The 141,804-nt window shown below is 37.0% G+C and overlaps 15 protein-coding genes across 25 annotated transcripts in view; 9 read left to right on the plus strand and 6 right to left on the minus strand.

The window, feature by feature from the left end:
• The first annotated feature begins 20,736 nt into the window (after window positions 1-20,736).
• Window positions 20,737-22,487, plus strand: LOC116197107 (peptidyl-prolyl cis-trans isomerase FKBP20-1). The gene is made up of 5 exons (XM_031527133.1): window positions 20,737-21,007; window positions 21,279-21,412; window positions 21,523-21,602; window positions 21,861-21,953; window positions 22,110-22,487. Exons 1-5 carry the CDS (start codon window positions 20,896-20,898, stop codon window positions 22,258-22,260), a joined length of 570 nt encoding a protein of 189 aa, XP_031382993.1. The 5' UTR covers window positions 20,737-20,895; the 3' UTR covers window positions 22,261-22,487.
• Window positions 22,236-25,675, minus strand: LOC116197106 (E3 ubiquitin-protein ligase SDIR1-like). 3 transcript variants are annotated; one of them, XM_031527130.1, is made up of 9 exons: window positions 25,409-25,675; window positions 24,439-24,598; window positions 24,285-24,339; window positions 24,132-24,184; window positions 23,803-24,031; window positions 23,487-23,601; window positions 23,221-23,266; window positions 22,951-23,076; window positions 22,236-22,768 (listed from the first exon to the last, which is right to left on the minus strand). In XM_031527130.1, exons 2-9 carry the CDS (start codon window positions 24,514-24,516, stop codon window positions 22,676-22,678), a joined length of 795 nt encoding a protein of 264 aa, XP_031382990.1. In that variant the 5' UTR covers window positions 24,517-24,598; window positions 25,409-25,675; the 3' UTR covers window positions 22,236-22,675. The 3 variants fall into 3 exon arrangements, with proteins under 3 accessions (XP_031382990.1, XP_031382989.1, XP_031382991.1); XM_031527129.1 differs by having other exon boundaries at window positions 23,221-23,281; XM_031527131.1 differs by lacking the exons at window positions 24,132-24,184; window positions 25,409-25,675 and having other exon boundaries at window positions 23,221-23,281; window positions 24,439-24,580.
• A 7,711-nt stretch (window positions 25,676-33,386) lies between these two features.
• LOC116198004 (aspartic proteinase PCS1) lies at window positions 33,387-35,292 on the minus strand. 2 transcript variants are annotated; one of them, XM_031528302.1, is made up of 2 exons: window positions 35,011-35,291; window positions 33,387-34,899 (listed from the first exon to the last, which is right to left on the minus strand). In XM_031528302.1, the coding sequence occupies exon 2, from the start codon at window positions 34,868-34,870 to the stop codon at window positions 33,686-33,688; it is 1,185 nt and encodes a 394-aa protein (XP_031384162.1). In that variant the 5' UTR covers window positions 34,871-34,899; window positions 35,011-35,291; the 3' UTR covers window positions 33,387-33,685. The 2 variants fall into 2 exon arrangements, with proteins under 2 accessions (XP_031384162.1, XP_031384160.1); XM_031528300.1 differs by having other exon boundaries at window positions 33,387-35,292.
• A 5,157-nt stretch (window positions 35,293-40,449) lies between these two features.
• On the minus strand, window positions 40,450-42,452 carry LOC116196342 (probable E3 ubiquitin-protein ligase RHC2A). The gene has a single exon (XM_031526014.1). It carries the CDS (start codon window positions 42,106-42,108, stop codon window positions 40,939-40,941), a length of 1,170 nt encoding a protein of 389 aa, XP_031381874.1. The 5' UTR covers window positions 42,109-42,452; the 3' UTR covers window positions 40,450-40,938.
• Window positions 42,453-54,214: 11,762 nt separating this feature from the next.
• On the minus strand, window positions 54,215-56,111 carry LOC116194558 (glycerol-3-phosphate acyltransferase 5-like). The gene is made up of 2 exons (XM_031523408.1): window positions 55,454-56,111; window positions 54,215-55,378 (listed from the first exon to the last, which is right to left on the minus strand). The coding sequence occupies exons 1-2, from the start codon at window positions 56,006-56,008 to the stop codon at window positions 54,452-54,454; spliced, it is 1,482 nt and encodes a 493-aa protein (XP_031379268.1). The 5' UTR covers window positions 56,009-56,111; the 3' UTR covers window positions 54,215-54,451.
• A 13,280-nt stretch (window positions 56,112-69,391) lies between these two features.
• Window positions 69,392-74,827, plus strand: LOC116195354 (pumilio homolog 2-like). Its single transcript, XM_031524483.1, has 9 exons — window positions 69,392-70,306; window positions 70,861-72,011; window positions 72,100-72,241; window positions 72,349-72,456; window positions 72,706-72,918; window positions 73,244-73,354; window positions 73,448-73,642; window positions 73,739-73,913; window positions 74,382-74,827. Exons 1-9 carry the CDS (start codon window positions 69,815-69,817, stop codon window positions 74,417-74,419), a joined length of 2,625 nt encoding a protein of 874 aa, XP_031380343.1. The 5' UTR covers window positions 69,392-69,814; the 3' UTR covers window positions 74,420-74,827.
• Window positions 74,828-75,258: 431 nt separating this feature from the next.
• LOC116195355 lies at window positions 75,259-79,155 on the plus strand. Of its 3 annotated transcripts, XM_031524486.1 has the most exons (7): window positions 75,523-75,656; window positions 75,814-75,915; window positions 76,007-77,891; window positions 78,009-78,204; window positions 78,308-78,498; window positions 78,598-78,659; window positions 78,824-79,155. In XM_031524486.1, exons 3-7 carry the CDS (start codon window positions 76,037-76,039, stop codon window positions 78,908-78,910), a joined length of 2,391 nt encoding a protein of 796 aa, XP_031380346.1. In that variant the 5' UTR covers window positions 75,523-75,656; window positions 75,814-75,915; window positions 76,007-76,036; the 3' UTR covers window positions 78,911-79,155. The 3 variants fall into 3 exon arrangements, with proteins under 3 accessions (XP_031380347.1, XP_031380346.1, XP_031380345.1); XM_031524487.1 differs by lacking the exon at window positions 75,814-75,915 and having other exon boundaries at window positions 75,259-75,656; XM_031524485.1 differs by having other exon boundaries at window positions 75,572-75,915.
• Window positions 79,156-79,201: 46 nt separating this feature from the next.
• Window positions 79,202-81,448, minus strand: LOC116195358 (protein SRG1-like). The gene is made up of 4 exons (XM_031524490.1): window positions 80,473-81,448; window positions 80,109-80,356; window positions 79,687-80,014; window positions 79,202-79,539 (listed from the first exon to the last, which is right to left on the minus strand). The coding sequence occupies exons 1-4, from the start codon at window positions 80,725-80,727 to the stop codon at window positions 79,294-79,296; spliced, it is 1,077 nt and encodes a 358-aa protein (XP_031380350.1). The 5' UTR covers window positions 80,728-81,448; the 3' UTR covers window positions 79,202-79,293.
• Window positions 81,449-82,090: 642 nt separating this feature from the next.
• LOC116195356 lies at window positions 82,091-85,953 on the plus strand. Its single transcript, XM_031524488.1, has 5 exons — window positions 82,091-82,247; window positions 82,818-84,692; window positions 84,986-85,181; window positions 85,281-85,471; window positions 85,603-85,953. Exons 2-5 carry the CDS (start codon window positions 82,862-82,864, stop codon window positions 85,683-85,685), a joined length of 2,301 nt encoding a protein of 766 aa, XP_031380348.1. The 5' UTR covers window positions 82,091-82,247; window positions 82,818-82,861; the 3' UTR covers window positions 85,686-85,953.
• A 927-nt stretch (window positions 85,954-86,880) lies between these two features.
• On the minus strand, window positions 86,881-89,246 carry LOC116195357 (L-type lectin-domain containing receptor kinase S.4). The gene has a single exon (XM_031524489.1). It carries the CDS (start codon window positions 89,163-89,165, stop codon window positions 87,072-87,074), a length of 2,094 nt encoding a protein of 697 aa, XP_031380349.1. The 5' UTR covers window positions 89,166-89,246; the 3' UTR covers window positions 86,881-87,071.
• Window positions 89,247-107,092: 17,846 nt separating this feature from the next.
• On the plus strand, window positions 107,093-108,320 carry LOC116197293 (LOB domain-containing protein 33-like). The gene is made up of 2 exons (XM_031527387.1): window positions 107,093-107,484; window positions 107,670-108,320. Exons 1-2 carry the CDS (start codon window positions 107,206-107,208, stop codon window positions 108,078-108,080), a joined length of 690 nt encoding a protein of 229 aa, XP_031383247.1. The 5' UTR covers window positions 107,093-107,205; the 3' UTR covers window positions 108,081-108,320.
• A 1,707-nt stretch (window positions 108,321-110,027) lies between these two features.
• On the plus strand, window positions 110,028-112,452 carry LOC116196774 (thylakoid lumenal 15 kDa protein 1, chloroplastic). 4 transcript variants are annotated; one of them, XR_004154890.1, is made up of 8 exons: window positions 110,028-110,236; window positions 110,326-110,439; window positions 110,858-110,953; window positions 111,056-111,128; window positions 111,412-111,473; window positions 111,677-111,757; window positions 111,830-111,911; window positions 112,045-112,073. XR_004154890.1 is itself a non-coding variant. In XM_031526661.1 (8 exons), the coding sequence occupies exons 1-8, from the start codon at window positions 110,120-110,122 to the stop codon at window positions 112,240-112,242; spliced, it is 651 nt and encodes a 216-aa protein (XP_031382521.1). In that variant the 5' UTR covers window positions 110,031-110,119; the 3' UTR covers window positions 112,243-112,452. The 4 variants fall into 4 exon arrangements, 3 of the variants coding, with proteins under 3 accessions (XP_031382522.1, XP_031382521.1, XP_031382520.1); XM_031526661.1 differs by lacking the exon at window positions 111,677-111,757 and adding an exon at window positions 112,191-112,452 and having other exon boundaries at window positions 110,031-110,236; window positions 110,332-110,439; window positions 112,045-112,105; XM_031526660.1 differs by lacking the exon at window positions 111,677-111,757 and adding an exon at window positions 112,191-112,452 and having other exon boundaries at window positions 110,033-110,236; window positions 112,045-112,105.
• Window positions 112,453-118,977: 6,525 nt separating this feature from the next.
• LOC116196775 (tropinone reductase homolog At5g06060-like) lies at window positions 118,978-121,278 on the plus strand. 3 transcript variants are annotated; one of them, XM_031526663.1, is made up of 5 exons: window positions 118,978-119,143; window positions 119,314-119,521; window positions 119,713-119,927; window positions 120,031-120,139; window positions 120,767-121,278. In XM_031526663.1, exons 1-5 carry the CDS (start codon window positions 119,049-119,051, stop codon window positions 120,959-120,961), a joined length of 822 nt encoding a protein of 273 aa, XP_031382523.1. In that variant the 5' UTR covers window positions 118,978-119,048; the 3' UTR covers window positions 120,962-121,278. The 3 variants fall into 3 exon arrangements, 1 of the variants encoding a protein (XP_031382523.1); XR_004154891.1 differs by having other exon boundaries at window positions 118,980-119,143; window positions 119,713-119,929; window positions 120,047-120,139; window positions 120,767-121,266; XR_004154892.1 differs by lacking the exon at window positions 120,767-121,278 and adding an exon at window positions 120,272-120,646 and having other exon boundaries at window positions 118,980-119,143; window positions 119,713-119,929; window positions 120,047-120,139.
• Window positions 121,279-123,907: 2,629 nt separating this feature from the next.
• On the plus strand, window positions 123,908-126,153 carry LOC116197910 (tropinone reductase homolog At5g06060-like). The gene is made up of 5 exons (XM_031528183.1): window positions 123,908-124,067; window positions 124,185-124,392; window positions 124,584-124,800; window positions 124,904-125,010; window positions 125,630-126,153. Exons 1-5 carry the CDS (start codon window positions 123,973-123,975, stop codon window positions 125,816-125,818), a joined length of 816 nt encoding a protein of 271 aa, XP_031384043.1. The 5' UTR covers window positions 123,908-123,972; the 3' UTR covers window positions 125,819-126,153.
• Window positions 126,154-140,417: 14,264 nt separating this feature from the next.
• LOC116196564 (protein phosphatase 2C 37-like) overlaps window positions 140,418-141,804 on the plus strand; it is a 2,214-nt gene continuing 827 nt past the window's right edge. The window contains exons 1-2 of the mRNA XM_031526349.1: window positions 140,418-141,183; window positions 141,294-141,608. Of these exons, the coding sequence (XP_031382209.1) occupies window positions 140,674-141,183; window positions 141,294-141,608 (825 nt within the window). The 5' untranslated portion in view covers window positions 140,418-140,673. The remainder of the gene's footprint in view (window positions 141,184-141,293; window positions 141,609-141,804) is intronic.

Consider the following 141,804-nt stretch of genomic DNA (forward strand, 5'->3'; position numbering starts at 1 on the left):
AAAGTCGTGTGGCTAATTTAGGTGCTTTAATTCATCGGTTACACTGCTCAAACACATTGCCTTAAGTCGGGCTCAAATTGATGGAAAGAATGGATATATATATATATATATATATAGGGTATTCAGATGCCGACCAAATGAATGTACACGATAAAGTTAATAATTAAATCAAATAATATCGATCAGACCAACCTGGTATCGCCACAAGATCTTTCTCACTCCTACCCTACCCAACTACTGATCCTCGATTTTCTCTTTGAATTTTCTCTGTTTAGAATTTTTCTACATAAAAATATAAAATTTAATATTATTTTACTCAATATTTATCATTATCATTATCATTTCTCTAGGGCTCCAATGAACTCGATCTCTATATTAACACCATCATCTCTGTTCTCATTCTTCAGTACTCTCTCTCTCTCTCTCTCTCTCTCTCTCTCTCTCTCTCTCTCTCTCTGTAGCTCTCTCTGTGACACTCTGTATGATTTTTCTTGATCTCCATTGAAACAGCCTGTCTAAGCTCTATGTTCTGTCCCTGTTCTCCCCACTAATACAAACTTTTAAAGGGGGAAGCAACAGTTTATTTGCTTTCTCCATGAAAGTGGAACGATCTCTTTGCTTTTCATAAATCAGCACATAGGCCCTTCTGCAATTTGCTCTGTGCTCTTTTCCCTGTTGATTTCTGCCTTTTCTTTCTCGACCTTTTTTTGGAGATCATGCAGCCGAATTAGGGTTAGGGTTAGGGTTAGGGTTAGGGTAAGAGCTGTTTTTCTGATTTTCTGATTTTTCGATCTGTTCATCCTTGTTCCCATACACGGAATCGATGACAATTGAATCGAGCCAGTCGTACTCGCATGAATAGCAGTCATTGTTTGCGGGTGCATCATCATCAAGATTCACATACTTTCGAGAGAAATGATGATGACTAGTTAATTAATCCATTAGTCGCTGAAAATCGTCTCGATAAGGGGTGAGAATCTTGATGATGCTGCAGCGGCAATAAATGGCTAATACCTCAATGAGCTACAGTTCGGGGAAAGAGAACCGATCAACGACAGACATGCCGGCAAAAGAGAGGATTTACATATAGGCAGTCCCCCTCTGCACATACTGCATTAAACTTCTTCCCATGGCCAAACTAAAACGAAGTGTAAAATTTTTAACATAGCATATCTTTATGACGGGCCACATGAATCTTACATATCCTTTGTACTAGTATGTATGCTTAATGTACCAACATGGTGTTTATAGAATCGTCTTGCTCAATGATTGACCAAATGAAATTAGTCGTGGGTTTTCAGCTTAAGTACATGTCGGGGGTGTATCGTCCATATTAACTACTGATCATACATACATCGACTACTCTATAGGTTTAATTATTGTTCAGTTTCTAATTAGATCTATTTCTCTTTTCCTTTTGCAGAAGATACGTTTGTACAAGCACCCGATGTGAGTGAGTGGCTGCTTTCGCAGATTTCTCGTACTTGTACATATGATAATGTAGTGGGCTTTCCTTCAATCATGGCATGGCATGGCATACAAGGTTTGAGGATTTTTTCCTTTCCCCCCTGAAAATCTCTCCTTTTCACTTTCTTTACTGTAACCTTTTTTTCCTCCACACAACTTTCACTTGCGGTTTATTCAATTGCAACTGTTTAATAACAATCATATCTCATTGTTTGTTTGTTTGTTGTTGTTGTTGTAACTGATTACGTTGGATGGCATGAAAACAGATTGATCCTTGGCCAAAAAAATATAACAATGTTGTTGTTCTAACTGATGACGAATAGAATATACTGGGCTTAAATTCGAAGTGAAAGAAGTGGAAGGAAGGAAAAAGAAAAAAAAAATCAATTGCCTGTGGAAACGGAATATTCATACAAAGCCGGTGTTCTTTTTATTCTTGTTTTACTATGGGTAACTCTGTACATTTGCGGAGATGGGGTGGATTTATGCAGACCCAGTATATTTTTTTGCTCTTGTTTTAGCATTGGTAGCTCTGTCCATGTGGGTTGGAGATGGGTCAATCTTTAATTAGAAGGCGAATGTCCAACTTAAGAACGAATTGCGGGAACAATTCAACCTGACGATGCATTGCAGATCAAGGGAGGATGACCTCGGTTCTCCCGTGATCCCTCCGAAGGGGTCTTTTGACTTCGAATTCAGGCCCGATATATTCTATACCACGTTGTTTTGGTGCAAGCTGGACTGGCCTAATGTCACCAATTCTTTCGATATACATAAATGCAGTCGGGATCACTACCGGCCCTCGAAGGAGTGTATCTGGAGCATATGTTCGGGCCAGCCCTGTCGATACGATGATTCTGAGTTGATTGATTTTGACATGTGACTCTGCTGGAATTCCAGCATGGTAACCTATGTTTCTCCACAAGATTATTAAAAAAAAAAAAGTAAGCCTGTCAAGATATATAATTGTCGCATAACGTGTATCTTTACTTTCTTTTCATTTTCTACATACATCCCGGGATCAAATGTATATCAACAGGTATCGCAATTATAATTAACTAATAAAGAGAGAACTTCTATATTTTTATTTGCTGGAAAACTGGGAAAGAACAGTATTATTTTTTAATGAAGTTTTGGAGCGATCGAGGATTCGATCCTTTGGGAAAATTATTGGGTCATGTACTGATCCCAGAGGATTATGAACAAATGGTTTTGCTCTGCAAACTAATCTCCAGCAGGTAATCGGGTGGATATATATGCAAGTGGTCCGATCATGTACTTGTGATTCCCTCCGATCAAAGCACAATCCTGTCACATCAAAGTGAATATACTTCCAATTATTTCAACATCGATAAATATATAGTGAGGTAATAACGTAATATATAAACCCAACAAGAACAATAATGCAACTTCTTCCGGGTGGGAGGATTATTAGTGTACAATAATTGTTTCATGTAAATCCCGGAAAAAGTGAATGCAATTAGTAAAGAGTGCTCTTTTGCTAACAATTCATTTAAAAGGTCACATAATAATAGGTAATATAAGAAGCCAAAGTTTTAAAATGAGATTGGAACTGAGTAAACATAGTGCATGGATCTAAATTAAACTATGTAAAAGAATCGCTCTGCGTGCAAAAAAAACCAAGGGCCCGTGGTGGCGAGTAGAAGTGCCAACCCCTACTAGTGCAGGTGGGCAATGTTATTATTATTATTTATTTAAATTTATTTTTGCCCTCAATTATTCTTCTGCTTTAAAAATGAACATGTCTTATCATTTTGTGTTTATATTAAGAGCACGGTTGTTTCGTTGTAAAATTCGGATTATTCTAACAAACTAAACTTTCCATGGCATAGTATGAGGTTTCGGTCTAAAATAAATTGTTGTAAACTTTGAGTTAAAATTTTACGATCCGGTTAGTAAAATCTTTACAATCGAAACAACTTGGTGTTCTTAGATTGTTACAATACCATTGACCCTACACTTTATTCTTTTAAAAAAATTAGTCGCGTATTATATCATTACTTACATATATACCAAACACAATGTATTATAATTTGACCAAATCCTAGGAAAAAAAATCCATGATTAGATTTTTCTTATAATTCTTCACATTCTCTATAATCTTAAAGTTAATACCAATGTTATCATAACCGGACCGCATGTCGAATTGATCGAGACTTGGATTCAGGGTTTTTTAGGTTGAACATGGGTTCGATGGATCGGACCGCAGGTTCAATTATAAATTAGATTATATTTATATTACAAAAAAAATCAATGCTAAACAAACGACAACTCTAAGAAATATAAAAAATACATTCATGCAACGCTTCTCTCTCTAAAATAATTATTAGATGCCTTATAAACGCTTAAAAGTTGAGAAAATAGATCAAGTAATAGCTTCCTTGGTTAAGGAGTAAGTTGTTATGTTAGTGGATAATAGGAGGTCCCATGATTAAGTCCTTCCTCCAACATATTTATTTGGTACCTCATTATAAAATAAAAGCAAACATATAACTCATTAAACTGTTCAGTTCAAAAAGATTTTGCTTAAAATCGAACGGTTTCGTGGGTTCAACGGCTCAACCTTGCATATTGGATCTTTACACAGACCGGATCGGTGAGTGTGCCAGTCCCCAATCGAACTAGCCCGTCTGATCCAGTTTTGAAAACAGTGATTCATACCCGAACCAAATGACATAAAATAAAATTTTCTCTCTTTTCTTTTCTCTATCTCACATCCAACCCCTCTCATCAGTTTTTTCTCATGGTTTTTTATTTTCTTCATAAGGTTTTTTTTTGGGTGGAAATTTTCTTCGTAAGTTTCAACGATAAATCCCCATTTCTATAAATTGATAAATGTCATTTTGTAACACAGTCGATTGTATGGTAAGGTTTAAATTTTGTCGAGCAATTTCAATTTGCGTCCTATTTTTATTTTTCTCGCATTCCTTTTTGGCTCCATCCTTTAAATCTTTTTATCAAGTCTGCCTTTTATATTTACTCCTTTTCTAAAAATTTACCAGTTTTTATTAGTGTCTACAATCACTGAAATTCTTTCTTATATTCAATTTTATTCCAACATGACCTTATATGGTATGAATAAATGGGAATCATATCATAAATTTAAATAATTGTAGCAAACATAAGTTTGACTTTTTCGAGCTTACAAAGATATATCTAAATTTTTGGGAGAATTTTGCAAAAACTTGATAGTAAGAGTTGAAAAGATTAAATAAAGATGAATAATGGAAGACCAACGTGATAGAATTCAAAGCTTTTATTACGGAAGCCCTTGGGAACAAAAGATAACTGACAAATAGATTTTGTTCCATATTAAGATGTATATTCTTGATTTATCATTTCGGTTTAATATTCATTTAGCATGTCAATTTTGTAATTAATATATGTCCTATTTACAATACAATTTTTTGAATAGCAGGAAGGCACGATGACCTTCCTTAGTTATTGAGGACATCTATGGAATGATAGGTAAATATTAAGCATGTATTCAAGGAGAATTGAAGGCCCAAAATGAAAGAAGATAAAGGATTATCACTTGTTTTCAAATATAAGGAAAGAGAAATAAAACGAAGGAAGGAAAAAGGGAACACGGGACAATTCATGATCTTAATTTTTAGTGAGACCACAGTTCTCAATCTATTGATCGATTGAGATTTATTTTGTACAGGTGCCGGTTTGACTATGACCATATATGAGACATTTCTCAATAAATTTCGAATCCTTCCATTTCAGATAAAGTGCAACTATTAAAGAATCACTTTGTTACTAAATCACATTTTCAGATTAAAATGCGGTTTTAATGGACCCCAAATATCACTGTCCGAGTCCACGGCATTTAGGAAAAGAAATATCCTGCGTGGAATGTCGAATGGAAAGCTTTACGATTAATTTGAGAGTTGAAAAAGATATTTAGTGTTATGACGAGCCCACATATGCATATTGATGACTATTAACACTATAATATTCTCCCAAGTTAGTAAAATATATTCCGCTAAATTATAAATTATATTGCAAAGTCAGATTTCGATTAATTAATCACATTATTTATCATCGTCATTTCTTATTCTTATTTGCCACTCCTTTGATTGTAACGGTTACTTTGGGCTCGATGTTGCATAATGAATATACTTTCTTTTTTAATGAAAGCATAATGTATATGTATCAAGATAAATTTTTGTATTACGAGAACAATCATAAGTTTTTTTCTAATTCTGAAGTGGATCCACACATGGGCTCTCGTTGAGCCCCAGCAGCCAAACAACTCGAGAGTTCCACACCACCCCCCCCCCCCCCCCCCCCCCCCCCCCAAAAAAAAAAAAAACTATCACCTTGTGGTCATCGTACGCTTTTTTGTTTTGAATTGTAAAGCTCAAAATCTAATTTCGCATGTACGAGGAGATGTACATCTGCCTGTAATAGGTCGCCGCAACCTATCTATTCCAACAAAATGTGGCCAAGAACACGCCCCGACTGCTAACTAATTTAATGTTTCCAGACAACCTATGTACGTGTGCGCCCAAATATAACCAATCCCTCTACTATAAAACGATAATGTAAGTCGAAAAGATTAACAAATGGAAAGGGAAGAAGAAAGAAGAGGAGGGGGGGTGGGGGGGAAGGAAGCTCAATTGCCTCCATTCAAAACCAATATCTTACTATTGGTAGCCTTGTCCATGTTGGGTGGAAGAATAAGGTGCATGTCAAACTCATAAACGAATTGCAGGATCAAGTCAACATGACGGTCCACTGCAGATCACAGGAGGGTGACCTCGGGGCTCAGGTGATCCCTCCAAAGGGGTCTTATCAGTTCGGTGGAATCAGGGACAACACGTTGTTCTGGTGCAAGCTGGAGTGGTCAAATGAGTCTCATAGTTTCGACGCATACAGGTGCAGTCGGGACGCCTCCCAGTCCTCCAATAATACCTGAAGCATAACATTGGCCCGGCCCTGCCGATACAATGCCAAGACTACTGTGATTGACTTCTGTCGCTGGTGGAAGAAGTAGGACTAACATATCTCTTTTATGTTTTCGGCAAGAATATCCCCAAAAAAAATGATCCTGTCAAGCTAATTGCCGTAACGTGTATCTTTACTTTCTTTTCAGTTTCTCCATCGGGAGCTGAAATGTATAGACATGTATTGCAGCTATAATAAACTAATAAAAAGAAAAATCTCTATTATCTTTTTCGTGTAAAGAGTGCAATTTAAGTGCGACTCTGTTCGGGCTTCAACCCTGTATCTCTCCAAAAAAAAAAATGTGCCTTTGGTTGAGGAAATACTTCTCGGACATATGTATTTGTTTTCTGGGAAAGTGGCAAAAAAGTTTTAAACATGGCCCCGCTTTAGCTGGAAACTCTGTACAGCCCGACATATGATTTTTGCAGCTCCTGAATAAGGGTGAGACTTAGGACACAAATCGCAATGCCCTCCAAACTATACACTAACACGTAATTGGCCGGATCCATGGTCCAGACATACTTATTACATCGAGCTGTTCTCCTATCGAGTAATCCACCATTCTATCTTGCCGATTAATACAGTTCAAGTTATTCTAACTTCAGGCTGGTCTGCATAAGATGCCGAGAAAGGAGTCTCCCAGTATACGTTGGTCGATCGTCTTGGAAATATATATTAGTGCGGCGTAGAACCACCTCCAATTTCCTGGTGAGACCTTTTCCAATTTCCCATCTCCATTTGATTTTTGAGCTGATGGGCCGAGATCCTGAAATGCTCCAAAGGCCCATTGGGCTTGCTATTGGGCTGCGTTTTGGTATATCCAGATTATCTCCCCGGTACAAATTAAATTTAGACTATATATATATAAGTAACCAAGTAGATTGGGTTATCTATATTTATATAAAAAAAAATTAGAGAAGGGGTTTATTGGGATAACAATTGTTTAGTAGAATAAGATCAAAAATTAATAACTATTAATAAGAAGGAAATTGAGAATAAATTAGTATATTAATATTATATTTAACTAGGCGTATGCCTGCGCCAAGCATAATAATATAAAAGTATGATATCCATTGCAGTCAACCATCTAATAACTAATATAATGAGCATGAGCATGTATAAAGTCTTAAAGAAAACGAAATGCAAGTCCATAAACATAAAAGAAAGTACTATTGAACTCAAAAGTACAAAATCAGATTTTAAATTTTCCTTTTCAAATATTATTGTAAATAATTTTTATAAATATTGCATATATTATATATCCATTAGTAAGTAAAAATATAACGTTACTGATTTCGGTTGGGCCAAGGACCGCCCGGTTTTCCAGCTCGGTCTTTTGAAAATAAAAAACCACCAAAAAGCATTTGAGTGTTCGAAACTTCGGGTTCTTATTGGGTCTGGGAGGGTCGATTTTTTATTTTTTAAGTTTTAGGTGTTTCACTTACACTTGTAATGCACGTAAATGAGAAGAATTGTCAATACGTGAGCGCATAAGAATGATAAGAGGAATGATGAAAATATTGATAATTGAATACGAGTAAGTCGAAAAAGACAAATAATATATATTTAAAAGATTTTACAGCCTGACAACTTTTATATATTATAATAATTACCCATTACTCAATCTTTCTCTATTAACTTCCCGACTTTTCTCTCTTTCTCCTGCTTTATCCCTCCTCTCTCTCTCTTTTCCACCGTGGCTCTATTCTTTTCTCCGACCATTCCTTTTTTATGATTAATTTATTATTTAAATTAAAATACAAAAATAATAATAATATATACACTTTTATATGATGAAATATAATTATCATTTGTACAGATTACAAAAGAACATAAAAAATTATATCAAACTGCACGTATACATATTAGGAGATAATTGGGATTATTTTATCTCTAAATAAATATTATAGCATAGTGGAATTAATTGTAAGCAATGGCAATCTCAAAGTAGTTTCTTTTTTTTTCTTCTTTTTTCTTTTTCTTTTGTTAGATTAGATGACTTCATTATACCAGTGGTATTATAAATACACGTACGTCCATTGAATGATGCAGATAGGTATCAACGAAGATAATTATTCATATTGATAATGAAATCAATTAATCACCAGCTTTACGCTGAATATTAATATAACAAAAATAATGCAAAAAATTTAACTTTCTAATAAGTGGTTTTTTAGATACTTACAAAAATAAAATAAATGTTTGCCAGTAAAACAGAAGTCAATATTGTTCTTTCTCATTGGTTTAATTAATTGGAAGTGTTTTTTTTTTGGCTGAATAATTGCAAGTTTTGTTATGTTCTTGTCAAACTATTATACTGGATTATGTATATGCAAGGGAAATCCAAGGCAAATAAAAGAAAAACAAAACGTGGCAATACGTGGTCTTAATGAACCGCATGCGAATATGATCACTGTCCGAGTTCACGGCATTTACAACAGTAGATTAATTAATTTGAGATTTGAAAAATGATATTTAGTGTTATGACAAGCCACATATGCATATTGATGACTATTAACACTATAATAGTCTCCTTCATTAGTTAAAAATATATTTCACTAAATGAAAAATTATTGCAAAGTCAGATTTCGATTAATTAATCACATTATCTCTTGTCATCATATTTTGTTCTCACTTCCCAATTGTGACTATTACCAACAGCTCAATGTTAATTGATACGTGTTCATACAAGTTAATGTTTCACGAGATATACTTTTTTTCTCGTGATCCTAAAATTTTGCCCCGTTCTCAATACTTTTTTGACTAATTTATTGTGCTTCTCAATATTATTTTGATGCAGTCATTCTAGTTTCTAGTCAAAATTCCGCCGAACAAAGGTAACTTTCCTCCTGATAAATATGTGAGTTGAGCTTGATTTGGTGCCATCTATAAACAAAGACTAGCTAATCATTGTAAAGCCTTAAGAAAGTCAAATTAGTTGCCGTCCCGTGTACATTTCATGGGATTTTTAAAACTAATTAGTTAATTCTCAATTATCTTAAATTAAATCAACGATATCTTAAATAGACAATACAAAGGAAAAGCTTTTTTTCCGAAAAAGAACTCTGAAGTGAATTATTAAGAAAAGATGACTGATAATCAATATTTATCACACAAAAAAAAAAAGATGACTCATACTTCAAGCAGAGTATAATAATTAACACTATAATAGGGGTATTTGACTTACTTATTGGAGAAAAGAGATTAGGAGTTGTTATTTTATATATTTATTTATTTATAATTAACTTTTTTGGCTCGTCCTATTGCAGAGTGTTTTCTGAGTCTGATACACGTAAACTTGACATCTACAGGCCACCTAAATCCACAAATTCTTTGCAGAGAAAGAGAGATTATAATTCCATGAAGAGATCATCTCTAGCAAATCGTTTCTTCAAATAAATTTTCCTTAGGGTATACTGGACTAGTTTCTTATCCAAAAATTATAATTGAAACAAAATAACCCTAAAAGACATTTATTTTTTTTCTTATCAAAAAATTATAATTAATTTTCCAGGCTTCGCCCCGTCATTTATCCAGAAAAAAAATCACATTTTTTTAAATTTTAGTTATTAACCAACATAGGTTGGTTGGGGTTGTTTCTTTCTTGTCCTCTTATATAATAAAATCTCGAATTCGAGTTATGTTAATGAAAAAAAAATTCACAATTGGAAGAATTTTACTCTTAGCAGACCGACCTGTCACGAATCTAAATTATCGAGACCCGTCAGACTTCTAAATACTTACTAGTTCACACCAAAAAAGCAAAAAAAAAAAATCAGTTTACAAATCTTATTGAACCTTTATCGAGTTCTTATCATTTGTTTTCCGCTAAATAAATGCTTCATTACTGAGAAGAGCACATTAGAGTGCAAGCCGTCAAGTACATCGAGATTGGATCTTCATGCATCCTTCAATATTATCTATTTTAAGAACATTGGAAATTTTATGGCTCGACCAGAAAGAAAATGAAGGTTCTTATTTATCATAAACTTAACTGAAATCTCCGATCCGTCGTCTCCCAAACTCGCCAAAGCATTCCAACATTTGACTAATCATCGAACCGATTTATCTCTAAATCTCAAGCTAACTTCGCGGATGTGCGTGCTGTTGACCGACTAACTCCTGATACTTCTCCTGTTCACTCTCGCAAAATATGCTAAATTGCACGATATAATCTTAGTATTTAAAAGTCCAATCGGTCACAATTAAAACCAATTCGAATCGGATCATACACTAAAGGTAAGGTACACTACCTAGATTTTCTATTTTTTCTGATGAAGAGTGGGAAAGACAATTGGCTCTCTCTCCATAAATAAATCAGCACCAGGTCACCACTTCTTTACTCCCATTTACTACCCAACGATAGCCCCACTTGCCTTCCTCCTCTCTTCCCTTCTCTGATCACTTCTCTTCCTCTCTTCTGTTCTTTGTATCAATAGAATCTCCTGCTTCTTCCCCACCACCTGAACTTTTTAATGGCCTCAATAGTATCAATAGCCCCGGCAGGCCCTACTCCTCCCTTCAGGACATCGACCGCCCAATTCATTCCGGCCAGTCCCGCCCCGATGAAGAGGAAGAACTTCTGGGCGCAGAGGAGGTGTTCTTTCACCCGGAAGTGTGCCAGGTTGGTGAAGAAGCAGAGGGCAAGGTTTTACATCATGAGGCGCTGCGTGATCATGCTGATATGTTGGCGCGATTACGGGGATTCTTGATTCTTCCCGGTCCGGTCTATCCGACTTTTGAGAGTATTTGATACGGAATTGCATTCACAGCGGACGTGAAAAACTTGACAGACAAAAATGACCTCAATTTTTTCCTTTTCAAATACTCTCTCCTTGATGAAAGTCATATGTATGGTTTGGAGGGAGATCTTCAATACGGTTTGCCGGATCGAACGAGACTTCTCCTGATACAGTTTTGAGATGCTTATGAGAAGGAGGAAGAAGAGCACGAGGATTAACCGATCGCTCACCCTGTTTCAGATGAATCACGTAAGAATCGAGTTGTTGATGCAGAGGGACGACACACAGCTGTAAATACAGATGCAATTTCTTGTTCTTGTTCTTGTTCTTGATATTGTCTTTAGATTTTGTCGGGATGTGATCTGGTCCTCAACTGGATTTGTCTTTGGCTCCCACTGGTACTATGAGAAATCCAAAGTCTGATCACTGTAAAGAAAGTGATCAATTATGGTTTCAAAGCACAAAAATTCACGTCATGCGTTCCATATTTAATCGAAGAGTTCGAGTCTCTTACTCCAGCAATCGAAAACGTTGAAGTATTCGTACTCTGACATTTCTGTTCTTTCCATGAGGACCCAGATTAAGGTGTTGGCCCGACGAAATCGAGGCGAAGCATGTTCCGTTTCGGCACTAGAAACTTAGGCTGTAGGCTTATAGGATACAACCACACTGTGAAACTACCGCTTGCTATCGATCACGGAGGAACTCGATGCAGTCTATGGTAGCCTGGGACTGTCCTTGGACTTTGCAACGTGATGCAAGTTTCATCACCCGATCCGCACCTACAGTAACCAAAATTTATGATTTTATTATTATTTATTACGACATATAATTAAATAAACAGCTAGCATAAATTAATATATAATTGCTGAGAAGTAATATATATATGTTAAGATGGAACAACGTGCGGGAGATACTTCTGTTCAAAGTTTGGGTTTTTTTTCTTTTTTGCCAATTCAAAGTTTGGGATTGAAATTATTAATTCGATGTTTGTTTCTCTTAAATATGGTCTCAGGTTCAAGTTTTGTGAATGAAGAAAATTCACATTGTAAAAACTTTACTCATTAGTGCACCAACCTAACTCAAAATAGTCAGGACTAATTGTGCTTCAAGATATCACTTTGGGAAAAAAAATAATTCGGGATTGAAATTTTTTACCAAAAGTTCGGGATCGAAATTGAATATACTAGATGGGGGGCAGTTCAAGCAACATTTTCTGGCTATTGACGAAATAATCCTCTAATTGTTTGGCTTTTTTTGTTTTTGGTGCAATATTAAATTGAAAAAAAAGGGAATTAAATAGTCGGATTGTTTAAAGTTTAAACCTAAGGGTCTCTTTGAAATGTAAGAGTGATTTTAGAATCGCGATTTTGATTTTGATTTTGATTTTGATTTTGATTGTGGAAAAAGACAAATGAGATAGTATTATAAATTTGACTTGGGAAACGTGTATTTTTGTTATGTAGTGTGTTGAGTTAAAATCAAAATTATGATTCTAAAATTAGTTTAACAATTCAAACGGGGTGTAAATATTTCTGTTAAATCGTGGCAGACCATCAAGTTTTTTTTTCTCTCGATGGTGTCCAGTGCCGTAGTAACCGACTAGTTCATCGGGTGGTGTATTGTACGGTTTGGGGCCCGCCATTAAACCCTAGATGTCGATTCCCGTGAGAATCGAACCATGGACCTTGCCTACTGCTTATTATCAGCTTACCAGCGGATCTGTTAGGGCGTGTTTGGTTTTTAAAAAATTTTCAATTCTACTCGACTCAACTTTACTTATCTTCAATTCAATAACACAATCATTATTTTTAAAATTTTAAAAAAAAAATTTAACCATTCAATTCAATTTTTAATATTAAATTCTCTCATTACTTTTTTCACAATTCAACAACACAATCATTACTTTCTCTCAACTATTCATTACATTTTTACACTTTTTCTCATAATTCAACAATACGATCATTACAAACCAATTAAAATCAAAACTCCACTCAACTCAAAAATCAAAGACATTCTTAGTGTTCTACCAACGTGGGTTGGTTCAAGCGGTTCGGCGCTTGTTCCGCTTAAGCAAGGTCTCGAGTTCGAGTCTTTGTGAATGCAGAAAATTCACGCTAGGAGAGCTTTACCCCTTAGTGGGCCGACCCGGCTCGACTGGATTAGTCGGGGCCCAATTAGGCTTCCGGATACCATGATTTATTTTACCAACGTGGGTTGGTTCAAGCGGTTCGGCGCTTGTTCCGCTTAAGCAATGTCTCGAGTTCGAGTCTTTGTGAATGTAGAAAATTCACGCTGGGAGAGTTTTACCCCTTAGTGGGCCGACCCAGCTCGACTGGATTAGTCGGGGCCCAATTAGGCTTCCGAATACCAGGATTCAGACCGAAAAAAAGACATTCTTAGTGTTCTAACATTTATTCCTTCAAAAAAGATTCAATTTTATGACCGAATATTTTGCTTTCTCCCAGAAATAATAATAATAATAATCTTAGTTAAGACATTATCATATTATTGTCTTATCTACTGTTAATTCCTCTGTGTTTGAGTTCTATTAATTTGTTTATTGCCAATGGCCACCGACCATTTACTGACTGAACTCCAAACCAAACCAAACCAAATATTCATTTGCAATGCCAAGATGATTAACCTCTTGACCATTGCACGGACCACAATTGACCCTTTTCATCTCTCATTTGGACGCATATATCGCTTTAAAATCAAGGCCATTCAGGTCGGCCGAACCTGTTCGACCGAGAATGACAAATGAATGACTATTGTCTCTTCTAGTCCCTGCACAAGATGGAATGCACAACTATGAACTCATTAATTAAACTAGCCAGCCGTGTCGATAAGATTTGTTTGTTCAAGCTATTTGAACCATACATTATTGGTTTTTAAGCAGAAGTAGTCATTCATGTGCAGACTCGCTGAATTAATGTTTTTTAACGGATAGATATTTCCTTTTAAACTTACTTATTAATTCGGAAAAAATCATAATTCAGCCGACCCGGTATCTAAACATGGTTATAAATATCTTGGGCGAACTAGAAGCTTCTACTATCTCGAATTGACAAGTGTATCATTGCATTCGCTTTTATTTTAATTTTTTTTGTGAGATAATGAGGTATCCTCATCCTGTCATGTAACTCTAAATATCAAGTCGTCATTAACTAATGCAAGCAGGAGACCTTCCAACGAATTTTAAACTCTTGTACTGCAAATAACTTCATTTACATGAGCAATTTGCCAACTATATGATGCCTTCCGGTTTAATTGGACGTACTTTTTTTTTTTTTGGTTGGTTGTGGAGGTTGGTTTGTTATTTCCCACTTGGTATTTGGACACCTAATGAAAGCTAATTGACATGTTCATTGAGGAATTTACCTCGTTCAATCGTAGGTTTTCTCTATTTATAAGATTCGCTCACGAAGTTTTATTTAAAGAAAATAAATTAGTCGGTGCACTTACATTTTATGGTGTGCAGCTATTAAGTATCATATCTCAAAGCCAAAAAGAAGTAAATCACATATTAAAAATTGTTTCTTTTTTTAACGAGGAGTTTACTCTTTCTGGGCCCATAAACGTTCCACGAGTCCATGAATTCAGGTCAGCTCATGTGCAAGAACATGTGTCCGCTGCCTCACCAAAGACTATATGCACAAGCGAGGAAAAACGGTTTCTTTAGAAGAAAAAGAAAAAGAAAAAGAAAACGCACATAATAATTGGATGCTGCATGCCTGAGCTTCGCGGGCTAGTTGGCACTACTGCTGACAACATTGAGCTCCCCCATTTTCACATGCATCAACTAGAAACTGAAATTTTTTGCTTCCTTCATTTTTCTTTTTATCATTTGCCTTATTCTTATAAAATTGTTAAATTATGGATGCGTTTGTAGAACTGGATACGACGGGAAATAAAAGGGAATGGGACGGGAGTATAGTTATAATAATAAATATAAATAATATCTTAATAAAATATTTGGTGCATGTTAAGCTGGATATGTAAGTACAATGACTCGGAGGCCCTCAAATTTTTTTTTCCAATCTTCAAAAAATAAAACAATTTTCTGAAATTCATATGAAAAAAAAAAAGAACCAAGAAGTGATATTAGATATGGAACAGGGGATGGCAGGCCCTAGCGCGGACCAATAGTGAGATCACCGATAGCTCTAGAATTCGCCAGGGCGGTGGTGGTTGGCGTGAAGCACCACCGTCCTAGGTTTGTCCATCTCCCTCTTCTGTCGAAGAGAGTGAGGGGAGGAAGAGCTGAGCTATCGTGGTTGGACTTCGATCATTACAATCCCAATCGAGATTGCAATTCACCGCAGTAATCAGTAACGACCTCCGTAGCGTTGATGGCTGGCGTTGGGCCACCACAATCTCGATCTCGATGCGGGCGGGATATCACTGAGGTAGTAATAGCCACTCCATCGCCCCTCTCCTTTCTCTTAGCCCATGATGGATTTCTCACAATGGCACATCTTGAAAATTGGTATATAAAGTAGGGGCATTTCTGTTAAAACATATAAATTCATATCCCAAAGGACCTAATCTGCCCCTCACCCACCCCTAAGCAAGATTTGTCTCTTAACAAAATATCCTATCTAATCCGGTCTTTTATCCCATCCCGTCTACCCCCAAGCACTAAATAAGATTTGAGAATCCATATCCATATCCACCTCTATATACCAATCGACCAAATGCATCCTTTAGTGAGTTGCCATTAGTGCTTGACCCACTATTAAATTTTTCCTGAATCCAAAGTAGTACATTATATCCCATAATCAAGAGTCACCGAAATCTCATGAAATATTATCTTCCATCATTCCATGTATCGATCTTCTACTGTATAAACTTGATTTGCTAAGATCTAGTATTCTTGATGCGGTCATAGTCAAAACCAAAAAATTGGCTTTTACTTCTTTTTATGCACTTTTTCGGTAATAATACAATTAAACGGACATTAATGCAAAGGAGTCAATATTTAGAGGCTGGTCTATGACTATAATTGGGATTGATCTTGGCATGCCTTTGGGGGCAAAAAATCCAATCTGTACGTACGAGAAAAACAAAAAAAGTAAAGGAGGGAAAAGAAGATTTCGTTCCACTTTATGTGAGAGGGCGAGTCCTGCAGTTTCTATATTTACAATGAGAAAGGGTAGAAATTTGTCGACCCACAAATCCTAATAAGATTCTTCCTCTGATGATAGAGAATCGTTTCGGATCTCACCCTTTATCTGCTGATAAAGGCAATTAGTCAAGAAACCAAAAAAAAAAAAAAGGTGTGATTTTTGTTTTTCTTTTTAACGAGGAAGTGTCCATCATTTTCCTAGATTTCAAATGATTAGGCGTGCTTTGCCTAAGAAAACAAGGGGAGGAAATCCAACAAAAATATAACTAGACAAACAAATTAAAATACTAGATGGGAAATAAGAAGGAGAATGGGCAATGACATTGTGTAATGATGATATATTGATAATGTTAATCCTTACATATCATAATATGATAGTCTTGCAAGTTTTTTGCTTAGGTCTAGTTTTAAGTTAAGCCTCAAATATCAGTTATCTGATCTGATCTTTGCTCGTAAAATGGAAGAACTGATCATCCAACAAGAATTTCGACCAATGCCCTTTTCATAATGTTATTGGGAGCCAATAATAGAGGAGATTTATCAGTTGGAGCCGCAACAGAAGATATTGACTCAGCTATGTCTCTTTTGATTTTTATTATTCAAAATATAATATAAGTATATATTTTGTGCCATATGATGTATTGGAAAATTGTATATAAATATAATGATAATTGATGAACTTATTATTGCATGATGATTCCAGCATTGAAGTATGCCCAACTCCTAAATGGGTCCAGGCCTGCCATTCTCTTAACTTATGAAAGAACATAATTGCCGTGGGCCCTTATTTAAACCCACCCTTCCGCTTGACCCGCGTGCCAGTGGCATTTGTGGGCCAGCCCGGCCCACACGACCGATTATTATATATGTTTTTAACCATGTATGAAGGATTTAGAAAAACCAAAACGGCTATGATATGATTTTTTTTTTAATTTTAATTCTTTCTTGTTCTTTAGACCTTTATTGACTGACTTTTTTTTCTCCCCTGAGCCGCACTAATCTATTTTAGGACTTCAAAAGGTTAAAAGAAACTAACGTAGGCTGAATATTCAAGTGATTCAGCGCTTATTTTTCTTAAATAACATTTTGGATTCGTGTTTTACGAACAGAGAAAATTTACATCATGAAAGTTTTATTCCTTAATGGACCGATCCGATTTCAACTAGATTAGTTAGAATCCATCGTACTTCCAAATATTAAGGTATACACCGAAAAAACTTGAAAGGAGACATTCGTATCGATGAGTAGACAGATTTCATGTGGTGAGTTTGTTCAAACTTTTCTTTAACCTTCTTAGCAAACATAAGGAGAAAGTTCTCTTTCGATCAACTCTATGAAAATTATGATCGAGGACCAAGAATTGGCACTCGGAAACCATCTAGGATAGCATTCATTTTGAAATCTATTTTTCAATTGGTATGATTAATGCCGTGAGCTTTGCAGTCAAAGATTTCGAGATTTCGTGATTGATCGGCATGATTTGATACGTGATGTGTATTATTTTGACTCTTCCAATGTTCAACATGAACAATCAAATGTGATTTCCAAGTCACGAGGACCCTTAAACAAAGTCACTTGGGATTGTTTGATCAACCCAACCTATGTTTTATTGCTAACCCTATTCCCTCGCTTTTCTCACGTACGAAAAAAGAAATTAGAATTAAAAAAATAAAAAAGACATAAAAAAACAAGAAATTAATAGGTGGCATCTTTCCACCAAGCCCTCCAAGAAGATTTTTGTTTGGGAGTCCTTTTTTTTTTTCAAGCATATAAATGAACTCTTTATTAATCCACAACAAAAACGGATACAACAATAAAATGTTCAATTAAAAATTATAAGAACGAAAACAAACGATTTATCGCCGAGCAAATTATATAGGATAGTAAGAGAAATCATCAGAGAAAACCAAATACAGTTGCAGTTTGTTATCTTGAAACCTTAAGTACTGTTCACTACATGCTAACTGTATTTCACAGTGGACCCCAATAGTAATTGGGAAGGAGGACATTCTAAATCCACGATGAAATTCTACTCCATAATGAAGTAAGGTAGTCAGGATTTCCCGAGTCGATATCTGAGCGCAATATTCCACCAATAATTACAACCAACAGACGGAAAAATCTATCTAATCCTTAACAGCCCAATTTCTTAACAGCCCAATTTCTAAGTGATAAAACCAAAGAAGTCCAAGCCAAATGCTGCTACGCACCATCGAAAACGGAGAGGAGAGAAGCAGAAAATACTTAGGAAATGTTTAAGAAATATTTAGGAAATATTTATTTTAGAAAAAATAATAATATTTAGGAAATAATATTTTAAATTTACTTAAAATAAAATAAGTGTTTAAAATAAAGAATAGGTAGAAATAATTTTTATAAGCACCATTAATCTGTTCGAAAAAAAAATCATATTTTTAATCAGTAAAATTAACTAAATTATAATTGTGAGATAATTTAGCAAACACTATTAAAACACAGTACATAATTATGCTTATTTAATTGTCGCTGCACTTCCAAACAAAACCATATATATCTCACGATAACGACGCAAAGGGGATTGGTCATTTTGGACGGTTGTGATGGTCTTTTTGCAACAGGGACCCATCATCACCAGTTTGGTGTGGGACCTGTTGGATGGGGGCGCCCTAGCCGTCGGCTTGGTGCTATAAATTATGGACTGCATACCCTAGTAAGCCTACATATATAAAAGAGGTGTTTGGGCAATTATTGGAAAGTAGGACCCACAGGCCTCATATACCATTAATTGCCATATGTAATGCTTAGGCACATCATCAAACCGGCCTGACCTAATATAAATCATTGATCTTTGCATCTGGCAACAAGATAATCCTATTCCCACCGTCTAGATAGGATCATTGGACAGACCACAGCCGAGTACATGGTGATAGCATGTCAGATGGAAATTGACTAGCTTCGTACTTTCGATTTGTCGATAATTAATCCAAGTGAGCCAAGCGCGATGAATCAGTGATAGGGAGACAAGGTCTCGGTTGAATCTCTTATGCTTCAATTTGTTTTTTGAGTAAAATATTTTCTTTAACCGAACTCAATTCTATTCTTCACAAATTCAACGGCATGATTATTATTTTTTACCTTTTTCTTTAATTTAATTATAAAGTCTCTCAAATATTTTTTTCTAATTATTTTTATAATTAAAATAAATTCTTTATTTATTTTCACATCTATATATACATAATAATTTTTTAATAATAAAATTTTAATCTACTTTCACATATATATATATATATATACACGTAAATATATATTTTCACACATCAATATATCTGTCAACACTTGTAATCATTGCAGAAAATCAAGTTGAGTTGGATCATTATCCATCTCGAAAACCAAATGCAAGCTTAGCTAGTATGATTGACACGGAATTCACAAGGGAGAAACTGGATCAATGATTGACCGTCCGATTTAGTCCTCCAAAGACCTAACATTATGTTTGGATATTCTTCATTAAGGGGTTCAATTAAGGGGTTCAAAGTGAGAAGAGTTTGAATGGTTATAAAAGGCTAAAAAGGGGAAGGTTTAAGGGGTTACTAAGGGATTACAAAACCCTTATTTTGATAGAGCTCATTAAAGGGTTTTCAAGAATTTGATTGGATTCTTTTTATTATTTTGAATTCATTTTGAGATTGAGTTATCAAATTATTATTTTTGGGATTGCTTTATCCCGTCTTGATACTCTTTAATTTCTTGGATCTTGCCCCGTCAACTTACCGGAAAAAAATATATTATTTTTAATGAAGAGATGCACAAAAACCTCATAAATCTCTCAAATTTGAGGGTTTGAAGTTATGGCATTTGGAGGGGGACGGAGGTATTAAGCCCCTCCAAAACCTTTATAATTTTTTTTCCAAATAAGATTATTGGAGGGGTTTATAACACCTTCAAACCCCTCCCCCTAAAAACTCCCCGATAGCTCCCAAACCCCTCAATCCAAACATAACGTGACTTAATCTCGAAATTATGGGAAGAATCTATAATGGATGCCCCCATATTAAGAAAAACACAACATGAATAATCGCATATACAGCTCTACTACTCTTTATTTCTTTTTCTCCTGCATTTATAATTTAAATTTAATTTGCACGTTTAAGAGGCAGAATCCACTATTAGGAGATAATTAAAGCAAAAATTTTACCCAATCATGTACCGATCGACGTGTATACTAGATTCATTCAGTCACAAAATCCGAGCGTGCGAGGAGTCGGGGTCTAGTTACCATTCCCATGTCGCGGTGTTCATGGGCCTTGATGGGCCGATCTACTTCAGCTATGGGCTTTAATGGCACATCGTTCTGGGTCCTAATCCATGGGCCCAGATTATTGTCGGCCCATATCCACCAGATCGTCCCCTTCTCTCTTCGCGACAAGTCGAGAGTCGAAACAGTGAAGCTCATTGCGATGGCTTCACCTGCTAATGCTAAATCGACGGGGATCTTATCAAAGCGTGCGATACCTCTGATTCTGATTTGCAGACGCGGACCCAAAAGAAGCTAACGTCACCTTCTTCTAGTAACTTTCTAGGGTTTCGGAGCGGACGAAAATGGAGGACGATGCTATCGATCTCACCGGGGATGGAGGGGTCTTGAAGAAGATCGTCCGGCGAGCCAAGCCCGACGGTGTCTCCCCTTCAGAGAGCCTCCCTCTCGTCGATGGTATGGACCTGGCTTGTAATTTGCCAATTTCCATATATATTGGATCCCTTTTTCTTTTCTGCCCTGTTTTCCTTGGGGTTTTGTTTGCCTTGTGAATGAATTGTCAGAAATTCAAATTGGTCTGCTTCAAACTCTCTCTGTTTTTTTCTTTGTTTTTTGTTTTTATCCCAAATTTCCCTTCTTTTTTTAACGTAATTTGCAGACTGTTGTAATTGGGAACGTTTGATTCTTTGCGTGGCTCTGTAGAATTTTTATCTTTTTGGTTGAGCAGTCCATTATGAAGGAGTCCTTGCCGAGACCGGCGAAGTTTTCGACACGACGCGCGAAGATAATACTGTGTTTTCCTTCGAGGTCGGGGACGGCTCAGTGATCAGTGCTTGGGACATTGCAGTGAAAACAATGAAGGTGAATTTCTTTATTGCCAAATGCAAAAAAAGAACGAAATTTGTTGATTTCTTGTGATCTTCCAAATATGAGTTTTCCATTTAGTGTTTGCCTTTCTCGGTTTCCGTTAGGTTGGTGAGGTCGCAAAAATCACTTGCAAACCTGAATATGCCTACGGAGTTGCCGGTTCTCCACCGGACATCCCACCAAAGTACGGAATCCTCTTCCTCATTTTCATTCCACTGTTCAATTTTATTCCGGCGCCAGCAAAGTCGCTCTTATTAGCTTGATGGTTGAGTTTTACCTGTCCTAAGTATGACCAGAATTTGTTTCATCGTCTAAAGAGTTTTTCAAAGTTAGTAGCGACAGTTTTCTTTTCCTGTCTACTCTCTTCTTGGATGATGATAATTAAAATTCATGTGCATCATTTAGTATATGTTCCTCGACATTGTTGCTTCCGCATGTGCAGTGCGACCCTTATTTTTGAGGTGGAGTTGGCAGCGTGCAAACCACGCAAGGGTTCGAGCCTGAGCAGTGTCAATGAGGAAAGAGCTAGGCTTGAGTAAGTGATGTTATGCCTGACATTTCCTTATCTTGACCTTCATAATGGCGATGTGGAAGATGACAGCTCTACTTTCTTCCATTTTCTGCAACTTCATTTGTGACTTCCGAAAAGCCATCTGATAATATGCATAACGTTTCCTTATCTCGAAAACAGAGAGCTGAAGAAGCAGCGAGAGATAGCTGCAGCCTCAAAGGAGGAAGAGAAGAAGAAGAGAGAAGAAGCTAAAGCGGCCGCTGCAGCGCGAGTTCAAGCCAAGTTAGAAGCAAAGAAAAGTCAGGGTAAGGGCAAAGGAAAGGCCAAATAAATAAAAAGCTATGTCTTTAGACTATTTACATATAGCATGAGACAAAACACAATCAAGCTTCTCAACATATAGCATTTCTGTACTAACAGTAATTTATTTTGGCTGATATAATCGTATTTATACTGCCTAGTCTCCGAAGCTCTGGTTTTGTGGGGGATGGATCCTCATTTCAGTGTGAATTTTGTAAACTGATCAAAGACCCCTATCAGGATCTTGATTTCCACTGATGCTGACTGTGAGCAAATGGATGGCAATTGGCGACATCCATTGAGTTAATCTGTTGGTTATTACTAATGAGACAGACATCTGAAATGTTTTCTGCATTAGGGGACTGTTAAAGTTAACACGGCATATAGTTTAGTGTTTTTAGGATTATGCAGGTCGGTTAGATCATGTAGGAAGCGTCAGCTCCGCTTCAATTCTCGTGCCATCCCAGTCCTGCCCTGGACTTGCAAATGGGACACGTCCCTTGTTGCCTCAGCCATGGATCGATACAGTTGACATGAAACTGCACGAGATAAAGAACTGTCTTGTCAGTCCAGTTATAGATTTTCCCTCGAAACATGATCAGGGAATATATTTATAGAATGAAAGTTCGTAATAGTGTGCCAGAGAATGATAAGAGTTAAAAGCGGGAGTCTGAATTGCCAAAAAGATATATTTATGGCCTACATACATACACATACATACCTGATGGAGGCAAGGCAAGCTCCTAATAAGCTCACCCGTAACCACTTGCTCCAAGCAAACGCTGCAAGTCAATTCATCTTCAGATGCCTTCATGCTCCCAGCACCGCTACCATTTACATGATTTTTCTGCCAATGATTCATATCAGTATTCTGATTCGGTGGCTGATTTTGAAGTATGAATAAAAATGATCAGAAGATATCCAACTAGTTGCCTCTGAGAGGAAACTGGATATTTGCATTCATTCGAATATACATAACTGATGCAATTACCTCAGCTGGTAGCGAAGATGAGCCCGGCTGCACTGAGGAGGTGCTACTGCCAACGGAAGAACTGCTTGTCAGATGAACTAATCAGAATAACAATATTTTCCAAAAGAACCGTATGAAAGATGGCTCTTTCTGAAACAATTTATATCTGTTGTTGCAGTTTCTGTTAAATTCTACTAGCAGAGAAACCACGGAGAAGATACAACCGGTGATTATATTAAAAGCACGAATTAGGCAGTAAACGATCTAGGGCACTTATGTGAACACACCTGTGAGGACCGGCAACCTTGTATTTGTGAACTGGAAGGGCATTAATTTCTTCTTCAGTCAAGGAGGAAGCTGCCGGTCCGTTATCAGAATCCAACGCCCTTAGAGTCTCATAATCTACAAGTCAAAGAAAATCCATCAAGTACAGTCACGAATTGCACTATTGCTGAAGGGCAAATGAAAATTATGACATGGCATCATTGGTTTGGGAAAGCTGAGAAGTACTTTCTAGCCTCCCATTTTCCAGCTCCACCACCAAACAAAGCCTACTCTTATATAAGTTACATCAAAATTGAGAAATAGATACGATCACCACACCTAGGTCATCGAACTCACGATCCAGGAGAGCAAGCTGGAGCCTGAGGCCCTGCAGACGCCCTCGAGTGGGCAAGGCTATCGAAGGGGGCATATGAAGCCGCAGTTCGGTATGGCTGAGGAGGCCATTTACAGCTGCAGCTTGAGCTTGAGCCTGAGTCTGAAGCTGTTGGCAGGCGGCATACATTCTGAGGGTCGTGGCCATTAAAAATACCCCGAGTACCAACCAAAGCTGCAAGAGATTTTTCTGTATCAGGGGATTGATGGGTAGAATGGGATAATGTGGAAAGACAGTACAGGTCCATTTTTACATGCTAACAGAAGGGCAGTACCAGAAAATTTGGTGACATTTGGTTCGAGTTTAGTATCATAAACAACAGCATTACTGTATCACAAACCAGTACCGGGTTAGACATAAGTTATAGATAAATTTCCAGGTTTATGATGGAACAGAAGATTGACAAGAGTTCTCAGAAATAAATTACCAGTAACAAGAAACGCGAGGGAGTTAGAACTGACAGGTCGAGCTGCATGAACACGCTGATTAACACAGAGAAAAAAAATTGCATTATATGAACATGAACCGAATTGATTTGCACTAAAGCTGCAGTATCCCAGTTGTTGAAAAACAACTTTTACCAATACACGACGGTCGGGAATGAACTCTGGAAGTCCACTTTCTATGTCAGATCTAGTCCCACGGAAGACAGAACTCATGTTCCTAGAAGATTATCAGGGGTGAAATTGCTGATTTAATGGTACTATGATAATATAGTACCAATATGCAGTCTTCGCTTACCTACATTTATCAGAACAGCACAACCGTCAATAATTTTATGGGCATTGCAGAAGTCAAAAAAGCATTCTGAGGTCATGGTAATCTAAACCTCAGAATCCACAAAAGGTCTAACTTTGGAGAAGGTGGATATATTATCTAGGTAGTAATAAAACTAGAATAGAAATGAACGTGATCAACCAAGATTCCTTCAACCTATCAGGCTCTAAATTTTGGAAAAATAGATCTCATAATCACATTGACATGCAAATAGGAAACCTTTAACATAATCATTCTATCAGATTTTTCCTCCGTCAGTCCTACCAGACCTGGCCAAAGGAATAGCATTCAAAGAAGAACCTAACTCCAAATTTGCTGCACAGCTGCAAGCAACCACGAGTCAAGTGGATATGAGAAAGCCAGCAAGCAAACGACCTATCCAGTACTATGGCTACAAATTAAATATAACCATGGAGTATCTAGAAAGCTCACTCCTAATGCAAAATTAAGATGAACTAATACATTTGACAAACATAGGATAACAATAACCGATGAGTTTATTATCCAGAATAAATTAAGCACAGAGCACCTCCAGGGCAGTCAATGTCATTGTCATCCCACAGAACAAAACCCTAAGAAGCAAAATCTCCATTCAACTGTGCCTTCCAAGCCAAAATCCCTCATATTGATCGCATTGACAACATGAATACCCCAAAGAATGAAAGGAGAATCTGCAAACTTCCCGATCACAACAATACAGAGAGGCAATCGTCTCGAAATGGGAGGCTATGCAGAATCAAAAGACAGAAGAAGAATACGGAAACAGGGGCTCACAGGGTCGATGACTCCCCGCGAGGAACAGGTCCCCACCAAAGGCAATGTACGAAGCGGAGATTGGATGGATCAGTTGCGTTCCGTTTTGGTGAAAATGAATATGCTTTCACGGTGATTGGATGGATAGCAGACGAGAGGACTTGGTTGAACGATTTGGCTCGGCGGGGTGGGCGTTGGGTTTTGCTTGTGGCCTCTGTTCCTCTTCTTCTCCTCCTCCGAAAAAGGGCCAAACTTTGCCTCGTCGGCCGGTAGGGGAGGAGCTACAGTTGGTCGTTTATGCTGTCCCAAATAATAATTATTAAGAAAAGTATATTTTTGGTCCATTATCTTTTACTACTTTTTTATTTTTGTCCACTTTCTTTTTTTTTGTCCAGTATCTTTTGCTTTTTTCTATTTTGGTCCACTATTTTTCATTATTTTTTTCTTTCCATCCTTCGGAAACATTTTCCGTTAGTTATGCTGACTTGGACAAATTGCTTGGATACCCACATCAGGATTAAATGACACATGGCAATTTCCATCTAAATCTAGACCATGACGAGGGAAGAGTTGTGAAGGCTCAATCTCTCTCATCACAGTCGGAGAAAGCAAGATCTGCTATATCATATCACATTCCTCATCTTCATTGTTTCATCTAGTGCAAATTTTGAGGAGATGTGGGTGCCTTCTCTCTTTCTCTCTCTCTCTTTACTCGCTTTGAACAAATTATGGAGCTTTTATAAGAGAAATTAGGATTTTTGGGAGTCTAAATTCAGACCCAGTGTGAGGATAAAGAGGCAATAGATATTTTGGACATCAATTATGGGTGTATTTGAAGCTACAATCAAAGGAAGAAATTAAGATAGATTTTGGCATCTGATGACAATGTCGATGGCCTCTCTGATGGCTTGTTTTCTTGTGATCTTCTTCTTTTTTCTTCACCCCCCTCTCTGCCTTTAAAGGATATGGCATGAACATGGGACTTAGTTAATTGGCAGTTGACAAATTCAAATATAAGTGGCTCAACTTATGTTCTTCGACTAATTTGGGATTGATTAGGATGCTAGTCTTCTTTCAAAACTAAATTGCTTCCGTTGACTTATCCAACATACGAAAAAGAAAAAATTGTTTTCTTTACGTACTGGAGTGAGATTTTATTTTTGCAAAGATAATAATCAATTAAAGAGGTGGATAAATAACCATCGTGGATTAGTTCAAGCCGTTCGACTCTTGTATCGCCTAAACAAGGTCTCGAGTTTGAGTCATTATGAATGCAGAAAAGTCACGCTGAAAGAAATTTATCCCTTAGTGGACTGACCAGACTTAACTGGATTAGTCGGTGCCCAATTGAGTTTCCAGATACTAGAGTTCACACAACAAAAAAGAGGTGGATAAATGGTCGAAAATAGAATTGTGTCCACAGTTTGATTTTTCCTTTTATGTGTTGAGTTCCCTCTTGTCTTGCTTTGTTAGTTTAATTCTAGTATTATATTCCCAGTAAAAGAAAATGTCCCCAGTACGTAGTTGATTAGAGGAAGAGGGAGATAGCTTTGGATAGAAGTTCTTGAAGTCAAACATGGATTGAAGCAGCTGGTCGTGGCAGAAGAAGCCCTCTGAGGAAAACAACGGGTACATTGAAAGGCCTTACAGATCCTTCCATATGTTATGTGTCTCTCTTTCTCTACCTCATCATCTTCTTTGCACCACTCTCCCTCTAATCTGCTTTCGGTGGTTGTCAATGCAGGAGATAGTGAGGTCTGAAACTGAGGAGGGAAAATAAGACTTAAGGAGAACGCGAGATACATACTCTTGTGTTCATCGTCAAAATGGAAAAAGAGAACTCAGATTTGGTTTGATCGATTATTGGTTCAATTTATCGGTCGACCCAAACTGTTTAATTTTTGCTTACATGAACCATTAAAATATTATATGTCAGCATATTTAATAGAAAAAGTGACTGAAGTAAGGCAATGGAAAAGTAAGGAGAAATAATGGATGAAAATAGAAAAAAAAAAGGTCCAAAATAGAAAAGCAGTGAAAGCTAATAGACTAAAAGCATACTTTTCAATTATAAAACTCCGAGAAATCTATACATTTTCACCTCTAAATTTGATTACTTTTTTTTATTCTCTTTTTTAATATTTTTAATCATATAGTTTTGAATGCTTTTCTATTTCAGTCCTTTTTTTCTTTTTCTTGGTTTGCTTTCATCTAGTATCTTTGATTACTTTCAGTTTTTCATCTTATTATTAAATTTTTTATTAGAGAAAAATTTAATTTTGGTCCTTGAGTTTTTATAACTAGTTTTTTCATCCTAATTCCTTTTAAAAAATATTTCTTAGTAATAAACTTTTTGTTTCTTATAATTCTACCTCTAAATTTTTTATAAAGATTCCCACATGACATTTTTTAAAATAAAATTTATTTTTAAATTTCAAAATAAAACAAAAATAAATTAAAATAATAAAAAAATTGTGAAGCTACTTGAAAGAATGAGCATGGGAGGGCATTTAAGTCATGGCAATCTTGGTAGTGGTGGTCTACGGTGAGAGCATCAATACTTGAATTTGCGAGCAAAGAAATGAAAAAATATAGGAAAACTAGAGGCGATTGTGACTCGATACCCACCAACACACTTATGAGGTTGGTCGTGACACACCAAGCAAGAATATGGTGACTTTTGATGCAAGAAATGATGTCGGAAAGTGCAATGGTGTTTTAGATATCGAAGAGAGTATTTAACAAATCTATAGGCGTGGGCCAAAAGTGGCCTTCTTTAGGGTGGTGGTGCCCAGCGTCATCTCCTACTGCCGCCTCTCTCCCTTTTAACAATTAATAACCAGTTGAACATCCTCATTTTAACAATTAACACCAAGAGTTGAAATTACATATGACTCAAGTTTTGAGTAGGTTCACAAGTTCCATATTATTATTTTAATTTTTATTTATTTATTTTCATATTTTTGTAAAATAATTTTATTCAAGATATATCACGAAAACTGAGTGATAAAACTACGAAGAACAAGAAGTTTAACACTAAAAAAAAAGAATTAGAACAATAGAAATAGCAAGAAAAAGTTAAGGATCAAAACTAAATTTTTTTCTAATATATATTTTGATAAAAAGAAAAAAATTTCGTTTTGCATTCTTTTATGGTGAATCTTTCCGTTAGAAGCACAAATCATCTAACTTGTCGGAAATTGCTTTACGATATTGGCGTAAAGCACTTGCCCTGCTGTTGTCTTCAACATTTTATTAATAAGGTAACATTGTTGTGAAGAACAGAATCGACTGGAATTCGAGTGTTGAATACTTGAATGATGCATTATTCGACCTTGGAAGGGCAAGGGAATGTCAGTGATGAACTCACGATACATATAAAATGAGGATGAGCCAACCCCGACTCAGTCTACATCAGATGAGCCTATATCGACTCACTTTTGGTACAACAATTATTTTCTATCATCTCATCTTCTGTTTATTTTTGTTGGGCTACTTTTCCTTTTGCAGTTATTAAGCGCCAATAGTAGCTTCTTGTCATATCTATGCGTTTTCTTTTATTTGTGCACTATTAATTAGTTGAAGCCATCAATAGCAGAAAGTAGAAATAAATATCTTATCATAAAGAACTGATTTTCCTTTCTTCTTCTTCTTCTTTTTTTTTTTTTCTTTTCGGTCAATTCATACCAGAGTTAATTGTTAGAATGTAGACATAAAATGCAACAATCAACTCATGATATAACATTTTTCCTTCTAGTTTTGCCTACTTTTTTCGGAATAATGTGAGAAAATAGATATATACTATTTTACTGACATTACATTCCTTTATAAATATTTCCCATATATCAATTGGATTCTTGGTCCATTTTTCACATCAATCAGATCCATAACCTTTTAAAAGCACATCAATTATATGATTGACCTATTCTTTTTACATCACACATTCTCTCTATTTTAATTTCAATCAATTTACCATATCCTTAAGCTACAAAATGCCTGGAAGAGGAAAGTAGGGCGTTCATGAATTCTGCTAAGTAATGAGAAAATCATATGAAATCTCCATAACCTTGCTTGTATTTGCTCAATTCACCAGAATATAGGAAAAATGGGCGATTTTGGATAATAAGATAGAGATGATTCCACGACAGTAGGGGTGCATCCAGTAATTAGCTTAATTGGTCACTGAACAGTCCTCAATCTTTATGGGTTGTTGGGATTACGGGTTATGGAGGGTTAATCTAAACAAACTGTAAGCCATTCGTTCTTAACAAATCAAACCATGAAATTTAAGCAATTAGCAGATACTTGAACCCAAAACCATTACATAGATCCAAATACACACCACCAATGCACCGAATTTAGCATATCTACTTTTTTGCCTTATTTAAATTCTTTTATTTATTTCCTGCCAATGGGATTTTTTTGAATTATTTTCTAATTCTGAGAGACTTTTTAATTACTGGCGAAATTTTTGAGAAAAAAATCCGTCAGAAATATTTTTGGAAAAAAAAATTTGCAGGAAGTTTTTTTTTAGAAAATTTAATCTTCAACAGAATTTTCTTTAGAAATTCCATCGAAAATTTAAAAAAAAAATTCCAATGGAATTTCAAGAGATTAGTCCCCTGAAAATCCTCATCGGAAAATTTCCTATGGTACCTTTTCTTAGAAATCCGTCAGAAATTTTTGAAGGAAAGGTTTCCCTTGGAAAATGATGAGTTTTGTTGTAAGCCAGCAGCCTAGCACATCCAATTTACGAATTTTGAACACATTCATGGGTTTACGAGTTTTAGCACATATTTATAGCTTGCAGAAAAGGTCATCCAAAATTCGTCGATTAGCACGAAATCTATTTCTCTATATACATGGGTAATTAAAATAAGCTCCTCAGACATGTACGATAAGAAGACTCCGTTCGTTCCACGAGAGCTTGTCACATTAAATTTTTGACAATTTTCTGTACTCTTGATTGATTATCTCTTTGTGCCACCGTCTTTAATGTGGTGCACGAACAACAAAGAATGAATTCAACAAGTCCAAAAATTTCCCCCTTTCTTCTTAAACACGCCGTGATCCTCTGTTTCTCTTATTTCATTTCTTTTTTATATGTTTCTCCACCATTTCCAATGTTTCCTGGAGTTGGTATGCTTGACTCTGCCGTAAATTCGATTTTCTGGTCTCGTTTCCTTAGGTTTTAGTTTATACTAGTGCAGAAACCATGCTTCGCTGCGGAACTGTGCTGGAAAAAAAAATATCTAATTTTTCGAGATGAAGTCCGGAATTTAGATAAGAATTTAATAACAATGATTTTTTTTTTGCTAAAAAAGGAAAAGATATTAGAAAATTGAGGGATTTATTAGAAATCAAGACATTATAATGAAGAAATATTTTGACACTCCAATAGTACTCCCTTGTTATTATTGCTCCACTAATAATAGAGTTAATAACTAAAAAAATCTCTAACTTTTCACATTTTAACCATTGTAGCATAAACTTTTTGCTTTAACCAATTAAATCACAAACTAACGATTTGATAACAATATTAGCACACCGTCAATATCTCTATTAATTTTGACCGAAATTGCCGACAAAGACATGATTATGCTACGTGACTCACGGTGATTGATCAAGTGAGTTCCATATTTTAAAAAAATATAAATAATCTGAAAATTAATTACAACAGAAAAAGAAAAAGAAAAAAGATAGCTGGCCGATAATGAGGAGAAGGAGAGGTGGGCGACGGTAGGGGTCTCGATGCCAGCCACAACCCTCCCAATTGAGGTAGCTGGGAGGTGGGGGCCTCCATTCCAACTATGTGCCGAAGCAAACATTATATATATCTTCCTATTGAAGAACTATGCTGAAATGTTAGTCGTAAACACAGATAACGTCATCGGCATGCCATTGCAGAGGTACGATCTTGTTTTAATTCACAATATAAGCAATGTGGAAATGGAAAAGGAGAGGAATATATCATGGAAGAAGGATTCACAAAAAACGCACAATATTCTTCGAAAAGCTTCCCGAAAAAAATGTGGATATCCTTTCAGGTATTGAGTATATAATAGAACCTGCTGATATATCTCACTCGAACAATGACGACTAAGGTAACGGACTAGGTTGCTACCATTACTTGTAAGAAGATGTGTCATTGCTTTTGGGTTTCCCAACCCCATCTTCTTTACATCATCTCATCGTAGCTGGGCTAAGATTAGCATAACGACATTGATCTCTCTAACCCAACCCACATTCAACTGACCCAAAGGAGAGATATTATGAATTTTGTTGAAACCTCGCATATTTCGACCCATATGGTGATTATCACGAAAGTATGGCGTATAGATCAAGGCAGCGTCGAAACCAAATGAGACGTAAATTGCGATGAACAAATTGATCCCGTGTTGCTGATTAGTTAAGCCTCCGGTCGGAGTTCAAAATTGAGATGGAACACGGATAGTGAAATTCGAAAAATCACAAAGCGGGAATTGTGCTGATAAGGCCAAAAGAGGCCCAATCCAGTCGGAGCTGAATCTTTCAAAAATTGAAGACAGTAACATTAACAAGACCAGACACTGCCCGAAAAGACGGCAGTGGGATTCCCATTGCCATCACCACACACCACACGACGGCTGTCAAAATACACACACGGTCACACACGCACAGTGCCAGCTGGTTCCCAAAACCCAGAAACAAAAGGGAAAAAGAAAAAACAAATAATTTTCCTCGACTAGTCAATCGGTAACTCAACAAGTCAAAAGACGTGTGGAGACCATTCCATACTAAGGCCAAAAGGCCCAAAGCTTCATTTGGCTTCGGTATAAGTATCAGTCAATCACAATCGTTGATTATCATAAATTTTGTGGTCGCCTAATATGACTGTAATGTGCATACCATCATAAAAAGCTACTTTCAAATTTATTGAATTTTCATTAAGCTCGTACGAATTTAGATTCATTTTTCACTTAAAAGTTCAAGCAACGTGTATCGTGTAGTTTATTTCTACCTATGCTTTTATAACGTGCCCTTAAATACTCATCCCGAGCAATTTTCCTCGAACTTTACTCATCTTCCATGCTCGGGTGAGGAGGAACTGATACGAGACGCTCTTTTAAATGGTTTCGGATATACTGAGCTTGGTGTGGTGTTGATGTGTACATGCGCGTAAACGAGCATATGCGTGATTTGAGTTCTGATACAATATTAAAATTTTATCGGGCTTATTAACTCAAGCTGATAAGTGGTGGAACTCAAGTTACATGTAAACTCATGATTTTCTCTTTGATTTTTCAATGTGGGCATTCTTCGTAGTTCATAATGGATGACATGTATTTGATTAAGGTTAATTCCTAGCTAGAGCAGTGATATATTATACGCTGTAATAGCATATTCCTGGGACAACAAAGCAATGGATAATGGATATACCCAATGTTGCTCATCGTACTCTGAAACTTATTGCAAAAGATGGTCGTTGAGGATAGTTGTTAGTGAATGTTCTAAACAACTAAAATGGCTCATAAATCTAAGATATATATGAAATATAATCGACATCTATCTTTATATGAAATTTCAAGAGTTGTTGACAAGTTACTTTCAGCAAATGAATGATGCGGCACTATAAGAGTTGCTTATTACATTTCATTTCATTAGTATATGGCATCTGTTGCAACAGTCCAGCTCAAGAGCAACTTTAGTCGAGTCGATTACCAAGTTACCAACTATATTCACATCATCGAATGAGCTTCCTACTAAGGCCCCAGTTTGGTTAATGGACAAGGAAGAGTTATTACTTACAAGTTACGAGTAGGATCTCAAGCTTGTACAATATCTAATTATTGCCTTTTTTTTTATCAACTTCATAATACATGTCATTATTTTGGAATCTAAGTTAGTTTCCATGTTAAAAATTTATAGTGTCATAAAAGTATCGTATTCCTTATTTAACAGGCGATAGATGATGGTTACTGAAAAGAAAAGTAAACTTTAAAAGATATCTTCTGACAACTACTCCACCAAACTCACCACAGAATTCAGAGAATCCCAAATGGAAAATACAAAATATTTACATTAAAAAATTGTGTGAAATCAAACAGATACGGGACACTAGAAATATACAGTACAAATTTCAATAATTTCACCCAAATAATAATCCCCACTTCACTCACCAAACCGAAGCTCACAACGTCCGATCAATGGCCCACCTATAGCAGCACGTACAAGCTCCGCTACGGTGGGCCACTGATTGGCCAATGTGGGGCCCCAGACAACTACGATCACCTAAAGCCCGTTCTACGGTGCTCCCGCCTAGGAATCCAATCCCAGCCGTTGGCTGGCGAGATCGCACCGGACGTCCGCCAAACCAACGCGCGAGTTCGCCAAGTCAAACTCCACCCACTTGTCCTGCTGGTGGTGATTTCCAATCACGAACGCCTCGACGCCTAAGAGGTCCGAGTTCCCGAACGTGAAGCAGTGCACCTGATCGTTCCCCTTGACCAGCCCAGGGACCCGATATAACAGCCTCTCGCCCGAGACTACCATCTCCGCGCCCCTGAACATAAGGGCCACATGCGGTAGCGCGGGAAGCCTGGCCCGTCCCAATGGAACAAGGAAGCATAGATCCATTGCCCCTTGGAAGACATAATTCGGGTTGTCGTACAGTTTCAGCAGGCCTTTTGTCTGCTCGGCGAACTCGTTCCTCAGTGCATTGTAGACGGGGCCGAGAAGGAAGGTGAATTGGGTCCCGGAGTCGACCATCGTTTGGCCAGCGCCGGTGTGGTCTGGGACAAAGACCGACTTCGGGAGCGCCAGGATCTTCCCCGAGACCCTGATCCCCTCCATCTGGACCGTGTATGCGACCCGGTCGAAGTAGGGCAGCGGGGTCGATATCTGAATCATCGGGGTGTAGTTCAGCGGGCCGACCCACGTGAAGTTTGCATCCCCAAATAATAGGATGCCAGTTGCATCCGAGCCCGAAATGCAGTACGAGAACTTCTCGAGGCCCATCTGGGTCACAACGGATAGGGACCCGCGGTTCATGCCGAGCAGCCCCGTGGTTTTTGAGTCCTCCTCCGGGTTGCTGCTCTGGCCCGAGTCCATGCACCCGAAAAGGAACCCGGGCCTGGCTGTCGTCCCGATTTGGAACGTCTCTGAGGAGAGGTTGCCCTCGATGGAGGAGGCGTCTGCATATGAGACTATAGTGTGGCAGAGCTTCTCGGGGCCGCAAGAGGCGGGCACGGGCAGGTCCCGAGTCCGGGTCCGGCAAGTCTGGGAGGAGCAGGGAACCGGGGAGTAGGACCTGGAGGCAGCTGGGTCAAAGACCGACCGGAGGCCGGGGGACTTCTTGCAGTGGAGCCAGGAGAGCTCACTGCCGGTGTCAAGGACCATCGTGACCGGCTGCAGCGGCGTCCCCGCGGCCAGGGTCACCGTGAGGGTCACGTTGTGGCGGAATGGCAGTCTGCTGGCAGCCTCCGCGGCGCCCACGCGGGCCATCCTCAGAGGCAGTATGGCATTCCCGACCGCTGAAGAAAGGCAGAGGCAGCAATTTATGAAGCAAAAGATGCACCAAATAGTCAACTGAAGCATAGGAGAGGCCATAGACGAGCAAACTTCAGATGCTTCACTGAACGTACTATGTATAGTGGCGATTATCGGAAGACCCAATCGAATGAGCTTCCGGAAATCGACCGAACGTGGCCGATGTGTTCTTGACCGTTGGATTGGACTTTAATGTTTTACGAAGGGTTTTATCGGACAGGGGGGGACAGAGGAAGGTCTGTTGATTTGTATGGGCACTTTCGTTCGATATAAATACATAGACAGGAAGGAAGGAAAGAAAGAAGGAAGCGTACGTGTGTGTGGGTGAGGAACGAGCGACAATTGTAGATTTTCATCAGACATGATTTTCTCGAGGCTGAGGGGCGCAATTTTCAGCTTGTTGGTGTTTTCTTTTAATTGATTTGCACCATCTGGTGTTCATAAATTTTATGGACCCTAACTAATCTAGGTTCGAGCCGAATAGAATCGATAAGGATTAAGATTCTCCCGATCGTGAATTTTTTTATTCATAAGACTTGAATTTAAAAGTTTATTTAAAAAGAAAAGACGTCGGACAACTTGAATCGATTCGTAATTATTATTATTCTTTTCTTTTTCCTTTTTTTTCTTTTGCTTTGTTCTTTTTAAGAAAATGCTTTTTAAAAAAATATTTGCACGGTTCTCAAGAAGGAAAATGGTATATTTTAGTCAGTTCCATTGCAACTTGTGTGGCTTCCGCTCTCGAAAATCTATGTCGGATCAGCTCAGTCGGAACAGGAGAAGTGGGGCCAAATTGTTTTCCTCATTTTCCATTCATATAATATAAATTATGGAAAACGAAAATATGAAAAGAAAAATAACTTTCCAGTTGCCAAACTCTTTTCTCTCTAATTATTGGTTGGTTAAAATGTATTTTTCATGTACTGCTCAAATCCTCAGGGTTCCCTTTTTTTTTTTTTTGCAATAATACATGATTTTACTCATTGAGAAAAAAGAGGGTTCATCGGTAGGGCAGAATAGACGGTCAGCGAGTACATTACTCCTAATAACTAGTATGCCTCATCCCTATTAAGTATAAGCGGCCTAACGAAAGGCCCGATCTCTTCATGTTTATCGTATTAATTTGCAGTATTTATTTGACTTAGTAATGTACATATATGTAAATGGAGTAAAACTTTTCAATCTATACATGTATGAAGGTTCATTTGAGAACTAAATCAATATAATATTTTTTTTTGGGTAATAAAATCAATGTAATGATAATCCTTTCAATAAGGAATAAGCTCTTGCGAAGAGTACAATTTGGTGTTCATCAATATTTCTTAGAAAAAATAAAATTATGCAGAAAAGGAAATGAAATAAGGAAGAAACAATGGTTGTGATCTTTTCTGCCCCAAAAATTAAAACTGGATATTTTTCCGACAATCGTACTTTGTTACCCTCAACAATTCTTTTTTTTTTAAAGCGTGAAAATTGCGGTTTTTTTCAGTAACATATAATTTATTAGGCAGTGTTGGAAATTGGGATTTTCGACAGAAACTGACAATCTGGGTACAATAAATTAACAAAATGGGCAAACTTGAGAGGGAAGATACATCAAAAAATGGGTGATGATACCAATTGCCAAAACTGTGAGAACCAATTACCTCTGTGGTAATTGCGTTAAAACGACGGATAATCGCCTTAAACAATATCATAGAACAATCGACATATCTTTAAGCATAATATAAAAATGATTGACTAACAATTTCGATTTTGTCTAATCAGACAGGCTTGTCATGATGTTATATCAATTCGTAGTCAATGCTCGTCGAATCGAAATGAGTTGAACTTGCCCAACCAATCAATCAGCTTTGGTCCCACAGTTTCCTAAACACCTACCCGATTGGGTTGGACCAACCTACAGTAGACCCTTTAGATCAACACATTAGCACGAACATAAATATAATATTCTTTGTGTTTTGACACGGACTTACTAATTTAAACTTAAATTTATAGTTTTTTTCCTTAGGTATTTTGAATGCCATTTCAAAAATCTCTAGTCCACGAGTCGATCCATCATGCTATTTGAATTGATCCGATTGACATCGGTACAACAACAAAAATTGTATAAACGTGTTTCTATTAATTTCTGATTGTTATTGAATAAGATTCTGTTAATTAATATAATATATGACCAAACGAAGCACTCTAATTAAGACAAATAGTTAGGCGCAACCTAGGAGTACCAATCAGCCAATAGAATAGTTCAAATTTCTGTTTTTCAGACTACATGAGACCTAAGTTGTCGAGCACTATGAATACTACAAAAATTATATATTGGAAGATTAATAAATGTTCCTTCTTTTTTTTTCTATCACTGTGAAAAATATGCATAATCTATCATCAACTTTTATTTTTTTGATAAGATCATGAATTGTACTTAACTTATTGATCGATATTAATCTCTTTATAGTGCATTAGTTTGTTCTACCCTTTGTGTCTCCACCAGTTTCGAAACTCCTGCACTCTAATTTAATCAATCCATATAACAACCTCGCGTTTTGCCAAATGTATTACAGTTTATAATTTATTATGATTTTTTTTTTGGATTCTGCATGGAAATTTATGAGCCGGTTGTTCTCATCGGTCACAAGGATAAATAAGTAATATATGCATAATTTTTAAAATTAAAATGAATGACGCCATATGAGGTTGTAACATTGATCCACAAGAAGCACAATAAAATTCTTACACTAATCGGACCTATTCTTGAGAGTGCTGCTTGAAGGTAAGAGAACGACTGAGGCAAATCTAGCTCCTAAACGAGCGAGGACGCGAGTCGAGGCTATCGATGTGATTTCATAATTAGTTGTTGCGGACGTCTAATAAAAGGAACTTCCGTATAATTTCCTCTTGTAAAAAAAAAAATTATCCTCTCAACTTATAAATAGAAATTGGATGAATATATCACGAGAACGGCAATCAAAACATCCTTATCAACAAGACTAGAAGAAAGGAATTTCAAGTCTTTACATAGCTAAACTAATATAGTCTAATTAAATACTATTTATAAGTCATTCCACGCGCTTTTAATTAATAAAGAGTGATAATCGATGCTTGATTTTTCAAAGAGATCAGCACAAATTTTGATGGTTTAATTTCTAGTCCTTAATTGGACAATGCATCTCCGAGCTTAATCAATTCATGGTCCAGCCAATTAAAATGTCAATTTTCCATAGTCAATCCCAAAGTTGGTAATGCTGAACTGTCCATCATTTTAGACCCACTTGGGAATTTAATTTTTGATGGAGAGACCAGTTCTAGATTTATACAAATAATGGGAATATGCATGCCTTTTGGATTTTGAACCGATTGATATTGATAGAAATCGAGGTGTAATATAGAAGAAGTAAAGATACAAAACAGTTCCAAATGTATACAAATGATGGAAATATGAACGACTTTGGATTTTGAACCTATCAATATCGATAGACATCGAGGTGGAACGGAGAACTTACGTTAGAATAAGTTCTTCGACTCTAAATGGACTGTTGGTGACTCCGGAATTCAAATCGACATACTATATGGATAACAAGTTCTTGAAATAGCATTAAAAGTAATGTTCTCATGATTTTTTTTCCTTTTGGGTAGAGGGACTAAAATTAATCTATTAACAAAGTGAGGAAGAATCGAACTCGACTTCTCTGCAAACTACACGATTATCTTTTTGTTTTGTTGACTACATCGACTATGTAAGAAATTAAATATTTTTTTTCTTCAAAAATCAAGTTGTATTAAAAATTAGATGTATTATATGCTCTAGGTGAGCACCATGTTTGATTATGGATATTATAAGTTTATATATGTAAATGTTGCACCGGGGATTAAATTTTTTTTCTCTCTCTTTCTGCTGATAATAATTAGCTTATAAATATTCTTTGTATTAATTTACTAAATCTATTGACAAAAGAATCTTGGAAAGGAAATCAATAATCATTTCTCCCTTTACGTGGTGACAATTCGATGCTGAGGAAAAAGAGGAAATTGGTCATGACCCATGACCCATGCACCACATAATAGAACAAAAAGATTTGGTGCGCTTTCACCATCAAAAAGCCGACCATATATATGCCCCGATGTGAAAATTTCTATGGAGACCCCACTATTATCAATTGTAGTTAAGATCTTATTTATAACAATATTTGTTTCATGCAACAAATAACGATTATATTTATCTCAAAAAATCATTATTGATAACAACTCAGACTTGAAACCGCGTTGAATTGAATCGCATAAAATCCTTTTCCTCACTGCTAGCACCAAAGTATGTTTATTTATCTCTTTGACATTTACTCCGTAAAAATTCGTATATATTGATGTAATTTTTCAGATATCAACTGGCTATTATAATAAAATGAAAAAAATTTCAAAGAATGTAATCCGGAGAAGGTTTCTTTAGCAATCTAATTTAGATTATATCTAAGTGCGGGATGGAAATTAATCAATGATTGGCACAATCATACAGAGAGTTTATTACCAAAAAAAAAAAAAAGGAATATTAGATCAACCTTCTTTGACTTTTGAAGATGTGATATATGTACCTAGATGTCCATTTCATATCTACCAATAGTCATTAATGAATGAGAGGAGGCGGCCTGTTTTATATTTGACTGGTATTTGAGAACAAATCCTGAAGTAGGCCATTAGCAAGGCTTGTAGGGGACAGATATACATTAATTAATTTTCTAGAAATAAAGGAAAATGATGGAAAAATACAAATTAGAATGCCATTTGGTTCCTAGTAAAAACTGAATGTAGAAAAGAAAACCATTATTCTCATTTCTTAGGCTAAAAGGTTCTTTTCTCAGTTTTTCTAAAATCTAACTAAAGCTTTTGTTACAAGCCACTGGGCTTAACTTCCAACTAATGTGCTGACGAAAAATTATGACACCCGTGCAAATTATGAAAGCTAGGAATGATACTTGACCCAGCTAGCTTAGGTGCGCACGCCATCGATGGGCATCTGTTCACAAAATAAGGAAAGCTTCTTCATCATTTACAAACTTGTGCTTACTCGAACCTGCAGTTTCCCCGGAGTGTATGTTGTTTCCAGGACAGTGCTGTCCAATACTATGAACTTTTCCAATCGACCGAACCTTCTTGTAGTTTTTGACATCAGAAGACACTCCTCTCCGGCCATGGCTTGTAACAACAGCTGATTTAAGTGAAGTGGATCGTTGTACGAAATTCTATCAACTAGAGAATGGGCCTGGCATATCGGTTAGAGGTTCTAACAGAACAAGTTCTGAACCAAATATAATTAGCATCGACTAATGTTAGCCCACAAAAACAGAGTAATGGGTTTCTGCAATCGTATGACTCATACCTATTTCTTACTTTCATGTCAGATTTCCCCCGAGACCCAATCAACGCAGAGTAACGTCTACCAGTTTTGACAATTTCCCGTGGCACGCCTACTGCCATTTTAAACTTCCACCCTAGCTATCCCGAATAATACCTCAAAAAGGTTCAACTAAATTGCAGGGAAAGACGACAAAGAAACAAACCGGATTTATAAGGAGAGTTAAGAATTTGCGATATTCAATTTGGAAAATTATCAGAAAGAAACAGACCGCATCGAACTTGAGATACAAAAAACAGAAAGGGATTTCATGAACTCTAACCAAAGCGTTTATGTGATAGCTGAGAGGTCAAGAGGCCACTAGATTATGTAACTCCCTGCTCCCCCAAAAAACCAATCTTTAAAGTGACAGTCTGATTCATCTGAACACAGGTGCTCGATGTTGCTGCCTCCACTGCAATTCATCCTCCAATTTAGAATCCAAACTTCTGTTATCAGTTCGCCACTGCAATGTATCAGCAAATTTCATTCCAGATTCTTCATCCAATCAATCCACTAGATGCCGTACCCTTGGCTAAATCATGAATTGTAAGATTGACTCATGCCATGCCTTCATATTTACAGTTAAAACGAGTGCGAACGATTTATCCACTAAGCATATCCTCATCCCAGCCCTCCACTACCTTCTGTATCCATAGTTGTTGGGATTCAAAGAAAATGATCTCGGCCTCCTGAAAGAGATGTTCGAGCTCAAAAACGACCCTCGTCCTACCATCCTTGAGTCAGAACTCGAGCTTGATGTTGAAGCCCCGGAAGAAGGTCCAAAACGCCCACCAAAACAGCCAAACAAGTTCCTCAAGACCCTCCGAAGCCCACCACTTTCTCTCCCTCGACCCCCTCTCGATGCCCATGAGATCCTCCTCGGGATCCCTCCACCATTACTGCTATTGTTGTTAAACCCACCATCCATTTCAGTATATACCACCGGCAGCTCTCCTTCCCCGCCCCTCCTCCCGCCTGAAAAGCGCCCAACCGCGAAACCGCCGCCAGGCAGCCTCCAAATTGTCAGCCCAACAATCTCCTCATCAGGATTTCCACTTCCTCCGCCTCCGCCTCCACCTCCACTTGGCTCAGCCATCTCTGCTGGTGGCATCTCATGGCGGCACACGGGGCATGAGTTCCGCAGCGAGAGCCAAGGCAAGATGCAATCTTGGTGGTATATATGCTTACAGGGCATCTCCCTTGCCTCATTTCCCAACTCAAAAACTTCCTTGCACACAGCACAGTGAAGTTCAGTCTCAATGATGTCCTCTCCGATTTCAACACTCGGCATCGACTCGATCGCAGCTTTCGAAGCCGGGGGCTGCTCTAACCTGCCCAATCCACTGATCTCCACCTGCTGGAGGTAAGTCAGCAGTCGATCAATTCCCGATCCAAGTAGGAACTCCGAAATGCTCGGCGGCAGCGGCCTCAATCCCGACCCTCCGCCGTCATCATAATAGAGCTCGTATCCACCCCTCTCGCTGCCGTCATCGCTGGCCCCACCTTCGGAGGGCCGCCGAAGGACGATCACCGGGTTGAAGGGGGACCGATCCCCGCCATTCCTGCGGCTCCTGCGGAGATTAGAGCCCGAGTTCTGTTCGGAATTGGAGCGGGATCCGATCCGGTACATCGCCGCAGCAGGAAACCGCCTCCTGCCAGCATCATGGAGGATCGACTGAGGCGGGCTCTCGATCTCCTCGATGAAACCGCTGTCGCAATCGGGGCAAGTGACCGAATCTTGGCTCCAAACCCTGATGAATTGTCTGCATCTATAGCACCAGTAAGACGACGTGACCGGTGACGACATCTAAATCTCCGGCGGCTAAGAATCAAACACCTCCCCCGCAAGATCCGATTCGCGGAAGGCTCCACCAAGACCAACCAGATCGAAACGTCTAACAAATCAAACGATTGAAAATCAAACACAACACCAGAATTCCTCAAAATCCTCGATAATCTCCGACACGGATCAGACAGAGAGAAGGGAAGAACGATTTCCCGATCTACGACGGGCAAGGTCGGGGCCGAAAGAACAAGTCTTTGCCATGAAATCGGGATGGGGGAATTTTCAATTTAGGGTTGGGAGGGGAGTTTGGGTCGGGAGGGGATTAGGGAAGGAAAATGGGGAATGATCGTTTCGGCAGAGCGATAAACGGCAATAACGCGTTTATCGTCCATTTGCGTGTCGCCAACGCTTTACTTGTGCGACACGTGGACTCACGCCATAGGCCACTGTTAACGACGCTGAGTTATCGCTGGCGATTCGATCGGGGATGGTCGGTCAAACTCTCGGGGGAGAGAGAGTATACGGTTCGGTGGCGCACGCGCTAGTGGGAAAGAGACTGGCGCGTGGGCCACACGTCACAGGAGCTCTGTGACTGCGAGGGGTAATATGGGAAGCATAGGGGGGGAAAAGATCCACGTCGTATTCGGACCAACGGGCGGCGGGTCCCACGTGTTTCCAGTGGTTATGTCCGATGGGAATCCGGTTGCGTTTACCGGATTGGCCCTCGACGGAACCTGAAAAACAGAAAACACCCAACGTGGTCCCCCCAAAAGATGAGAAAATATTGAGTAATATAAAATTATTTGATTGTGTTGAATGACATGTATAAAATAAATAAGAGGTAATTATATAACGAAATAAATGTCATTCAGAGATAGAATTTTACACCATCTCTTGATTGTGTATTATCCACTTAATATTTTCTTCCTAAAAGATACCTCACTAATTTATTCCTCACTTTTCCCACAATCTTAAGGCTTTGTTTTATTTTTGAATAATAATCTAATTTTACATATCTCAATTCTATTTTTCATCAAATTCAACAATATAATCATTACTGTTTTATTTTTTCTTCCATTTAAAAATACTTTCTCACTTATATTTTTTCATAACCATTTTAAAACTTTAATTTAATAATAATTTGTCACTCATACTTTTTTCTAATCATTTTTAAAATTAATTTTTTAATAATAGACTCTTCATATACTTTTACATCTATATATATACACATATATATATTATCACACATCAATATATTTATCAACACTTACAATTATTATATAAAATCAAGTTGAGTTCGATCACTTATTCAACTTGAAAACCAAAAAGAAGCTAATTACCTCCCCATTAGCCATAGTAAGATTCTATTAAAACAGTTTTTCCCATCCTTTTTATTCTACTCGAATTTGATCATCTTTATAATGTTCAATTAAATTAATTTTGTTGTCATCTCATATTTTTCGGCTAAATTACGCAACTTACCTCTTCATTTGTTTTTTTCTAACTTTCAATTATTATTACCAAAGTTAGTTGGTTCAAACGGTTCGACACTTGTTCCCATTTAGCAAGATCTCGGACTCGAGCCTCGTGAATACAGAAAATTCGCGCTGGGAGAGTTTTACCCATTAGTGAGTCGACCCGACTCGACTGGGCTCATTGAGCTTCTGGCTATTGGGGATCACATCGAAAAAGCGTTCAATTATTATTCTTTTGGCTAATGCAAGCAACAAAGGGAAAAAAAAATAAGCATTTTATGTTTGTTGAAAATGATTGAAGTAATAAAATTACATCAATCAAGCCATAGAATTAGAAATGAGCTGTAAAAAAATTAACTAATTATTTTACATCTCAAAATTTGATAATGACATTTTAAATATTTATCTTATTAAATATATTAGGCCTCCTATTAAATTTTCACTTTATTGCCAACTCTCTTGGGCAGTCGCAGAATCGATGTAGTGATACTACTCAATCTAGGCCAAGTGATTCTTATTTAGTTCTCATCAGTGAAATTTTCCTATATATTTATTTTCTTTTCTTCTATCATGTTCTAATCCATGTGCCCCTTTACGATTGAAAAATATAAAATTATCGCTTCAGAGTACTCCTGGAAAAAAAATTATTGCTTAAAAAAGGAAAGAAATGGTCACAAAAAGATAGGTGCAAGTAACTAATAGAGCAAAAGAACAGCCTTATTTCCATGTACGACTCAATTCATCTTTTTAGTTAAAAATACAACGAATGTGCATCGAATCAAGTGATTAAAAAGATACCTTACCACGAGCTGAGAGCTATCGAGGGGAATAATTCGAGCCACTCAAGTCGTTTAATAAAAAAATGAGGGTTCTTGAATGGAATTCTCACCTTCCACTCTTGATAATAGTTTATGTATTATATATAGATATGAATACTTTTTTTTTTGCAATATGATAAAATAATTAACCACTTTATCTAATAAAAAGAGTGTCAAATTATGATAAGGTATTTGATACTTTTGATCTCAACGGTGATCTCGAAAGAAGTTGGGAATGACATTAACATCTGTGAACCACTACGACCCAAATTTTGAAAAATAGGGATTAAGAAAAGAAAATTGAGAATATAGACTGCTAGTAGCATCGTTTTAGCAAACATTTAATACGATCTTTTTTGCTACAATTGAAATGATAGGATAGATTTAAAATCAATTTCAAACTTTGTACTTTTTATGAAATTTACCCCTTTTCTCTTTTTTTCTTTCCAATTATTCCAAAATATCTTTATATAATATATATAACTATGCTTTATCCAAAAAAAAAAGCTTTACCCAAAAAAAAAATATAACTATGAAACGAGGAAAGAGGATTATTGAGGTTGCTTCAAGTGGAGAGAGATAATTATCAAAGTCGTTCCAAGTGTCAAACTCTCAGCTTACTATTGTGCCACTTTTCATTTACCTATGAAAATAACTTTACCAACAAGAAGATAAAAAATAAATTCAGTAATAATTGTCCGAACTCCCACGTTCTATCTTTTACATGAAAAGAAAAAAGAGTTGTTTCCTAATTCTCTTGCAAACAGAACCTTAACAATAAATTCAATAATGATTGCTCAAACTCTTATTTCCATCTATGACCAAGATAAAGAAAAAAGGGTTAATAGCGTCATATAGCCTAACGTTTGAAGGAATTCTTAGTTCTATCCCAAACTTAATTTTTTACCTAAGATATCCCAACATTGACGTGTTGATTTCAAATCTATCCCGACGCTAACTTTCCATCCAACATTGACGGAATTGCACACGTGGCACGTTAATTTCACATCTATCCCGACACTTGTTACAAAATTAACGTGTCACGTGTGCAATTCCGTCAATTTTAGACAGAAAGTTAGCGTCGGAATAAATTTGAAACCAACACGTCAACGTTGGGATATCTCAAGTAAAAAATCAAGTTGGGGCTAGAATTAAGAATTCCTTCAAACGTTAGGCTATATGGCGCTATTATCCCAAGAAAAAATGATCACCTCTTAAAAGAGTTCAATAATAATTCCTCAAACTGTTATTTTAATCTTTAACCGAGACAAAGAAAAATGGTTACTTGTTAAAAGAAATAAGGCTCCCATTGCAAATCGAAATTGTAGAAGATATTTTAATTTTTGAAATTTTACACATGTTACTTTATTATAAATTGTTCAAAAAACTAGTATGTTTCACATGCCATAAATTACATGTAAAATCATATTTGCAAAAATAATATAATAATAAAATTTTAAAATGATTAATATTCTATACATAATTCATCAGTTTTTTGCTAAACAACCAACATTAATTTGATGAAAAATAAAAATATTGTAGAATAATTTTCACATAAAAATATAAATGCATGTTTCAAAACGAAATGAAGTAATCAAAATATTAAGTGAATTGCAAAATACATGGGATAAACTTATATAGCAATTTCCTTAATTTTGATTAAAATAATTTTATTCATTTTATTTAATCGTCAACTTGAAAATTATTAAAAGTTTAATTGTACAATCATAAACTAATTAATATTTTTAAAAATATTGCCCTCCATGAGTAATAATCCCGCGCAGCGCATTGGTAGGATAGCTAGTTCCTATAATTACGTAATAAGAAAGAGTGAAACATATGGATTGAATAAATTATAACTTCTATATTGTGATTTCTTCTTCAGTACTTCATTTTTGTTAGAGATATCCATTTAATATTTTTTTCGGCTTGAATCATAGTATTCGGAAGTTCAATTGGACTCCAACTAATCTAGTTGAGCCAGACTGGCCACTAAGGGTTAAAGCTCTCTCAGCATGGATTTTCTGCATTCACATAAACTCAAACTGGAGACTTTGCTTAAGCAAGACAAGCGCCGAACCGCTTGAACTAACTCATATTGATATATCCATTTAATATGTAGGAAAGAGCTAATCTGCCAAATAAAATCTTATTTGGTAAATTAGGTATTTTCGATTACAAAGGACGCCTAAAGCATAGTATAACGAAAAATAAATCCTAAATAACTAATGAAGGGGCACGAATAGTCCTACTAGGTATCGAATCTGCGACCTCTAGATCAATTGGTGAGGAAGTGTGCTATTGCGCTAAACTCTCTTTTGATATTTAAATATCATTTTTGAGTTGATTATTTTGATAATTTGATTTATTATTTCCTCTTTGAGTCGTTTCATTTAAGTCTATAAACAGACTAGTGGCATTATGTAATCCCTTAATAAAGTTGTTCACTAAGTTGTTTACTCCTGTGGTTGTTTCTCTATACATCGACTCTTCCTCTCTTACATTGAAATTCGTGTACTTTTATTAATTTTTAGTTACTAATATCTTCATTTTTTGCATTTCTATTAATTCTTGATTGAACAGGTGGCGGAATGATAATGAAGATTACCGATAGACATAATAGAAACTGGAAAAGAGACTAGTTGATTTTTCGATTATAAGATTAATTAAAAAAATTAAAAATGTTAATTCTTTCCAAATAGTCTGTCTTCAGGACTGCACAAAGTAGAATTTTGTTATTTTTAAGACAACATGTCATACTAGATAAATTTTTCGGATTTGGTAGTCTTATAATTATGGTTTTTCCTTTCATGTTCAATCTTGAAGCATCTCAAATCGAAGAACGGGATTCTCCATGCCGGTAGCTAGACAGTTATCGGTGATTAAATCAGATTAATGCTTGCATCTAATAAAAGAAACGAAAACTAGCTTGTATTTAAGTATACGACAGGAAGACACTCGCATATTTGCACATGTCATATAAGACCCCAAAAGGGCATGAAACTCCACTTCGAAACTTCGAGCAATTGGTCCATGTTGTGACAGTTGAGGCATCAGGACAACCGATGTTCGTGGCTTGTCTAAAGAAATATATACAACGTGTTTATATCATCGTAATATAGCAATAAGATAATAACTGACCATGTAATATTGGTTTTTTAAACACTTAATTGCGATTGATGTGATAACTTGATTGATAAACTATAATCAGCTGTCTGTTGTTTTGTCACAGTTTACGAGCCGACCAATTTCATCATCAAATTCGAAATCTCCTAATTAAAGTAATATGCCATTGATTGTTTAGATCGATATTATGCTGATTTCACCTGCAACCTCACATGCAGAATGGGCATATTCACTGAATTTGATTATGATATGGAGAGACACAAAGATTACCAACATTAATTTTATTCAGCCTCTGTATAATTTAATTATATACCTAGGTATGAATACATTCAAATTTAAAATATACATACGTACCAACGTGGGTTAGTTCAAGCGGTTTGGTGCTTGTTCCGCTTAAACAAGATCCCCGATCTGAGTTCCTGTGAATATAGAAGATCAACGCTGGGAGAGTTTTACTTCTTAATGGGCCGACCTAACTCGACTGAATTAGTCGCGACCCAATTGAACTTTCGGATACCGGAGATCAGACCGAGAAAATATACATACATTGTGATTTAATTACATATACCTATATCTATTAATGTATATAATTTATTTAAATATTTAATATACATACCAAAGTGTCCAAAATTTCCATGCATAATTAAATCCTATTCTGAAAATATAATCATACAGGCTTACAGCTTGCCGAATTTACTTTGCACCAAATTTCATGCCCAACTAAAGTTATAATGACTATTATCACTGGGAAAAGTTATATTAATGATTGTAATAATTCGAAATATTTTTGCTTTTTTTTTTTGGTAGAAAATGAGGTGGAGGTGCAAGATAATTCTAAAGGAACAAAGTTCATATGAACTGAAAGAAGCTGGGACTGTGTCTCAATCTCCTATATGCAAAATCTGAGGGACTAGTTCTTATGGGAATTCCCCTTGGTCTAATTTCACGCCTTATGACAAAAGGGGAGTCTGCGTGACATATACATGTAATCTTAAGGGAGAACAAGCATAGCACTTGATTAGTTAGTCAAAGCTCCACACAAGTATTACCATATCTGAAAGCATTACCGATAACCATCTTCTGATCCTTCACGGTCAAACCGAATCAGACCAAATAAGGAAGAGATGGAAGAGCACAATATATATTAGTCGGCTTTCTAAAAGTAGCTAGGCCCCGTTTGAATTCAAAAAAATTTGATTTTAACTTTAACTTTAACTCAACACACTACACAACAAAAACACACGTTTCCCAAGTCAAATTTATAATCACATCTCATTTGTCATTTTCCACAATCAAAATCAAAATCAAAATCAAAATTAAAATAACTTTAACTCTAAATCCAAACGGCCCCTAAGGTTCTTCACTGCCTCCGAATCCACCTCTAAATTATTTTCAAATCCTCAAACCTAGCTCCCGGCATGTGTGCTTCAATACAGTCTCTTGACAACCCAAGCTTCAGCAGCCATCTATTGAAATAAATTTGATATTGAACGGTGTAATTATTTAAAGGAATAAACTAAAGAGAAAAAAGTATCTCTTTTTCCTCCATCATATTGGTGTCGTGGAAAAGTTGTGCCCCGACATAATTGCGTATGCCCCCTTCTTCTTATCATGAAAGGCGATTCCCTTTGTCTTTACGACCACCACAGTCGACTGTTCTATTCCATCTTTTCAGATTTAGATTTTTATTTTTTTTAAGTATATCTATAGTATGACAATGTCTCTGAATGGCAACAAGTGGAGTGGTCCAGTCATTCGCAAGATATTTAATTACATCCATATATACGGTTTGATTTATTGGGTCGTACAACCTAACAAACAATATGTCCATGTTCTTGATTAGAAAGATTGGCATTTGACACTTATCAACAGAAAAACACTTTCTATCTTGGATCAAGCTTGCCTTTTAGCATTACGAATGCTTTTTTTTTTTAGGTGTACAAGTCGGATAATGAATGCTTTTCTTGATTAGATGTGTTATTTTTATTTAAATTATAGTTATGAATTAAAAAATTAATCTAATAAAATCTTTTTGCAATAGTTTAATATGTACAACTGACAAAATAAAAGCACGTTGACAAGAAAAATATGCAATCCTTCTTTTTCCTGGTGAAGAATATATGCAATTCATTTAGAAGGTGATGGTTTCAAATTATATATTATCGTACTTTTAGAGATCAACCTTGTTCTGTAATTAAGCCAATTATAAAGTAAGTGATTCATTTGTTCACCCAAAAAAGTAAGTAATTCATTTCTAATGAAAATGATAATATATGACTTCCATTTTAGGAAAAGTATAGGTGAAATTGTGAAATAAAATCATCTTTTCTTCATTCATAAAATGAACTAGATATCTTCCAATGATTTCTTCTAATAACCCATTATCATAATTATATTCTCTAGATATATAACCCTTACAGTTACAGTTTGTCTAGAATCTCAACTTTATGCAAAAATGATTTTTCTTAAAAAAGCTAGATTAGTTTAATAGATTGTATTTTTTTTTCCTTACAAAAGTTTATCTACAATCACACTTGTATAGAAAGCATTCAAATTACAAATTTAATAAAATTAGTATGCAAATACTACATCTATCTATATATATAACTAAAATTTACTTGGGTTCATAATGAATGAGATTGGGTGCATAATAAGTACTTAAAAGAAAATTTAAAAAATATGGAAAAAGAAAAGTAAAAAACAAAGATAATAATTAAAAATTTTCAATAAATGCAATTAATGAATCTAAATCTCCTGCTCATTGTATCTATAAATATCTAAAATTTACTTGGGCACATAATAAATGAGATCGGGTGCATAATAAACGCTTAAAGGAAAATTTATAAAAAAATGGAAAACGAATTAAAAAACAAAGATAATAATTAAAAACTTTTAATAAATGCAATTAATGTATTTAAATTTCCTACTCAGTACATAATATTTAAAAGAAAATTAAGATAATATGAAAAAAATTAAAAACAAAGAATAATAATTATAATTATAATTATTTAATAAATGTAATTAAATGTACCTAAATCTCTTACTAAATACAATTAAGAGATTTTTTTAATTATAAATAAATGATAAATGTATATAAACAACTTAATGTGACATTAATAAAATTGAGCCTAGTTTATAGAAATTGATATAAAATTGTTGATATTCTTACGAAAATTAATTAAGCATACATATAATTTTTCATAAAAACTAAACATATATATGTACGAGTATATTAAAAAGTAAAATTTAATGCGTTACCTTTTAATAAATTCTAAAATGATAAGAAATATATAAAACATATACAAAAAGTAGAGTTAATATACATATATAATGTCTCATTATATAGAACAGTAACAATCCTTGCACACTAAGAAAGATTATATAATTGGAAATTTTGGTATTATATAAAATAATAGTAATCTTTATCCAGAAGAAAGATTCCATAAATTTTAAAAATAATATAAAAAAATAAAATTATATAATTATATATAACACAAACTAAAATTGTGAAAGAAATTAAATAAATTTGCAGGACACAATAAGAACGTTGATTGAAAAATTATAATTGAACTATTCAAAAGTATTCATACAACTTTATTGAAAATTAAATTTGAAAATTGATTGTTAAGAACTTTTATTTTCAATAATAATAATAATAATAATACTAATAAGTAAATTAATATCGTAAATTGTGATAATTATTATTTGTACAATATATAAATATATATAGAAACTCGTGTAATGCAGGGGATTGAACACCGATTATTATATATATTAGATGAAAGCTTACTTACCAGAAAAGGTAATTACATACATCGATCATCAGCATTAGTCCAATGGCCAAATGTTGCTTAATTAGCCAACATTGGTTGATTCAGGGGGTTTAACATGTCTTTCTCTTAATATTCAAATCTTATGAATGGAAAAAACTCATGATAAGAAAAAAATTTCTTCTTTAATGGCTGAACTGGCTCGAATCTAGGTTAATCGAAACTTGATGAGCTTTAATGTACCGTGCCGTGCATAAGAAAAGAAAATATTAATCAATTGAAAGAGTTTTAGTGAGAATTATATATTTAGTGGAGACGTTGAATTGTCTCATGATAAATATTTGAATTCACCAATTGGATTTTCTTTGTTTTTTTTTATTGGTAGAGGGAGAACCATGAGTCTGATACAAAAATGAAAAATAAACTGAAATACATAAGTCTAATTAGTAATGATTGAATTTGGGAGCTCTTGATTCTAAATCAGCGTCTAATGCTGCTACATTGAGACCTCTTCCATCTCACCAGTTTGAATTTAACTTATGAGATCCAGTTGGAAAATCAACTTAATTGTAATTCTAAATGTCCACATTTAATTAGGATTATTTGGAGTCCGCCTGTTCCATATATAGAATTTGTGTGGGTTAAGAGCGCATTATCTTCATACTTTAAATCTAATCTAATGAACTTAAACAGTATTTTGTCCCAACAGGATGTCGACAGGAATTCCTGTACGTGGCTCAACAACCAAAGAATATGCTAAAAACATATATATCACCTCTGATGTATATGCACGTCAAAATATAGAATTAGATACTTTTTAAAGTTGTGTCAACATTTTGTGTATGCATTTCAAATACGTGGTATTGGTTTTTATAGACAAGAAATTCTTTTGCAGATTCTAAGAATAATAGCACTCTTTACGATCCTATATCGATCGGCTAAATCCATTAATATTGTTTTCTTTTATTTTTTCTAAATAGATAGATATTAATCATGTTGAGCCAAATTTGATTAAAAAAAATAATGATGATGAAGTAAAGTTGTCACAGAGATTCTATATATAGAAATATAATTGGTTTCAGCTAAATTTGTGTACAATATACACATTAGTGCTTACACATACACTACACTACTGCATATGAGCTGACCTCAATTCTGTATTTTATTAAAAAGAAAATTGGCTTTTATTTAGTCTTCTTATCAATGATTCTTTTATTAAATAATCCTTTGGGAACACATAATATATGTAAATGTATATCGCCTAATTAAAAAAATCTGCTTAATTAGAACTCATGTAGGTTCAACGTATAACTATCAGTAGATTTAACTGAGGCAAATTGATTGCAGAAAAAAGAATGATTTTAATCAATGATATATCAAAATACCTTAAAATTGTTGTCTTATTATTATTATTATTATTGTTGTTGTTGTTATTATTATTATTATTATTATTATTATATATTTTTTAATGTTCCATTCCATAGTTTGTTATACTGGCCCTACAGGGTGTCGTGGCCTCGTTTACTTCTTGGGCCTTTTTGTTTCTACAATCATCTTATAGATCATTTCTTAATATAGATTTCAGCCGATCCATAAAAGGTGTACAATGGATCCAAATTAAATCATGTGACTTTTGCCCCCGCTAAAAAACAAAATGAATGAATGAAAGATTATGCAATGAGAATGATCAACGTTGATTGATTCAAGTGGTTCGACCTTATTTTTCTTAAATAAAGTCTCGGATTCAAGCCTTATAAATATAAAAAATTCATGCTGTGAGAGTTTATCCCTTAGTAGGTCAATCCGGTTCTACTGGATTAATCGGAGTTCAATTGAGCTTCCGAATATTATGGTGCATACTGAAAAGATTATAGACATCGATGATTACTTTAAATCACAGCATGAATCACGATAATGAATTATGCATATTTCTTTGTTTTTGTGACATTAGTTTCTAACTACTGTCTTTTTTTTTATTTTTTTCCCTTGGTGATATTCAAACTACCTCTTATTCTCCTCTAACTTGGCATAAACATTTGGAACCGATGAGAAAATTGATTAATATTGCCATTTCTGAATAAATAAATTAAGCTGCATCTCTTTTTGTCATGGTTTTTTTTTTTGGGTGGGGGGGGGGGTGGCGGCATGGAAACTTGAAAAAAAAAATTATTGCAGGTTTCATTAATAAATTGCTTTGGTTGCTTTCTGTTAATTTACGAGGTTTTTATGTATTACTCATAATAATAAAAAAAATGAGGTTTTTATGTTCTAAAATTAGCTAGGTGAAAGCAGGTTGGAATATTGGTATTTTCAAGTCTTCTAATCTTGTTGGACCTAAATCTCTCCCATCAATATGTATGTCATTATCTCTATAATACTAATTTTCATAGCTAAGGGTGTCTTGTTCGATCTCTAGATCTCTCAATGAGCTTTCAGCAGATGAATTAACGACTATGGCAAGAAACTAATTAACTTATCATAATTGTAAATGAAATTATAAGTCCACGTCGGACTAGGTGTTTGCAAGGATTAACAAGACTAAATCTAAGGTTTTAATTTGTTTTGTCCCTTTGTAGTCTGCAAAATTATTTATGAAGGATTAACTTATACAAATGCACTTTAATTTCTACAGATCTCTTTGCTACAAATTCACTGAACTCAAAATAAAAAGGGTAACGGACCCGTCTCATTACCTTGCGTAGGGTGCCTTCTATTCTCCTAGCTGCAGGTCCATTGTCATATCGCACCCAACCCCGATGTACAGGTACCCCATCACTACATTTCTAGTCCCATTCAAGATGACTACGCCCTCAACCGGTCTCTCTCAAACTTATAAAATACCCTAGAACTTGGAGACCAGATTTTTATTTTCTTGAAATAAATTATGCTATATGTATAATGTCAAGGTGGAATAAAGTATCATATTATGTGCAATATGTACCTTAATATTACATCTATTCTCGAAATTAATATAACCCAAAATAAATAAATAAAAGGAGTTGAAGAAAATTCAATCCTCACACGAGGCTAACGTACAAACGGATAGATAGGCATATAAAATCAAATAATTAATTGCCCATTATGAATATTATGTATATATATATATATATATTATAAACGTGACTAATTAATTGATCTCATTATTTCATCGATATGCAGCCGCCTAGTATGTTGTCTAATGAAATATGAACAGCTTGAAAGTTTTCACAACCTTCCTGATACCGTCGGCCAAAGAGGCACCGCATGGCACGGTTCCGTCGTTCCCGGCGAGGACGCGGTACTTGTCCTTTCGAGTGAAGTTGGTGCATTCAAACCCTAGGGTCGCTGCCAGGATCCTCTGAACGTAATTTGCTACATCATGAGGGCTCTTCCCCGATGAACACGTGGCTTCGACTGGGAGCTGGTTTAGGAACGTTGCCTCGTACACTGGCCTCGGGTTCATCATGAAGAAGATTGGGTCCAGAGCTTTCCAGCCCCGAGCAGTGGTCGCATGGAAAAACCCTACCCGGTAGTTCATCGCGACTGGCACTATTCGGTCGGTCAACTCAGCAAACAGAGCGCTAAACCGCAGCAGGAATGGCTCTCGGCATGTTGTTCCCTCAGGGCAAACGACCAGATCCCCCTTTGCCAACTGGCGCTTGATCTTTTCCGCATCAATTTCACGGATCCTGGTAAGTCGGACAGTCGGTATCGGCGACAGGATCTCAGAAAACCTTGAAAGGGAATAGGTGACTGCGGGAATCTTACGACCTAGGATGGTGGATAAAACAACAGGGTCCATCAGGGTCCGGTGTGTGCAGACGAAGAGCACGCCTGTGGTGTTGTCATCGGACACGGGTGGTGGTGGTTTACCCTTCATGATGACCTTGCCCCCGAATATTGGGGCGATCACAGGAATGGCTCCTAGGGGCAATGTCAGGCCGACTGCTATGCGAATGGTGGCGAGTAGTATTCCGAGGGGCATCCATAAGAGAATCAGGAGAGCCATGGATGGCGTAGGGCGGTTGACAAGCCTGCCATCATGAAATACAACCGGGACAGGGCGTAGAAGTTGTGGATCGGCCTTCCTTGATTCAGTGATGAAAGGTGGATGGAGTTTTTCCTACAAAATAATATACAAAATGTTCATATACATTTCAAATCGCACTCAAATGTTTGTTTTATCAAATGGTCAGACCTTGCATAGAGATAAAAATGATGGAGATGACGTCGGCCTTCCCATCCCTAAACTGGGTCGCTTATCGCCGAACAATTTGGCTACCCGACCTGAGACCGAGCTGAATTCGCTGTTGGTAAAGCCCATGGCATAACCTAACCGGTTCACAACCAGTTCGGTTCCTATAACCTCGTCAACCCGCAGATGCTCCTTCACAAACATCTCCACCATAACTCTCGGCATCTTCGTCACCACGACCCTCTTGTCGTGAGCGCTGAACACTCTCCAAGCGTCCATGTCGATGTCGTCCATGTAGAATTTGGGCAACACTGCTCTCGCCACTGACTCAACCTCAGACTCTTTGACCCCACACAGGGACACAAAGATCATGAGCCTCAGGGCCAAATCTCCCATCCCCAGCCCGCTGAGCAGGCGAACCACGGGCCACAGAAGCAACAGCAGGGTGAAGCGTACCAGGCCCACCGAGGCCTCAAACGCCACCAGCATGAAGTAGGAGAAAGGGTGCCCGTCCCTCAGCAGGGTACCCTCGAACTCCGAGACCACTGACGAGTCCATGCTGATTATATCGATTGATCCTTTGATCTAAATCTTTTAGGCTAATAATTAGGAAGAGACCGTTATGTTAGAGAGGGGATATATGGACTGATAGTGTCCAACCGTGAGACTTGTCTAATAAAGAGAAACGAGGCAGTTTATCAGCTTACAACTACCAATTTCCATAAACTCTAATTACTTTTAGCTCTAAGTTTCTTCCTCCGAAATTATGCGTCGAATTCAAACCTAATCGGGGAAGAATGAACATATGAACTCCTTCGCGGATCTGATCACCTAACCTGCAACAGTTTTGGGCAATAGTGCACTCATCAATCTGAGTTTTCTACAGTGTTCGAAAGATCGATTATGAAACGAAGCGTATGTTACTGCAAAAATCGTAGGATCATCTGCATTGCCTGACATTAGAAAATGATAAGAAATTATGGGTCATGCATATTGAACTTATGTATGACATTATATGCACAAAACAATTGGATGTAGAATGTTCCTCTCTCTTTCTCTCGAACAACAGTCTCGCCTAGTCCTCTCGCTGTAATCGGATAATCAAGGCAGCATGACATGATGCAGTGCTAATATTTACTGATACACATACAAAATGCTTCCGTAATTTGATTTTATATTTCCTTTTCTTTTCTTAACTACAAGAAAGACCCATAATCGTAACACAAGTGAATATCCGTAATTCGACTTTGTATATCTCCTCTTTCGGGTCAAACGTCAGTTATCATGGGGCGATATGAATTAATCCAACTATACAGATTCTTATTGCCACATCAACTTCCTCGTTAAGAATCACAGACATAAATATACAGAGAGAGACAGAGAGAGGGAGAGAGGGAATTCCTCATTTTGCATCTAATTAATTGATCGGTGAATAAATTATTGCAGCGTTTCCTACCTCCTAATTTAGTCGATTGACAAAACCCTATGTTGATAATTCTCTTGTTTTATTAATTTACAAAATGTATGGGCTTAGGCCCACTATACCTTACCGGAGAAACTAACATGTAATAGGCTATTTCTCTTCCTCTATAAAAGCCAAAAATAAACTATCTTTTTCAATTTCATCAATCATTTTACTTGTTAATCATGTTCCAGCGAGAGCAGTCGCATACCGATGAGTTGATACTATCTTATGATCTCACTGAAAAATTTAAAAGAAAAAATGCTCTCCATTTTGCCGCCTACTTCTACAATACACATATGCCTATCTAATTCAGAAAGTTATAATCATCACAATCTATGTATATAAAGTTGTATTCTACCCTATTAAATAGGGTTAAAATAGTAAATATAAAATTAAATTTAAGTTAATTTTCATCAAAAAAATAAAAAGGACAAAATTTATATTTGTCTCCGACCATATTAAATAGGGTTAGAATATTAAATAAATTTATTTTCCACCTACTAAATAGGGTTAGAATACTAAATAACAAAATTATTATTCATTTATTTTTTATTAAAAGTTAAAAAGAGAAAATATATATTTATCACCCACTCTATTAAATAGGGTTGGATATTAAATATTAAAATAAAGTATAAGTTAATTTTTATTAAAATATTAAAAACATTAAAAAGTTAATATTTTTATTAAAATAAAGTTTTTGTTAAAATTTTATTATTAACAAAACACACTAACTAAAAATCCATGCATCCCCCGGATTTAAAAACTCTAGTTTAAATATATATGTAGCATAACTATGCATGATGTAACTTTATTATATATTGTATATAAATATAATTAATGAAAATTAATGTATGTACCATCCTTATCCTAATTTTGCACCTACCCTCGGAATAATAAAAACGAAATGGGAGGTCAGCTGACATATTGCAAAAACTGGGTTATTATTCACGAAGTGTTCACGAACACGTCAATGAGGATATTATATTATACATTTATTGGACCAATATTATAATATGTACATCAATTACAAGATAAGATCTAAAATAGCAACATATTATAGTAGAGGTAACTGTGCTACGCGCAAAACTTGTGTATTAATTTGAAAATTAAATAAGTATCAAACAACTCCATATTTCTAAGGAATTACGCTTTAATTAGGTTGAACAATTTTAGCTAAAGAACAAATTAATTAGCACTGAAAATTATTAATATTGCTTATTCATAATATTTCTTTTGGTAGTTTGCTCATCATGCATTTTCATAGATAAGAAACCATTGAAAAAAAAAAAGACCTTTCGCGTTGGAATTTGCTGCTAGGAATAGAAAGATGAGAGAGGAGAAAAAAATAGGGAAAAGTGAGTGAGTTAAGAATTAGTGGGTAGGTATGATTATATAATGGCAAGGACTATTTTCACCCAACTATCCCTAATCCACGCCATTTTTTTTCAGAAATTCAGAAATCCAATTAGGCTTAGACTAATCCAATTAAATCAGGTCGGCTCATTAAGGAGTAAAGTTCTTCCAGTGTGAATTTTCTTTATTGATAATGCTCGAATTTAAGACCTTACTTAAGGGAAATAAGTGTAAAAATGCTTGAACTAAGCTACATTGGTGCTAATCCACTCTATTTGTTAGCCACGGTACCAAATTGCCCTCTTATTATTTCAGTTGCTCTAATTAAATTTTTTGGTTAATTTACGTGATATTTTTTCAATATCGGCCATGGAATTCATTTTATTGGAATATGAAGATCTGGCTCTTTTTCATTTCTTATTTTTTATTAAGATTAGATGAGCAATGGGACGCTATATAAATGGGATTTTGTGTTGTTGGAGTAATATTATATTTCTTCTCATTTAGTGTACAAAGGTTAAAAATATTTTTTAAAATAATTTTGAGTAGATATAGAGTAAAGAGGGGTAATATGTTCAAATGGAAACTAAGTTAGAAAGTAATTTAAGGGTTCTATCCATATTAGTTAAAGTAATTAATAGATATTGGGGGCATTTTAGTATGATGAACAAAAAAAAGGGGGTGGATTAGCCAAAAAATGGGTGGAATTAGCCCAGCCTTATATAATTTATCATTTTAATCTCAATTTTATTATTTTTATTAATTAAATTATATGTAAAAGGGGCAATTTGAAAATAATAAAAGTTATAACAAAGCGTCTTCTTACTTTAAAATATTATTACTAGAGGAGATCCACAAGTAATTTGCGTATAACTTAAAAATAAATATTAAAAAATTTATTTCCTAAGTTTTTAACCTCAGCCATATACATGGGATTCTTTATCACATAAAAATAATAATAAAATCCTTATATTTTTTTTTGTTGAGTAAATCCTTATAACTTTGATAAATAAAGAATAACCCCGTTTGTGGAGAAAGAAAAGGAACGCACGTTCATTTTTTGTCTTTTTTTTTAATATAAGTGTGGTTTTTCCCTTTTAACGTGTAATCTGATATTCGGATATCTAACAGGTCTCGATTAATTCAGTTCGAGCCGGTCGATCCACTATAGTGGGTAAAATTCTTATACCATAAATTTTCTCTATTCACAATATTCGAACTCGGGATTTTATTTAGGAAAATAAGCGTCAAACCGTTTCAATCAATTCATATTAGTTATGGATGCGATTGTTTGATTAAGGGAGTGAGAAATAGATTGACAGAAAATATGGATGAGAGAGATATGGTGGGTGGTTATCTTTCAAAATTACTCTTTAGCTCTAATTTAACGGCCATTATTAATTGAACAATAGGAAGTATAACTATTTTTGTCAACTAAAAGTGAGACGAAACACTCTCATCTTTGGCTTCATACATTAATATAGATAAAAAAAAAACAGACACACAAATGCATGCAGTAATAAGAAGAAACAAGTAAAAACAAAAGAAAAAGAGATAGAGAAAAGATCAGATCTATTGGTTTACATGGGACGACGTTGTGTTGGAAGAACCATGGAGTTTATCTAATTTCTTTGTTCGGTCTAACCAGTGGATAAATAATTCATTAGCTGAATTTCACGTAATGTATGCGAATGAATTTTATTAATTTACTAACAACACGTTATCTTTCTGATATAGTTCAAAAAGTTACCTCCATAGTTCGAATGAATATAGCCATATACTCCTTCATTTTTTTCGGTTATAAAGGAGGTCCAAAACTTAATACAATGAAAGATAAATTTTAAATAACTAATAAAGAGGCATGGGGAGTCTCATTAGATATCGACCATGTGAGAGTGTGCACTACTTAAGTGAGACTTTGTGAAAGTATTTGTTGACATCAAATTTTATTTTATTTTTTAAAATAAAAATAAATTACTAAAAGGATTTGAAAATTTCAAAAAGAAAGAACTGCTGAGAGAAAATAGCGGTGGTGGTGGTAGTAGTGGTGCTACGCCGGAGGCCACCTCTGCCCCTAATGAAGTGAACTTGGAGACGGAGTGGTGACATCTGGTGAGCCGCACCGCCCATTCGTCTTCCCTCTCTCTTTTTAAACAGGAACTCTACTTCATGAGAAAAATAACTTTTGTGAAGACAACGGGAGCCATATGCAAGAAAGAAGTGACCATTACCATGATTGGTGACTTCTACACAAGATTTCAGGTTTGAGCCAACAATTATTCATAAAAAAAAAAAAAAGGTTTGAGCCAACAAAGCACGCGGATACGACACCCAATGCGACTATGATGTTCTGCCGAAGTATCTCCCATTGGAATCAACAAGAAAAATTGTCCCTAAAGCTAAAATTAGGTGCTATTCGATAAAAAACCATCCACGATGAGTATAAGATGAAACGATCCAATCCTTCATAATGGTCCCTCCCTCTTGGCATTCTTTTAAAAGTTTTCACCTTTTCTTTTTCTATTTGTTCAATAATTTATAATTCTTTCAAAATAAAAAATTCGTAGCCCCCACGTCAGCAAATACTTCGGCATGACTATTTCCAAATAAGGAGGTGTACACTATATTCTATCAAATTACAGGGATTTAATCGGAATTTACCCAGAGACATATTTGAAATTCCTAGGCCTCCTTTTTTTTTTTTAATCGACCACTTTGATGAATTTAGAAAAGGGTTAATTACCTAAAAAAATACAAACTTTTTACATTTTATCGATTCTAGCACGAACTTTATTTCTTCACCTAAAAATACACAAACTACCAATTTAATATCATTATTAGCACACTTCAACTTTTTCGTTAATTTAAACATGAATTGTTGGCCACCACTCTTGATCGTGGTAGCTGGCAAACTCAGTAGTTGCCAGTGACTCTACAGGAGTGGTAGTGGCCTTTGGTGAGGCCCTTACTGTCTGAATTTGGAAAAAAAAAAAAGCGAATTCGAGAAAGAAAGGAAGAGGCTCGGCGGCGGGAGCCTCATCAGTGGACTCCACCCCACAATTGCGGTCAGTGGGAACATATGTCATCACATCATACTTTGATTGAGGCGCGGTAACCTCTGTTGAGGCCCAATCGATAAAAAAAAATGATGTTGTGCTAATATTTATATCAATTCGATAGTTTATGTGCTTTTAAGTATAAAAAAGTTCGTGCTAGAATTGATAAAATACGAAAAGTTTATGCTTTTTTAGGTAATTAACCCTCTAGAAAAATTCATGACTTTTTATGGTAAGTTAATTTAAGATGATCAAGGTCATAGTTTAAATTCCCCATATTATATGCCATGGGTCTATTCTACTATGTGTCATGTGACATACTGCTACGTTTGTTTATATAATCAAATTTAACTTAATTTTTTCCTCAATTTAACAATATAATTATTACTTTTCTATCTTTTTTTTCAAATTCTCTCACATACTTTTTCTTTTATATCATTACAATTAATTTTTTAATACTAAATTCTCTCAATTATTTAACATTTTTTCTCAATTTCAACATTTTTGTCTAAATACAATCATTATTTTTTTTATTTTCTTCTTCAAATTCTCTTACACTTTTTTCCAACTACTTTTGTCTTCATCTTCTTATATCAAACTAAATCAAATTAAATTAAACTTGACTACGTTACCAAACGCAATGTATGTTTTAAGGATTAAAGGGTTAATTAGCTAGCAATTGGCCCTATACGATGAAATAATATGCATAGTAATTTGCACAACACAAGCTTCCCTCTCTCGAAACCTCTCTACCAGAACCCTAGTTACGCTCTGTTTGGTTTCAGAGTCGTGGTTTAAAATTTTAACTTTAACTTTAACTCAATACACTACACAACAAAACATATTTTTCCAAAGTCAAACTGATGGGCCCCATATATTATTCAATATACAATCACATACACTACCCAATACACTATACAACAAAACTGGTGGGGTCCACAAATCCTACATTTTTTTTTGTCTTTTTTCATAATCAAAATCAAAGTTACAAATTCAAAACTTTAACTCTGAAATCAAACGCACTGTAAGAAACCCTAAACTTTAACTTATGTCGACGCGTCGCCTCCGGTTGGGCACGTTTGACGGATCATCGCTATTCCCCGCCACTGCTACGGACCCCTCTACTGCTCCTCCACTGCCGATTAGCCTCTGTCGCGCGCCGCTTTCGTGCCTCCTTAGCCTTCTGCCCTTGAATTCAATCACAAACCAGAATTGATTCATTTCACGTCATGCCTCACCAGAACGACCTGAGCAAGACTCTTTTGGAGCCCCTGATGATCACCTCCTTTCCTTTCCAGGTTAAAACCTTTGTCCGCTTGGATGTTCACCTTTGTCGAATTACCAATGTAGTCCGATGCTGTTATTGTGAGCGTTTTGTTGTCCTTCCTAGTATTCTAGAGGTGGTTCCGATCAGTTTAGTTCATGTTAGTGGCTGGTATGTATTGGACTATGCCTGATTGGCTCTGACATGCTCGGAGACGTGCGGGTGTGATCGGCCGTCGCATGATATGCCTCTTCTTTCGTCAGTTTGTTCCCTAATGAGGAGTGCTTCCTCCCCCAGTAGACATATGGCCGATTTGTCATTAGCAGTGTCGTGACTGCGTCCACCGATTGTTACTGTCTGTGTAGTAAGGGATGATGTATTCATCCATGGGTGTATGGCCAATTTACCATCGACAGTCCATTTTCGATCGCTCTGACGATGCTCGATGTAAATTATGGGTGCTTGACAAAAAAATGCATAGTAATTTTCTTGAAAATCATATTATGTTGCCCCATGTTTTATTTATAAAAATTTGCAATGTCCTTAAATCTCTCTCTATATATATAATATAAAAGGAAGAAGGAAGTTATTTAGTGTAAATTTCCTTTTCCTACTGATACCCTATACAATATAGAATTTTAAATTAGGAACCATCAGAAATGATGAAATCTAAGTTAAATCAATAAATCCATACATTTCGTTTGACTACCATGTGAACGTTAATACTCGTCCCCTTTTTCTACTCTCCCCTCTCTCTCTCCTTACACGCCGATTTCCCTTTCTATTTCTTTGTTAATTTTATTACTACACATTGTTTGAAGAAACTAATATTTTTCTGTATTAAAAAAGTGGCGAAAAACCTCACAAATTACTCATATAACAAAACTATAGGATGTGAAATAAAGAAATTAAAATAATTTTGAAAATACATCTTCTAGGGTTAATAAAATCACAATACACGTATTTATGAGTATACGAAGATTTTTATGAGATTTTTTTACCAAAGTTCCTTCTTTTTTCCTTTAACAATCTTTTTTTGGGAGTGATAATACCAGAATCTGTCTTTTTGAACATGCTGGATTCGAAGCATTATGAGATATTATTATTGTTATTATTTTTTGGAGATGCAGCTTTGGAGTTGGTTTGGGAGTGCGACAGAGGTTCGATGATTACTTTTTCTTATAATTTAGATTTTCTGTTTGGTTAAAGTTTTTGAAATAATAGTTTGGACCGAAATTGCGCTGGCAAATATGATTTTCTAAAGCAAATTAATAAGTACTTATGAAATTTGCTTATACTTATTCTATTTTAAGTATTAATAATTACATTTTTTTACTTTCAGTAGTTTTAAATTAGTTACTTCAAAACATTTTAACTTATTCTAAAATCAATACTTATTTTTCAGTAATTTTATTTCAATAACTTTTCATCCGTAATGGCACTCTCAAACTAAGCCTTAGATGTATTCGAGCATATGACGTTGATGCAGCCGTTTTCTTTTTCTTGTTTACTAATTATTGTTTTTGAAACAATAATAATATATGGGCTCATCATCGGCGTTGATGATGCAAAGTGGGAAAGGGCAGAAAAGGGATCCTTGTATTACGCGCGGTCAAAAAGCGTGACGTGGGACCTAATACCGAGACAAGTTGTTGCGCCAGGTCTTTGCTTTTGAGTCGGGTCAAGACATTTTCGGTTCGGGTTTTTAAAGTATGAAACCGGGCCAAGAACCAAATGGGGATGTATAAGAACCGTCCATTATAATTTTGGGTTTACCCGCCTTTTCAACAAAAAGAAAAAATTCTCTCGTATGTTAAATAAACATCCAAAACATTTAAGACTCGTTTCCACAACATTGAACACCCAATTCAGGAGAAGGCGGAGCAGCGAGCAGAAACATGGAGAGGCAGAGAGAAGAATAGAAACCAAAAAGGAAATTAGGACAACGGGGAAGAAATTAGCATTTGATTTTATATAAATATATATAGTCGGGTCGGGTCGGCTCTGTCATGATTAATTCTTGAATCGGAAACCCGAACTGAGAACAGAATATGCTAAAGGGAACCACCCAGTTATATAAACGGTCTTTCGATTTTTGGCTTTTCGGTTCGGGTCGAGTCGGATTTTACTTACACCCTTATTCCTTAGACGCGTTGCAAATTAGAACCTTTTTGTCAATTTTTCTTCTTTCTCATTTTTTGGATTAGTTATACAAAAAAGAAAATTCAAATTACTTACTCAAAGCAATAAACGAAAATGGTAGCTTAGATCCGAGCCGGATTAGTCTCAATCAATGAGATATTCGTGACCTCACTAAGAAATCTCTATATAACTAAAATTTACTTGGGTGTATAATAAATGAGATTGAGTGCATAATAAAAGCTTTAAAGAAAATTTTAAAAATATGGAAAAAGAAAATTTTAATGAACATAATAAATTTTAATTTTTAATAAATGCAGTTAATGTATCTAAATCTCCTACTCACTATATATAATATTAAAATAAAATTTAAATAATATGAAAAACTTAAAAAATAAAGAATAATAATTAAAAATATTTAATAAATGTAATTAAATGTACCTAAATCTCTTACTAAATACAATTTAAAAAATTATGTTGTAATTTCTTAATTATAATATGTAAGTCATAAATGTATATAAATAATTAACTTAATGTGACATTATGAAAATTGAGCCTATCTTATAGAAATTGATAAAAAAATTTGGATATTCCTACGAAAATTAATTAAGCATATATATAATTTACCATAAAAACTAGGATTAATGACCCAAAAAAGTATGAATTTATGCTATTTTTCAATTTGGCACCAACTTGATTTTTTGGTAAAAAGGGAATAAACTTTAATTTTTTTTTGTCAAGTTAGGCATTTGTATTATTTTCCATTCATATTGCTGACGTGGTGGAAAACGGTGCCTACAAGGTAAATGATGTCACGCCACGTCAACAATAAATAATTAAGAAACTAAAAGAGATAAAGGATTTGATCGGAAAAAGGATAGGGGCCTTGCTGGCCACCGCAACCTCGACTTGGGTCGCTGGTGATCTTAGAGGGTGTCAGTGACTCCAATTGTAGGGGTAATAACCGGGATCAAGGCCTCACTAGCCATAATCGAGAGAATTCCCAAGGATGATGGCTTGGATCGACGTCTTACCCGCTGGAATCAGCCTGATTCCATTGACCATCACCCCCTGATTGGGCTCACTAGCGCCCTTTGGGGTCACCGACAACTTTAATTAGGGGGCGATGGTCCACCATTTCTCCAGCTGAAGCCTTTCTCTCATTTTCTTCTTTAACTTTTTTATTATTTTTGTTGACGTGACATGACATCATTTGCCACGTAAGTACCTTTTTTTGCTAAGTTAGCAAAATGATGGAAAATGAGACAAATGCCTAACGTGACAAGAAAATCAAAGTTCGTGCATTTTTGACCAAAAAATAAAATTCGTACCAAAATTGAAAAAAGATCAAAGTTAATGCTTTTTTGGGTCATTAACCCTAAAAAATAAACATATATATATGTACAAACATATTGAAAAGTAATATTTAGCATGTTAAAAAAAATAAAAATCATGAATCATAAAAATGATTATCTTTTAATGAATTCTAAAACAATAAGAAGTATATAAAAATCGAGTTTAATATACATATATATATATATGTAATATAATGTTTCATTATATAGAACGATAATGATCCTTACCCACGAAGGAAGATTATATAAATTAAAAAAAATGATATTATATAGGATAATAACAATCTTTATTCACAAGGAAGATTCCATAAATTTGAAAATAATATAAACGAATAAAAATATATAAAATAATATAATTATATATAACTACAATCCGATTTTGAAAAAAATTAAGTAAATTTACAAAGCATAATAAGAACGTTAATTACAAAATTATAATTGAACTATTCAAAAGTATTCATGCAACTCTATTGAAAATTATTTTTGAAAATTGATTGTTGAGAACTTTTATTTTCAATAATAATAATAATAATAATAATAATATTAATAAGTAAATTAATATCCCAAAGTGTGGTAATTATTATTAGTATAAAATAGAAAAATATGAACACAAACCCCTATAATGTACGGGATTAAACACTAGTATAATATATGTAAAGTTGTATCTCGTACAAGAAATAAAGTTAGAAAGGTAAATGTCTAGATTATATAGGACTACAAATATAAATGTCTAAATAAGATTTAGGATAATAAGTAAAGTTCTTGCATTAAATGCATTAAATAATAAAACAATTAAAAAATGATTTATTAATTATTTTTAGTCATTATTAACAGAGAAATATTGTATATTTATTTATAAATAATGGACTTATAAAAGTTCTATCTTTTTTTTAATCTATTCAGCTTTTTTATGTTACCAAAATTTCTTTCTGCTTTTACTTTGGTGTTATGTTAGGTGGTGCGGAGTCAACTAAGGAACAAGAAGAATGAAGACTTTTTCATATTAGAACATGGAGCTATCCTTATGTGAAGTGACGTCACTATACGCGATGATGAAGTACGTAATTTTACGTTATCTTTTAAGTGTATTTATTCTTTTAATGGTGTGTTTGGTTTTAGAGTTGAGTAAAGTTGAGTTTTGATTTTAATTAAGTTGTAATGATTGTATTGTTGAATTATGAAAAAAAGTGTGAAAAAGTAATGAATAGTTGAGAGAATTGAGTATTAAAAATTGAATTGAATATAATAGAGTTATATGTGGGTTTATATATGAGATCCACCTTTTTCATTTTGAAGAGTTGATTTTTGTTGTGTAGTGAGTAGACTTAAAGTTAGAGTTAAAATCTTAAAATTCAATTGCGAAACCAAACGGAGGGTAAGTATTTCATTCTTCGATAGATTAATTCTTTCAGGCAATTATCTTTTAGCTAATAAGGTGGATAAAGCCTAACTTAATATAATTTAAGTTATTTATAATTTGAATATGTTTTAATAAATTTATACTTTCAATTGATTCTTAACTTTCTTGAGATTTTGATAACAAAATCGATCACTCATATTTATAGAATAAGATGTATTATTGTTTATTTATCTTTTCTTCTATTTTATAATTGTGCAATTGCATTTTAGGTAAGTAATATATATATATATATATATATATATACACGCGGCCCTCCAATGTATATCATGTAGCAACATTATAATATAATAAAGATAAATCGAGGAGTAAAATCTAGAGAATGTCATATAATACTTGAGTTTTAACGATCTTTAGCTAAATATATGTATTCTGAAGGACATACAGTCATATTTCTCCATGCATTTATATCGAAAATGTAAAAATATAAATTAATTTTCAATATTTGTTCCTATAAAACAACTTTTATTTAATCAACCCGTGTAAAACACGGGCAAAACAACTATTTGTATTCATAAAGCTAACATGTTATGGTTATGAAATTATTGTTATTTTTTTAAGCTGCATTTGAAGCGAATCAAGTGATGAGTTTGATTGAATTCGATGATATCTTCTATCTTTTTTAAAGAAAAATGGAAAGGACTAGTACACTCGAAATGCATTTTTCCACTGGGAAAAGATTAACGTAATTTTCTATTGTTAAACAGGTCAAATTTAATTATCATTTACATCATGTTCATATATAATAAAATTTGTTCAAGTGCAACAGAAATTATAATTTTTTTAAAAATAAAACTAATGGAAACCAGAATTTAGTTGTTGATATTGTTGAAGCATTATTATCTCGACCAGGAGTGAAAAAAAAAAGAAAAAGAAAAATCAAATCTGAGAAAATCCTTGATTGTGCACATGCCCTATAAACAAGCATGTGAAAAACGAGTGGTAACAAGAGAGATCTTCTAGTCAAATTTTTTGTCACGGGGGATGGGAGCAAAAATTTCGAACTGAAAAATCACAATCTTGGACAAGCTCTAATTGCGGGCAAATAACCACTTAAAATTCGCTCAACCAGCAAAAAGAGAATAAAAATCCTTAATTATTAACAAAGTATTTAAAAAGGACCAGTGTGGATTAGTTCAAACGAACGTTTATTCGCTTAACTAAAGTTTCGGGTTCGAGTTCTTGTAAATGCAGAAAATCTACACTGAGAGAGATTTACCACTTAGTGAACCGATTCAACTTGACTGAATTAGCCGGGGTCCAATTGGACTTCCGTATATAATGATTCACACTCAAAAAAATATTTAAAAAGGACCTTGAATTTTTGCATATTATTAATTATTAATATCCAAATACCAAAACTTCTATTTATCTAAAATCATTTTTTCACGCCATGAAAGATTATAGGACACACTAAAGAACGTGTAATCGTGGACATGGTATAACACATTATTAATTAAGCTCTTAGGTGCATTTGTAAGCGGAATGGTAATTCTTCTTTTTCGATGAACTGGATTGGTAACCAAGATTAGGCCACGGTAATTATCCAAGTATCCATTTGGATGAAAGGTCGTGCTCCGCCATCATAGCAACAAGCTCGTGATAATGGCCGCGACTCGATTCGTGCATTACAATGTCATCCACGTAGGTCTCTGCAGTAAGTAAGAAGTTGTGATGATAGTATAAAAATACTTGCACATTCATATACAAGGTTCTAGAAAAATATCACACGAACTGCACCAAATTTTCAGTAAGGGCACGTATTAGACCGTCTACACTCTCGAGTCTCGACCGTTTCATGCACGAACTAAGATAAGGTAATATTAAATATGCGACATAAAATAGATTTTTTTAGCATTCAATGCAAAAAGGAGAGACGAGTGAGTAATGAAAACCCTAAAGGCCGTTCTTCTAACAACAAATGCCTCATCGGCACATCATGACCGTCGAATCCTCGGATCCAACGGCCCAAGCCGTTCCGTCGCTCGTGCTTATCACTCCCGTCTTCTTCACTGACTCTGCTCCCCCCCCCCTCCCTCTCTCACTCTCATCTTGTTTCACTCTCACTCTGATCTTCCGTTCGCGAGGAGATGAAGCAGTTCGCCATTGAACTTGCTCAATGAGAGGATCGAGCCTTCTTCTTGAGCCGGCCCTTTGATTTCGTGACATGGCTCCATTGATTCTGATTAAGAAAGCAGCTTATTTCCTCCATTTGACCCAATTCATCCGATCACTGACAAACCTGAGCTGAAACCCACCTCAAGTTTCGATCTTGATGCGATTTCCTCAGCTGTTTGCACTTGAAAGAGTTGACTATGATCACCGACACGTACCCGAACATGACGGCTCACGGGGATTTGGAGAGGGAGCTGAACATGTACCGCAGTGGCTCCGCGCCGCCGACCGTGGAGGGGGCGCTGACGGCGGTCGGGGGCCTTTTCGGCCCCCGGGAGAAAATCGGCGGGGGAGGCTTCGTCCCTGAGGAGGAGCTGAGGGCTGACCCGGCATATGTTAATTACTACTACTCCAACGTGAAGCTGAACCCGAGGCTTCCCCCGCCACTGCTCTCGAAGGAGGACTGGCGGTTCACGCAGCGGCTGAGCGGCGGCGGCGGCGGTGGCGGAGGGGTTCCTGATATGAGGGCGGTGGGCGGAGGTGGGCCCGGGGAAGGGTCTCTGTTCTCGGTCCAGCCCGGGTTCGGGGCGAGCGAAGAGGCGAAAGGGAGCGACTGGGGCGGCGATGGGTTGATCGGGTTGCCCGGGATAGGGCTCGGGAGCAGGCAGAAGAGCATCCAAGAGATCATTCAGGTGAAAAAGATCGAAACTTTCAGGCACTCATCCAAGAGATCATTCAGTAGTTTCTGATTTTTCGATTTGGTTGCGAATCGTTATCTTACCGGGCTGATGGTGACGAGTAAGGTTTTTCTACATTTGGATTGGGGGCTTTAATTCTTTTGTCTTTTATAAGGTTTATTTAGTGAGATTTGTCCAGAACATCATCTGATCTTTCCTATTTTATCTAACAAGCTTAAAGATACTCTTTCTCGGATTTTGATTTTTAATGCTGCTTTTTGGTTTTCTGACCAACGAGGAGAGAAATGGAATAAAAAGATTCAGGATGCTTTGCAATCATTTCTTGAAATAGCAAAGTTGTTGCAAATTTGCAATTGCACTGAGCTCCTGTCGTTCCTACTGTTAATAGTTGCTAAATCTTTATATATCTGCTGGAAAGTTTTTCTCTTCTGCAGACTCCTTTGTATGGTTCATATCGGGATTTATTTGCTTCCAGTTTTAGCATTTTGCTAGCTTTGTGGTTTAAGATCCTAAGCACTTCGGATCATTTTCTTCCTATATTTCTGCAGGATGATATGAATAATGGAGCAGCAGCCACGAGGCACCTGTCCCGTCCAGCTAGCCGAAATGCATTTGGTGAAAGTCTTGATTTTTCTGAAATTTTTGATTCGTCAAACCCTATTTCGAGTAAAAAAGGTGCGATCGGTTCATCGGTTTCTCACAGTTATGCTTCTGCTCTCGGGGTTGGGGCATCCCTGTCCAGAAGCAACACACCTGACCCTCAACTTGTCGACAGAGCTCCCACTCCTCGAATCCCCACTGTTGGCGTCGGAAGGGTTAATTCGATGGACAAGAGAAGCATTAATGGCCAGAATTCATTCAATGGCATGCCGGAGTCCGAAGAAGACCTAGCTGCCTCTTTATCTGGGTTGAATCTCGCCTCGAATGTTCTATTAGATGAGGAAAACCATCCTCATGCCAATAAAGAGATCCATAAGCCAGCTCTTATTTCTCCTCTCAATAATAGCTCATTCGTGAAGGGACCTTCTTCTACTAACCGTCGTCATAATTATGGCATGAGCGGACACGCGTCAACTATAAGTCCTACATCACAGATGCCTCTATTTGAAAATGTTGTTGCTGCATCCTCATTGGGAATGCATGGGCTGGACCCAAGGGCATTCGGTGGAAATTCGCCTCTAGGCCCGAATTTAATGGCAGCAGCAGTAGATTTACATAATATTGGTCGGGCTGGAAATCAGATGGGTCCCTTTCAGTACTCGAGGTTGAATGAGTTTCGGGAGCCGATTATGGATAGAGACGGGATAGGAAATTCATACGCTAATTTACTGGGGCTCCAAAAGGCCTACTTTGATGCATTGCTTTTGTCCCAAAAGTCACCATACGGTAACCCTTATCTTGGGAAGTCAGGTGGATTTATGAATAATGGATACAATAATGTGAACCTGGGCTGTGCAATGGGAATGTCTTATCCTGGAAGTCCCCCATTCCCGAATTCTCCAATGAGGCAGAGTGAGCAGAATCTTCGCTGTCAGTCGGGGCCAAGGAACTTAAATGGTGCGTTCTTTGGGGGATGGAATCCAGACGCTGGCGTTGGCTTGGATGAGAATTTCGTGCCCTCGTTGCTGGACGAGTTCAAGAACAACAAAGCTAAGTGCTTTGAGCTGTCAGAAATTGTGGGCCATGTTGTTGAGTTCAGGTATTTGCTGATAGCTTTGTTTGATACTCTTGTTTTCATTACTTTAAGAAGTTTTATTGGCATTGATTAATGCTGTCTGAGCTAGCAGTGCTGATCAATATGGGAGTCGTTTCATTCAACAAAAGCTTGAGACTGCATCCACGGAAGAAAAAGACATGGTTTTTCATGAAATCATGCCCCGAGCCCTGACACTGATGACTGATGTATTTGGGAACTATGTTATTCAGAAGGTATGTAGAAAGAGACTTTTTGAGCCCAATTTATGTTTGAATGTTGCATTTTTGCAAAATATCAATTGCCTTAGAATTCATGATTACTACCACAATCACTCTTATAGTTTTTTGAGCATGGAAGTCCCTCTCAAGTTCGCGAACTTGCGGAGCAGCTCTATGGGCATGTACTAACTCTAAGCCTTCAAATGTATGGATGTCGAGTAATTCAAAAGGTAAAACCTTCTTACTTTAAATTCATGCTTTCTGGTTGGTGTTTAACATTGTGAGTTGGTTGAATGGTTAAAGTTGCTAATTGTGGTGCGCAATGACATGTCTAAGGTTTAACTACATGATTTCGTGAAAGGAGGCCTGGACTTAGCAAGATCTATTTGGGTGTTTGTAGATCGCTCATTATATGGGAAAAAAAATTGAAAAAGAAAATGTCCGTTCTAACGCTGCTTGTTTCAATTACACTTGCACAGGCAATAGAAGTAGTTGAGCTGGACCAGCAAACAAAGATGGTGACAGAGCTTGATGGTCATGTTATGCGCTGCGTTCGAGATCAGAATGGGAACCATGTGATCCAAAAATGTATCGAGTGCATTCCTGAAGAGGCCATTCATTTCATCGTCTCTGTCTTCTATGATCAAGTCGTGACTCTGTCTACTCATCCATATGGCTGCCGCGTCATACAGGTAGAAACCAATTTCCAGTCTCTCTTTTATTTTTCCTCGTCTCCTATTTTAGGTTTTACTTGAATTATTTTGGCGCATGAGAATTATCTATTCTTTTGGTCCAACATAACAATTAATCAAAAGGAGCAGTATGATAAGAAAACATCAAATCAGAATTCATGCTGCAGCATTGACGAAACATTACTGTCTGTCAATGGAGTGGCTAGATTTGGAACTAATTTGCTGAGTTTTCTTGCAGAAAGGGTTTTTAAAAAAAAAAGTACAAGTTTTTGTTTTGCTAATTTATGCAGCCGGAATGCTAAGAGCTATAACTTTCATGTAACAGAGAATTCTTGAGCACTGCCACAACCCAAAAACCCAACAGATAATGATGGATGAGATAATGCAATCAGTTTGCATGTTGGCACAAGATCAATATGGAAATTACGTAGTGCAGGTTTGAATGTATTACTTTATCTTTTATTGAGTATTATACTTTTTTGTTTGTATCTCCCAATTGCCTCTTGATTTTTGTGTATTTTTCCTATAGCATGTGCTGGAGCATGGGAAGCCACATGAACGTACTGCAATAATCAAGACATTAACTGGGAAGATAGTTCACATGAGCCAGCAGAAATTCGCCTCCAATGTTATTGAGAAGTGTTTAGCCTTCGGAACTCCAATGGAGCGACAGGTCTTGGTCAACGAGATGCTCGGTTCTTCTGATGAGAATGACCCTCTTCAGGTTTGTTGATTTTCTTCGTTGATGGTTTTCGAATTTCTTTTTTGGGGCCACACATGTTTCTGAGTGAGGATGTTCCTTAAATGTCTGTTGATGTAGGTGATGATGAAGGATCAGTTTGCAAACTATGTTGTGCAAAAAGTCCTGGAAACTTGTGATGACCACCAACTTGAAGTAATCATGAACCGAATAAAGATACATTTGAATACTCTCAAAAGGTACACTTACGGGAAGCACATTGTTGCTCGTGTGGAGAAACTGGTTGCTGCTGGCGGTACGATTCTCCTTTCCTTGTATCTCTGGACCTAATGCTTTTTGTAGGACTTGAAATTGACGTGGGTCTTAAAATAATAAAAACGTGTCTCTATGTGCTCTTTGAATCCATCCTCCCCCCCCCCCCCCCCCCCCGGGTGAATTTTTGGATCCATCTTTAGAATGTTAGATCAGTGTGATGTTGTCATCTGGTTATAATCTTCTATTTTAAAGCCAATGCTTCACTCTTCCTCCATTTTCCAAGAAAGAGGAAAAAAATGAAACTGGCGAGAAGGCTCCAATTTGTATGTTAGCAAAGAAGACATCGAATTTAAATTTGCAAGGTTCTCAAAATTTATTGTCTAAAGTAGCTAACCACATTCTTTTGATTTCGTATTCTTTTCATTTTGTCCCATTTTTAAGAAGTGAAAGATGAAACACTTACAAATTGAGCTATGACATTCTGACTTGGCTCCAAAATCTTTCGCAGAGCGGAGGATCAGCATTCTGAATCCACACCCAGCATAGCATTAGCGTAGGAGAAGCTGTACAGCTAACTGAGGACCTACGGAATAGGGTGACCTCTCTCTTCTTTTTCCTTTTGTTCTCTCATGTTTAGTCGTAGCTCCATCTATTTATTTAGATAGATAGGAGCAGCTGAGAATAAAGATTTGTCGGGTTTGTACTTTTTAAGAACATGTACCATATAGAATCGTGCTGACATGCGTATGCGGAGGTGTTTTTAAGAGTTGATGTACAAGTTCTGTAAGAGTGTATGTATAGCAGAAAGAGGTAGTATATCTATGGCCTGTGTACACATGTAATTTCGGATTGGAGTTTCCAGGTGTCTTAAAAAGTCTCTTACTGATGTATCGAGTTAGTTTAATCTTATAGAACTGTTTGAACTTGCTACTTAACGAGTTATTACTTTCTTACTTTCTGCATGAACTCATACATCTCTTCAGCAGTTGGTTTTTAGTTACGCTCAACAGCTATCGTTGATGACCGGAGTTAAATCCCGGTGATGTGGCAAGTCTTGCGCAGTTCATCTTGGACCTTTAGCAACAGTCAATAATTATCCAGTGTGAACTTTAGTTAGAGTCTATAGCGGTTTAGTTACAGCTCGTAATGGTTCAATCGGGACCTCATTAGCATCAAACATTGGTAAAAACTGAGATCGTTTTGATGGGCTTTAATCGTGTTGGACTTTAGGTTAATCGGAGCAGGAGTATTGTAGAGTGATGGACGCAGGGTCAGGTTGCATATCAGGTAATGTCAAAAGTGTAGATTAGCTCGGGCAACACTTTATAGCTTGTGATAATTTGAGCTGCAACTGCATCTGTTACACCTTACGTGTTCGGGTTATAAAGAAGGTAGCGATAATGATCACGACAGAGCAAAATATCGACTAACACTGCTTCTCACAAGATCTTAGCCTACAAAGCCTAACTGCAACACTTCAGGAAGTTTTGTAGTAGAGAATCATGAGGAAAACAAAGTGTCCGGTTCACCTGAATACTGTCCACCACGCCACTGTCCGGTCGGTGAAATCTGCCAGGACCGGACCAGCTGACCGGAACCGTTACCGGTTCATTACACCCGACAACCGGCCTGCTCGTTTCTTCTCAATTGGGTCGAAGCAAACCCTAATTGGTTCGCCCTAACTTTGCTCCTCCTCTGGTTTTCCATCGCCCGCCGTTTGATTTCCGACTCGGCTCTGTCCCTTTGCGGTTCTTTCCGACTCCGAGCTCCGAAGCAGAAGCGGGTATGCCTATTGTCTGCTCTTTGTCCCTCTGTGAATCGTAAGTTTTGATTTTCTTGGGCTGTTGCCTTCTGTAAAAGGAGAACACAATATAACAGCAAGCAATTTCCCATTTTTCTATGGTGAAATTTTCTTGAATTGGGGACATTTTCGCGATCAGAGTCTGCCCAACACCGAGATCGTGTGGGTCAGAGTTCCCATGGATAGTTTCTTCAGATGGGTCATCAAACATATGGCAAGTTTTTGATGGAAAGATCAAAGGGTATGCTCATAATTGACAATTAGTTAAATCTTTCTGATCATTTTAGAGTTTGAAGCTCTAACCTTTGTGTTTGTTTCTATGTGTTATCAAGGCATTGTTTACATGTGAAGAGGTTGCTGGAATGGCTTCGGGTTCTGAAATGGTGTCTGCTACGAAGCAAAAGACTGACCCGGCATGGAAGCATTGCCAAATGGTTAAGAATGAAAACAGCGTGCACCTCACGTGCTTGTACTGTGCTAAAGTATTTAAGGGTGGCGGGATTCATAGGATGAAGGAACATCTTGCTGGTCACAAGGGTAACGGGTCGATTTGTCTCCGGGTCCCGCAAGACGTCTGGCAATCAATGCGAGAGAGCCTTGAGAAGTTGGAGCCGAGGAGGAAAAGGAAATCAAAAGGTGATGTAGTGGTCTCGAATAGTAACCCGCCGACTGATGCCTTGGCCTATCAAGGTGACCCGGATGCAAGAATTGAGCCCGTTTCGGTTCTAACAGACCCCATTGAGCCTAACTCAAGCTCATTCATCACAGAACAAGGTAGAATTACGAAAAGCAAAGTAAGGCGGAAGAGACAAGTAGACAACAGCGCCATGGAAACATCTGATATGATGCCAATAGGAGGAAATCTTGATAATAGCCTGCTTGAAACTCCCCGACCGCTTTTGGTCAGAGGGGTGCCTGATGCAGCGAATCCAAATAGCATTTCGTCTAGTAAAAGGAGCATGAATCATATTGACATGGCAATTGGGCGGTTCTTGTTTGACATAGGGGCTCCTTTAAATGCGGTGAATTCATCTTACTTCCAACCCATGATTGATGCGATCGCTTCTGTTGGACCAATCGTTGCAGCACCAAGCTATCACACTCTAAGATGTCAGATTCTGAAGAATATAGTCGAAGAAGTGAAGAGTGAAACTGCCAACTACTCTTCGGTGTGGGAGAAGACAGGCTGCTCTCTTTTGGTCGAGCAATGGAACAGTGAATTGGGTCGGAAATTCTTGAGTTTCTCTGTTCATTGTCCTTCCAGGACGGTTTTCTTGAAGGGTCTGGCCCTGCCCGATTTAATACAGTCATCAGATTTTCTAGTTGAAGTGCTTAAGCAGGTAGTGGATGAAGTAGGAGCACAAAATGTGCTGCAAGTTATTACTGGTGGGGAAGAGCATTTGGCTTCAGCTGGGAAAAAGTTAATGGAGATTTTCCCAACTCTTTATTGGGCTCCTTGTGCAACTCAATGTATAGATTTGATACTCGAGGACTTTGCTAAACTTGAATGGATCAATTCAGTCATTCGACAAGCTCAATCTATGACGAGATTTATATATAATCACATTACAGTTTTGAACCTTATGAGAAAGTTTACCTGTGGCAATGACATTGTAGAACCGGGAGGAAGCCAGTCTGCTGCAAATTTCGGGACCCTTAAACGAATGATTGATCATAAACAGAATTTGCAGGCAATGGTGACTTCAGAGGTGTGGATGAATTGCCCATTTTCGAAGAAACCAGAGGGTCTAGAAATATTGGATACTGTAACTAGTCAGTCCTTCTGGTCATCGTGCATTCATGTGACCCACTTGACAAATCCTTTACTGCGACTAAGAAGAATCGTTGGAAGTGAGAAAAAAGCTGCAATGGGTTATGTTTACGCAGCAATTTATCGGGCGAGAGAGGAAATCAAGAAAGAGCTCACTAAGAGGGAGGAATATTTATTCTACTGGAGCATATTAGACCGTAGGTGGGGACAACTTGATGGTCTTCCTCTTCATGCTGCGGGTTTCTACCTAAACCCGAAATTCTTTTATACCATCAAAGGAGATATTCCTGGTCAGATCATGTCTGGGATGTTCGATTGCATAGAGAGATTGGTGACTGATATAAACATCCAAGATAAAATTATTAAAGAGATGAGCTCATACAAAACTGCTGCTGGAGATTTCGGGAGGAACATGGCCATTAGAGCCAGAGAAACTCTGTTTCCCGGTGAGGTTTCTATTTATCTTGCAGCAACATGTCATGAAAACCTTGAACTATAATCTATCTCCTCTTCAGATGCTTTATTTATTTATTTATTTATTTTTGGTTAATGATCTTTATTAGCTGAATGGTGGTCAACCTACGGAGGAGGTTGCCCAAATCTAAAGCGTCTTGCAATTCGAGTTCTGGGTCAAACCTGCAGTGCAGATGTATGTAAGAGTCTCCAGATTCCCTTCGACCAAGTACATGAGATGCAGAACAGCCTGGAGCATCAACGACTCAGTGACCTACTCTTTGCTCAATGCAATTTGCGTCTGAGGCAAGTGTAACTCGTAAACAAAATTTGATCTCATCAGTCCAAAGTTGATGTTTTGTCATTAAACTAGTGCAAGATACCTCTCTAAGAGCACTAATCTCTGCAGGGGTGACAAGAACCGCGAATATCATTTCACGGATCCACTGGCTTCTGATACCACGGTTGTTGATTGGGTCACTGGTAAGGACTTCTACTCACGGGACTGTGATAGTCTAGATTGGAACTCAATTGATCCGCCTTCTGCAAGCCCGATATTTTTGGGGAAGTCCACTGATGAAACTGAAGATTTGGGTGCAGGCAAGTAAACTTCCTCATGCTTTGAAGACGATTTTTCTGATGACCAGGAAGGTCTATTATTACTGACTCATTGCTCTTTAAACTGTACCAACTTGACAGGTTTTGATGATTATGAGATATTCGATAGAGTGAAAGATGAGGAAAACGCTGAGGAGAATGCTGTAAGTTAGCAACTCTTAACTTCCGAGAGAGACTGCATCTATTTCAAGAGTCCTATGCGGGCTGCCATGAGGGGTTCCTGCTGCTATTTGTCAAACGCTGTTCTAAAACATCGTACAGAACTGGTCTTCCTTTTCTTTCATTAATTTCTGTCTGTTAAATATAGGTGACGATGAAGGACCAATTTGCAAATTTCGTTGTGAAGAAAGTGCTGGAAACTTGTGATGATATTCAGCAGAACGATGGCGAATAGTTAAATATCTCTCCTCTCTTTTTCCTCTCGTGTTTGTTATAGCGCTGTCGATTTGGTAGGTGGCTCATTGTAAATGTACTGCACTAATTTGGGATATGTCTAACAATTTAACGATGGGGCTGGTTGTAGCTAAAGTCTTCTCAGATTGTCTTTGTAGATTCTGTAGATATGTAATTTCCAATGATGTTTCTACTGATGGATCAGATTAATTCTGCTGCTAATGTTTATTTGGGCTCACTTTTCAATTCAGCAGTATCCCTCTCTTGTTATGCGCTCTTTGAAATCGATCTCTGATACAACGGTGCTGGTAAATTCAGTTTAAATGTACGATACATCTATTCGAGCACTTCTGGAAAACAGAGGGAATATTACTGATTCAGAGCTCAAAGCTTCAGATATTCTGTATGTGCCTTCCCGTCCATTTTCTGCCCTAGTGTATGCCTAATATAGTCAATGTACTTGATGTTCTTGTACATACGCGGGTTCTGATCATCATCAACCATAGTCGGTACTGGACTGATTATTATTTCCTCGTCAGGTAACACGAAGGTTGCAATAGACATTCTCGTTCTCTTATCGTTCGTGATGGCTCTGTGCTCTATGCTTTTGTACCTGCCATTGCTCCATGCCTGCAGAGACCGAAAGAAGTCATATAGCATTATTTTTGGTCCAAACCTCGTTCATGATGGCTCTATGCTTTTGACGTTAACCCCAAAATTTGAGTTCAGTATTCTTTTGTCAAAATACGAAGAAGAGAATATATGGTGTATTGATACCTCCATAACATCACCAACGTTAACAACTATTGCATTTGGGATCGGTTTTACAGTGACCCATCCTCCTCTATGCTTGACCTGAAGACCGCTTATCTCATCATCTTGCAGGAGAAGTGTTATGGAGCTCCCATCTGAGTGCGGGCTCACACCGAGAACAAGATCAGGCCTCGAGCAAGTTGGGTAATAGTTCATCCTGATCCCTTGTTTCATCACGTCTCCGTGCAGCATCTTTAGACTGTCTCTCTCCATGCCCATAAGATATGAGAAGTCGGATAAGAGATCTAAGGTGACCTTGTAGATCTCTCCGGAGTACTTGTCCACCGCCTCCCTGCAAAGATAAACATTTGTAAAACAATCTCGTCATGAGATGATTCTCCTGTTGCTGCTAAAATCTTTCAGCTGATGCCGACAGAGTTACGTACTTGAAACCGGGAACCATGAGCGGCCAGTACTTGAACCTATGGTGCTCTGAAGGGAGTGTCATGAGGAACATAAGGTCTCCCCAGTCGAGCTTTTGCTGTTCTGAGACAACGTATCCTTGTCCGTATCCTTCAATATCATTCTCCGCCATCACATACTTTCTCTTCTCTTGCAGTGGGAGATCGAAAAATGCTGCCACGGCTCCCTTCATCTCCTTCAGCACATCCGCCGCCACCCCATGATTCACAATCTGCACAAAGAGAACAAAAAAAAAAAAAAAATCTCGTAACTCATCGGTTCATGAGCAGTAAGTTTAACTCCGCTGATTCTCTTGGCTCCATTGATATTATTCATGGAAGAATGTACCTGAAAGAATCCCCATTCCCTGCAAGCAAAATCCAGCCTTCCAAGTTCATCTCGATCACCTTTTGCAAGCAAGGACATATCGATGACGGGAATCTCAGGGGAAGAGTCGGACATCGTGGGTTCCATTGAAGGCCTGTCCTCAAGTTGCCGAATGTATCTCTCAGGAACAGAACCGGAGTCGTTACGCACAATCTCCTGCACACTCGGCACGGATAAGGACCCTCCCCAGCCCAACCCTCCATCTTCTTTCCCCATTTTGCTCTGCTCCTTGGCATGGAGCTATTGGGAGAATGCGATTGATTTATAATAAAAGGGAGAGGAACATGACAATGATGAATCTCTGTCCTTGTTCTCATCAAAAGATTCCTTCTCTAATCAGATAGATTCCTGCTTCTTGTAGGAACCCCAGATTGGGATCATCAAGTGGCAATAAACAAAGAAGAATACCAACGCCAAAATAAACTTCGTTATTTTTGTGATTACAAACGACAGAAGCTGCGGTTGTTGTTGACAGTAACCTTCGTCGTCGAGACCCTCATTCAAGATAGTGATTCCCATTTCTTCCTGGCGTTTCGTGAATATCTTCGAAACATGTTCTCTATCAAATTCAAGATTCATACGAAACCCTAGTTGTGGCTCCAAACTCAGAAGCTCGTCAATTTGCAGGAAGAGCTCAGAATTCGCCAACCCAACAAAATTCCCGACTGTGGGAATTCGACAAGATCGTGTTTTTTCAAAGAAAAATGATGTCTTTATTGAGATCGCCGGTTCACTGCAACTATTTTTTGTTCCGGCCGGCCCGGAGGGGCCGGCGCCGCCGCCCGGTGACCGGTATTCTCTGTCCGTTCGGCCGCCCCACCACCAAACCGGTCCGCCTCGATTCTTCACCGGCTCACTCGGTAATGTTATGAGTCAATATAAGGCACCACAGCCGGCTGAGGCAAACCCTAGTCTTTATTTCCTTGTTTCTACTCATCTTGCAAATATGCAATTTACCAGTCTATCCCCGCTTCTTTTTTTTTTTTTTCTCGGCTGAAAGTGAATTATCCCTGCTCCTTTTGATGGCCCTCAAACAGCAACCCGGGTTGGCGAGTATTCACTGCTAGTGCGGAACACAATGTCATTCACGTGGAACAAATGCTTGAGCCGCAAGGTGATGGCGGGATGCATAGGGTTAGGTTGCACCTCTACTCCTTTCCAAAATTTATTCTAAGTTTTTGTTCTGCTTAAAAATTTATAACTGCATAAAAAATTTGATACGAGATGTATGTGAACCTGTGTTTCGTGAGAGTGTCCAGAACATGCGCACTAGTACAGAAAATCATATCTCTTGCATTAAAATCCTTTGAAGTAAAAAGGGAAAAAAAAAAGATTAAGACCTATCACGAATGAATGTAACATAATGATATCGAAAATTTAGACAATTGCTTGAATTCTGAACGCCAAAATGTAGATTGAATTACATAAGTTTACAACTCGATCATATGTATGAAGTTACCTTAGGCTCCACAGAGACTCACTTTGGTATGGCATTTTGGTATTTTTAGAAGAACACAGGGTCATCTTAGTAATTTGTTGGGTGTAGTTAAAAGAGGAAACGGAAAATATATATGGCTCATATCCGGACCGAACGCAAACTTCAACCGGTTCACCAGGTGGAACTCTGTCGGTTTATTTAAGCCGCCGTTGGGCGTCCTGACTCGGTTTTTGGATACTCACATCGATCTCTCTGTCTCGCCCCACCAGCGGCTCTGTCTCATCAATACGTAAATCGGGTACGTCTCCTTTCCGCTCTTCCCTCAATAAAGCTTCAATTTTTCCATTGGTGTCTGCTCCGTTGTCCATGGAAGCTTGAAGATTCTAAGCTACAGCTAGCGCCTGTCGTGTTTCCGACCTATTTTCATATTTACCGCGGCTTTTGAGAACTAGGGACATTCGGATGATTTCCTTCGCGGGAAAGATTGAAGCTTGCAAGCCAAAGCTCATATGTCTAGGCCATATATTGAATGCCCATAAACCTCTGAGCTGTAATTCTCCAGTTCGTGCGGGTTGGAAACCAACGATTGCAGACTTTTGGTATCGAATACTGAAGATTAGCGAGAATGTTGGTTTCCAGTTACTTCCTTTGGAAGAACAGGGACTGCGAGATCTCCGCACACAGTTCAGGCTGGGAAAACGTTTCCCGGTTCCTGTTTTGGTTTGTCTACATTTTATACTACGTGTTTTCAGGGTGGGAACATGTAGACTTGCTGTTGGAAAAGGATACGGCAATTAAATGATATTTACTTTCCGGGGACGGTCGAATTATGGAGGATTTGACCTTCCTTTTGTGCATACTTGTGTAGGAATTGTTATGCCCTATTTGTGAGTTGTGACTGTTGTTGCAACTATGGCTTCGGGTTTCGACCTTGTTCCTATTACCCCGCAAAAGACGGACCCAGCATGGAAGCATTGTCAGATGTTCAAGAACGGGGACAAGGTACATCTCAAGTGCCTGTACTGTGCGAAGCTCTTCAAGGGTGGCGGCATTCATAGGATAAAGGAACACCTTGCGGGCCACAAGGGCAATGCCTCAACTTGCTTTCGGGTCCCACCGGATGTCCGCGAATTAATGCAACAGAGTTTGGATGGGGCTGCCACCAAGAGGAGGAGGAAACAGAAGATAGATGAGGTGATCTCTAATATCCCCCAGCCTAGTAATGACGTGGACCAGTTTGCTAGTCAAGGGGACTTGAGTGCTGAGGTAGAGCTGGTTCCGGTTCACATGGACTCCCTCGAGCCAAACCAAAGCTTGTTAGTGAACAGAGAAGGTGGAGTTAATAAGAACAAGGTGAGGAGGAAAAGGCAGAGAGAGAATAATGCCATTGTGGAGGTTCTGGATGTGATGCCAATCAAGGAATCTCCTGATGGGGCAGACGTAAATAATAGCTCATCATCGAGCAAAATGACCATGGACCATGTACATACAGCGGTGGCACAGTTCTTGTATGATATCGGAGCTCCTCTAAATGCTGTGAACTCGGTTTATTTTCAACCCATGATTGATGCAATTGCTTCTGTGGGACCCCATGTCTCAGGGCCCAGCTATCACCACCTAAAGGGCCCCAGCCTGAAGAGCATTCTCGAGGAAGTGAAGGGTGATTTCAGTAAGTATGCTTCTGCTTGTGAGAAGACGGGATGCTCCCTTATGGTTGAGCAATGGAGCACCAAAACGGGCGAAACATTTTTGAGTTTTCTGATTTATTGTTCCGAAGGAACCTTTTTCTGGAAATCTGTTGACGCAACAGACTACATAAATTCTTCAGAAAATCTGGTGGAAGTGCTTAGGCAAGTGGTGGAAGAGGTTGAAGAGAAGGTTGGAGTAAAGAATGTACTGCAAGTGATCACTAATGGCGGAGAGAATTTCTCTGTTGCTGGGAAAAGGTTAATGGAGATGATGCCGGCAATGTACTGGGCTCCTTGTGCGACCGAGTGCATAGATTTAATACTCAAGGACATTGCTGAACTTGAGTGGATAAGTTCGATCCTTGAACAAGCCCAATCTATGACCCGGTTTATCTATAACAATTCTGCAGTTTTGAATTTTCTGAGACGGTACACCTTTGGCAAAGATGTCATAGAACCAGGACACAGCCAGTTTGCTACAAATTTCATGACACTGAAACGGATGGTTGATCATAAGCACAACTTGCAGTCCATGGTGACCTCACAGGAGTGGATGGACTGCCCATACTCAAAGAATCCCGCAGGCCTAGAGATGTTGGACTATGTGAGTAGTCAATCATTCTGGGCATCATGCATTCTCATAACCAATTTAACGAGCCCTCTGCTTCAGCTTATGAGAATTGTTGGTGGCGAGAAGAAGGCTGCAATGGGATATGTCCATGCGGCAATGTATCGGGCAAAAGAGGCGATAAAGAAGGAGCTTATGAAAAGGGAGGAATACATGATCTACTGGGACATAATCGACCGTAGGTGGGACCGGCATTGGCATCTTCCTCTTCACAGTGCGGGTTTCTTCCTCAACCCGAAATTCTTTTACAGCGTCGAAGGAGATATACCAGTTGAGATCATGTCGGGGACGTTTGATTGCATAGAGAGGTTTGTCTCTGATTTCAAAGTTCAAGACAAGATCATGAAAGAGATAAACTTGTATAAAAGTAGCTCTGGAGACTTTGGTAGAAAGATGGCTGTTAGAGCTCGAGACACTTTGCATCCTGGTGAGTGTCCCTTATAAAATTTGACCTTCTGCTAGTTAATTCATCTTTTTTTGTGTGCGCATGAGCGTGTGGGGGGGTTGGAAAAGTCTCATTACATGCATTGTCTATTAGATTTTTGTTGGGCGTTATGCAGGTCTTGTACTCTTAATGTCATTCTCCTTACGAACATTTCGAGGTCTTAGGGAAATAAACAGATGTATTGAGTATTTTCACTTTAGAGTACCAAACATGACTGAAGACCTTCTCAGATTTTTTTTTCCCCTTTTACAAATTTGTGTCTTTCTTTTTGAAAGCTGAATGGTGGTCGACATATGGAGGAGGCTGCCCGAATTTGTCCCGTTTGGCAATTCGGATTCTGAGCCAAACTTGCTCCACCGTTGGATGTAAGAATCTCTGGATCCCCTTTGACCAAATCCACGAGACCAAGAACTGCCTAGAGCAGCAGCGGCTGAGCGACCTTGTCTTTGTTCAGTACAATCTTCGTTTGAGGCAAGTCGCCACTCATGATCGAAATTTGAAAAGTTGAATTCTTTTCCTTTCACATTTCTACGAATTGGAGTCTCTTATGGTAACAAGTTTTCTTCACAGGAATAGGAAGAATCCACAACAATATCCCCTGGATCCAATAGCTCCTGAGACAAGGAGAGTTGTTGAAGATTGGGTGACAGGTAGGGGTATATACTTGCAGGAAAGTTTTGATTGGGCCGCAGTTGAGCCACCCTCTGCTAGCTCGGAATCTTTAGAATCAGTAGCAGATGAAACCGAATATTTGGGTACAGGTAATATATCCGAGCCTTTCTTGTCTTGAATATAATTCTAAGAGGAATAGGGGGGGGGGGGGGGGGGGGGGGCGGCGGCGGGGGCCCTTGTTGTCAGTACTTAATCTCTACTCTTGTGGTTGTCTTGACAGGTTTTGATGATTGTGAAATTTTCACTAGAGCAAAGTATGGGGAGGAGGAGAACATTGGGGACACTGGACAGAATCAGCTATAGCGGAGAGTCTAAGATTATCCTGTAAAGACCATGGCTAGTTCATTCTTCGGTCCCTGTAGATGGGGAGATGTACTGACTTAGTGTAGAAAGGATGGTGGATATAGAGTGATTTGGCTTGGCAGATCCGATGTAGGGAATTAGATGTTTATTCAAATGGGAAGAATCATACAATTCTTTTACAGGCCATTTCTTGTCAAAACTTATGGTTACTCTCACCAGGAGTTCCATGTGAAGGTGCAATTGACTTTTCGATACTTAAAATCTTCCAGATGCAGGGGCAGGCACTGTGGTGGTAACTAACTTAGCATGAGTATGATGGACCGGAGTTTCTGGTTGGGCCTGTTACTCGACGGGACTTGTCCGATCCCCACCTCATTACCGGTCGATGCAACTAATAGAGGAATAATATTATAGTGGTTTTTCGGGTTACGATGAAATCACTGGGTAGGAAGCATTCGGGCAGTCCGGTTGACGTGGGCCCTGCTTTACTTTTATGAAGGTGGCAAGGAACAATAGTTGGCCATGTAGTCTTGTGTTCAGCTCCATGTCTGCAAAATTGCCCTTCTGCTGCTTTCCATCCCATGAAGTGAAGGCGACAGGCAAAGAGTAAGTGGAGCCACGGCCAATCCATCAGAATTTTTCTCTATTTTGGGTCTCTGCCTAATTTGGAGGGGCCTACTTGTGCCTGCTCTGAATGGTGTAGTCTTCATATGCTCGTTGAGGAGTTCCTACAGCACAAACAAGAGGATGGAGTTAAGTTTCTCTGGTTTCCATTATGTGCTACGAAAACCAAACTCTTGTCACTAGGGACCTACTTCAGGTATGAGAAGTATTTTCCCGTTCTTCCAGTATCCCATTTGATCTCCCCGATTCCGATGCCCGGACCCAGAGTGTAATTGCACCCGAGAAGAAACTTTTTGAAATATGTCTACCACTGTCCTTTTCAAGAACATAAAATTATTGGTTTTTTTCTTGTTTTGGCTGGAACATAAAAAATTGGCCGGGAACCCAATTCTGGTGGTTGGCAAGTTTCTGAACTCTTGATAAACAGTTATTAGGTGAAGAAGAAGTAAAAGCCATCATCAGCTCACCTTTTTTTGTCTTTTCTCCTTTTATTTTTTAATTGTTTGACTTCATTAAGATGGGATACCAAATTCTTAATTGTACATAACAATATTAAATTTAGCTATAAAGATTTTTTGGACCCCAATCCACGGAATAATTGTGTACTCTACACGTCAATTTTATCTACATCAAAATGGTATATCATATAGTATGTCTCATATACAGGGAAAAAAAATTTAAAAAAAAAGTGAAACAATATGATCACATGACTAATGTTAGTGAAACAAGGGACAACAACATCTAACTGTCCCTTCGCTAATGCTACCTACAATCACTTATACTCGAACCCGAAGCTGGCGAAGTGAGACCCGCTTCGAGATCGTGATCCCCCTCATCCATCGTGGAAGACCACATGGTAACCTTGTCATAGTATGAGGAAGACCGATAGGAATGGGTACAATCATCGAGTCCTGTGCCACCGCCAGATCCCTTCTTGATATCGTAGTTACCGTCTGGTGGCAAGGCTTTTTCCGGCAACACGAGCTCACCCTCCAAGTACCGCACCACCTGCCTCGTCGAGGGCCGAATCTGGGGCGAGCTGTTTGAGCATATCAGACCCAGTTTCAGCAGCATAACAGCCTCTACCTCATTGAACTGGCCGCCCAGCCTCGGGTCCACGACCTCGAGGATCGATCCGAGGGTCCACTTCTCCCACACCCAGTCCACCAGTATGAGCTCCTCGGGCAAGGCCTTCTGCTCAACGGGCCTCCTCCCACACACGACTTCCAACAACAATGCCCCAAAGGCAAACACGTCCGATGCCGTTGTTGGCTTGCCTGTTTTGGTGAGCTCTGGTGCGAGGTAACCCAATGTTCCCACGACTCGAGTCGTGGTCGGGTTCGCCCCATGCTCATACAACTTTGCGAGCCCGAAATCCCCCAGTCTACCATTGAGCTCCGCATCTAACAACACATTCGCGGCCTTAATATCACGATGAATCACGGCCTGCTCCCACTCCTCGTGCAAGTACAGCAATCCTGAGGCCACACCTTTAATGATCTTGAACCTCTGCTCCCAACTGAGGATGCTCTTGGGTTCGTCAAACAAGTACTTGTCTAAGCTCCCATTAGGCATAAAGTCGTAAACGAGCAAGAGATCACTCCTTCTCCTGCACCACCCAAGTAACTGGACTAAGTTCCGGTGACGGAGCCGCCCGATAGTAGAAACCTCCGACACGAAATCCTGCAGGCCCTGCTTCGACCCATTTAGGATTCGTTTAACAGCGACCTGGGTATTGCTGTTCGGGAGAATCCCCCTGTAAACCCGACCGAACCCACCAAACCCGAGCAGCTCCTTATCCCGGAAACCGTGGGTGGCCTTCCGGAGCTCCTCGTAAGGGAATCGGTGGGGCCCCACTTCGAGCTCCCAAGGTTCAATCACATCAGAATTCCAGGTCTTGCGGACGATGTAAAAGGCGACAGAGGCCAACAAGATCATCGCCGCAGAAGCCGAAAACGAAACACCCAAGATTAGACCTTTATGGCCGTTTCCATCAGAGCTTGGAAGAGAAGGGAGAGAGGAAAGATCTAAGGACTTGGCCTGTCCATTGATTGAAAAGCTCCAACCCATTATGTAATGGCAGCTCGCAAGCAGCCCTGTTGAGGCAGTGAACCCAACAAACATGTAATCCTCAAAGACCTCACTCAAGTCCACATTGAAAGACAGGACTGCTCTTGTCGGCTTAACAGAAGATTTGGAGATCCTCACATCTAATTGATTCTTCAGGGAATCATAATCCACCCAAGCTTGTATTACTGCACCACTCTTGAGATAAATCTCCTTCAGGGTCGAGTTGTTCTCTGCGAAAATCCCGGCTGTGACGGACTTATTCGACGCGAGGCTGTTGATGTCGACCCCGATGTGGTTATCGTTGATGTCCGCGAAGTCGTAGTCCTGGACCGTGTCGAACTCGACCGCGAAGATATGGTTCGAGAAGTTGCCCAGATCCGACGAGTTCATTAGCCCGAGGTACTGGCTCGGGAGGGCCCCGGGGAGCTCCCTCGAGCGCGAGATCGCGAAGGTGAACCCGTGTCCGCCGAGGCTCGGGTACTGGGGGACAATTGAGAAGGCGAAGGCGGTGGAGAAAGAGGCAGCCCGGCCACCGGAGGGGTTCTTGAATCGGACCGGGGAGGAGTAGAAGGCGTGGCCGAGGGCCCGGAGGGAGTCGTTGGTGAGGCGGAGGATGCCATTCTGCAGGACCTCGGCTCCGCCGCCGAAGCTCAGGTTGGCGGCGGTGAAGCCGCGGGAGAAGATCTCACCGGGGGCCGGAGACTGGGTTTTGGATGGTGTTGTCAGCAATGGAGCAATGAGGATGACGACCCACAAGAAGAATGGGAGGGTCTGTGCTGAGGCCATTACTAAGAAGAAGTGGAGGAGGAGGAGGAAAGGGAGGAAGGGATGAAGATGGAATATAAGGTGCTGTCGAATTGAGAAATGTTTTTATGTGCCTTTTGTTTTGTTTGTTTGTATTTTTTTTAATATTTTTATAATATATAATTCTATTAACTGCATATCTTTTTTTTTTTTTTATTTTAAAAGTTTAACGAGTTTAAATTCAAATTCGTCGATTGAATAAGATTAAATTATCTAAATCGAGAATTTTTTTTTCACTCATGAATTTCGAATCCGTGACATTTATTAAGGGAAAGAGGTGCCGAGGAATCGGTATAGTTTTTGTTGGCTGTTTTGGGCGGTGGCACAGCCCGAATTGGATTGGAAAGAGTGGGACTTTAGTGAGCGTTGGCTGTTGGGTCGGAACGAGGAAACAAACATAGTGAATCTGACCTGATTCACATGGGGACGTTCAAGTTCCATGGCAAAGTCGATTATATTCCGTTCAGGTTCGAAATGTAAATCTCGAGGAAGCAAATCGGAGCTCATTACATCTTTAAGCCCACATCACTTTTTCGTAAGCAAAGTCCGATCATGTGATATAAAGTTTGCCGACCGTATCAAATCACGTGGTTGATTCGAGTAACAGTTTTTATGGGCAGATAGATTGGGGACAGAGCTTTGAGTTTCCTTTCCATGGTTTAAATATGATTTACATGTAATTTCTTCTTTCAATTACCTTTCTAGATAGATCATATCATATAATTTCCTCCTCTCTATTTTGACTTTCATCCATTGAATAATGATCCCTTATGGGAAATCCATGGAAAATTCTGACCACTAACAGAGGGAACAGACAGAAAGTGACGTGCCACTTCCCTCCACATCACTGCTTAGGTGGGCAACCACAATGGCCACTGTCAAGGACCTTTAATCTGATAGGATAGGATTCATTCCACGTTGGTTAATCACCGCTTCGAAGCCGTTCGATCTGAACTGTCGAAAAAGGTCGGGATCCTTCCTCGAACGGATCTATAATTTTCGTGATGATTTCATTCTCCTGTCCCGCTCCGTCGTTATAAAGGCTAACGTGAGGCCGTGTCCTACTCGGTGATACTGATCTCACCGGGCCACCATGTTACAGCAAGGGTCGCTGTCCTGAAGGCCGGTGAGCCCACGGAGACGCAGCCACATTCTCAGTGTGCTTTCAGTGGCAGTTGACGTTGACCCGACGTAGCTCAAAGCAATACTTTCATGATAACTATACGGTCTATTTATCAACCCGACAGCCGTTGGATGGGATGAGCTGGAACACATATGAACGATGATCGTTCGCTACAAACTTCTCTTCATCTTTTTAATGAAGAAGTTGGGTTGGGGGGCCAGGCCGGTTGTATTATTTACGTTTAATTGCGTCGTATACCTATCATTTGAATGAATTTTTAGTTATAATTCAAACTTGATTTTTTACTTGAGATATCTCAACGTTGACGTATTGATTTTACATCTAACCCGACGCTAAATTTCCGTCCAAAATTAACGGAATTGCACACGTGACACTTTAATTTTGTAATACATGTAAGCAACATTACAAAATTAACGTGCCACGTGTGCAATTCCGTCAATCGTGGACGGAAAGTTAGCGTCGGGTTAGATGTGAAATCAACAAGTCAACGTTTGGGATATTTTAGATAAAAAATTAAGTTTGGATTAGAACTAATAATTCCTTCAAATGTTAGGTTATATGACGCAATTATTCATATTATTTATTGCTAAAAAATGTATGGGAATATTGGTCAAAATGGCTTCTCGGGTGGATAAAGACTAAGGCATGTGATTTTTCATGGTTTGTATCGTCCGACCATCGGGGAAGGATATCATATTTTTCAAAGTAAAAGTCACGTTTAATTTGTGTTCCCATTTTCAGATGTATTTTTACTTTTTGTGTCCTTATTTTGTTTGGTCATTTTGAAACTCATATTCGATATGTCGTGTCACGACAGCACGTGGTTATTAAAAAAAAAAAAAAGACGTGCAGTAGGACCACAGTTGCTATGCCTAATAAGTCCTAATACATTGTGTAGCATTCGACCGAACACATTTACAGCTGCCATTTATGTCACGCACTTCATCAGGCACAACAACGGAACTATTCGACATTGGAAACTGATCGATCGGATTAATAAAGAATACGAGATAATATGGGCTAATGTATATCTACATGCACTTTCCACCATTGAGGAGTGATCGGTGGACGGAGGGTCAAAAAAGAAAAACGTTTAATAAGGTGAGAAAGAGATGGAGAAATGGGGCTTTGCTTTTGAAATTGGTTAATTTTCAACGTTTCCCTTATTCTTTTGTGAAGTTTGACTAAAAAGAGTTGACTTCTGCTCTGGGCTCAAAAACTGTATCTGGTTGGTTATTTCCGTCCAAATTGCTCCTGTCCCCGAACAAGGAGTTAATTAAGTAGTAATTCATTTGATTAATCAATTAACTAATTTAACAAATGAGTATCGAGACGAGAATACAACGACACACGCTCTAACTTAAAAATTAAAATGCTTTAATTTCTATTTTCTTCCATCCAAAAAAGTTGAATTTTCTTTAGTGAACTACTTGTATTCCTCTATTAAGATTTCTATTTTCTTAAAAATGGTATGTTAACCTCATTTATAATAATAATAAAAGAGTACTAGTTAATAAGCACTATGGGTTGCTTAGAATTTCATATTGTTTTCCCATTGTGAAAGCAGATACAATAAGTGATCCAATTCATCGGGTTATATGTCTTTCTTCTTCCACTCCAAAGTCCAATCCTTTGAAAACTCGTAGCAAACGAAAGAAAGATGAGAACCTGACAAGAGAAGACACGTTTTTGTTATTATAAATAACTAGGGATTAGACCCTCGCGTTGCACGAGTTTATTACAAATTCTTCGCAAATGAAAAAATTAAGATTTTTTTTATTATAATGGCGAGACAATTCTACCAATTCCATTTGGTAAAATCCATGTTATTTTTTAATATAATATTAGTAAATTTTACAACTCATACTAAAATAGTGAGTTATAGTTCGAATTTCATAAATTTTTATTATTAAATAATATTATCAATTCTATCAAATTAAATGGATAAAATTCGTGTAATATTTTATTAATACGATGCTATAATTCTATCAATTCTTAGTACCCTTTTTATGTGAACCTTGGTACGGAAGCTCAATGAGCCCCAAGAAATTCAATCGAGTTGGGTGGCCCACTAAGAGGTAAAACCCTCTCAACATGAATTTTCTCATCTTAATACATTTTTTTATTAATATAACGTTGTAATTCTACCAACTCGAATTGGTAAAATTCGTGTAATTATTTTTGTTTAAGTTATAGATTTTTACTAACACAATGATATAATTCTATATAGATTAATAATACATCTTTTTATTTAATTGGTGTAATATCAAAATTTTTTTTTTTCCTTTTTGAAATAGTAATTATGTAATTAACAAACAATACATGGCAACACTTGGCGGAAATCACATGGGAACCCGCATACGCAATGACACATGGCAGAAACTCAAGATGTCAAAAATCACATATGTTGTCACCTAGTTAAATGTCATAGGCATTATATATTATATATTAATTGTTAATATATTTTTTTGTTCGAACCCTAGTATAGAAGCCCAATGGGCCACAACTAATTCAATCGAGTTGGTTGACCCACTAAGGGTAAAGTTTTCTCAACGTGAACTTTCTCCTCTTACTATATGTTCTTTTATTAATATGACATTGTAATTCTACTTATTCGAATTGGTAAAATTCATGTAATTATTTTAATTTAATAGATTTTTACTAACACAACGATATAATTTTATATAGATTATTAATACGTCTTTTTATTTAATCGGTATAGTATTAAAAAATAATATGTTTTTTATTCTTAATTTTTTTATTTTTGAAATAGTAATTATGTAATTAAGAAACATTACATGGCAACACGTGGCGGAAATCACATGGGAACTAGCATAAGCGATAACACATGGCGGAAGCTAAAGAGGCCAAAGATCACACCTGTCGTCATCTAGTTAAGTATTACATGCATTATATATTATATGTTGATTAAGCTCAAATAATTGCTCACGATTGATCGAGTATCTTATTTGTCTCTGTCATATAACCTTCCTAAAATGTTAATGAGAATCAACGGTTTGGTGGTCAGTCTATTTGGGACGTGGCGATCATCGTTCTTGTTCTTGCTTGGCTAGAAGTATAATACATAGACATATATACGTGTATATACAAGTAAGGAGAATTGCAGAAATATCTCTACTATTATAAAGTTCGAAAACGCTCTTTATCTCATATTGTATTTTCTGTGATGTTCATGTTACATATTCTTCGATTAATTAGGATCATTAGATTGAGATTTTGATGGTAAAGATGATGCTATTCATATCCACTGATATCACTTTTCCACTCCTATCCCCTATTTTTTCGCCCTTCTTTTCCCACTTTTCTAACCTTCAAAGTGATAGTCTTGTAATTTCAAACTTATTCCTATGTAATTTAATAGCTTCAAGATTTCGGGTTCGAATCATTTCTATGCATTTGAGTCAAAACATTTACTAGAAGTGTTTGGTCGGGCTTGGGAGATGTCGACTTTTGTGAACTATACTAAGTCTTTGGTGTGCTACAATAACGAAGTTAGCATTTCCGCTGGTTATTTAGTTCGTCTGATAAATTTGCGATTGAATACGAGAATCCGAACATTGCATAGCGGGAGCGGACAATGTTTCCGTCACGACTATCCACTATTTTATCCATGTTTTCCCACTTTTCTAACGTGCGTTCTTCTATACTAATTTTAAATTGATATTCTTTTTTATTTTTGTAAATTCGTATATAAAACTGAATTTCTTAACTTAACTAATTAGTTCCTTCTTCCATTAAAATAATTGATCCACCTAACTAAAGGTAATTTTTGAAAATACATGAAGCAAGTCCGACACCTTAATTTAATTCTATAACGTTTCTTGTACACGTAGCGCAGATACGCCGCCATCATGCATGATGGAGATGGACCAATGGAGTCAGCAACCGCTCCGAATGAAGTATTGACAAATTAATTAATTAACAATGGTCACTAATGAAAGAGTCGTGATAAACCCCGTTACATCATTACCATATTATATATACATATATGTGCCATTGGAAGTCCAGACTACATCCATTAGCATTGATGATTACGGCAAAGTTCATAAAGTTAAAAATAGTTTGTGTATATGACCTAATTTAATTAATTGAATTGAAGGAAAGTAACATATCGCATTAGCCTTCTCTAGCTATTTGCAGCTAAAGTATCCTTAATAAACAAAACCAAACCGTTACTGAGAAGATCCCGTCTTATATATAACATGTTACATATCTATCTAATACATAATCGAGATAGGCAAACCCTGTCGCCATTGCTTTATGGTTTTTTTTGCGTTATCTTTCTTCGGAGCATGTCTCATAATTATTTAAATGGAGCTCGGTCGAGCACTAAATTGGACAACAATGCTCAGTGACTGTCATTCTAATTAATTAAGACTAATCACGTACTTCTTTCGCACACATACCGAATGTATTGAGATTGGCTATCATTTTGTTCGAGAACGCAGTCTCCCCTTAATCAGCTCTAGAATCCAATTAGCGGGTGTTCTTATCAAGAGATTATCTTCTTCATGCTTTGCACCATGGTCGGGCTCAATGCGCGCGATTCCTCACTAGTGGGCGCTTGCGAGGGCGTCATAGACAGATGTAGAGATTAGCTCTATAATTCTTCCGTAGAGTACTCTGCAATTTATCTTTCGGGCTTTTGTTTCCATACTTCCATCGAGTATCATCTATATCACGCGGTAAGGTGTTGGAATAAGTCCCGCAATAAAATACATCTCACAGTTAATCGAGGTGAGCTTGTTCAAGATAATGGTAAATTACACCATGATTACGAAACCTTTCAAAAATGTAACACTTTTAGTACAAAATTTTAAAAAATTGGCACAAAGTCTTCAAATATTTCTAATACATTCCGTCAACTCGGAAATGACGCCGTTAGCAAGTTTTGCAAGGTTTTGTATAGAACAATTCATAATAAAATCAGCGTGAGTCCAACAAGTGCCGTGAAATAATAATTTTAAACTTGTTAGTTGATCTAGATAAAATTGGGATAATTAATCTTAATTTCTTCCAATCCTCTTGAGATCTGCATACCAAATCCAAATTGAAAATGAAAAGAAAGAAAAACGCAAGGTGGCTGGGGCAAGCTGAGGCCATCTCTAGAATGCTATAAAGAGCAATACACAGCACATTTTACGCAACACGCTCCGAGCAACAAGGGCAAGGTCACCACTGGAATAGCGCCTTCCTCCCGCCAACACCCGCATGGGACAGAAAACTAGTAGCTATATGGAAGATGTCGGCTGTGGAAACAAATAAACCGAACTCGAGAATGACAAGGTAGAGTAAGGGAGAGAAGAAGGACACAGCAATATACGTGGTAAAACCCTCTCGATCAAGGTGACCAAGAGGGAAACATCTACAAGCAAAGAACGAGTTTCGATCTTCACTAACGAGCAAGAAATCAAAGTATAAGTGGTGGAGAAATCAAAGAGCAAGCGGAATCCTAACCCCATATTATAAAGTTCTATCAACTCCCAACCCGAAAGGAAAACAAATCGGGTCAAAAATGGGGAACAATCGGGCGGTACAGACAGGAGAGGAAACGGGTTGAACTGAGGCATCAAGGCCTAGGCTGTACGGACAGGAGCCTAGGCCTTCCTCTCTCAGTTGCTCCTCTGCGTGACAGGAACAGAGGCTTCACGGCCCCGGCTGTACGGACAGCGGCCATGGCCTTCTCCTCTCTGTTGTCATGATACTTTGGTAATCCTAAATGTCTGTAAATTGTCGAAATACGAGACACAAACAATAGAAGAAATATAGCTCGAGGGTACGTACGGTTTTGCTGACTAAGTACAATTTTGAATGACAATCTTGGGCTATTGGACCTGTCCAAGATTAGATCATTTGATACCCTCCTTAATTCATCAACCTCTGCGCATAGCAGAAAGTGAAACAGTAAAGGCCCATTTAGCCTGCTAATAGAATCCAATTATCCCAGTTTATTCTTTTCTTGAACATTTTTCCTCTCGCAAATTGGTCAGTTTTTTTTCTTCTTTTTTCTGTTTATTGATACTATCTTTCGTTATAAAATTTATAAAGACATTCAATTAATTTATATAAAACTTTTACAGGATGGAATCTTAAAAAAGTATAATTAAAAAAGAATGGGAAGGGGAAGAGAATGGGAAGGCAGAATATTATCATCAGACCAAACCGGCTGCTGGGCGTGCAGGGCCAGACATGACCGTATCAGGCGCCAACTCCATCGCTTTCAGGTGGGGCCACCTCGGGAACTCGTGTAAGATGTAGTAAGCGTGCAAAAATATTCTAAGTTAATATTTTGTAAATACAATTCGAGCAAATAGAGAGGACGACGATGATATTTTAAGTCAACATAAACATTAATAATTATTGAATATCCAACGGGCTTATAAAGGATTGAACTCATTTGCATCCTAAAAACTCGAGCTGATAAGATGCGAGACTTAACCCTCTCATAAACTTAAGATTATTTTAATATATTTACGATGTGTGATCTAGGATCCTTGATATTAACCATACTAATTATTCAATCATATGTATGATTGATATATCTAGATGATTGATGATTTATGCTACTCTATATATAGATTATTAATTTTGACTCTTACGGTGGATGTTGCCACCTATTTTTTTTTTTACATATTTTTTACTTGCGGTTAACCATCTCTTTGATTTCTCCGTTATTAACTATACATATAATTTTTTGTACATGTTATTGCTACATTTATTAAGATAAAAGAAAACAATTCAACGACTAAAAACAAATTATGAGCTATATTGAAGTATATTCCAAAGTTAAATAAAAATCATTCCAAATAAAAAGAAAACTATTACCTAATTAAACATAAATCATGAGTTATTATATCGAGTCTTCCTTAAGCTCAAAAAATTAACAAATTAAAAAAATGAAGACTGAATATCTTGACGAAAATTGAAATAAGAAGAGCTCGTGAGAATTGTCTATTCATTTGTTGAAATGCTTCCACAATAAACATTTTTTTTACATACATCAACTCATGGTTGATCGTTCTTTTAATCTCATCACTGATATATACTTACAGTTATTCGAATTCCTAATAAAGACAACTAATGCTATATTTATCAAATTGAGAAAAAAATTTATTAATCAATTACTAGAGTGAATAATAATAATAATCCTATTTGCTAATTTATTATAAATTAAATGAGAGTTAATTTATTATAAGCATTTGTCTTATATACCTCAACTCATGGTTGACCGTTCTTTTAATCCCATCATTGATATATACTTACAATTATTTGAATTCCTAATAAAGACAACTAATGCTATATTTATCAAATTGAGAAAAAAAATTATTAATCAATTACCAGAGTAAATAATAATAAAAATCTTATTTGCTAATTTATTATAAATTAAATGACAGATAATTTCTTATAATCTCCCCTAAGTTAAAAATATACGTAACAAATATGAAAAAAAAATCCAAACCTTGATAAAAATTAGTAAGAAATTAGTTACAATAGAATATGCAAATTCCCGCGCTTTGCTTGTTCAATCTTATTAAAGAAGAAAACTCCCCTCTACCAGTTGTTAATACAGTAAGGGAGAAATGTATTTTTGACTCAATAACTTTACTTTCTAGTTTAATTTACCAAAAAAGAAGAAGAAGAGGAAGAAGAAGAAGACTTTACTCTCTTTTTTAAACCATAATTCACTAACTACACTTACTTTTTTATTTTAGTCCATTTGCCTTTTTTTTTTTTGGTTCATTGCACCTTATACCAATTTACATACTTTTCTATTCCTGTTACTTACCTTTTATTCATTTGTTTTCGTCTTATGACTATCATCCCTTTTATTGCTTTTTTGTTTTCATCATATACTGCCAACAGCTTTTCTGTTTTAATCATCTTATTCATTTTTTTATTATAGAAAATTCGAGTTTTAGTATTCAACTTTAGTCGCTTTTCGATCTCGTCCTAATCCTATCATTTGTTAATCGTATAAAAGAGCGCTATGCATTTTATTTTTTCCTAAAAAATGACATTAATTTTTTTCAAATTAAAATTCAAAAATAAATAAAATAAATAAAAGGTTTGAGACTTGAATGGGGGGTGGAGAGATAGGAGCGTAATGGTGGACACCTCCGTGTGCAAGTGAGGCGACCAACGATCTTTTATTTTTGTCCCCATCACTCCGAAGAGAGAGTGGGGGGGCCATCGAATGATGGACTGATCGAAGCAGTAGGGGGTCTAAAGTTGACATTACCGGGCTAATCAAATTCATCAATGACCTCACCCTAAACAACGTTATTCAGGGTTCAGCATTAGCCACAGTTGCTCCAGCAAGGTCATTAGGAGCTCAAATAATGGCAGTGCTGGCCATCGCTCAACCTAAAGAGAGGAAGGAAAAATCTTAGAATAGATCCGAGTAGTCCGCACACTGCTTTGGGCGAGGAGTTGGCAACTTCAACTAGAAGATGTTTGTGGCCGACTTTGTTGCACTCTCTCAAGTTCATGTAGGCACCCTTACCTGCATGACCTGTGTCCAGTATTAGGCCTCATCGCCCCTCTCTTGCTCTCTCATCTTCATTTTTTTAAAAGAAATATCTTAAATATTTTGAAAATAAATAATTTTCTTTCAAAAACTGTCATGTTAGCATTTTTGAATTAAAATTAAGTAATCAGCTAAGATTGACATAATGTGTAATGCTGAGGACATGAATGGAAAAAGAAGATGAAATAGAAAGCAATTAATTGAGAGTAAAACTTGAATTCTATTTCTTTCTTAATAAAAATTAAATAAAAGGAAGAAAACAAAAAAGTAAATAAAGGTATAGGATGAAAAAAAACAAATAAAAAGATTAGGGACTAGAACACAATGCAAAGGTAAAGATTGAAAATGAAGCAAAAAAGTGAAAATGAACTAAAACAAAAAAGTACGCAAAGTTAGTAAGTCAAATATATAGTTTTTTTTCCCCATATTATAATAAGAAAAACAACTGGAATATGATCGAATTAAGTGCACCATTATCTATCAACGCGTCTACCTAGTTCTAGCAGAATTCGATTAGTACGAGTTTCATTCGTGCTCCACATATAAAAAGAGGAGGCAACTAATCTGAATGGAAAATCTACCATTAAATTGGGAACTTATAATCTCAACAGTCGATAATTAACCGTAATATGCAATATGCGGGCAACCCAGCAAGAGGCAGATAAGAATATATATTCACGAAATGAATGATTGCTTTTCATGCAGCGGTTCCTCAATAGTTGACTGACATAACATCGGAGATTTCAGGATGGTCGTCACGTTATACTTCATCGACTCACTCATTCCTCAAATTCGATTACTCTTGTAGCCACCCCCTACTCCGGAACCACTGAAGCAGTTCTAAACCGAACTGATACACCGTTCTAATCAGTATCCGGAGTTAAATTCTATTAATTCTATGATCCTTCTGAATGTCCGACAAAACTCGTTAATTCTGCTCATTATATAGCACAGGTGTCCTGCACAAAAAGGCGAGGCGGAAAGCGAAGGGGATTATTCTAAATGGGCAACATTGAATGGACAGAGCGCACACACAAACAACCTAAACCTAGCTAGAAAGGAGAGCTACATATAACTATACAAATAGCAATTAGGTCTTATCTCTAAAGCAATTGATATATCTTTGCATGCATTTAACGGGTTGCTGAGAGGAAGGAAAGCGACCGATAGTATGATCCATGATAGAGAAAGACACTTTCATCGTTAGTCTCGAAAGTTGATCATTCATCATCCATCACCCCCCCTGCCACGCCACGCCATTGCCATATAGATGAGACTTTTATCTCGAATTTCTATCCTCTTCCTTTCCGGTTTAATCTCTCATGCATGCATGCACATTCAAAACCCAAAATAAATAAATAAAATAAAATAATTCCCAATTGTCTTTCTTGAAAAGACACGAAGTGGGAACTTCATGCATGCTGAAAACGGCAGTAAATTTTGTCCTCTCATCTCTCTCTACTCCATTTTTCTTATTTTTTTGCTTTATGTTCTTGAGCTTTGGATCGGAGCTTGTCTTTATATGTTATTGAAGTGTTAATAATTTCTAGGAGGGAACGATATATATCCGATCAATCTTCTTCAGGCCGCAGTTATTATGCTAGAATAGAATGGAAAAGGTTTTATAATGTGAAATATAATTTTTTTTTAGTGAAAAAAAGTACCTTTGCCTTTGTGAACTTGAAAATGTGGATGAATGTAATTAAAAATGATGAATTTATTTATCAATATTTCAATTTATATATTTTTTTTAGATTTGTAAATATCAAAATATCATACTTCTCAATAAAAAGTTAGTTGAAATGATGGAATGAACATATTACTTAAGTTTTTTAAACAAAACATCATGTCATCAAGTTCGAGAATAAATATCATCTTAATGGAATGCTCAACTAACTCATAACAGAGACATTATAAAAAGAACTGGAAGAAAGGATGTAATATCCATTCCATTTTATTCCCTTTCGATTCCGATACACCAAACGTAACCTTGTCACACATTTAATTGATTATCATACTTAGCTTTGTCTTTTTGAGTTTAATTGAGTCTTGGTACGACACGATTTACTTGTTGAGATAATGTGCACACGACTGAGAATTTGATAATTTATATGGATATGCTGAAAATTGTAGTAAAATTAGGCAACCTCGAGATTAACTATAGCGATTACCGATCACCTTCAAAAAATTTAGTGAGACTAGACATTTGCAAACCCTACTTCAGATATGAGAATTTTTTTATATATATAGAAAAGCCTTTCTTCGGTAATTTTGCACAGTGTGTTTCTAACTATTCCGCATGTGAATCGTTCCCCTCTTTTGGACTTTTTAGGAAACTGGATTAGGAACTGTTTTAAGGCATTCATGGAATTTTCCTTGGGAAGGCCAATTGAGAAATAGAGTTCGAGGGAACTTTCAATTTTCATGGGCACCGACCCATTTATTAAGTGGCCAACAACTCTTAATATAAATTAAAAAAAAAGGTTACCAACAGTCAAAACCCGGTAACTTGCCCCCCAACTTTAATAATTAAAAATTTTATCACAAATAATAATGTTCAAAATTTAATTGTGAAAGGCCGCTATTAGTTGATGAATTTTACTTACAGTGTAGGTTCAAAATTTATTGGAATCGCCTTGTAGCATGACAAGTAGAAGCCAAAATAGAATTTACTCTCGGCCAATAGCTTAAGAAATCGCATGATCTCGCCATGTAAAATATTAATAAGGCTCTAATTAATATTTTTTGGCCAAAAGCTGAAATTAATTAATTTTGAAGTATTAGCTCATCAAACCTCTCAAGTGAGAGTTAATAGTGCATTGGACAAATTGCATAATAATGGAGAATAAATAGAGTCCAGACAAATAGCCGTCATGAGTCACGAACCCTAAGCTTAGGTAACTTAGCACATAAGAACAATTTTAGACACTATTTCTTGCTAAAAAGAGGAAAGAAACAAATTTAGAAAAACAAAAAAGCTTTTGAGCCCATCATATAAATTACCAAAGTCCCAATGGACCAACCTCTGTCCAGTTGATTCTGAGTGGTTCTTTTTCTTGGGATTGACATAATCTAGTGCTGATTTGATGACTGACGGGACCTTGCATTGAGCAATTAAAAAAATGAGATTACCTGCCTTTATAAGAGAAGGAAAAGAAAAAAAGAAAAAAAAAGAGTATTATCCGCTTAAAAGCCTTTTCATAAATTAAAGTGGTATCATTATTATAACCAGTTTCTTAGTGCAATTCTTTCGATATATCAATAGTAATCAACATGTGCCCTCCCCAAGAAAAAAAATTGCAATCAATATAGATATATATGCCTGATTATTTTTGAAGTTAAAATCACTTTGATTTTAACTTTAACTTTAACTCAACACACTACACAATAAAAATACACATTTTCCAAGTGAAAAATTTTAACTTTAACTTTAATTCAACACACTACATAACAAAAACACATGTTTCCAAGTCAAATTTATAATCTCAACTCATTTTTTCTTTTCCATAATCAAAATCAAAGTTATTTTAACTCTGAATCCAAACGTACCGTATAAAAACTGAAAAACGTGAGGAGAAGGACACAAATACTCAAACGCAAACTCTCAACTTATTTTTTTTATATTTTATTCAGCGCGTAATTAATCACTTTTTAAAAATGTAAAAAGACATTTAAAAATTTTAATAAACATTTATAATTCTTACATTGATACTAAATACACTTAAAATTATGAAAACCTCAATATTGACATCAGTCTGACATTTAAAATATTTTCTCATTAGCTTCTGTTTTAGAATGTATTGGTTCAAAACTAAAAACTATTTTTTCACCATGAATTGTAAAATAAAAAAAATATGTTTCTTACTAGATTTTCCATCAAGGTACAAAAACTCGGAAAGTAAGATTACATTTTATAATATATATATATATATATATATATATATATATACCTCACGTAGAGCATGTGAACAAAGTTTTCATTATACAAAATTTACTCATAAAAAAAATATTGTGCCAATTTTACTTCAGAATTTCATAGTGAAAACATAAACATTTGCCTTTTTTAAGTAATTCAGAAACAAATGATAAACAAAATCAAATCTAATGTAATGACTAAAACTAAAAAAATGACATTTTAAATTTAGATGTGAGTTATTCTTGAAGTTATAATTTTTGTTACCAAAAAATGCACTACCAAAGCTATATATACTTTTCAACCAAAACATAAATTTATTATTAAGAATATTTGGCATATTAGAAAAATAAATTTTAAGAAGTGTGTAATTTTAAGCTTATTGGATCTGAATGCTGATAAAGTTTGACTTTTCCTTCCGATTCCAATACTTGACGTGAAAAAGGTCCTTTGCTTTAATGTAAGAGTAGGTTAATTTATTCATCAAAGAAAAAGGACTAGGTTAATTCATGAGTACGATGCAAGGGTCTAGATCTAGAGCTTTTAAACAACAATTTTTATATTTAATTTGTTTTTATTAATGTTACATTGTCAAAAAATTACATTAATAATATACATGTATATCATGTAAAAAAAACTGCATGTATATTCATAATGTACATGTATACATTTAAAAATATAGTTATGATTTGAAAAAAAAATTCGATTAACTAAAGGGGAAGATAAACGTGTACCAAGCGTTTGATTTATAAATCATATATAATAAATAAAATGAATAGTTCTATTTAAAAGGATTTCTTATAGAAAATTGTGAAGTTTGGAAATTTGAAAATATAGAATAATAATATATATTTTTATTAAAAATTCAGTTTTAGTTTAAAAAAGTACTAAAGTTCTTGAAGTGATATTCAAAGTGTTTGTGTTATTCAGAGTATGATGAATTTATTGGTACAATATAATAGAAATAAACAAATAAAGAATAAGGACACCACCTAAACAGTTTTATTATCATTTTTATTAAAAGCCCTACAACCTAATCTATATTTTTATTATCGAAATCACCCCAACTAAATATTTTTTTTAATTATGAAGAAAGAAAAGTTACCAAAAAAAAAAGAAAGAAGTTTGAAGTTTTAAATATTTTATTAGAACTTACCTTATAATTATACATGTCCAAAAGAGACTTCTAGTGGAACTCTCTTTAGCTTAATATATAGATACAGATATAGATATAAATAGATAGATAGATAAATATATTTGACAAACAAGTGTATGAAATAAAATATCTTTACATTTAAAGTGTATGACAAAAAATTGTTTAAATTTGTCGATATTACACTACATAAATGCGTATTAAAAAAATGACAGAAATATAATATGATAACTTGTATTTAAAATTTTTTAAATTTATAGATTAATCAGTTGTTATATGCAAATTCTGATTCTCGCAATGTCTCGTCACTCCAGTTTCATAACCCTTAACTTTCTAAATTTTTTGAATTTTTTGAATTATTTTATTAGATCTTAGCGAGATTATGATATTTGCTATTGTATTATAAATGGGGAATAAAATTAAAAGTTCTTTTAAAGTAAAAGATTTTCTCGATATGTTAAAATTTTTAGATAAATATTAAGTTAAATTTTTATTAATTCCTTTACACATCAACGCAATGTACGAGGCCATGCCTAGTTAAAATAAATAATTAATGCATGTGAAATTTGATGATGAGAATTATTGATGATCTCAATAATACAAATTATAGGTAACAAATGCATGAATATTCTTGAACAAAGTCTGCCACTAGCTATAAATTGCATTGACATAGAAATCTTATTTTCTAGATAAGTTTTCAGTTCAATTAGAAATTTTATTAAGTATTATTTTCAAAATTTCCAACTATTAGTAAAATCTCTAGTTAAAATGAATTTTGAAACTCATGAATTATTCATCCTACATTAAAGATTACTTTGATATCATGCATTTGTCAAATGAGTTATCAATCAAAATATTGTCAAATGAGTTATCAATCAAAATATTGTCAAATGAGTTATCACCCAAAAAATTATCAAATGAGTAATTAGTATGATCAGAGTAGCTTAGTTCATTTTTCCCGGGACATAAAATTTTATAATGAAAACTAACATGTAGAAGATTGTCTTGGCCAAAGGTAAGTACTGAAATAGTTATCAGGCAGCACTATAATTTGAAAAATTTATTGTTGTTATTATAACTACTGTTTAATTATTATTAATAGTTATATCGTTAATGTGCATTTTTCTATTATATATAAATTAAATATAAAATGTATTATTTTTAGCCTAAATCTGTTATATACTATATAAACTAACTACACATACATTTTACTCTTAATAACATGAGACAAAAATAGATTAATTTGGCGCAAATTCTATTATTTGTGATAACAATAGATTTGATATTAATTAAAGTGACTTATCGTATTAAAAACTACATAAAAATTATTGGAGTGTTTAAATTGGGGTAAGCTTCTCAGATATTCATGTGTGTGTGTGTATATATGTGTGTATATCTTATACATGGCTGGATATTTCATGTTCTTCGTTTGTGTCTTATTTTTATATGCATTTAAATGGATGTACTGCATTGACCACATCAGCTAGAATTCATTTGTATGTCCGCAGAGGAAGAGAATTTTCCAAGAATCTTATGCGCGGATTTAACTGCACAAACTATAAAAACGTATGCAAAAGCCCGTATGATAATTCAGTCGTATTCCGGACCTATATTTGTAGCTACAGTCAATAGAGATTGCAGATATATCACGATTATCATTCTTGTTTGATTAATTATTTTGAGTTGGATTAACATCCGCAGAACTCACTCGATATCAAGTATTCTTCTGGTTAATTGGTTTGAGTGCTGAAAATGCAAAGCCCTTTTTCCCCCCTTTTTTTATTTCCCTTTCTCATCATTCTCTTGCAATCATTTTCTTCTAGAGTTGCTTTTCTAGAAAACGTCTTGTAATGCCCACTTATGGTGTGGTGCGGGCTATATTGGAAATTTTGTAATAGCTAGTGGTATTTTTTTAACTTATATATATATATATATATATATTCTTTCAGCCAAAAAACCTTATATATATTCTTTTTTATTTATGAACATAATTAATGAATAATTTAAGTAAGAAAAATCTTCACTAACTCTTTGTATTACTAGTATATTTTTTAAGTCTTTATCTTTTTCAAAATGCTCTTTTAAATTTAAATTTTCTTTTCTGTAGAATTTTAAATTTGGATTTTTAGTTATATCATTAAGAGGCTTTTGCAATTCCAAAAATTATTTTTATTTTCAATATTAGAATTTCAAGAATTTATAAACCAAAAGCTCCTGGTCTATTATCAAGAAAGTGATTTCAATTGAGCAATCAATTACCTAATTTGGTAAAATCATAGTAAAAGCAAATGAAAAAACAAGGATTGATGTATAGATAAGAATTCACTTTAGGGTGTAACGCAGCGGTGTACGCCCTCGTCCGGTAATCAAGAGGTCTCAGATTCAATACTTAGGTGGAACAACTCGTACTCATTTATTATATATTTATTATTTTTATTACATTGTTCTAATTCCATGGCCTTCATTCGTAATTAGAAAAAGACTCACTTTAGAGTTTAACGCAAATTCTACTTGGCAATTCTACATCATACATATAAATAGATATATATATGAATAACGCATATATAAATTATGAGGATCTTGCATATATATATACATAAATTATGAGGATTTTGCTTCATGGCAAATTGAGTTTTCAGTGGATAGATTACTTACAGTATAAAGGGTTTGAAATTCACCAGAAATACCTCGTAATCATGACCAGGGCGATGATTGACGATACCATGTCTCACTAAAAAAAGTGTGTATATGTATATATATACATATATATATATATATATATATATGTTTTCATGAGAAAAAGGGATCAAGAGTCGTACTTGAACAAGGCCAGTAGAGAAAGGAAGTACTAATTCAGCCACTTTCCCTTCTTTTCTCCTTCAAATGACCCAACTCATCCAAAAAAAAAAAGATTTATTACTCAAGAATTTAAAAGACTCTTTTAAGGCATAATTCAGGAAAGGTTTCCCATTTGAGAGCGACAATGTTGGCCACTTAGGAGACCTAAAAAGTAACTCACTTTTTAGCTGATAATAGTCATTATTATTTTAATAATTGCAATATTTTTTTGTCATGATCTAATTAATTAGTACTCTTGCCCTCAGCAAAGAGAATTTAGCTCCACATTCCCTATTGAAAGATGATGGTTATAAAGAGCAAATCCCAACCGCCTCTTCCCCCAAACAATCACAACCCAAAAACTAAAAAGACCCTTTTGTCACTGTTAGGTCAAAAAAAGGGGGGAAAAGGGGGATTATTAGGAAAATGACAGGGCTTGGCTCTTCATGTGGAGCATGCAAGTTCCTGAGGAGGAAGTGCACAAGTGAGTGTGTGTTTGCTCCCTACTTCTGCTATGACCAAGCTGCCAATCACTTCGCTGCGGTTCACAAGGTGTTTGGGGCGAGCAACGTCTCCAAACTGTTGCTCCACCTCCCAGTCCAAATGAGGAGTGACGCTGCTGTCACCATCTCATACGAGGCACTTGCACGGATTCGAGACCCAATCTATGGATGTGTCGCCCACATATTTGCTCTCCAGGAACAGGTGATTGTTCTTCCTCTCCCCGCTTTCTGCTCTATACATATTATTTTCCTGAAGAATAAGCATACATTTTTCATTACCAAGCAGGAATTTGTATGTGTAGAAGCCGCTCCTTTCTCTAATCTTGTTTGATTGTTTCCAATGACGTCGACAACTAAAGGTTTAACACGAAAACTCATCTGTAGCAGGTGGCTAATCTGCAGGAGGAGATTGAGATTCTTGGGACGCAAATGGCTAACCTTGGTATTCTAAGTTGGGGAGGCTCTCATGTGAATAATAACAACTTCGTTTCCAATGCCGGGTCGCACTTCCCGCAGACTGACCCAATTAACCTGCAGTTCTATCAGGACCAGTACGATCCAGTATTTCCCTATGCTGGGAATCCACCGGAAAGTCGGGATTTAGGGGAGGCGGTACTGACTGGTAATAGAATTGATAACAACAATTCGGAGTTTCCTCCTCTGTACGGAGGCGAAGTGCTAGATCAATTCTGTGAGGATACCGACCCAAGCATTTTGGAGAGACTTTTTGATGGAGTGGACAAAGAGATCTTCACACTTTACCCATGGCTCAACAATGGAACTGCTCCTGGAAAATGAGGGAGAAGCCGCCAAAACATGAGCTTACTCTCGCTGGCTCCATAAGTGGAGCAAATTTTGCTAAAGGGATTTGGTCATTTTGTGATTATTCTGCTGATTTTTGCCATGTAGAGGAGGATAAAAAAGTAGTCTCTCCCCCTGTAAATAGGACTAATCTAGTCAGGTTAGAGTTTTGGCATCTCCCTTTTCTCCGAGCTAATTAATATTGTTGTCGCGGTAAAGCGATTTATTCATGATCAAGTACTCGATTCGCATGGTCCCATCAGAAGACTAAAGCACAATTTCCTAAAACTTCTTTAAGGCATTGCAAGAAGGTACAATAACTAACCAGACTCGAACTGCAAATGATTTCCAAAACATTTTCTGGAAACCAAATTGAAATCACGGTTTAAGGATGAGGTGATAAGGTGAGGTAATTACTACGCGGCTAAAGATGAAGAGCCAAAAGCATGTGTTACCGTGATTTTTTATCTGCAGACTAATTCTTGACCGGAGCAAACAAACAACGGCAGCAGAGAAGAGTGAGAAGAACATATTTCACAGAGAGATGAATGACGGAAGAGCCTAAACAAAGCAAATGGTGCCCAATTTCCAGCTTCTGTTTCAGTACGGGATTAATGTATTCTATAGATACTCCAAGCAGGATCCGATGATATTAAAAAGGATTCCCTGATTCCACTTTCAGAGCAAATAGAGATCAACACTGTAAGGCTGAAAGAAAATCGAATCCTCGACAACGTCCATGCTCGATAAGCAGCCATCTGTCCGCTGTTGGTTTTCACCATCACCAGCTAATAGCTCCAAAAGAAGCACCCAAAGTAAAAAGTTACGCCAGTAGTGTTGAGGCCTTATCACTTGAACTCACAAAAGGAGGAGGTCCCCCAACTTCCCCGTGAATGATCATTGTCATTAGTGCATACTATACATGGAAAACGAAAGCTGCAACTTACCCGGAATTGCAGCAGAAAGACAGAAAAAGGAACCACCATATGATTGCCACGAAAATCTACTTTATCATAATGTAAAGTCGAAGATGGAGTGTTACAAGAGCAAACGACGTACGCATTTGAGTTTGTAGCCAGTATTTGATATTCTATCTTGTTAGATGTATATATCTATATGGTTGCCGAGCTCTCTTGGATCCAACATCTTCTTGGGGATATTGATGTCTCCTCATCTCAGCTTTCTATTCTCTATTGCAACAATTTTACTACCTACCTTGTTGCCAATCCTAGCTCTCTACCACACTCGCACCAAGCAGTTGTAGATCGACTTCTATTTTATTCGTGAGAAGGTTTAACATGGTTCACTGAAAGTTCGATACTACCTACCAAGCCTCAAGTCGCAGATGTTCTCGCCAAGGCACTTTCCATTCCTCGTTTTTCAGCCGTTACGATCCAAGCTTCACATATGTTCCGTCGGTTCAGCGTGGGGGATGATAGATACTTATATCTATATGGTTTAGCTTGCATGGTTAATGGGATATTTATGTAATTATGTTTGTCCTTTCTCTCTCTTTTTTTTTTTTGGGGGGGGGGGGGGGGGGGGTAATAATCTCTATTGTATTTGTTTGCAATCAGTTTTTGTTATTCATTAATGAAGAGATCATCCCATTAACGTATCTAGTATGAGAAGTTGATGAGAGCTTGAATATTGTAAAAGGCAAAAACATCGGTTCTAGGTGAATAACGAGCTCTTACACAAATATGATAGGAGCAGGACCATGAGAAATTGTAATGGAACTATGGAAAGAAGAATCCTAATTTAAGAAGGACCAGGTTGCAAAAAGAGTAAAAGTACAAAAACTAAAAGAGATAGGATTTTTGCTGAAATTGCATAGATGAAGGAGTCAATTGCCAAATTTCAAAACTGAAGGGACGCCATTACAACTCAATCTGAACTTCATCCGACAAGGCAATAGAAACACAAAAAGACACCCATGAAGGAGGGGAGAGAGGAACAGAAACATTATCCAATTGATGAAATGAGCTGTATGCAGTCTCCCATCAACACCGTTGTTGTCACTTGCAGAGGAAGCAATGGCGCTTCTTAACGTCTCCCTTTGTACTGCCAAACTCCCACCAAAACCTTCTTTCCCTCTCCCTCTGACCTCCTTTCCCCTCCAACTCTCCCGTTCTGAGCATCTGCCTTTCCAAGTAAGTCATTTGTAATCGTCTCCTTACGCCCTTGTCTGATTTGATTCTTTGGGCGTTTTGTTCAGTTTGTGTTCATCATCTGTTTGTAGTTGCAGAGGCTCGGGGAGCCACCTCTGAAGCTCGGCGAATCGGCGGCAAGAACAGGGCTGCTTGCTCTGTTGTCTGCTTCCCTGTTTTTCTCCGATCCCGCCCTTGCATTCAAGGTAAAAAGATTAAGCTTTCTCCTTTACTAAGCTGAATGTTCATAGAGTATGGGAATTAGAGATGGAATGCGCGGAAAATCTCGGAAATTTGAGCTGGGGTTTGGTTTTGTTGGCTGATGAAACGTGAAAGTTTCAAACTTTAACTTATCCTTACATTCTCAGCAACCAAGAAGGGCATGAATTTGATTGGTAGCACTCAGATGAGGCCAATATCTATGGTCTAATTTTGGGTTTAATGGAAATAAGATTGAAGTTCTCTGATGGGTTTTCTCTTTCTCGGCTAATGTAAGCAACCTTGTCGAGATATTGGCAATAGTTTTTTCTTCTCTAGCATTGAAATAGGATCATTCGCACCTATCGAGAAAGCAGTAGGATCATTCACTGTAGATTGAGTTTATGAGACAATGTGGGCCTGCAGGGCGGAGGCCCCTATGGTGCCGAAGTGACCCGAGGTCAGGACCTCACCGGGAAGGATTTTAGCGGAAAGACTCTGATCAAACAAGACTTCAAGACGGTACAATCCAATCATTTAACAAATTTTATATTCCTCGTGCTGCTTCTTGCTTCATACTTTATCTTGTTCAGTTAGATTGTAATCTGAATTTGTCCACTTCAGTCCATATTACGGCAAGCCAACTTCAAAGGGGCTAAGCTGCTGGGCGCAAGCTTCTTCGATGCTGATCTAACAGGTTCTTTCATCTTCTATAGTTATTTTGCAGTATGATGTCGAGACTCGAGAGTGTTAGGAAATTATATCTGAAAGTGACCTGCTTGGATAGCAACTTTGAATTGCCAGAAGATGCTATTTTTTTCCTGTTCTGATTGTTCTCTTAAGGTCAGGATGTGTATATACTATGGGAAATGGTCGACCTTGGATAATTTCACACAACTTAGAAATCGCCTCAAACTTTATCATCTTCTCATTCTTACTCGCTTGTATCTACTTTTACACAATTCTTCTATCGTGTTCAGGGGCTGATTTTTCAGAAGCTGATCTAAGGGGCGCTGATTTTTCCTTAGCTAATGTGACAAAGGTGCTCTACGTACACCTGTTACTCCTATATCTACTTCAGTCACACAGGGTTTATCGATTAGGCTTCTCTGCGATGACCTTGTCCTTCTTTTGTGAAGATCCCCCTAACTAGGGAAATTCTATTTCATGCGGTCTGCTTCGATTTCTATTGACATCAAACATACTTAATCTGCTGAAGACAGTCTGTGTATGTATTTGTCGTAGGATAAACACAGACCCACTCCAGAGTTTCGAAAAGAATCTACAAAGAGAATCAGAAATTCTTCAACAAATAACCGCAACTGAGCATGTTTTCGTAATATTTCATACTCAATCGATCTAGAGCTGAATTTTGCATGCAATCCTCGGTTCCTGCAGGCAAACCTGAGCGATGCCAACTTAGAAGGAGCTCTTGCAACTGGCAACACGTCTTTTAGGGGATCGAACATCAATGGTGCTGGTATGCAGCAGTAGAAGTCTTGCAAGACAACTTCCTTCCCGAAGATCTGTTGATGGATTTTTTTTTTCTGGTACGTGATATTAATCGAATATTACCAAGGTATTTGACAATTATGCCTTCTTCGTGCCCTTAGATTTCACGGATGTGCCTCTAAGAGACGATCAACGGGAATACCTCTGCAAAGTTGCTGAAGGGTAAAGCTCGGCCCCCATTCAGAGGTTCATTGACATGCTTCTTTTGCCAACTATATAGTCTGAATGCCATGATGTCTGATGTCAGGGTGAACCCAGTAACCGGAAACGCTACACGAGACACGCTGCTTTGTAAGTAGGGATGAAGGGTTTCCCAGCGGCTGCATTGTCATTTCAACCGAGCTGAGACGAGGCGACAGCTGAAAACATATGTACACTTGTATGATAATATAATATGCTCTTGTTTGTTGATATGGAGGACATTAATATATGTCAATGCTGTCCATAAGTAAGTTTTCTTGATGAATATGAATTTCTAATAAAACATGCAACTATTAGTATTTGACTTCCCGATATCAGGGGGTAAAAAAAAAATCATGAAAAGATGCAATAGATCGGTCAACAATTGGAATAAAGAGCAGGGGAATAGTTAAAAGGTATGAGACCAATGAAGAGTTATGCAGTTCAAATCATTTAACCTGGAAGGGGAAAAATATTAGGTTTACTCTCAAGTGATTATTTTCCAACCATATAGAACAATGACCATTGGCTTACATCCTGTTTGTGTATATTGATATAACCATAAAAAAAAAAAAGGATATTGAACTTACCCGAGGCAGAATGCCTTGTAAGGTCTCGACATTGAATTTGACGGGGTGACTGATAGTAAGATCTCTGTCGAATAAAATCATGGCTTACCATCCCATCCGCGTAGCTCAACGGGGCCAAAGCAAACGGAAAATATAGAGCACACAGTACCTAACTGACTTTTCCATATATGTGGACAGTCATTTGCAATGAAGCTGGTCCATACAGAGAACTGCTGAAGATAAAATTGTGAGCATGTAATTCAGAGTAGTTTCAACTCTAGGCAACAATGACAAAGGGAAAAAGTAAGCTTTCGAATTATCCGCTTAAAGCACAGAGACAAAACGAAGGAACCTCGAACATGATCAGTTCCAATGCATAAGCAAATGCCTAATTGTTCCCCAGCTAGGCGTTCCCTTGACAGCGGTGCCTCATACGATCCCAAAGTCACCTGAATTCTGTATTTTGGGCTTGTTTGGTCTTTAGCTCGTTATAGAGTAGCTGACATACCCTCAGCCCAATCCCGACCAAATTCTTGTGTTGGTACTACTTCAAAATGCAGTAGAAACATTATATAGTCATCGTGGATGACGCCCGGGAGATACAAGATAGACCCGATATCTCTGTTTGTATTTTCTAATGTGAGGTATTGACTATCTCAGCATTTATAAACATGAAAACTACATCATGTATCTGAAGCTTCTATGTTTTCCTTATGGAAGAGCAGACACTTGTCTGTATATGCAAATATATATATACAGATGGATTTGTATATATGTACATTTGGTGTTCCTCATCACTCACCATTGCATCTTCAGATCCTCAGCGAGAGTTTATCCCAGCTGATTAAACTATACATGGAGACGGAGTACGAGTTCTTGGTAGGGCGAGTCAAATCTCTTTTTCCGATAATTGCGATGACTTGCTGGTGCCTGATGTGGCTGCCGAGCAAGAAGGACAGTCCAATTTTTGTCCCCTACATCCGTGCTATGGGAGTGTCTATAACCGGTGCAATGTTGAATGTTGCACGCTATATTTATCTTCCGAGAAGGAATCCCCCTCTATTATTACACTCTTATCCCTTACGTTGCTTGGTTGTATATTAGGTGCCGGCTGATTCCAGGCTGTATACTTCAAGACGACCCAGAGAGCCTCTTCATCGTCCGTTTCACTGTGTTTTCTCTGCTTGCCATCGTGCTGTTACTCGCGAACTCATGCGGCATTGGAAGGAAGGTCGAATCCCTCGCTTTTTTTATGGTTATCGCTCCTGGCACTGGCTTTTATAGATTACTTGTGGGCTTCCCTTTTGGCCAATATCGATGTTTGAACTTGCTAAATGCAGTCATTAGGTTCTCCATCTTCTGTATCGAATCCTAAAGGCATGGTTACCATTGATTTGTCTTGGATTTCCCCCAGTTGAGACAGTCCAGCTCAGGAATCGCTCATACTACTCTGATCCTAAGATGTTTTATCGCCATGTATCCAGATCGCATCTGCCAATAACGATTTCCTCCCATACTCTTGGAATCTTCCATCGCACGTAGACCTCCGATGAGCCCCTTCCTCTCCTCTCCTCTGATCTGTTTCTGTTATGTTCTGTCATAGCTATGATGTACAGATTGATGATGTACTTGATACTGGTTAAATAATAAAACGAGGAAGTCTTTTGATCCAGAGGCAGGGGGGCAAGGTGGCTGGCGGGGGAGGCCCCACCGGCAAGGCTAACCACCACCACCACCCCACCCCACCCCCCCCCCCAAAAAAAAAAATCCTCTCTTTTTTATATTTTTCTTTTCAGATTTCTAAAATATTTTTAATAAATAAAACTTTGAATCGATCAATCAGGAGGTGTCATGTGAACCGATTAAATCGCATTAACTTTCTGCTACGATTTCACACTGAAAATATCTAACAGACTAAACATTTAAGACTACTTGAGCCAACCCGATACATTTAGGACTTAAGTTTAACATTTCGCATAGTTTTTAAGACTTCAACGTTCATTTAGCCGAAGAAAATGTGGTCTCGGTTTCATTACCATCACTGCAAAATTCGCAATTAGGGAGAGAAATTCTAGCTCCCCATTCCAGCATTCTGTCCTTTGTAGTTAGTCGATTAAGGATAGCCAACCAACTTTTAAAGGATGCTCTAGGAGGATGACTAGGAAACCACAATGCTTTACCTTTACCCCGAGGAATTCCAACCTTCTTGTCCCTAAACTGAGCCCAAGCACTTGAGCCTGCACCGTGGGGTAACCACATTAAAGTTGCCAATTTGTTTCTCACAACACAAGACTTTTTCCAGACTTCCAGGTTTCGATTTGTTGTTCTACTTTTTGTTATTCGTTGCTTTACTTTCGATTTGTTATAAAATCATAAATTTACATATCGATAATACTTAATTTTTCCCTTCCTATTTTTATATTATAAAGTCAAAAATATAATGTCAATATAAGTTATTTTGTGTTATCTTATAGTATTAGTAAGAGTTATTAATAATGTTGAGATTTCAATCAACATCTAAAAATCGACACTTTTAGTAATTTTGAGCTATTTCTTAAATTTTAAGTTCTTTTATGATGTGCTTTATGTATTGCTAATTCAAACCAATTTTAATCTTTTTTAGAATAACGAATTAGTTTTTAATTATTTAAAGTAAATTATTTTTAATTAATTTTCTAATTAGAATAATTATTATAATTACTAACTTATTATTCGAGTGATTAACTTTTTAATTAATTACGTTGGTATTATATAGTTATTGACAAAATTATTTAAATAATCGTTTATGTTTATACAATTATTATACTAAATATTTAATTAAGTAGTTTAAAAATACTTATGTAGTTTAAATTTTTTAATTTTATTAATAAATAATGTTTAAATTACGTGATAATGATCTAACTTTACAAATTTCTAATTACTAAAATATAATGACGTTGATTTGAAGGAGGAAGAAAAACTTGTACTCCACATAGCCAACGCTCTCCTAGGCATGGATTATCACTCGAGTGGCAATGTAGATTACCCAAATAATGTAGACTACTACTTAGAACATGTAACCAAACAGAGTAATGTTTAATCTAAACATCAGAATACTAATAATCTAGATGGATCACCTCGTACCATAAGCAACTTAGGCAACAGTCTCTTCAATTCATCTGCTTTAGCTTTTAGATTACTTGAATGATGGTGGCTTGTAATTCATGGCTTCTTGCACAGATAAATAATGCCGGCACAAAGGAAGCCGACGGTCAAATACAGTGAGGAAGAATAGTCTCGAAGATCATGGCCACGAATCTCGATTCTGTTTACCATCTTTGCCAACTCGCTAGCCCTCTTCTGAAGGCTTCCGGGTCAGGAAGCATCGTGTTCGTCTCCTCTATTTCTGGGTTGGTGAGCTTAGGGTCTGCCTTTCGATACATGGAGTCCCTCCTTTCAGGCTTTAGTTTGTCTATATTTGCTTCAGTCGTTTTAATGATGTTATCGGTTTTTATTGCAGGTGCTATCAACTAGTTCGCGAAGAATCTGGCTTGTGAATGGGCAAGAGACAACATCAGGAGCTCTGTAGCACCGTGGTATATCAAGACCCTACTCGTGCAACACGTAATTCAACTTCCTCCTCCATTTCTTGAAAATTATACTTATATAGTAGCTGCACATTGTTGTGGAAATTTTCAAGATATGCAGAGAATAGAAGAATTGATGGATAAAATTTAGAAGGAAGAAAGAAAAACGGAACGTGGGCAAGGCGTTTCTAGAAAACTTTCTTGAGGATAGATGAGTCCTCGCAAAACTATAGCGCGGTTTCAATGGAATTATGCAATTCTGGGACGACGCATCTCCAATATTGGGCATTCTACACCGAGTCCCATAATTGTGTGTTGCGCCAATCCGGTTCAACATTAGCAGTCCAAGCACATTGTTCAGGGCTACCATTTTGTTCGAGAACGGCTACAAAGAGTAGATTTGCTCGTACCATATGTTCCGACATCAAATCAGCTGGCGGATATATTGACCAAAAACTCATCGGTGTCCCTCTTTCAATCACATTGTTGCAATCTATCAGTGTCTTCGCCTCCAATACATTGAGAGGGTGTATTAGAATATAATTTGGGATTACATTTCCCCATTACATTATACACTTACATTGTATATGACATTATCTATCGGGACACACATTTGTACTCTCTTCTAAATATATATAGAATACACCGACCCTTTGGGTCAATGCCTCATTTATTCACAACAACCACTACGGTAGTTTCTTTTCTTGACCGTTAAATTCCTTTAAATAGAATCCTCGATGTAGATAAGTTCAAGATTTTTCTATTTTAAGATTCACCCCTTATAATTTGATTATAAATATTTTCGATTATGCATCTTTTTATCGACGCTCTGCATCACCGTGAGCGAGCCATATCTGCTTTGACATGAAACGAAACCTAAATGTGCCAGTTCAGTCAAATAAAAAACAATTCGATTACACTATCAATTGAATGTCACGACCGGATTTTCGAAAAATCTCCCCCATAGACCTGAACCCATCCCGACTAAAAAATTGATTATGCAGGGATAGGTGTAAGCCTCCCCATAGACCTGAACCATAAAAACGACTGACATCGTCTCCAGAAATGCAAGCTCAGATTGCAAATGTACAAGTAGGTGTCATTCGATTTTAGGAGAGAACGATTTCATCGGTGAAATCGAAATTCAACGAAAAGATACGTAATCGAAAATATCAATAATCAAACTATAAAGGTTCAAAAATTTTGGATATACGACTATGATCATACAGAAGGAGATCTAATGGCTAGCAAAAAAAAAATCGGTTGATTTTGCCAGTCAAAAACGGTAGAATCTCCAATTATTAGTCATTAAAGAGAAATTATTAAGTGACTCTATCATGTCATGTAACGTGACAAATCACCAATTAAATTATATAAAATGAGAGAATAAGAGTTAACGACTTGAATAATTATCTATCATTAAAGAAATTTTATTAATTTTTTTCATCACGTTAATATGTGATAAAATCATTTAAGATTTTCCTTTCATTATGGATGTAAAAATAGTCCCACCCTTTGACGTGTAGTAATGATTGGATAGATTTGCCCCATTCTCTCTGGTTTGATTCGTAGGAGGGACAGGGAGATAACTGACATAAAAAACTGGAGCTGTAAGTGACTTTGGTTGTTTCCAATAAATAGAAAATTTTATGGCAAAAGAAAAAAATATATACAAGCGCCATTATTTATTGGCTTAAAAATTTGATACCTAGGGAAATTAGGTCGTATCCATTTATTAATTATTTTAAATTTTTTTTATTATATTAGACTTTGAACTTTCTTTGTAACCGAAATAAAATACAAATCTTCATAAGTATATCATATCAGCTCAACTATTTTTCTCCGCGTTGAATAGGCATGGGTCCCATATTCAACAGTGACATAGAGTTGTGTGCTAGAAAGTCCCCAATTATATATATATATATATATGTGTGTGTAAATGATAGTATTGAAGAAATTTTATGCATTTTGCATTGCACAAGCATTAAAACTTTTCAATGAGTATGATTATTTACCTTTAAACAAGGCAATCATCATTGATATCAAGAAGGCGTATTCGAATTTTGGGAAACCCAACTTATTATGATCAAGAGATCGGGAAATCGAGGTGTGCATGGATAATGTAATAATAGTACTCGAATTAGATGAGGCCCAAAGGTATTTGTCTTCTTTTTTTTTTTTGGTGTGTCAATTAATTTCAATTATGTAGTTTTAAATTTTAAATTGCTCAAAAAAATGGATAATATCATCATATAACACGATATTGTGAAATTTTTCATGGCATAATATAACAAGCAATAATTTCACCACGTAGCACAAAATTTTGAATTTTTTTTACCATTTAGCATGAAGTTAGTTTTTCGTCAATTTTTTGTATTATATGGTAAAAATAAATTCACAATTTTGTGCTATATGGAGAAAAAAATTTCACAATTTTGTGTTAATTAGTGAAATTATTACCTATTGTGCTATATAATGAAAAAAATTAAAATATCATGCTAAATGATGAAATAAATATAATATATGCTATGTAGTGAAAAATTTTAAAATATCAGATTATATGGTGATATTAACCCAAAAAAATTATGCAATTTTAGACAATTCATTTTCTGATATGGGCAATATTTGCCAAAGTATTAAAAAAAATTCCAGATGACGATGATGACGTGCAGTTTGACCTTCTGAGCCGGCCAGCGTAATGCTTTGTATGAGACGTGACGAAATTCTACTCCTCTCTGGGGTCAGTCCCATAGCATAACAAGAGGGAGAGAGAGAGAGGGAGGGAGAGAGATGGCGGAGGCGGCGGCCGGCGGCAGCAGAAGAGCAGGAAGGTGGTCCCTCAAGGGCGCCACGGCACTAGTCACCGGAGGAACTCGCGGAATCGGGTAACTTCTCCGCCGCTATCCCCCTACATTTCGGCCTGATAATACCTCATCTCAGTCACTTTCTTCTTTTTTTTTTTTCTTTTCTTTCTTTGTTTCCCTCACAATGATAATTTTTGCGGTCGGTCGACATCTTTTGGTGATGAATGTGAGTTGAATCATCACTTGATCAGGCGAGCGATAGTGGAGGAGCTGGCGGAGTTCGGGGCAGCCGTGCACACTTGCTCGAGGAACGAATCGGAGCTCGGGGCGAGCTTGAAGGAGTGGGAGGCCAAGGGGTTCGCGGTGACTGGCTCTGTCTGCGACCTGTCCTCTCGAGAGCAGAGGCAGGATCTCATTGCCAAAGTCTCCTCTGTTTTCAATGGCAAGCTCAATATCCTTGTAAGCTCGATTGATGCCTCCATCCTCTCTTAACAAATGGATTAGAAATTCGTAATTGCGTCTATGTTTATCTTCCTCAAGCATCGAGCCGTAGATAGACTTTAGGGAACGCAGTATCTTCGATTTTCAGCTACTTTAGCTTTTAGATGAGTTGGGAGATGGTGGCTAGTAAATCATGATTTCTGGTACAGATAAATAATACCGGGACGAACATTGGGAAGCGGACAGTCGAATACAGTGGGGAAGACTACTCGAAGATCATGGCCACGAATCTCGATTCTGCTTACCATCTTTGCCAAATCGCTTACCCTCTTCTGAAAGCATCCGGGTCAGGAAGCATCGTGTTCATCTCCTCTGTTGCTGGGTTGCTGAGCATAGGGCCCAGCTCCATTTATGCTGCCAATAAAGGTCTATCCTTCGATACTTAGAGTTCCTCTTTTTGGGGTTTAGTTTGTCTATGTTCGCTTCGGTTGTTATGAAGATTCAATGTTGTTATCGGCTTTTATTGCGGCTGCGATGAATCAGATCACAAAGAATCTGGCTTGTGAATGGGCAAAAGACAACATCAGAAGCAACTGTATAGCACCATGGTACATCAAGACCTCACTCGTGGAACACGTAATTCAACTTCCTCCTTCTCTTGAAATTTATACTTATATACTAGCTGCACATGTCCTAGCCTATTCTTATCGAATTTTTGTATATGCTATAAAGCCTGCCTAATATGATTTTACTACTTGTATTTATCAGGGGACGCCAGGAAAGTCCTGTAAATAGAGTTGATATGGTATTGATTGGTCAATCCAAATGGTTCGGGAACTAATCTGTTCTTCCATCTCGTTCTCGAGCCCTCTCCTGTGATGTATTATGAATTTCAGAATTCGAAATCAGAAACATATTTTTATTCAGACCTCTGACTGTGTTCACACTACTTCTGAATTCAATTATATGTGAATATCAGAGGTTGTTTAGTTGCTTGCTACTTCGGATTGGTTGTGCACGTACTAGCATATGCAACATTCACAATATACAAGTCTTTTGATTTTTTCCTTCCATGTGAAAGATTTGGACGTGCTAATGTGTTCATATTCCTGCCAGAAATGCAATTATCGGTATTCCCTAGTTTGATCGCTCGCGGTTGTGATTATATTACTGGATTCTAGATGGGCTTTATAAACATGTGACCCTCATTCTGTTCTCTCACGTGTATTATTGCTTTCGTTTTTGTTCCTTTTTGCCGGGCAGTTGCTAGATAAGAAGGAATTTTACGATGGAATAATATCTCGGACCCCGCTTCAGCGAGTTGGAGAGCCTGAGGAAGTTGCTTCTCTGGCAGCCTACCTATGCCTTCCTGCAGCTTCATACATCACTGGTCAGGTCATATCAGTTGATGGAGGGATGACCGTGAACGGGTTCTTCCCAAATATAAGAATAAGCTGATAAATCGCGCCATCTTGCTCCTTTAATTGGGATGGAAGACCGCAACGCTCAGCAGTTATGTTCATTAGATCTGACTTATACCCAACGAATGATTGTACCTGTTACCTCTATATGACTGTTATTTGTGCCGATGATGAGCACCTTCAGGGCTATGTTGCATATTTGTGGTAGGTCCGATAAATGGCCGTTTCCAATTCTTTGGATGGCCTTGTGTAATGCTCTTTCGGGCAACCGTTCAGATTTCAGTTGATTTTGAGGTTGCTTCTCTGATTAAACCTGAAAATTTATTATGATTTATTTATCCATTTACATGGTTATCCATTCAATTGCCCATCGATTGCAGTAGCAGTTCCCAAGGCTGAAAATTTCTTGTAGCCCATGTGAGGGTTGATCGAGTCAAATCATTCATGTAATGAGCGATCATAGATAAATCTTGCGGTTCAATCATAGATAGACGTATTTGTACAATTAAGTCATTGTATTTAATATAAATCAATGTACTATAATAATTCTTCAAGTAAAAGGATATGTTATTTATTAATTCATTCATTCAATCAATCTACAAGACTCAATACCTAGATAATTTGCAAAACTTCGAAATAACTTATGCAATATTCATGTAATTTAATTTGTACGTATCCTGTGTAATTCACTTTTGAAGGACAACACTGTTATTAGGGATTATTATTCAAAACTGGAACAGTTGATGATGGAACACATGGAGATGTCACGGGTTGAACTGCCAATTTGCTGGAACAAGCGACTGATGAGGGCGGCTCAGTTTGAGCAGGAGGTGGGCCAGAGATGTCGGCCCAAAATTTTGGGCTGGCGATGAGGGAACCAGTGGATTGGTGGCCCCTAATGGACTTGAACTTTGGGCTTGAACTGGGGCAATTTCGTTCGGCCCAGAAAAGACACGGCCGGTGTCATTTGCTAGGCTGTGTGTCTCCGGTTAAAATGAGACGCTGGGGATGACTATACAATTACCCTCAATCACTCCAATTACATGATATGGAGAACTCTTTTCTCAATTTTTCTCATGTCCCATGAATTGTTTGGCTATGTCGATGGCATCATGCGCCGGCCCCCAGAAACCGACATCAACTACAACATTTGGCGACATACCGACCAGATGATTCGTTCATGGAATTTCTCAACTCTCTCCGAGGATCTACTGGAGGAGGTCCGTGCTCTATCTACATCACAACAGGTCTGGGAAGGACTTCACGCTCAATTTGTCGAGAGGTCTCGGTCCTAATCTCTTTTTTCAAATCATCTATGTCGTATTCACAAAAGTTTGTATTGTCTGAAACAGGCTCCTAGAGCATGGTTTATCATGTTCATCACATTTTTACACTCTCTGGAGTTTTTCTCCACTCATATTGACTCATCTCTGTTTTATATATAGACATGGACAACACACTATTCTCTTACTATTATATGTTGATGATATTAGTCTTAAATTAAATTACATGAAACAAGGAAATAGGTTTTAACTACTCAAATAATTATCATAATTATCCTTTATTAAATACATCTTATTTATTCTTTCTCGCCACATCAGATTAAATCATTTAAGATTTTCTCATCATTAAGGATGTGAAAATAGTACTACCCTTAAAAGAAATGCAAATGAAGCTGCAAACTGGGTGCAACCCAGTTTAAAAAGGGAATGAGTTGTAATGATTGGGTAGATTTCCCCCCATTCTCTTTGGTTTTGATTCTTAGTAGGGACAGGGAGATATCTGATATAAAAAACTGGAGGTGTAAATGGCGTTGGTTGATTCAAATAAATAGAAGATTTTATGGCAAACAAAAAAAAATTACAGGCATACGCCCTCCTCTGTTAACTTAAAAGTCACAGGTTCAATATCCAATGACACTGCTTGCGTCTCTTTATTAATTATTTATGATTTCTCTTTCATTGTATTAGGCCTTGGACTTCATTTGTAACAAAAAAAAAACACTTGCCATCGTAAGTACATCATACCAGCTCAACTATTTTTCTCCACATTAAATACGTGTAGGTCCCGTATCTAATGAGGACATGACTTCATGTCACGGTAACACAGAATCGTGTTAGAAAATCTCCAATTATATATATATAAATGATTGTATTGAAGAAATTTTATACATTATGCTTTGCACAAGCATAAAATTTTTCAAGGTTCAAACTCTCTCTAGACCCGAGCCTTGGTTCGATTGAACCCAGGGCCTGCGAGCCCCTGCACAAACCCCGACATGGGGTTTGGACCCTTGGTTGTGGCTCGGGAGTCGAGTTAATGAGAGGGACTGCGGCGGTAGAGGGTATAAGGATGCTCTGCGAGGTCGACCAGAGGGGGTGGCCAGCCCTCGTCACCGAGACCTTTTTTTTGTGTCAATTATTTAAGTTTTTGATCCACAGCAACTATGCAGTTTTAAATTTTTAATTGCCTAAAAAAATAGTTAATATCGCTATATAAGACGATATTTTAAAAATTTTCACCACATAACACATATCGTACTAATTTTATCATTCGATACGATATTTTAAATTTTTTTTCATAGCATAGTACAACAAGCAATCATCGCATAGCACAAAATTTTAAAAAAATTTTACCACGTAGCACGACGTTTGTTTTTCGTCAATTTTTGGTGCTATAATGTTAAAAAAAATTCACAATTTTATACTATTTGATGAAATTATTGTTTGTTGTGTTATGTCATGAAAAAAATCAAAATATCTTGCTTAAGGTAAAATTAATACGATATGTTTTATATAGTGAAATTTTTTAAAATATCGTGTTATATGATGAAATTAATCCAAAAAAATAATGCAATTTTAAACAATTCCTTTTCTAATATAGGCAATATTTGCCAAAAGTATTTAAAAAAAAATCCATATGACGATGATGACGTGGCAGTTCAAGCTTCTGAGCCAGGCGGCATATTGCTTTAAACAAGACGTGACGAAATTCTACTCCTCCCAGTAGTCAGTCCCATAGCATAACGAGAGAGAGGGAGGGAGGGAGATGGCGGAGGCGGCGGCCAACGGCAGCAGAAGAGCAGGGAGGTGGTCCCTCAAGGGCGCCACGGCACTAGTCACCGGAGGAACTCGCGGAATCGGGTAACTTCTCCGCCTCATCTCAGTCGCTTTCTTCCCCCCCTTCACTCACAATGATAATTTTTGCGGTCGGTCGACGTCTTTTGATGATGACTGTGAGTTGAATCATCACTTGATCAGGAGAGCGATAGTGGAGGAGCTGGCCGAGTTCGGGGCGGCCGTGCACACTTGCTCGAGGAACGAATCGGAGCTCGGGGCTAGCTTGAAGGAGTGGGAGGCCAAGGGGTTCGCGGTGACTGGCTCCGTCTGCGACCTGTCCTCTCGAGAGCAGAGGCAGGATCTCATTGCCAAAGTCTCCTCTGTTTTCAATGGCAAGCTCAATATCCTTGTAAGCTCGATTGATGCCTCCATCCTCTCGTAACAAATGGATTAGAAATTCGTAATTGCGTCTATGTTTATCTTCCTCAAGCATCGAGCCATAGGTAGACTTTAGGGAACGCAGTATCTTCGATTTTCAGCAACTTTAGCCTTTAGATGAGTTGGGAGATGGTGGCTAGTAAACCATGACTTCTGGTACAGATAAATAATGCCGGGACGAACGTTAGGAAGCCGACAGTTGAATACAGTGAGGAAGACTACTCAAAGATCATGGCCACGAATCTCGAATCTGCTTACCATCTTTGCCAGATCGCTTACCCTCTTCTGAAAGCATCCGGGTCAGGAAGCATCGTGTTCATCTCCTCTGTTGCTGGGTTGCTGAGCTTAGGGACTGGCTCCATTTATGCTGCAACTAAAGGTATGTCCTTCGATACTTAGAGTTCCTCTTTTTTGGGTTTAGTTTGTCTATGTTCGCTTCTGTTGTTATGAAGATTCAATGTTGTTATCGGCTTTTATTGCAGCTGCGATCAATCAGATTACGAAGAATCTGGCTTGTGAATGGGCCAAAGACAACATCAGAAGCAACTGTATAGCACCATGGTACATCAAGACCTCACTCGTGGAACACGTAATTCAACTTCCTCCTTTTCTTGAAATTTATACTTATATAGTAGCTCTAATGTCCTGTCCTATTCTTATTGAATTTTTGTATATGCCATAAAGCCTGCCTAATATGATTTTAATACTTTGTATTTATCAGGGGACCCCAGGAAAGTCCTGTAAATAGAATTGATATGGTATTGATTAATCCAAATGGTTCAGGAACTAATTTGTTCTTCCATCTCATTCTCGTGCCCTCTCCTGTGATGTATTATGAATTTCAGAATTCAAAATCAGAAACATATTCTTGTTCAGACATCTGACTGTGTTCCCGCTACTTCTGAATTCAATGATATGTGAATATCAGAGGTGGTTTAGTTGCTTGCTACTTCGGTTCGGCTGTGCACATACTAGCATATGCAACATTCACACTATACAAGTCTTTCGATTTTTTGATACCATGTGAAAGATTTTGACATTTTAATGTGTTCATATTCCAGCCAGAAATGTAAGTATCGGTATTCTCTTGATTGCTTGCATTTATGATTATATTACTGGATTCTAGGTGGGCTTTTTAAACATGTGACCCTCATTCTGTTCTCTCACGTGTATCATTGCTTTCGTTTTTGTTCCTTTTTGCCGGGCAGCTCCTTGATAAGAAGGAATTTTACGATGGAGTAATATCTCGGACCCCACTTCAGCGAGTTGGAGAGCCTGAGGAAGTTGCTTCTCTGGCAGCCTACCTATGCCTTCCTGCAGCTTCATACATCACAGGTCAGGTCATATCAGTTGATGGAGGGATGACCGTGAACGGGTTCTTCCCAAACATAAAATAAGCTGATAAATCGCGCCATCTTGCTCCTTTAATTGCGATGGAAGACCACAGCGCTCAGCAGTTATGTTCATTAGATCTCTGACTTATACCCAACGAATGATTGGACTTGTTACCTCTGTACAACTGTTATTTGTGCCGACGATGAGCGCCTTCAGGGCTGTGTTACATATTTGTCATAGGTCCGATAAATGGCCGTTTCCGGTTCTTTGGATGGCCTTGCACGGTGCTCTTTCGGGCAACCGTTCAGATTTCAGTTGATTTTGAGGTTGCTTCTCTGATTAAACCCGAAAATTTGTTAGGATTTATTTATCCATTTACATGGTTATTTATTGATTCTATCAATTGCCCATCGCCAATTCATTGGAACAAGGAGCTGATGAAGACGGTTCAGTTTGCGCAGGAGGTAGGCTAGAGATGTCGGCCCAAATGTTTGTGCTGGCGATGAGGGAACCCGTGGATTGGTGGCCCCTAATGGATCTGAACTTTGGGCCTGAACTGGGAAAATTTCGTTCGGCCCAGAGAAGACACGGCCGGTGTCTTTTGCTGGGCTTTGTGTCTCCCGTTGGATAGAAGCTGGGGATGAGTTGGAGTGATTCATAGTCTCAGCCCGCTGTGTGCTGGAAGTAGGCGTGTAATCGAGCGGAGTCGAGTTCGAGTGTCGGCAAGCTCAACTCAACTTGTTCTAGAAATGCTGAGCTCGAGCTCGGCTGTGCTTCAATACATAGGCTCGAGCTCAGCTCATTCAAGCTCGTTTACTTTAGTTTGAGTGTGAGCTCATGAACGAGCTCGGTTAAGCTCGGCTTGAGTTCGAGTTCTTTGATCAAAATCAAGTAGAAGTTCAAGTAGACTGAAGTATACAATATGGGCTTGGGATAGAGCTACTAAGGAAAGGACATATATGTAAATCTACATAGAAGCTGGAGTAGGCTCACGAGCTCAACAAGCCGAGTGCCATTGAGCTCGAGCTCGGCTCGCTCAAATGGAAAGCTCGACTCAAGCTTGGCAAGAATGACTCGAGATCGAATTTTCATCTATTTGATCTCAAGTAATTAGTGATGTGCACGGATACTAGGTATACCTGGAATTGATTGGATTCTACCCTCAAGGTAGGGTCTCGGTAACTTCAACTGAAAATAGGGTAAGGTCTGGGTAGTAATTGAAGGAACCGATGAAAATAGTTTTCGATTTTAGTTCAAACATAAATGGTACCCACGGAATTGGTACCTGAGACCTATATATTTTTTAAAAGAATAATTTTATATTGACATAGTCCTCTATGTGTGATGTCAGTAGCTATAGAATCCTAATGGGAGTTTATTTGCTTTGTCTACTAAGGATAGGCATCGTCATTTTTTTTTTGCTAAATAACTACATAATCTTTTAGTTATTTATTTACTTTGTCTATTGCATAATCTTAAAGAGAGTTACATAATTTTCCAGTTTTGTGGATGGATTGATGAGGTATGATTAATCTATGTCGACATTTATTTGTTTTGCGTGATTGTGGATGAGATCTTTTTTTTATTTCATTTATTGTGTTTGAAGAGAAAAAGTAAAAGAAAAAGTTACAAGTTCGATATTCAAAACCTGTGGTATAATACAGGTTACAAGTATGTTTCGGTTTTAGGTCACAACATGATGGTTCCAAAATCTTGAAACTTGTCCCGTAGGGGTAGGATTCATGTACCATGAAAAAAATGGTATCCGGACCCCCATATCCCTACGAGTAATCACGAGTAGCTTGGGTCACTTACACCCTTAGTTTGAGGGATTGAGAGAGAATGCACGTTGGATTTGGGCGTGTAGGATGATCCTATGACACTTATGTCGATCAATCGATTGTATACACACAGGTGTTCTCTTGCAGCTCTTATTGCTCAGTAAGGACGACAAACTGGAGGAGGAAAAAGTTCGAACTCGAAGCCAAGAAATGTTATGGATCCATAATCGGGGGCCCTGATAAGCTGTCATGAAATGCTCACGACCAATCTCAATCTAAGTCATTAATCATGTTAGTCGTTTAAAGTTGATTGCGACGGTTTGATTATATTTACGAGGAACTTGGAGACATGTTGAAACTATAGGGGGCATTTCGAGACTACCACCAAATTACATTGTGCACGTCGAATTAAACCCTTACAACTATCCAGCGAAAAAATAAAAATAAAAAGGCCCTTGCAACTAAAAGCTTACAGGAACTAGTTAAAAGATATACAACTACATAGCTTTTGGTAACAAAATTAATTTTAATTTAACGAGATGAAGATAAAAATGATTTGAAAAATTATGTGAAAGAATTTGAAAAAAAATATAAAAAAGTACTGATTGTTTTGTTGAATTAAGCAAAAAGTATTGCAATTGAGAAAAAATGTTTAATATTTAAGAGAATTTAATATTAAAAAATTAATTTAAATAGTATATAAGAAAAAAGTATGAGAGATAATTTTTTTAAAAAAGATAAAAAGTAATTATTGTATTGTTGAATTGAGGGAAAAATAAAGTTAAGTACAATTTGATTTATCAAAAATACATTTTAAGTAATGTCTTCTCAATTCAAGTAGATATTTTAAGAATATAAGATGTAAGATAATAATATTTATAAGATTTGAAAGATATTACATAAGGAAATGATTTTGGATCCATCTTATTCGGGGGGCGCCGGGGTCGCGTGGGTGGGTTTCTCCCACCCGCAGTCCCCGCCATTTCCTTCTTTTTTTTTTAATTGTAATTTTTATTTTTTAAAATTTATCCTTTTTTTGTATTTTTAAATTCGATCCCAAAAAAGTGACATGTAATCCGATTGACGCATTATACCAAATAAATCGTAAAGTCGACGCATTATGCCTTTTTAGTATTTTAGATCCGATCCAATAAGGTTCAACGTTATTTGGTCGACCTGTTACGCTAAATGATCCGATTATTAGGTTAAAACTTTACGCCATTTTAGTGTTTTCAAATTTAACTCGAAAAAGATATTGCGTAATTCGATCGACACTTTATGCCAAACGATTCAATTGTAAGATCAATATATTACGTCTTTTTAGGAATTCAGATCCAACCCTAATAAGGTTACATATAATTCAGTTGACGTGTTACGCCAAACGATTCAATTGTTACATCAAAACTCTATGCCTTTTTAGTATTTTCAAATCTAACTCAAATAAAGTACCATGTAATCCGATCGACGCCAAATGATACAATCATAATCCCTTTTTTAGCGTTTTCAAAGTCCAATCCGAATAAGGTATTACATAATCGTATCACGCATTATGCCAAACGATATCGTAAGGTCAAAGGTTACGCTTTTTCACTATTTTTAGATCAAACCCCAATAAAGTTCCACGTAATTCAGTTAATGCATTAAACCAAATGATCTAATAGTGTTTTCAAATCTGACATGTGAAAGGTACCATGTAATTCGGTCAACGCATTATGTCACATGATTCGGTCATTATAGTCGGACCATTTCCAAAAAATATATTTACCCCAACTTTTATTTAGAAAAATTAGAAGAAATTTCGTACTAGAATTACTAGATATATGAATTACGATATGTGTAATATTCTTTTTCGAGTTTTAGGTTGTAAGTGCAAAACATTTTCCCCTTTTTTTATTTTCATTCTTTTATCCAATATTTTTAATCTTAGCCCAACAAGGTAGTGGTGTAATTTAATTGACCCACCAAGTCAAATGATCTCGTCATTATGGTTGACCAGTTATTATTTAAAATTATAATGTCATGTTTTACGCCCATAAGTGTACAAGTTCTTCTTATTTTTTCTCGATCATTAGAAGATTTGATACCAATGATTTTACTCTATTCTTTCTATCTATTTAAATTTTTATGAAGAATTACACATATATTATATACTTTATTTTGCTTTTACAGATATTCATTCATAGACACAAACTTTCTTTGTCTATATTGTATTTTTCTTAAAAAATTATACTAATTAAACATATATTTTTTGAATTATAGGTAATACTTTTTCTTCATTTATCCATAGGGGAAGATCGAAAATTATTTTCCTTATTATTTTATTTCCATAAATTTATAAAATGCAAGCATTTTTATTTTATCAAATTACATCATATCTTCCTTTACTTAATAGTATTTTCAAATTTTATCCACACATATCTTTTTTAAAAGCAAAACTGTAAGTTTTGCATTCAAATCAATGCATTTAAACATTCAAAACACATTCCATGAAATAAAAAGAAAAATGATATCGATATAATAACATGATAGCATCTTTTGAAAAAAGATTAAATTATTTACTATTAATAGAGAGTTCATACTTTTTACAAATAAATTGTTTTATTATTAGTTTCAGTTATATACTATATTGATTATTGCACAAACTATAACGATGAATTAAAAAATCGAAGAAAAATTTTCAATTTGCGAAATGGCGCGATTTCACCCCCAGTTTACATACAAGCCGTCAAGGTTTCAAGATCACGATCCTACTTAGGATTGGAAGAGGGTCGTGGGATTGAGGACCGCAGGATCGGATCAAGAACTGTAAGATCCTACCTATAATTAGAAACATATCTAAATAAAATGTATGTTTTCATGTTCATCATAACTCCTATTTACCATCACACGACTTTTATCTACCATAAAAAAAATTATATTCATATAATGTCAAGTTTTGAAAAGACCAATCACCAACAATGAGTTATTAGAAAAATACAGAGCATTGCTCGCAAGTTAACAAAAAATAAAATGGCATTATCGAATAGAAATAACAAGCGAGAACAAATCATTGTCATTAACACTGGTATCGTCATCAACCTTAGGATCAAATTCATCTTCTCGGGGAGCTACAAGTCATCAACTATGACACTGGGGGCTTGACATATGAGCTTAATATGCATGGACTTGGGCCAAGTTTTTTAAAATTACATATAGTGTAAGATCGTTAGGATCGTATAGATCCTACGATCCTAGGAGTCAGATCGAGATTTCACTAAGATTCTACAATTTAGATCCGCGGAGTAAGATCGAAATCGGAAGTTTTCCCATGATCGTAAGATCCTTAAAGTCGACTCGAGATCCTAACAACCTTACAACGCATATTTTATATGATTAATTAGCCAGAAAAGCATGACCTTCGCATTTTTCCTAAATATAGCACAAATTTTAGAAAATAACACATAAATGCACAACCTTTACATTTTTTCCTAAATATAGCATGACTTTTTGAGAGTAGCACAGAAAGGCACGATATTTGCCTTTTTTGCTAAATATAGCACGATTTTTAAAAAATAATAAGGTACGACCTTTAGGTTTAGCTGCGATTCTAGCACGGCGTCAATTATTCGTCAAATGTAAGGTAATAACGAATGGCGCCTCGTAGTACAACATGATTAGACGAGTGGGTCCCATATACGTTTATTTAATTAGAAAATAATTCTAAAAATTAAAAAAAAATTAAAGAAAGATGATTTTTTCTTTAAAAAAAAAGAAATGAGTGGATTGTAAATTACAAATAGCGCAATCTGGGCCCCCACCACATAAATGAAAAGGCCCTAATTTCAGAGCTCTTTCGATTCCAGTGGTGGATATCCCGATTATGGTCACCACCCACATAATTGGGGTTCTGCAGCGCGTCGACAACCCTAATTGGGAGATAGTAGTTCGTACCGTCGGCCCTCTCCTCCTTTCCTCTTATTAAGTTGAATCCCTAATTCTTTTAATTTTTATAATTATTTTTTAATTAAATAAAAAATTGTGGGATTTACTCATCCAATCGTGTTGTGTCATGTATCATCGTTAACTTCACATTAGCCGTTATCGTTACATGATAGATGTGTAATTAAACTTGAAGACCGTACCTTTCTATGTTATTTTTTAAAAGTCCTGCTATATTTAAAAAAAATACAACATGTCCTGCATTTTTGTATTACACTTCAAAAATCGTGTTATATTTAGGAAAAATACAAAGATCGTGCTATATTTTTAAAAAAAATTTCCAAAAATGTCATGTTTTTCTATATAATTACCCGATTTTATATTTTACTACGAATATATTTGAGAGGAAAATATCAGCCATGGGAAGAACATGACGGCAGCTTATCCAAAGTTCAATGCACCCGAAAAGAAAGTTCATTCTGGGCCGACTTTCGAACTGCGGCAATTAATATATAACACTAGAAACTATCTCTGACTTTCTACTCACAGTCACCACCCAAATTACATTCATAAATATTAACTATCCTATATATAATAATAATAATATTATTATTATTATTATTATAAATTTTCGCCTGCTATAGACAAATTAAATATAAAACCGAAATATTGAAATTGGAGGACCATTGCTGGGCAGGGGATGACAGGAGGCTTGTCGTCTGGTGATCCTTCGTTTGTAGCAGCAGACTAGTTTTCGAGCAAAACTACTTTGCGATCGTCCCCATTGTGCATGCAGCGAATCGGGCGGAAGAAGGCTGTCCTCACCAGCGAACGCGGGCCGAAATCTCGAAACCTGAATTAGGAAGGATCGAATGTGTCCGCGTCAAGCCTTTTTCCGTCAAAGGCCGAAAGGTTGTGACGTTTTGGAAACAAATGCAACCTCTTGGGCCGCTTATTCTAATTGGGAATGTTGGATTTTTAATAATTAATTGTTTTATTAATTTACTTTTGGCAATATATGAAAAATATCATTGCCGTTGACACCGGACCTCATCCTTAGTTCATCGCATGTCAACACAAATTTCAGAAAAGTAGAAGGGAAAAATAACATACTAAATTAGGAAAGTTTTTTCATTCCCAAAGAATTAAATATTTTTTTAAAATATTTGTATTTTTGTCGGCTCTTTTTGTTTGGGGGCTGGGGAGGTTTATTATTATTATTAGTCAGCTGGAGCTAGTAAAACACCTGGCCTTTGCATGGGGCTCTGCACGCCACGTCAGCAATGGTTTGTGGCAGCCCAAAAATACAACGGCTGGTTTTATTTTATGTATGGGGGGTGGAGAAACAGCTGCGACTCTGGTTTTCCATGGAGTCAGAGGTTTAGGTCATTTGGCCTGCCAGCTTTACTTGAAACGTGGAATTTTCTACTTCGTCATGCTTCTTCCCCAGATTGTGTGGGTGGGGTCCACATTATGAGCGCTTGGCGCCTACGTGTCAACTTTCATCGGACTCCATGGTGATCGTTTTCCCTTCTCCCCGATTTTTACTTCGAGGACGTACGGTGATCGGTTGTAGGGAGGTTGGTAGGGCGGGCTTGGGATGGATGGAGCCATTCTCTTGCTCAAATTCATTAATCAATTTTCAAGTCCTTTCCGAACCCATTAGGTGATAGAAGAAAATTCATGAATAATTTTGTACTAAATGAATGGATTCAAGCAGTGAATTCGTCTTTTACTCATCGATGAACTTTTAACCATTAGCAAAAAAAACCTAAAAAAGCAATCACAAGAGTTCGATGTTTCACGAGTTTCCAGCATGACGACACCAGCCCAACTTAACTTGTGTCCCGGAAGAACTTGTTTATACTAATTCGCATTTCGCACGAATATGAGTTTAAAGCGTGATTTAGATCGACATCAAGTAATGGCCCTTAGACATTGATATTGTTTTCTTGGGAAGCCCAAGAAGTGAGAACCCCACATGGAAGATTTCAACCCTTTGAATTCCATATTTGAAGTTGAATTAGCTCAACCGACAAGCTCCTTGTGGATCCATAGAAAATTGGTTAGAATATCACACATCCTTTTATGGGAATCTATAATTATAAAGATCGTGATTTGATTAGTATGGGAGGCCGCGAGAAGCTACACAATTTGGAGAAATAAGATTTGAAATTCTCAGCTTATTGCTGGCTTGATAAGCGATCGAGAAAGTTAATCCATAAGAATGTCAATATAATATGGTTGTGAAAATCATAATTTAGGAATATTCGAACCGGGGTACTTAATGAGTTGATCTTCTAAAGCCCATAGTAATCAACGGACAGGTCCACACTAAAAGGCTTATTTATCTGAACTTAATTCAACCATAAAGCTAAGTCAGTCTGATATCTTCTCAACGTGGGATTGAACTTTAAGGGTGTGTTTGGGAGTTAAATTTGGAGGGAGAGAATTTGAAGGGGGAGTGTTTCTCTTATTCGGAAGATTTCTTTGAGGGAGAGGGAAGGGAGCAGTAGGGATTTGAATGGAAAATTGAAGAGGAGGAAATATTGGAAGCTGAATTTGAAAGCTGGCAAATTCAGTAATTAAGCCCATGATCGGTGAAGAGAAAGTGGCCTAACTTGCATTGAAGGAAAGGCTAATGCAGTGAAGATTACCTATTTCATCCATTTAATAATAATAATAAATATATAAAAGCTGGAACGAGAGAAAAAAGCGCCAGATAAATTAAATGATGAAATTCTCGACTGCTTATTGAATCGATCTCGCAATTCCATTTAGATGAACTTACATTGAGTTTGGGAGTTTTTTAGGGAGGGAGAGGAGAGGGGAAGAGAGGAAATTTAGGGAAATGAACTCCCTTATCTGAGAGTATTTAGCAAAGCAGATGAGAGGAGAAAAGTGAAAAGAGAAAATAAAATTATGAAAGTTTTAAGAAAAATATTATAAAATTTTTAGAAAACTATTACAAAGGATGTTGTGTAGAAGAAGGAATAGAAAATACATGAATTCCTTCGAATTTCTCAATTTAGAAGTTTATGAGATTCTTAACAGTGGAGGGAAATGGAGGGAGGGTGTTTCCCTTCAAATCTCTCATTCTCTCTTACCTCTCACTCAAATAAATCTTCTAAACAAGGAAAACACTATCCCTCGAAATCCTCTCCTTCCCTCTCCCTCCAAATTCAACTCCTAAACACACCCTTAAACTATATTTTGATTGTTTCATATTTGATGAATTTTAGTTATTTATCCATATTATTTATATGTAATAATATATAATACAAGAACTTTTCAAAAAATTAAATCTAATCCTCTCGAAAATTGAAAATGATTTCTCAAGATACGTGATATCTTTTCAAATTCAATTTGCTAAATATCCTAAAAATGAAAGACACGAAAATTCGTGTTCCGTTTCATCTTTTTACTCTCGATACTTTTTTCATACAACATAATGCCTACACCATATTTTTCACTCTCAGTATATATACACCTACGCTTTGCCTTTTTATGTATATGTTATTTGCATTTCGATAAGAAAAGAATAAATATTTGTTTGTTATCGTGATTTACTTCTTTGATTTCTCATGTGCAATATTTTTATTATGTCCAATCGATGGTATTATAGTTTTTGTAATAATTTTTTCTTATTTATATATTCATCCACATGTCATATGTATTGATTAACAAACAAGTATTGGATAACACGTGAGTATCAAATTTTTTTTTATGAATTTTTTAAGAATAAACTATTTCATATTATGAAGAATAATTGGAGTCATTGAGTTGCTAATCAAAGAACAATTTCTCGAGGAGAAGGTCTTATATTTCTAAAAATATCGCGGCTCAACCTTCGACTTCTCTTTTCCCTTTTTCCAGTTCTAAGGTCTCGCAAAAAATCTATGCCGAGAGGGATTTACCATTTAGTGAGTCGATCTAACTCGACTGCATTAACTGGGACGCAATTGGACTTCCGGATATTACGGTTCATAAAAAAAAAAAAAAAACCTTCTGGCTCCATCTCTAATATGGACGACACGTAGTGGTACTAAGAGTAAAAGTTAACTAACTTCAGATTCCTCTAATTCCTCACTCCAGCGAAGCTTCGGTCGCCGTTTTCCCCCCACTCGTCCGTCCTCCCAGTAGTCTAGGCCTCATCATTCTCCAAACCCTCGTGTTTCGCCTCCTTGTTACGGCTACCCAAACCATAGAAAACAAGGTCCTCAGGGGGCTTGAAAGTTGTTCCAGAAAAGCCCCCTCTGATGTTCGAGCCAGCTATCCGGAGGAAAAAGGAAGAAAGCATGATCACCGGAGAACGAGTAGTGGACCTATCAAATTTTGTGTAAGAGGTCAGTGTTTATTAAAGAATCCAAAGGAATATAAATGGTCATAATTGAACTGTTGAATCTTCGTTTGGCTTAAGTCCCCCGAAGCCAAGTCGGACCAATCCTAGCCAAATTGGATAAAGGCTGGCGGTCGCTAAGCCTTCCCAAAGAGGGGAAGGCTTACCAAGCGTCCTCCATCAAGGGGAGGCTTGTCGAGCCTCCCGGCGTGAGGGAAGGCTCGCCGAGCCTGATGAGGGATTTTCTTTTGTTTCTTTTTTTCCTTTTTAAATGTTGTTCTACATCTACTGTTATTGCAAATTTTTTGCTACAGGTACAGTCTTTACGTACACTTTGTGCATTTCACGCTGAATTCTGAACCTTCAGGAATTCCAGGCTTCCAAACACTGTCAAATTTAGAAGTCACATAATGTGTGTTTTCGACCAACTCCAGAACAAGCTGCGTTGCGAATTTCTCGTTCATAAACAGTGCATTTTGTGGCATGCTCTCCTAGGTACCGAGGTGGACGGTGTACTAAAATAAATTTGACAAGCACTTAATCAATAATTAAATTATATAAATACAGCTAATGAAAAGCCTGCAATTTCGTCCTTTATATTAGACTTACATGTATATAAGGCACGTGATGAAATAAAAATGATAGAGTAAATCTGGCAAAAAGGGCGACTTGCTTCAAGGAGAGTTGAGAGAGAAATATTATTAGCTAATACTCCCTACAACTAGGATTACCCCTTCTAGATTAATTATTGTCAGAAAAAGGATGCCCTAGTTTTTTTTAATTCCACAAACAACCCATATAATTCAATTATAGGAAGCGAACCCCCTACTTTATAAATATGGCAGTGATACCTCTTATTCGAGGATGCTGATACTCTATGTAATTTTTTTAATATATGTTGACCCCCGGTAAATAAGTTTGAAGAGACATTATACTCACTGCAAGAGAGGAATTCAATGTCCATTTTCAAAATTCGTAGGGAATGACATCGTACTTAAATAAAATGTATCACTGTTTAATTTTTAAAAGTATGAGTTGTCACTGTTTTATAACGAAACTACAAAGTGTTTGCGTATTATTCTTTTTTTCTTTAAAAAAAGAAAAACAAAGAAGATTAATGATTTGAGAAGTTACTTTCTTATTTCTTTTACGTTAGACTCGTAATTGTTATATCCTGGAACTCAATTTTCAAAATCGAAAATCGTCGTGTCATCACCTGTATCCAAAAGGAAAAGAAAAGCAACAAGATATATATATATATATATTTATTTATTTATTTATTTTTGGGGTTGTTTGTAAGAAGCAAAAGAGGTGTGCAAGACCGTCAAGAGTGCATGATATAAAACTACAAGGGACTGTCGACGAAATACGAAAAGTAGAGGGGGCATCACGGAAGGAGTGACAGGATCCCGAGAATTGCGACGGAGGACAAGTAATTTATTGGGAAGGACAGTGCTCGTAACGAGTTAGCCGAAGAGGGGAGAGAGAGAGAGAGAGAGAGGGAGGGGCGATTTAAGCATATGCTGGGGCCGGGGGGGAAAAGTTGCAGCTTCAGCTCCACGTCAGTAGGGAGACACGTGTCCGGATGTACGACGATCAGGAAGGCTCAGATATTCGGAGAGGCGTCAATTTGATGGTAGACATGTGGTCCCACAAGTGTCCCCCCGCACAGGCGCTTTCATCGCACAGCTGGCAGGAAAGAAAGGAAAGCCGCATAAAAGCGAACCACACACCCCACCTCCCGTCACCGTCCTACCTTTACATTCCCCTTCCACGCCGTTCATCCCACGCGCCTAGGAGGCTCGACTAGGTTAGGTTTGGACCCACATATCTTTTTCCTTTTTTATTTATTTTCGTTATTATATATTCTTGTATTTAGCTAGGATGTGAAATGAAAAGTAAATTCCCACGAAAAAATCAATCACATCTGTTCAAGCGACACGATGCTATTTTCTTATATAGAGTTTCAGATTTGAGATTTATGAATAAAAAAAAATTAATTGAGAAAATTTTATCACTTAATAGATTAATTCAATCAAATTAGTCGAAACTCGTTAAACTTTTAGACTGCATGATTCTAAAAAAAAAATTGATAGGAAAAAATTTGATCAATCGGAGATGATTTCCGTACATATAGACGAGGGGAAGAACATGAAATCATCGATTATCATTATCAGTTACCGTCATAATGGACCATTCTTCTCATATTAAAACGAAGTACCATAAGATATCTACTCATCCATGTTTTTCAACCGAAAGGAAAATCATCCATCTTTTATCGGTAAGTTTAGGTCGTAATTTGTTAGTCCTGGATTGTACTGAGTCAGGTCAGAAATCCTCGAAGACATATAGGAGTGATACGTTTATATTTGTTGTGTGGTATATTCTGTTGGTGTGCTTAATAAGGGATGATTCTTCAATCATCCATGTTTGTGTGGCTGACTCCTCAGTGGGCAGTCTCCTAGATGGCTTGGCTGACTCTATGGTCTGCAGTCCTGTAGTTGTATTGGCTAATGGTCCATCGGCATCCCAATGAAAATTATGATTGCTTTCAATAAAATGTTACCGTTCAACAGAAAAAAAAAATAAAAAAAATCGGAGAGACAATTTCCTTAATGCATAACAAATAGTGCGATATGAACAATGGATTCATTGTATGTAGAAATTATCATACCTTCCGTTGATTCTGTGAAATGATAAGTTCGTATTTCACCATCTTATCTTGAAGTATTTAGGTTCCGTTTGGGAACGGAATTTAATTTTAGAATCATGATTTTGATTTTAACTCTACTCACTACACAATAAAAACACACATTTCCCAAGTCAAATTTATAATACAATCTCATTTGTCCTTTTCCAGAATCAAAATCAAAATCAAAATCAAACTCTGTTTCCAAACGCACCCTTAACTTGCTAATGACGGTGTCAGATTTCAACTGATACGTAGAGAAAAACAAAAAATACGTCAAATAAGCACGGGTATGTGAGGATGAATGGAGGAGGAAGGGCCTCAATTATATTTATTATATCATATATAAAATAAAAGAAGCAAGTGTACAATACCCGAAGAAAATCCCACTCAATAGGGCTATCTGACAATGACTCGAGAAGCTTTTATACATATACTAATTATATGCAAGTTGGGAGTATTGTCTCCTGAGAGAGGATGATTCAGAAAGATGGTCTATTATACGCCTAATCTAAAAAATTATTAGTTATTCTTCTTCATAAATATTGATGTAATTAGAAAAAATTAACCGAATATTTTTATTAGGTAATAAAACTACGATCGCATCATCGATGTTATTACAAATTCATTTATTTCCACGAGACGAAGTAAGAAAATTGAACCATTCTCGTATTTGAAGCATTAAAATCAGGTGGTACTCTTAACACCATTGAACAAATCAGTGTCATGTTTACATATCTCTTACATGCATAACCTAAACATGTCTCAACGTGATATAAATTTATGTGACCTGAAAAATGGCATATGATTTATGCATTATGAGTTCCCAATTATAATTGGAAGAAGGTAACTGTTGATATCATCATCAAATAAAATAGAATAAAAAAATTATTAAAAATGCCGTGAAGTTATCAATTCGGATCGCTTACTTTCAGGCACGGGCTCGACAATTCAGTGAATCGTGACTAGGTAGGTCACACTTTAGTCTTACCAAAGGATATTTCATGATCTTGAAAAATATGTAATATAAAAGACAAAAAAGAAGAAGATGTTTTTGTTCAAATTGATTAATGTGGCAGAATTTTCTTATTTTATTTTATTGTTATGTAAAGGGTAGGTTCTACAATTACAAAGTATTTTCTGAATTAATTTATGCTTTCCATTATTTTGATGGGGAGGAATCCTGCTTCAAATCTCGTATTATACGATCACGCCACGTGGTGACATCTCTCTTCTTCAGCGGACAAAAAAAATAGCAAAAAAGGCGAAAATATTATTATACCATGGGAGATGGAGACTGATCAAGAGGAATTAAAAATTAAATAAAAATAAAATGATTCAACGGTTTGGTATTTAAAAGAAATGTTCGAATTTTATGAATAGAGAATATTTTTTATTAGAAGAGTTAACGGGTTTACCTGATTTAAAATAAATTAGTCGGAATTTATTGAATTTAAAGTTATCAAGATATACATGGAAAATATAAACAAAAATGACAAAATTAATAAACAAATAAATAAAAGAAAGAAGGTAAAAAAAACGAAGGGCGACTGACCGGAGAGAGAGAGGAGGTCGTCCATCGTCCTTGAGGACCACATGCGTGTCAGGAAAGGAAGGCCGTTCAGTCCATTCGTGTCCCCCTCTCATTGGTCCACGTATAACTGTCCGACAAGTTGAGACACGTGGTGGCTAAGATTGACCTGGAGGGGAGATGGACGGCTGAGATCGGGGAGTGGCGTTATTCGGTAGTTCGACGTCATACCAACTGTACATGTCGGATCCGCTGCCCGTGACGGTGACGGGTAGGCTGCCCGTAGCCCCGGTGTGGCCCCCAGGTGAAAAGTTTTAGGGAGGGCAGGCAGGCAGGTCCCCCTCTCTCTCTCTACTTCCTCCCCCATTTTTCTCTCTCTTCCCTCTGTACAAAAAGGTTCATTGCATGCTCCATTTCGGTGGGTCCTCCATTTCTCTGCCAAGCGATTTCCTGTATCTCACCTTCTCTCTTTCTCCCTCCCTCTGCCCCCCCACTCTCTTGCCTCTGTTGCGGCCCCGAGAATTTATTTCTAGGGTTTCGTTTCGTCCGATTACGATCGCTGCAGGCGGGTTTTGTGTCAGGCTCGAGGGTTTTGAGGGGAAAATCGGGGTTGATAGTTGAAGTTGAAGCTAGTGCTTTACTCGAGGAGGTGTTCTTTAATGGCGGGGATTTGCTGTGGTGTGGTTGGCGAGAGCGAGGCCACGGCTCCAGTGGAGCCGACCTCTCGAGGCTCGATCCGGAGGATGCTGGAGCCTCTTCCTTTCAAGCTCGTCGCCGATGCTGCGTCGGTGAGCGTGAAGTCACCGCCGGTGGAGAACGGTCGGAAGAGGCGAAAGATCGGTGTTTCTCTGCTCCCCTACGAAGGATCGATCTCGGCGGAGAGCAGTGAGCCTGCAAAAGCAAAAGCGGAAGAAAACGGCGTCACGGTGCGGGAGAGCGAAGTTTTGAGCTCGAATCAGCAGCTGAATCAGAACAAGAGCTCAAAGGACCCGGTGGCAAAGGAGTCGGTGGCCCAGGAGCATCCTAAGTTCGGTTTGACTTCGGTCTGTGGAAGAAGGCGGGAAATGGAAGATGCTGTTTCTGTTCGGCCATGGCTCTGCACTGAACGCCCTGATAATCAAAGCGGATTGCATCTCTTTGGTGTCTTTGATGGCCACGGCTGCTCTCATGTAATTAAATATTTATATACTTCGTCTCTGAGTTACGACTCTCAGATCGGGCGACTGAGAGTTGGAAATGGAGGTCGGAGCTAATTTCAGTTTCGTGCTGGTTGTTACAGGTGGCGATGAGATGCAAGCACAGGCTTCACGAGATCGTGAAGGAGGAGATCGAGCGGTCAAGCGAGGAGATACAGTGGAAGGAGACGATGGAGAGCAGCTTCGCAAAGATGGACAGGGAAGTCCACGAGTGGAGTGATGGCGTCAAGGCATCCAACTGTCGGTGTGAGCTCCAGACCCCCCAGTGTGACGCCGTCGGATCCACCGCCGTCGTTGCCGTAGTCACTCCGGACAAGATCATCGTCTCCAATTGCGGTGACTCCCGCGCTGTCCTCTGCCGGAACGGCGTCGCGGTACCCCTGTCCACAGATCATAAGGTCAGCACACTCTCCACCCCCGAAGTACTGCTATTGATGCTATGGCGGCGCGTGGGATGACGTGACTATCGCCTGGCTCTGTTGAGGTGCATCCACTTGTTCGTGGAACGCGCATGGGGTCTACTCTATCCCATCGTGCTCCTTATCATGCGACCTTTTTGGGCGTGTTATGACACGCGCCTCTAAGCTTCGTGGT

This window comes from Punica granatum, chromosome 2 (genome assembly GCF_007655135.1).
Source record: "Punica granatum isolate Tunisia-2019 chromosome 2, ASM765513v2, whole genome shotgun sequence".
Classification (NCBI taxonomy): Eukaryota; Viridiplantae; Streptophyta; class Magnoliopsida; order Myrtales; family Lythraceae; genus Punica; species Punica granatum.

Bases quoted from the DNA above. Each gene is read 5' to 3' on its own strand.
- LOC116195358 (XM_031524490.1), bottom strand. From the start codon at position 80,727: ATGGGGAAAGAAGATGGAGGGTTGGGCTGGGGAGGGTCCTTATCCGTG. The intron at 80,357-80,472 runs GTACATTCTTCC...CTCTTTGTGCAG, and splicing joins GGGAATGGGGATTCTTTCAG to ATTGTGAATCATGGGGTGGC. The intron at 80,015-80,108 runs GTACGTAACTCT...TTATCTTTGCAG, and splicing joins CTCATGGTTCCCGGTTTCAA to GGAGGCGGTGGACAAGTACT.
- LOC116197107 (XM_031527133.1), top strand. From the start codon at position 20,896: ATGGAGGACGATGCTATCGATCTCACCGGGGATGGAGGGGTCTTGAAG. The intron at 21,008-21,278 runs GTATGGACCTGG...TTGGTTGAGCAG, and splicing joins GAGCCTCCCTCTCGTCGATG to TCCATTATGAAGGAGTCCTT. The intron at 21,413-21,522 runs GTGAATTTCTTT...GGTTTCCGTTAG, and splicing joins TTGCAGTGAAAACAATGAAG to GTTGGTGAGGTCGCAAAAAT.
- LOC116196775 (XM_031526663.1), top strand. From the start codon at position 119,049: ATGGCGGAGGCGGCGGCCGGCGGCAGCAGAAGAGCAGGAAGGTGGTCC. The intron at 119,522-119,712 runs GTAAGCTCGATT...TTTCTGGTACAG, and splicing joins ATGGCAAGCTCAATATCCTT to ATAAATAATACCGGGACGAA. The intron at 120,140-120,766 runs GTAATTCAACTT...TTTGCCGGGCAG, and splicing joins AGACCTCACTCGTGGAACAC to TTGCTAGATAAGAAGGAATT.
- LOC116197910 (XM_031528183.1), top strand. From the start codon at position 123,973: ATGGCGGAGGCGGCGGCCAACGGCAGCAGAAGAGCAGGGAGGTGGTCC. The intron at 124,393-124,583 runs GTAAGCTCGATT...CTTCTGGTACAG, and splicing joins ATGGCAAGCTCAATATCCTT to ATAAATAATGCCGGGACGAA. The intron at 124,801-124,903 runs GTATGTCCTTCG...CTTTTATTGCAG, and splicing joins CATTTATGCTGCAACTAAAG to CTGCGATCAATCAGATTACG.
- LOC116196774 (XM_031526660.1), top strand. From the start codon at position 110,120: ATGGCGCTTCTTAACGTCTCCCTTTGTACTGCCAAACTCCCACCAAAA. The intron at 110,237-110,325 runs GTAAGTCATTTG...ATCTGTTTGTAG, and splicing joins CTGAGCATCTGCCTTTCCAA to TTGCAGAGGCTCGGGGAGCC. The intron at 111,912-112,044 runs GTATGCAGCAGT...TCGTGCCCTTAG, and splicing joins ATCGAACATCAATGGTGCTG to ATTTCACGGATGTGCCTCTA.
- LOC116194558 (XM_031523408.1), bottom strand. From the start codon at position 56,008: ATGGACTCGTCAGTGGTCTCGGAGTTCGAGGGTACCCTGCTGAGGGAC. The intron at 55,379-55,453 runs GTCTGACCATTT...ATTATTTTGTAG, and splicing joins CATTTTTATCTCTATGCAAG to GAAAAACTCCATCCACCTTT.
- LOC116197293 (XM_031527387.1), top strand. From the start codon at position 107,206: ATGACAGGGCTTGGCTCTTCATGTGGAGCATGCAAGTTCCTGAGGAGG. The intron at 107,485-107,669 runs GTGATTGTTCTT...CATCTGTAGCAG, and splicing joins TATTTGCTCTCCAGGAACAG to GTGGCTAATCTGCAGGAGGA.
- LOC116195355 (XM_031524487.1), top strand. From the start codon at position 76,037: ATGGCTTCGGGTTCTGAAATGGTGTCTGCTACGAAGCAAAAGACTGAC. The intron at 77,892-78,008 runs GTGAGGTTTCTA...GATCTTTATTAG, and splicing joins CAGAGAAACTCTGTTTCCCG to CTGAATGGTGGTCAACCTAC. The intron at 78,205-78,307 runs GCAAGTGTAACT...TAATCTCTGCAG, and splicing joins CAATGCAATTTGCGTCTGAG to GGGTGACAAGAACCGCGAAT.
- LOC116197106 (XM_031527129.1), bottom strand. From the start codon at position 24,516: ATGAGTTCTGTCTTCCGTGGGACTAGATCTGACATAGAAAGTGGACTT. The intron at 24,340-24,438 runs GTAAAAGTTGTT...TGTGTTAATCAG, and splicing joins TTCCCGACCGTCGTGTATTG to CGTGTTCATGCAGCTCGACC. The intron at 23,077-23,220 runs GTAATTGCATCA...AATCATTGGCAG, and splicing joins CATCTTCGCTACCAGCTGAG to AAAAATCATGTAAATGGTAG.
- LOC116195356 (XM_031524488.1), top strand. From the start codon at position 82,862: ATGGCTTCGGGTTTCGACCTTGTTCCTATTACCCCGCAAAAGACGGAC. The intron at 84,693-84,985 runs GTGAGTGTCCCT...TCTTTTTGAAAG, and splicing joins TCGAGACACTTTGCATCCTG to CTGAATGGTGGTCGACATAT. The intron at 85,182-85,280 runs GCAAGTCGCCAC...TTTTCTTCACAG, and splicing joins CAGTACAATCTTCGTTTGAG to GAATAGGAAGAATCCACAAC.
- LOC116195357 (XM_031524489.1), bottom strand. From the start codon at position 89,165: ATGGCCTCAGCACAGACCCTCCCATTCTTCTTGTGGGTCGTCATCCTC.
- LOC116198004 (XM_031528300.1), bottom strand. From the start codon at position 34,975: ATGGCCTCTCCTATGCTTCAGTTGACTATTTGGTGCATCTTTTGCTTC.
- LOC116196342 (XM_031526014.1), bottom strand. From the start codon at position 42,108: ATGTCGTCACCGGTCACGTCGTCTTACTGGTGCTATAGATGCAGACAA.
- LOC116195354 (XM_031524483.1), top strand. From the start codon at position 69,815: ATGATCACCGACACGTACCCGAACATGACGGCTCACGGGGATTTGGAG. The intron at 72,012-72,099 runs GTATTTGCTGAT...CTGAGCTAGCAG, and splicing joins GGCCATGTTGTTGAGTTCAG to TGCTGATCAATATGGGAGTC. The intron at 73,355-73,447 runs GTTTGAATGTAT...TTTTTCCTATAG, and splicing joins ATGGAAATTACGTAGTGCAG to CATGTGCTGGAGCATGGGAA.